We start from the raw sequence: 144,179 nt of genomic DNA, 5'->3' as shown, positions 1-144,179 counted from the left end.
CCTAAGTTCAAAGTAAAAATGAAGAATACTAAAATTCTAAGTATAGCCCCACATTAATTCCACAGGAGGCTCCAAATCAACCAAACAAATTATTGAAGATGATTCTTCTATTCATCAATTCTCCTTAAAAAAATTTCCCGTCTTTTTACTTTAAACCATAATATGTTTACAACACCTTCCACAACAAAAAATTTAGAACCGTTTTCAGGCATGCCATTTTCCTATACAAAATTCTCTTTAGAACCATTGTCAAACATGACAGATTAAAGAATGACAAGAGATTTGAGTTCAAATGAAAGGAACAATCAAAACAAATGATTAGTCATTTTCCAATAAATCACAATATATAGAATAAGAATTGGAGAAGAAGAATGGAAGCTATGATATCATCAATAAGTTCAAGTGATAATGGTTGAAGCAAGCAATCCTATAATAGTGTGATGATTTGATGAGAGAGAGAGAGAGAGAGCTCATTTCAATTTCATTTTTGAAGTTCAAAAAAAGATTTCACAGAGGCATTTCATCAAACACTTCATGTGCATCGGTGTAAAATTACGAAAATGTTGAAAACATAAATCGTGTGTAGAAAAACTTAATGGAGTTGGAACTTCATAGAGATAGATAAAATTGAATAAAAACTCAACAATTACTTGGAAATGAGATGAGGTTTTCAACGTTTCCATGAACAACATTCTTAGCCCTTCTCCAAAAACGAATTTCACCCACGATCTGTACAGCTCCATAATTTCTATAATTGCAATTGGCAATGAATAATCACTGTAGATTGAGGTTTGAAAAGATGGAAGTGTGGCCAGAAGTCTCGTCAGTAGATGAAGTCGCAGAAGTCGCACAGGAGTTATGCACGTAAAAGATTTTTGATAAATTGCAAATCACCCCCTTTTGGTAAATATCCCTTTTGGTAAATATGTTTAAAACTATACCTATTTAATATTCTTTTAAAACACACCATGAAGTTGATTACTTACAATGATGGTTGACTACACAACTCCTCGGATGAATAAGATAGATTTAGTACGTTCTGCAATTAAATACATAGGTGTAAAAAGTAAAACCCTATCATACAAAAACAATGATCTGGGAAATCAAGTACATATAAAAAGGCAGCAAATTAGCAACAATAAATACAAAGAAGATACACTCACCAATATGTCATATGTAATCAGTTACTTCATCATCGACATCTGGATTATTCCCAAACCAATTGAAGTTCAAAACCTAAAACCCAACAAATGAAAGCAATCAATATCGTCAACAACCAAAAGGCCCAAAACATATTACCTACAAATAACGGATCGTTACTTTCATATCATACAAATATAAAGATAGAAAGACATGGAGGGAGAAGGAGAATTGAAATTGACGGAGACAAAAGAGATGCGCACATTACGACGAGTATTTTAGTAGTGAAAGTTAGCAAAGCGTTGGCTTTGTATCCCAAGAAATGTATCTTCAATAGCTACGTTGATGCTTATCTATCAGAGATGGAGTAGGGGTTAGGGTTTTGAAGAGAGGCGGGTAGAGATTTGCTTCCTGATTGCGTTTCTGATTTATTGCAATTAGGTTGACGAAGCATTGAAGATAATATTATTGCTGACTGTTTAGCGAGATTTAAGAAGAGAATAATTCGGATTTTAAAGCAATAGGAGGGTAATTTCACAAATTAACTTGAGCAGGAAAAGAAGGCAAAAGAGTATGGGCAAAAATGGAATTTAACATTCAACGCAAAATTGAAGATGCAAGTGTCACGTGGCATGTAAGGTCTATCAACCTATTAATTCTCCATTTCAAATTTAAAATTTAAAATTTTTCATTCTAATTACATTAAAGTAATAATTGATTTTTCATTTTAAATTTTAAATTTCACACACTAATTACATTAAATTAATAACATTAGTATAAAAAACAAAATATAATTAATACATATTATAAGGTGATTTCAAATGATATTTCATTTTGTGCTTGATTTTCTAATTTTTAACAATAACCTTAATAAGTATCTTTTACAGATTTTTAAATGCTAATTTTGTTCTCAAAAAATTTTCTCATATTTATCACTTTGTCCCGCTTAATAAACAACTAGAATGATATCAATCATATCATGATATTCCATACATATTTCTCATTCAAAAAAATATAAATTTCCATTTTTAATCATTTCTATAACTTGTTCAACATAATCTGATTAGAATTTGACAATTTTAATTTCTCTTGTGTTGCTTACAAGTTCTCCCCATTTTGCCATTTCACAAACTTTAATTTTTTTTCCAACAACTTGTATGAGTTCAAAATCATTTTATTTAAATATCTTTAAGGATGTTACAACTCTTGTGTAGTGATATGAAACAAAACTAGACTCCAAGCAACGCATAAAAACATTAAGTTATGTCAAATGGATGTTCCAAGTGTTTTCGTTAATGAAGAATTGAAAGAAGATGTATCTTTACATAACCTCATGCGTATGAGAATCTCCAATTCCCAAATTAATGCTATAAATTAGAGAAAGTTGTGTATGGATTGAAACAAGTTGTGTATGCTCACAAGTTCTTTGAATGAAATCTCAACTACGGCTTTACAATTCTACAAGTACCAATATATTATGATTCAAAGAGTGTCATTGCTATATCGAACAATCATATACAGTAGTCGATGACGAAGCATATCGATATCATGTATCACTTCATAAAGGAAAATATTTTGAAAAGTAATATTGAATTAATTTTTTGTTTATTCAATTGAAGAAGTAGCCAATGTCTTTACCAAGGCTTGGTACAAACAACTTTTAATCACTTCTTAGATGTGTTACGAAGGATGAATCTTGATCCCGGATTCTTAATGAACAATTAACTCTTTTGTTGAAATACTTCTCTATCTTGTTATGCGAAATTTCATGTTTCCCAATTGGTAACGAGCTATGTTCTTTATTATTACCACCCAATTTGACATTCGATTTGGATTTTGGAGTGGGTGGCTGAATCGCAAATTTTATTGTGCTACACTCAAATACTTTTCTAATAGGGGACAAAAGATAGATGGTTATACAATGTAAGGGCATGGTCGCTCTTTGGTGGTGGGATAGTGCTACACCTCCGATTAAATGCATATATTCTAGAAGGGGGCATAAACGAGAATTCAACACACTATAATGGAACCTTTTTTGTGGAGGGGTATTATTGGAATTTTACATTTTCATTATGTTAGATCGTTATGGTTATATGATTGCTAAGGAGATTGACATCTTTTTTTTTACCTCATTGTGGGGAGACTAGACTCTCGAACATCTAGGATATCATTAGGATTAATCCCTTGTTCTTTGGTATATTGATTTTTGATTAACATTTCAACATTGCATCCTCTTATTTCATGTTCTAATTTCTATAATACAAAGTGAGTTTTATAGCACAACACACTACACGTTAAAGTTTGAGATCATTTTCCTTTCTTTGTTGGAATTTTTAAGCAAGTTTACTCCAGCTGTTGCACCTAGGCAAACATATTTTAAGAAAATTATGTCCTAATCCACCTTCAATTTCTTTCTGTAATTCTAGCTTTCTATTTATTTATGGGTTTAGGTCATTTTTAGTCACTTAACTTTTGATTTTGTGCTCATTTGGTCACTTAACTATTTTTAAGTTTTAAAAGGTTATCAAACTATTGACTTTGTACTCATTTAGTCATTTAACTTTTGGTTTGGTCATTTAACTTTTAGATTTGTGCAGTTAGTCACCTAACTTTTAAAATTGTGCTAATTTAGTCACTAAACTTTTAAAAAATTGAAAAGTTTAGTGACTAAATGAGCACAATTTTAAAAGTTAGGTGAGTAAACGTGACCAAACCAAAAGTTAAGTGACTAAATGAGCACAAAGCCAAAAGTTTGATGACTTTTTAAAACTTAAAAAAAGTTAAGCGGCCAAATGAGCACAAAACCAAAAGTTAAGTGACCAAAAATGACCTAAACCCTTTATTTATTTTTGAGAAATCAAATATCCTCCTACAATTTCTTCCTACTTATCCTCCTACACATTAGATCAAGACAAGTGTCAAAATAAAGAGAGAGAATTAATGATATCCACATGTTATAATCTTATATGAATAGAAGAATAATTTCCTAACAAACCACAATGTGTCTAGAAGAGCATAGACCTCTCACTTATAAATTTTCACCTCCTTACCATTAGGATAAACATGCAAAGACACTCTTCTGTTTGTGAGAAAATAAATAATAATTGCGTCATATTTGGAAAGATGAATTGTATATGTCTGTATTTAAATGTTTATTTTATTAATAGTTACCTTTTGTTTGTGAGCTCATAATCCCAATTCCCAAACATCGATATCGATAATCTATAATAAATGTAAAATTAAGCTTTCTTCTATACACTAACACTGAATTGAATTATCTCCATGAACTTCGTTAGCTCAACAGTAATGATCCAATGATGCCCTAAATTCTAGCATCCTTCTATTTAAATATTTATATCAACTCCTCCATCGACCTAACCTAATTAGCTAAAAGACCTTCTTGACCCCTTCTCCACTAACTCTACTAAAGTCACAGATGAAAAGACCAAACTACCCTTAGGATTACTTACAAGTGTAACACTTTCCGCATGATCATATGGGTATAGTTCGCCTAATATCATTCACTAATAAGCTAGGCTCCATAATAGGGCTTTATCTTTTTACAGGAAAAAAAAAGACTGTCGCTAAAACTTATGGTATATTGACAAAATATATGACAACAAAAGTTGCTACAGTTACCTCTCATTGTTATTGCAATATATTCATCATCACTTCACTTGAAAAAGTTGACTCATTTTTACTAGTCTGAGGAATCTGCAACCAATAACACAAGCATACAGTACACATTAACACCAGACTTCAAGGATCATAATCAAATTACATACAAACTTTATTATATGGACCAATTAATAATTTTCAATTCAACCTAAGCATGAAATCTCCATAATTTGATAAGATAAAAGAGATTGCATATAATGTGATGAGTGAGTGTGTTACCAAGGATGAGAGAGAATTGGGCTCACGACCAAGCACCCTGAAGCGATATATGCAAGTGTGAGTGGGGTCTCCATGGTTTGATCTGAACTCAAATCTCATCATGTTCACAGCATATCCCTTTTCCCAAACATTGAATGTTTGTACATCTCTTTTTTCAAGATCATATGAGAACTCTCTCAGCAAAACCATCTTCTTGGAATCAGGATGCAACCATCCAAACACTCTACACTTCTTTGGAGCCATAGATCTGCCGTATGCCACACTCTGTTCATATTCATAACACCATAAAATGCACAAATTAAGTGAATAAATCAACAAGAAGCAGCATAGTTCTGGAAAGAATTATGGGCATTAACATATTAATTGGGAATGATCACCAAAGAACAAGATAAGAGAACAAACCTTTGCAACATGTTCAAGAGTTATAGCCTCTGGGATGATGGTTTGCCTCAATTTGATCTCAACATAACCATTGTTTCCTTTTAGAAGCAAACATTGACCAGGCTCACCAAAACTAGGTTGCAGAATCTTCAGACGAGACAGATGAATCCCATTTGGCAAATTGTAGGGTTCAGAGTGTTTCACCACCATTCCTCCACCAGAAGCAACCGCATAGTCAATAGTACCAAGTCCATCAGCAGCATGCTTGTCGATTGCCTTCTCAATCATCTCCTTCACATAATCCTTCATTTCATCCAACCTAAAATCCCCTTCATCCTTCCCCTTTTTGAACTTTAATTTCTCTAGACTTTTGTTGAATTCATCTTTCCATAACCACTCCTCACTAATCAATGATCGCCCAATACTATCAACCCTTTCACCAAAATCACGCAATCTGGCCCCATAGAAGAAATCATTCTCATCTATTCTCTCACTCAATTCGTTTCTTAAATCTTCAATCTCTTTCTCGATTTTTCTGTCCACAGCTTCAATCTGAACCTGCATCATTTTGGTAGTCGTATGTAACAGGGACTTGGTTTCCTCAGCGGTCCGTCTATCGAGCCCTAAAGGATAAACGTCATTGTTCCCAAATAGCAACCGCAGAATCGTCTCAGAAAAAAGCAGTAGTACCAGCAAAAGGGCGTAGTTTTTGGTGAAAAAAGTGAGAACAGTCTGCCATGGAGGCTTCTTCAGATTAGCTCTTGAATTAGGCGGTGTTGATTCCTTCACCATCGCGTCGTCAACAGGAGAAGCAGAAACGATTGTATCCCTAACAATCACCACCGATCTTCGATTGCAGCTGAAAGTGTAGAGATCGAAACCAAATTTGTTTGAGAATTGCAACTACGTTGAAAATCGGAATTCCTAATTGAACATTTTGTGGCTTTAGGGCGGGAACGAACTACCCTTAACGGGAATTAAGTTGTATAAAATCTTGCCGGATTTTCATTTTTTTTTAATTGGAATTTATTTTAGGGAAAATCTCTCTAATAAACAAAAAATGAGATGGGGTTGAAAAATGAAATATTCTTCTATTTTTTTGTTCCTATAAATCCTCATACCCAATTAAATGGTGACATGTGTAACATTTAATGTTTATTTAATGAAATTTAATGATATTTTAGTATACTAATACGTCACATGTCATAATTTAATTTGGTAGGAGGATTTGTAGGAAGAAAAAGTAGGAGGATATTTAATTTCTCGGTTGAAAAATATAATCAAAAAATCGGATTTTCATAAAATACTAAGGTTGCGTTTAGTTACGGAAAAACAGTTTTCATTTTCCGTTTTTCGTTTTTCCTTTCTGGTTTTCATTTTCCGTTTTCCTTTTTCATTGGAAAATTTAGAAAACGCGTTTAATTAAAACTTATTCATTTTTCATTTTCAGTTTTAGAAAATTAGAAAACGTGTTTAGATGTGTATTTTTCTATCAGTTTTCATTCCTAGAAAACGGTAGCGGTGGGGGTGGGCGTGGCGGCGGTAGCGGGTCGGCGGCGGTGGTGGTAATGAGAGGCGGTGGTGGTGGCAGCAATTCTGGCGGTGGTGGTGATGGTGGCGATAATGGTGGTGGTGGTGGTGGTGGTGGTGATAAGGTAGTTGTGGTGGTGATGGTGATGGTAGGTCGGTGATTGTGGTAGTGGTGTTGGGTGGGTGGGTGTATCTGTGTGTGTTTGTGGAGGTGTGTGTGTGTGTGTGTTTGTGGGGGTGGGGTGGGGGTAGATGTGGGTTTGTGTGTGTGTGTGTGTGTTTGTGGGGGATAGGGTGGGGGTGGAGGTAAGGATGGGTGTATGTATATGTGTGTGTTTGTGGGTGTGTGTGTGTTTGTGTGTGTATGTGTGTGTTTGTGGGAGTAGGGGTGGGGTGGGGTGGGGATGGGGATGGGTGTGTGTGTGTGTTTGTAGGTGTGTTTTTGTTTGTGGGTGTGTATATATGTGTGTGTGTGTGGGTGGGTGTGGGTATGGTGGGGTATGGTGGGTTGGGGGTGTTAAGTAGGGATGAGAGTGGGTCCAAACCCGGACCGGTAGACCCGGACCCGGGAACCGATTAACGAGATTTTATAGGACCGGAAACCGGACCGGTATATAGGAACCGGTTCGGTTCCGAGTAAGGTACCGGATAAAGTGGGTCTAGAACCGGAAAACCCAGAAATATCAAAGTAGGTCGAATGGAACCGGGTAAAGTGGATCTAAAACCGAAAAACCCGGGGAACCGGGTAAAGTGGGTCGAATGCATGTTTTAAAATTTCACAAAATACAAAAATAAAGCTGAGAAAAAAAAAAAGAAAATTTGCAGCTTTGATATCCCAACCTTGGGAGACTATAAATCAATGAATATTAAACCAAAAATGACAAAATTATAGTCTAAAATCATGTACAAACTCTATACTACACTTTGGAAAAAACCGCATGCTATTCCGACTTCAAACGAATTAGATATGCATGTTTTACATCTATCACAAAATACAAAGAAAGCTAAAAAAACATAAAATTTTCAGCTTTGATATCTCGACTTTGAAAGACTATAATTCAATGAATAAACACCCAAAAATAACAAAATTATAGTCTAAAATCATGTACAAACTATAAGCTACACTCTGGAAAAAACCTCATGCCAATCCGACTTCAAACGAATAAGATATGCATGTTTTAAAACTATCACAGAATATAAAAAAAGATGAAAAACATAAAATTTCCAGCTTTGATATCCCGACTTTGAGAGACTATAAGTCAATGAATATAAACCAAAAATGACAAAATTATAGTTTAAAATCATGTACAAACTATAAACTATACTATGGAAAAAACTTCATGCCAATCCGACTTTAAACGAATGAGATATGCATGTTTTAAAACTATCACAGAATACAAAAAAAAAAGTTGAAAAACATAAAATTTCCAGTTTTGATATCCCGACTTTGAGAGACTATAAGTCAATGAATATAAACCCAAAAATGACAAAATTATAGTCTAAAATCATGTACAAATTATAAACTATACTATGAAAAAAAAACCTCATGCCAATCCGAGTTCAAACGAATGAGATATGCATGTTTTAAACTTTTCATAGAAACCGGTTCCGGCCCCTAAAACCGGTTCCGGTTCCTAACACGGTTCCGGTTCTTAAACCCAATTTACCCGGACCCGAAGGACCCGAAACCCGGATTACCCGGAACCCGGATAGAGCAATTCTTTAAACCCGGGACCCGGACCGGTTTTACATATTCCGGTTCTAACGGTTCCGGTTCCGGTCCGTTTTCCGGTTCTAAATCTCATCCCTAGTGTTAAGGTGGGGGTAAGTAGAGGTGGATGGGGTGGGAGTGGGTGGGTTTATATTTTTTTAAAAAAATTGAAATTAGAAAAATGTGGAAAATAATGATTATCAGTTATCCAAAAAATTCCAACTTCTTTGTAATTTTAGAAAACGAAAAATTTTCATTTTCCGTAAAAAATTTAGAAGAATAGACGAACGAAACGCGTTTTCAAAATTCTCATTTTTCTTGGAAATTTTTTCCGGAAAACGGCTTGTTTTTCCGCAACTAAACGCACCATAAGTTTCACACAGACGGACTCTGCAGAACAGTTTCCCCTTTGAGGAATTGGACACTTGTGCAGAAAGACAAAAACTGACGTCTGATGGGACGAGTCCACAGAGCTACGGAAATGTTAATGTTTTGTGTAAATGGTAGCTAAATAAGCATTGTTTACGTCTGACACAGAGCAGGTTTCTGCTTAAATGGTACGGCCTCTGCGGAATTGTAATTTCTCTACGGAAATGGTATTTTATTTATATGGTTTTATGATTTTACCTCTGCCACGTCACTTACTCGGAGAATTTAGGCTTCCGCAATTCATAAACAATTTCCACAGAGCCCGTCTCTACGGAAACCGTGGTCATTTTATGAAAATCCGATTTTCTTGGTTATATTTTTCAACTCCACCTCATTTTTTGGTTATTTGACAAAATTTCCATTTATTTTATTATTTATGTCCTTGTTTAGTTTATACCACCGTATGAAAGGAAATGAAATTGTTTTTTATAGACTTAAAAAGTTATAATCAAATACATTGATCATGAATATTCATATAATAAGACTTGAAAATTTAGTTAACTCAACCATATTCATAAATCCATTAAAAAAATCAATTCTAGAACCAAATTCTTATCCGATTGTAGAATTATACTAATAATGAGTTTCTAAGTTTTACTTGTGGTATAGCATATAACTTGATGATGAAAGCAACTGTAATAAATCTATTTTAAGTTGTTTATGAATATAAGATAGACAAAACTTAACCATTTCGATGTTTTTATACCAAAATACATTATCTAGAATGAAGATGGGCCTAACATGTATTCAACCTTTGGTGGATAATTGCTTACTACTTGTACATGATGTTACCCCCACCTCTTTAATGGTGAAATCAAGCTTTGTGCCAAAATTTGTCATTCCTCGTATCAAATACATTTCGGATTGATATGCACAAGAGAAGAGAATAAACCATATTTTTTGGCACCAAATGTAACAATACGATAATCAAGTCCTTTTATTCTTCCAGCAACCTTTAAAAGTCTTTTTATTCTTCCAGCAACCTCTAAGCTTATCCAGACCACCTCGTCTCATATAAAATATAAAGCATGTACATATTGGATAACAAGTCCAATGTCCACAAGCAACTCAATTCACACTGCAATTGAAATTTCCACACTGCAACTGCTAATACCCGAATGCTCGGCTACTTTATGTATATACACAACCCCGAATGCAACTACGCTATGTGGTGAGAATTAAGCCTAGTATGATCCAAATCTTATGTCCAAACAAACATGAGAATTTAAATGTTAATGAAAAACAACAAAAAGAGAACAATCATTAGAAAAGATTATGATATACATGATTAAAAAAAATCTTAAGATGTAAATTTCTATATCAAGATAGTATGTCCTTGTTAAATCAGTCTTAGAATTGTATACTGAAACACACCAATTAATTGGAACTCTAAATGCAATGTGACCTATGTTAGTTTCATATGCCGATCTATATATTCTATTCGGTTGTAACACTCTTTGCAAGATTCCTTGGTTGATCAACATTGTATCCTCGTAGAACCGTTAAATGATAAGCCAACAACTGCATTTAAAAAAAAAAAAAAAAAAAAAAAAAAAAAAAAAAAAAAACCCCAAAACATCAATTTACATGTATATAACATCAAAAATATATAAATCAAAAATATGTATGCAGAGTATTATGCACTTAACAAATCGGTTAGAATGAAGAATGACCAATGTACTTTTACTTTTTACTGTAGCATCCTATTTTCATTTCTTCCTATTACAATTTAATAACACTTGAACTTTAACAATTTTACCCAATCATAGCAATGACACTCAATTACAAAGATTTGAGTAAATTACACGAATGGTCCCTATGGTTTAGGGTAATTTGTGCGTTTGGTCCCTAACTTATTTTTTTAACTCGGAAGGTCCCTACTGTTTGTTTTTTGTTACGTGCTTGGTCCCTGTCCTACCTAAAAAAACTATTTTGCCCTTGATTTTTCAATTTATTTAAATAAACACACCCCCAACCCCACCCCCCTCACCTTACCTTACCTACCCCACCATTTTGCCCTATTTAAATAATAGTCTTTTTAGGTAAGACAATGACCAAGCGCGTAACAAAAACAAACAGTAGGGACTTTCCGAGTTAAAAAAATAAGTTAGGGACCAAACGCGCAAATTACCCTAAACCATAGGGAGCATTCGTGTAATTTACTCCAAAGATTTCTAATACAGTAATAGTCACATTAACTCTTTATATGTAGATTTTTCATAGTAAAATTTTCGTAGAGAGCTATAATATTTTCTTGCATTTAACACTGGTCTTTTTACCAGTCAAACACGTAACACATAATAGGTGATTTTATACAAAAATAAATAAATAAATGAAATAAATAAAGAGTGTAGTTTTTTTTTTAAATACCTGCAATGGAACTATGTTGACAACAGGCTGTAAGCAGTCAACAACAAGAGGAACTTGAATTACTCTGCAAGATGGCCCACAAACAGCTGCTGCATCTCCTTCTGTACACATCACTATCAACCTCCCTTTTCTAGCCTTCAGTTGTTGAATAACTGACTGCTGTTTGCTGTTTCAAAAAAAAAACAATTCTAAATGTCAATCAACCGAATGAACCATCTGAATGCAAGTAAATAACCAATTTACCCTTCTGTCTATCTATATATATTTCAAAATAAACAAACCTGAAGCATTGATCACGAGTAGCAATGACAACAATTGGAAGGTTTTCATCAACTAAAGCCAAAGGACCATGTTTCATTTCACCAGCAAGTATTCCTTCACTGTGCATAAGTGCCACCTCTTTGACCTTCAATGCACCCTCAAGAGCTGTTGCATAGTTATACCCTCTTCCAAACATGAGAAGTGATTGCTCTGAGATCAAAGACTTTGCAAGATCTTTCATCTCTTCATCAAGTTTCAACACCTCCTTCACTTTGCCTTTAAAAAAAATTGATTTTTTTTAATCAATTAGAGTATGTTGCTGTTTGTTGAATTTAACACTGTTTTTTTTAGAAATATGGAAATGGAAATGGATCATACTTGGTAAATGTAGAAGGCTTTTTATGATTGCTTCTCTTCGTGGTTTAGAAGAGATTGTGTCAGCTCCAATTGCTAGAGCCACCATAGCCATCACCACTATTTGACTTGTATATGCCTAAATATCACCACCCAAAACAATTCTTGTAAATATTAAATTTCAAAAAAAAAATTGAAAAAACATGCCCAATAACACCCCATCTTGTGAAGAGAATATGTTCTCCCTGAAGTATATCCATTTATTTGCTTTTGTGCCAAATATGCCCCTCGGAAACACCAACAAATAGAGTTCAACTGGGAGCAGTTGAAAATGAAGTGAAGGGTATGGGGATTTCAGAGGGGCATTTTAGACATAAAAGCAAAAAATGGGGATATATTTCAGAGTTGGCCATGAGTGAGAGGGTGTTATCATGCATACTTTGCTTAAATTTCACTTCTGAAAGGATTTTTTGGCCAAAACAATCTCTTTGTTTTTGTGACAAAAATGCCCCTCAAACAAGTTTGGAAGGGGTATTTTTGGCACAAAAGCAAAGGATATATTTCACAGAAAATCATTAGTTGGCTTATTTTTTCAAGAGAAGGTATTCTTGAGCATAATTCTTCAAATTCACTTTGAAGTGGCTTTCTACCACGCCAATCTCTTTGTTGTTATGACGAAAATGCCCCTCAGAAACAACCCCCACCACCAACACACAGTTTAAGACTTGAAAGAGAAGTGTGGTATGTGGTTTCATGAGGGTATTTTCGGGACAAAAGCAAAGATATGGATATAGAACAGAGAGTGACACTAGTGAGCATATTTTAGCAAGAGAGGGTATTTTGGGGATATTTTCTCAGAGATATTTACGTACCTTGGTACTTGCCACACCAATCTCACTACCAGCATTAATATGAACACCACAATGTGTGTTTCGGGCAATAGCACTACCAACAGTGTTTGTAATTCCAACACATAAAGCACCATTCCCCAATGCATACTCAAGGGCATTTAAGGTATCAGCTGTTTCACCAGATTGACTAACAAAGATTATTGTATCATCTCTATACACAGGTGCCTGTCTATCCAATAAATCACTTGCAATCTCCATTGTTACAGGTATACCTGTCAATACAGGAAGCTAATTCAATACAAAACTACATACTAATTAGCCCTAATTTCATGTCAATGAAAGAAATGAAAGATGATTTAATAAACATATCAATAAAAGTATGTTGTTTCTTTAGTAGATTACATGAATGGTCCCTATGGTTTGGGGTAATTTGCATGTTTGGTCCCTAACTTATTTTTTTAACTCGGAAGGTCCCTATAGTTTGTTTTTGTTGTGCGCTTGGTCCCTATCTTACCTAATAAGACTATTTTGCCCTTGATTTTTTAGTTTATTTAAATAAGGTGGGGTATGTAAGGTAAGGTAAGGTGAGGTGGAAGTGTGGTTGGGGGTGTGTTTATTTAAATAGATTAAAAAATCAAGGGGAAAATAGTCTTTTTAGGTAAGAAAAGGACCAAGCGTGCAACAAAAACAAACAGTAGGGACCTTCCGAGCTAAAAGAATAAGTTAGGGACCAAACATGCAAATTACCCCAAACCATAGGGACCATTTGTGTAATTTACTCTTGTTTCTTATTTTAAGCCTTATAGTTATAACATCCAATTACAAAGCAACTTTCTTTGCTATAATTGAGAAGATTTACAAGTAGAAACTAGAAAGCTATAATTGAGAAGATTTTTAAAGGGTAAATGCGTAATACCTTAATAAAAATTAACTTGAAAGAAGAACATTGAGATAAAAAGAAAGAGTAAATTACATGAATGGTCCCTATGGTTTGGGGTAATTTGTGCGTTTGGTCCCTAACTTATTTTTTTAACTCGGAAGATCCCTACTGTTTGTTTTTGTTACGTGCTTGGTCCCTGTCTTACCTTAAAAGACTATTATTTAAATAGGGAAAAATTGTGGGGTAGGTAAGGTAAGGTGAGGGGGGTGGGGTTGGGGTATGTTTATTTAAATAAATTAAAAAATCAAGGGCAAAATAGTCTTTTTAGGCAAGACAGGGACCAAACACGTAACAAAAACAAATAGTAGGGACCTTCCGAGTTAAAAAAATAAGTTAGGGACCGAACGTGTAAATTACCCTAAACACCATTCGCGTAACTAAACATGTAATTGTTAACTAAACATTTTCATATTATTATTTGATGATATATTAAGTTATTAACAGTGACTTACCAGAAAGTTCTTCCAAGATAGGTCTAGCAGCTAAAGCAGCATTATAGCTAGTTCCACATCCAATAAAAACAATCCTTCTACTCCTCCTAATAGTTTTCAAATGATCCTTCAATCCACCTAATAGAACACTCTTCCTGTTACTGGAACCACCACGTATAAGGCGGCCCCTCATGGTGGTTGTTAAAGATTCCGGCTGCTCATGAATCTCTTTCTGCATATAATGTTCATATTTGCCCTTGTTTATTTGCTCTACCTCCATCTCAAGAATAGACAGTGCCCTTTGGACAGAAGCTGGTCTTGAAATGTTTTTTCCATCTTTACCCTTGCCTTGCTCAAACTTGAGAATAGTCACTCCTCCATCCTGTAACAAACAACAAATAGAGAAGCAAAAAAAAAAAAAAAAACTCAACATGAATGAAATAAGTCAATAACAAGAGTTGAAGCCAATAAGTAGAGCAGAAATAACGCGTATAGAACTTGTGAGGGACTAAAGTGAACACTTTGGATAGTTAAGTACTTTAAAAAACATTAACCCATCTTTAAAATATGGAAATTAAAATATAAAGACAAACTAAACCTCCTAAAACATGGAAACTAAAAGAGATTAGGAAACTATTTTAGCACATCAATGTGTAATATTACAATATTTCAAGTAGCCAAGCATGAAAGAGAAAAAAGGTGTAAAGGGTTTTTGAAAACATGAAACATTACACTAAAAAGAAATTATAAACTGAACAATGAATGCAGGGTATGTACCTTAATATGAACAACTTCACTATCCTCAATCACCAAGACCTTTTTTGTGTGTTCAACAAGGGCATGAGGATCACTAGATAGGAAAAGTTCTTTTGGGTGACCATTTGTTGAAATAAACTTCAAATCATTATATGATGTTCCTTTGTTTTGTTGTTCAGCAAATTCCTGCAAAAAGAAATTCCTTTCTCAATACCAGTTCAGAAGAAAGTGATAAATGAAATCTAGTGATATTATAATATTATTGATAAATAGCAAATAAGAAGCATAACTTACTTTCACACCAAGAAGAAGTGGACTTCCACGTTTGCAAGCAACCAATTCATTTGGATAATGTCTGCTTTTGAAAATAAGTGCATAGGCTCCTTCAAGATGTCGCATAACCTCAAGTACAACTTCACTAAACGTGACAGTTTGTTCACCTACAGCAGTAAAAGATTCATTCAATTCTATATTGAGTTGGTTCATAAGGGTAGTTTTGGTATTTTCCATTTAACTAATAACTAGTCTACAAAAACTGTCTGAAATCTCATCATATATCTTGTCCTAAATTTGTAAAAGGGTGTTGTTTCTTTGTCCTACACCACTATGGAAATAAAGATGGCAGGCATAATATTAAAGTCTAAAAAAATAATGAATTATGTGAGAAAATGTGTATCTTTAAAGACTTCGATTACCTTCTTCATTTGCTTTGTCAAAAACAAATTTTGCAAGCTTTGGGATCACTTCAGTATCTGTCTCAGATTCAAAAGTAAACCCGTGTCGAAGAAGAGATTGCTTTAACACCTGCAGTATGTTAAGAAGATAAAACATCATATTCCAAAAAAAGTAACTACAACAAATAAAATAGAGAAATGATGCAGACATTGATGTATCTATGAAAGAAAGGAAAGAATATAATATGCAATAATTCATACAAAAATGGAACTTTTATACAAAATTGGAAACAGACCTCATAATTGGTAATAACTCCATTGTGAACAACCAAGAAATCATTTCCAGCACCAGATGATTGAGGATGACTATTCCTTGGAGATGGTTCTCCATGGGTCGCCCATCTGGTGTGTGCTATTCCAGCATGAATGGAAAAGGATTCTTCCAGATTTAGGTCAGTAACAGAGACCTCTGAAACACAATTTAGAAAGCTGATCAGGATTATGATTCTAGTACACAATAATGCGATAATACTTTTGTAAATTGCAAGGGAAAATATGATCATATTTAGGTAGGAGGTAGGATATTACAAGATTAGTAAAAAACACTTTGTACTTAAGAAGTACCTCTTTAGTCAAAACTCCAGAAGAATTGTAGTATAGGTTTAGGATAACATAAACTCTCAAAGAGTTTACAATTGTAGTTATACAGGGTTTTTCAGACTTGAAATTCATAAATTTTTGGATCATAACAGGTGAAGTTACTACAATTATGCCCTAGTAGCGATCAACTAGCATTGCTATGACATAGAAGTGTGATATTGGGAAAAATTAGGGTAAATTCACATGACATATTTATAAAAAACCCTTCAACACATATAGATATACCTTGGTAAACAGATTTGACTAGGGATTCGATGTTTCCCTCTTGACGAAACACGAGAGGGGAATCGCATGGTGCTTGAACGGGACCGGCGACGGAGCAAGAATCGATAGAGATCCCGGCGGAATCGTAACCTCTGTATTCCAATCGACGGAGTCCATTGAAGAGTACTTCGAGGATGTAGCGTCTCTCTCTACTGACATCGTAATTCAAGTAGGCGAAAATCCCACACATTTTGGTGAATTGAATTGGTGATAAACAATCAGTTGTTGTTCCCGATTGAAGTGAAAACAGAGATCGGAGAAAAACACCGAAATGGAGCTGGAGATAGTGAGATGGCGCCGGTGTAATCCGGCTTTTGAAATTTCTTTGATTTTTGTATTTACAGATTGGTCCAACTTTCGCAGGTCAGTTGCGGTTGGCGAGTGGAATATTTTTTATACGCGGAAAATAAAAAGCATGAAGATAAGATAATATTCAATATTGTTTGCCTTGATTTGGTAATAACTTGATATTTTGATATTGTAATTCGTGTCTTGTCGAAATTTTTGTAGGTGGTAATGAAAGAAAAAAGTTACTTTATTTGGGTTTTTCACATGGATTTAATAATAAGGAAAAACCGGTGATTTCTTTTTGTTTTCAATTAAATTAATAAAAAATATATATAATAGGGAGATAGGTAAATTAGAATCGTGCAACTTACCAATCCAATTTAACTTATACTTTTTCTCTTATTACAAAATCCAAAGATACTAGTAAAAGACTTGACCGTTTCAAGTAAGTGTTGTTTTGAAATTTCAAAGAACTTGGAGACGTGATAATGGGCATCAAAGATTTTCCTTTAAACCGCGTTTAGCTTGATTATGTCCTTCACGAAGCAACATTCACAAATATAATAAGAGAAGGGTAATCAAAATCACACCACCTCACCATCATCCAAATAGAATTAACAATGAGGTAACCTGTTCAAAATGATCAATGGTTTCAGAGATTTTGTTTATTTATCTTCACTAAATTCTCTTTTTCCTTTCTCCCCTCTACCCCAACCCTCTCTCGCTTTTTCGGTCTTCCTCATCACCTCCGCCATGGTTGTCCCACCACCACCAAATAAATTTTTTGACATTGCCAACATCAAATCTTACATATTGTTGCTTCTCAATCTCAAATGGTTAAACTGTGACACGTGGAGGGAGCTCTTCTCCACCCATTGCATCCAATTTGACATTGTCGATCACATTGACGAAACTTATGACGAATCAGCTTCGAAGCCTAGCAATCATGAATGAAAGAAAGTTGACTTCATAGTTAAACTACGAATCTATGGAACTATATCTATGTCGCTTCTTCAAATGACACTCAAAAAGGACACCTTCACCCATGATTTTAGATCAACATATAAAACCTATTTTGAGTAAACACGCAAAAGCCATGGAACTTGATAATCAAATCCGCACTATCACGATGGGAGACTTGTCAATAACGAACTGTCTGACTACACAGCTAGGGAATTCATTAGCTAATGTAAGTCATTTAAATGCAACAACGTTTAGAGTATTTGATAAATATGGTATCTCATTTTATCTATGTCTGTGGGTTATAAGTCCACACTAGCAACGCAATTCACAAGACCATCTAGAATAATTAAGTGTTGTCATCTTATTTCGGGAGATGACTCAGGCATACCTACCGGTTGTTGGATACTTACCCACCATTCCTGACTGTCTAGAAAAATGATGACTACTACACTCCGTTTGAATCTTACACAATACCCTAACTGAGATTATTCACTTATTCAACTTACTTTGAACTAAGCATCATTTACAACCATTAGTTTATAATTAAATTGACTACAATATAAGTAATGACTTTCAATATAGTTTTCTATTCATGAAATACTATCATAATACAGGATATACATCTTGCACAAAACAAATAATAAGAAATTAATAAGTATATTAAATCTTTTTTCGTAACGGATATTTTTAATTTAAATTATGCTCTTGAAAGTAACTACACACTCACTTGGTAAAAGATGAAAGACTATTCATTACGTATATGCTTCGCCTAACACTTCAGCATTTTCTTTTAAAATACCTAGATATAAATATTACTAAGTTTTATATTATTCGCGACTAAAATAATAGTATTTTAGATTTTATCAGTAATCCCAAATGAATATTGAGTTCTAGCTGATAAGGAATGACCAGGTAAGATCGTTCCGAATGTATGATCCGTTTGGAAAAAGATGTACCGTTTGGAAAGTCCACTTTAAACACATCACAAATCTATCATAGACATCACTTCCATAACTTATTTATAAGTTCATAATAACGACTACGAACATAACTATAAGTTATACTTAAAGCAAGGTAAACATAACTCAACTTACAGGTTTCATAGCGAAAGATCGAAAATTGCATGGGCAAAACTTTGATACCGAAAACTCTAATTTGTCAGGGTCTCTGATGTCGCAGCGTCTCGCTAACATGCTAAAATTTCAGAAATCTGATCTCGTGAGTGTGGGATTTTGTTGAGAGAGAATTGGTACAAAAAATTAGAAGAAAATGTCTATATTTATAGGGGTTCTGGACAGGCGAGTCACGTCGTGGTCGACGAGTTAATCCTTTGTGGTGCCACATGTCACGTCGCTTTTTATCTACGTCATCAATCTTGGGGAGGTGTAACACCGTAAATTTTCAAATAAATTTTTCATTTAAAATCGAATAATTCTCATAACACATTTCGCAAAAATCTCATTTATTTAAATTACAAATCGCAACTCCTTAATTGTTTGATTCAAATCCAGGATCCTCAAAACATAACTTTGTCACTGGTGTGTACAATCAAGCCGGCGCCTTCCCGCGATCCTGATAAGAACCTGAAACACATAACACATAACACGGTAAGCACGAAGCTTAGTGAGTTCCCCAAAATACCACATACAACATTTTAGACACTCGAGGCTATAACTCTGTAAGACCCTCCGGTCTATGTGTCTCAGTGGGACCCTCCAGTCCCACAACTCTGATGGACCCTCTGGTCCTAACTCTGTGGACCCTCCAGTCCTAACTCTGTAAGCTCTGAGTAATACACAGCATAAATCACAAAGAAATAATGCAGAATATCACAATACACAAATAAGCACATAAGACATCTCAGTCACACAAAAATACCACTAATGGTAAAGTATATTGAGAAAACTCACCTCGAGGCACGCAAGCAATTATCCTTGTACTCGAATCTCGAACTAGCCACCGCCTAACACATAGGGTAAATATTCTCTAATTAATACTCGATTCTCGACTCTAAGTAAACCAAAGGTTACTCTTTCTCTCTTTAACTCCGGAAGTGGGTAAAAGACCATTTTACCCCTCCATGATCTCTATTACTCATTATTGACTCAACCCTAAAGTCAACAGAAGTTGAACTCAAGTCAATAGTCTTTGTTAGACCCGACTCGTCGAGTCCACTCACATCCTCAGAAGTCTCGTGAAGGTCCAGCTCAGCTCGTCAAGTTGACCCCCAACTTGCCGAGTTATCACATGATCAAGTTCATCGGGACAAACCCTCACCGACTCGTCGAGTCAGCCTATGGACTCGGCGAGTTCCTTCGATCTGATTTCCCATTCAGACGTCTAAAGTCAGATCTATCATTCCAAACCCTAGATCTAGCCCTTTAAGACACAAAAGTCACATAAAGTCTCGACCTTTACGTTCATGCATGGCATAAATGCCAATACAAAGCCCTTTAAGGGTTTGGTGCTCAAGGTCTAGTCTCTAACTCAATAAAGCTTGGACCTTTGGTCTCTCAAGTCCTTCTACAGTCCAGATCTGAGGTTTCAACCTCAAGATATGCTCAAATAACTCATTGCCAAGAATGGATGGGAGAAAACCCTCAAAATCTCCCTAAACTAAGATCTCACAAAGGAAAGGTCAAGATAGGAGCTTTTTACCTTTACACTGAAGCTAACCACTGAAGAACTCTGGATCTATAGCCCCTCCTTGATTGAACACACCAAGCTCTCCAAATCTCCTTCAAAGAATGCACAAACCACTCAAATTAGCTCCTCACTCACTCTCTAGCTCTAATGGCGATTAGGGTTTGTTCTCAGGGGTGTAGGGTAACTGGTGAGGCGTAAATGGGTGCATAAGTTCCCTTTTATAGGCCCCAACCCCGGGAAATTAGGGTTTCTCTGCCCAGCACCTACTCGGCGAGTCGGTTCTCTGACTCGTCGAGTTCACTCATTAATTCCATGCGAGCAACTCGAATCGACTCGGCGAGTTGGACCCTCAACTCATCGAGTCTCTCCATAAATCTCAAAATTAAAATACACAATAATATACCTGAAAATCCGGATGTTACAAGAGGAAGGGTTGAACCTGGTGGTGACGCATAGCGACGTTTGGCTGGTGACACGTGGCGAGTTCTTATGGTGCCAGTGATCAACTTCGTATGTAAGGTTTCAGATCTTTGAAAAATCATAACTTCCGCATATGGGCTCCGTTCTCGACGTTCTTTGTATCCTCGGTTTAGCATTGATGAGTACTACAATTTTCATTTAGATTTCATCGGCTTATTCACAATCTATTTTTCATTTTACAGCCCCAAAAGGTTACACTATAAAATCATAACAACCAAAAAATGTCTTAACACTTATATTGATATTTCAAGAAGAATTATGGATTTTTTTTTACAATTTATGACTTTTAAGAAGTCATTAAAATTATAACCCTTAACAAAAATCGGTGATTAAAAGTTTCATGACTTGTATTTCAGGTACAAATTCGAAAGGAAAGTTTATGAGTAGTATTGTTTATAAATTGTAGTTATAATTCTTTTTTGTAATTCTTAATGTATGTTAATGTAACATCCCAAATTTTCAAGCCAAAATTTTCATTTTAAATTAAATAACTTATAAAAATCATTTCTCAAAACGTAGCTGATAACATAACATTCCATAAACCATAGCAATTATGTTTCCGAAATCATATCACCAAGTAGTAATAAAATCAAAGTACAATCCCATGAATCGCAAAATGCGGAAAACTAATGTACGTGTGATGTGCAGCTAACGCTCCGGCTTCTTCCCCTTCGCTGAAGAAGTACCTGAAACAGAACTAAAAACAGTAAGCACAAAGCTTAGTGAGTTCCCCCATCATACCACATACCATACAATCACATAGCATACATACTGTCGGGCAATTCTGGGGTGCCCGACCTACCCGGTCCGGCCATTATGGGGTGCCGACCTACCCATGTCAAGCCGTTCTGGGGTGCTGACCTACCCATGTCAAGCCATCCTGGGGTGCTGACCTACCCTTCGGTCCTAACAACCGAACTCCAGGGACTAATCCCATCCTACTACCACTACCACATATAACATATCATGCTAACATATAACATATCAGGTAGTAGCAAACCAGACAATTATCACAAAGACAATTATCTCGACTACAATCTACTGCTAGTGGGCCTGCCTTGGTGCCTTAGACCCACTTCTACTGGAAGGTAACTCACCTCGATGTCGTGCAGTGTCTGAACTGTCCTCGGTACGAGAATCAACTCGTCTCAACCCCTGAATTCCTACACAACAATCTTTCATGATTACTATCTCATGTTCATAACCCTCTTACAAAGTTCAACTCAAGTCCAAGTCAAAGTCAACGTCAAACCCTAGTCAAAGTCAACTTTGGTCAAAGTCAACATCTGGTTCACTCGACTCGCCGAGTTGGTCCACCAACTCGCCGAGTCCCCATGTCCACCTACTGCCATAATCTCGTCCTTACTCGTCGAGTCTAGCAAGAGCTCGACGAGTTCGCCTTCAACAACACATCTGACTATCTTCAACTGACTCGCCGAGTTCGTCCTTGAACTCGTTTAGTTCATCTTCATCCATATGAAGATGTTCAGTCTATGACTCGTCGAGTTCTTCCTTGAACTCGTCGAGTCCGCCTTCATGTGGTTGGGACATTGCCTTGAACTCGCCGAGTCTGTTCACCCACTCGCAGAGTCTTATGATTTCCAGGTCCATAACAAATCCCTAGCAGGCTGAGTGTTCCTTCCACTCAACCAAAACCATTTCCAGAAGAAGTTTGGGGGAAAATTGTTGGATTAGTGTCTAAGCCCATAACTATTTTGGTATGTACTTGACCCGATTGCGAGCATGGTCCTTTTGGGTTGCCTTCACCAAAGCAACTTGATAGGATGATTTATGGAGAATGAGATTAATTATGATTTATTAATATATTATATGAATAATATATTAAAAGAGAAATCATATTGTTTAATTAATATTATTGGTCAAGAATTAATGAGAATTAATTTTGTGGCTAAAAGACATTAATTAAATAAAGGGGACTAGAACTGTCAATTGTGTGATAGTTAAATATTGGGCTAATGGACTCCATAGAGGATGGAGTGGACGAAATCTATGGGGAAACCCATAAGAATTCGTCCAAGACTTCTAAGGAGGGAGTCCATGGGCTGCTTAGGGCCTAAGCAGTCAGATTAGGGTTTCCTAGTTCAAAACCCTAATAGCCTCACATATATAAGGACCCCTAGGGCACCAAAAACGTGGGTAAGCATTCCTTAGGGTTCTTGGACGTTTTTTTTTGGTGCCTCCTTCTCTTCTCCTAAGTCATCCTCTTGCTCTTGGTGTTTGTGAGCCATTAGAGGTGTGACACTTGTGACACTAAGCTTTCAGAAGCCAATTACAAGAAGGAATTGACATTGTTATTACTACATAACAATCAAGGTAAGATCTAAACTCTAATTCATATGTTATTCGATTATTATATGCTAGATCTAGGGTTTATGGCTTTGGATGATTATTGCATGTTCATTAGACAAACTAGATCCAAAGCTTTAGGGTTTGCATGTACACCATAGGAATGATGTAGTGCTCAAAACCCATCAGTGGTATCAGAGCCTAGGCTATTTGTTTGATGTATTTGATGCTTAATTGTTCATTGCTTGCTTGGAAATCGTTTTTTGGACTTTATGTCTAATGAACTCAACGAGTTCCATTGGGAACTCGACGAGTTGGATGAACTCGACGAGTTCCAATGTGAACTCGACAAGTTTAGCTGTCAGACAGAAAGATTTGCGGGATTTTAACCTGTTTTGGCTGAGGATAATTACCATAAACGTTTTTTATTGATAAAATCCGATTTTTATTGATTTGGGGTGATTATCATTGCCAAAATAGAAGATAATTGTCGATTAATTAGATAATCACTGCCTTATATGATAAACTTGGTTTATTTGAATTATTTGATTGGATTATCTTGCCATAAAATTGAATTAGGTCAAATTTAGATAATTACCAATTATTTGATTAATTTAATATTTGTAATTTGATCTTGATAGTTTTGAAAAGTTTCAAAACTTGCCCTCAAGTTTTGGAATTTAAATTTTTTGATTAAAAGTCTAATTTGAAATATTTAAATTCTAAACCCTAATGTTTTGAAATGTTTCAAAACTTGCCCTCAAGTTTTGGAATTTAAATTTTTGATTAAAAGTTTATTTTTTTTGAAAATTTAAATTCTAAAACCCTAGTTTTGAAAAGTTCAAATTACACCCTTATGGTTTTATTAAGTTAATTAATAGTATAATTAAAAGAGAACTAATAAATCCATAATCATATGGTTTATATTTGATTAAAAGTGTAATTTATTAAATTAAACCACCTAGTATTTTAAAAGTGTAAAATACACCCTATACTATATATAACATTAAAAGTCTAATATTATATATGTATAACTTAAACTGCTAGTCTTACCGTTAGTAGGCCTCATTCACGAAGTCAATCTATAAGGGGGGGGTATAAGGTTATGGCCTATAAAATGGCTGTTTAATGGGTGTCCACTCTCACCCACCGCTTCCTTGATTGGTGGAGGGTCGTTAGCCGAACGGGTAGGATAGGGCAAACCCTCTCCTCATTAAAAGTATAATGAATAATAAAGTAACTGAATGTTTTACAAAATTCTCAATCTTAGTTACTTTATGCAAAAGTGAATTGATGCAATTCCATGAAATTACACTTTGTACCCTTGCTAAGATGTTAGTGGAGCGTGTGTGGTTAACCGGCACATCGAATAGGTGACTGTAACATTGGGGGCACCATGTATATTTGCATGGTTATTCACACCCTGTTTTGTGATCATCGGCATCCCAGTAACAAATTGAGGGGCATATCGAGATTTAAACATGCCATTGAAAAGTTCAATGAATCTCAAAAGATCTAGGAGTTTCCAATACATTTAAAACTTAACCTTCTTTTTCGTTTTTCATGGTGGAAATTGGTAAATCGTCATTTACCTACCTTCAAATGTTCTGCAAGTTAGATTACGACATCCCTCTTCTAATTTGTAGGATATTGTGTTGGGTCTTAGCCTTAATATCTCATTTGGGTGTTTTATTAAGGACTCAATCAACTAAACTTGAAATTTCTCCCGTTTGTAGATGTCAAATTCTGACAACTATGGTCTTCCTAAATCCGTTGGAAAAAGGTTTTCCACGTGAAGATGATGTTCCACGATTGGATTGTGGAAATGGAAATCATGCTTCTCTTCCTCCACCTTCTCCAATAATTCTCCCTGGCCCACGTGTTGGAAGACTTGAAAAGTTCAAGGTCACTCATGCCCTATTGGCAATAAGACACAAAGATGGAAAGTCTGTGTGTGCACACGTCTTAAAGATGAAGTCACACATTGACAAGTTAAGGATGTTGGGTGTCAATGTCTCAAGGAAGTTGGTTGTTGACTTGGTTCTTCAGTCACTTCCCGAATCATGTGGTAAGTTCGTTAGAGAGTACTATATGATGGACCACGACATGACCCTCATTGATTTGACTTATTTGTTTATTGCTGTTGAATCAGAAATGATTTGGCGCACCGGTCGAGCAAATTTGTCTGATAAATCAAGCAATGACAACATTGGAAGTCCAGAAAAGTTTTCTCTACGCAAGAGAAAGGCTGAGTCAGAGATAGTCCCGTGTACCATTCCATAAGAATCTATGTGTTTCTACTGCCAAAAGAAGGGGCATTGGTTACGAAGCTGCCCTCACTACCTAAGAGATGGGAGAGTCAAGATGTATGACTCTGCTTTAGGCAATATCCACTATCTAACTCTATTAAGTTCCTATTTGGAGATTCTTAATACATGATGTGATAAGATTACATTTCGATGTTTTGAAGGATCAAAGAAAGGAAAGGAAGCTTAGAGGAATGAGCGAGCTGAGTCTGATCACGAAGAAATGGATTACGATCGCATGGATTCGATGATCGGATTTTTGAGCTGCTGCTTAGAGTTATGATAAATTGCTTAGGAGTATGTAATAACATAGTTTTCATTTGCATTGTAAGGATATATTTTTCCGCAATAAAATAAATTTTGATTTTGTCTTATTTATATTTCCTTGCAATGGCAATTGTGAAAATTGATGTTTGTGTGTTTCTATTATAAGCAATATTAAGTGGATGTGATTCTTAGTTATGTTATTTATGGTAGTGTCGTAATTTTCTAAGTAAGGAAAGATTCCCATCACCCAAGTTTCAATTGGACAGAAGCTTGGAATCATATGATTTGAATCGTGTGATGTATGGAAATCTTGGTACTTAAAAATTTTAAAGGCTAATTCCTTGACAAAGAGTCAAGTGAAGGACTAGGAGATCGAGTTCACAATGTTGTGCACTGGTTAAGTCCACCATAAATAACAAATACGATTATTCGTCATGATTTACTAAAAGTCTAGTAAATATGATTATGCTTACAAGATTAAGTGTAATTCTGAGTCATCGAAAAGTTTCAATGAATGGCAGAACGAATAAGAAGAATCAAAGATAAAAGTTTCTCCAATCTAAGAAGAAGGGAGAGTACTTTTGTATCATGTTTTATGATCGTCTTAAGAACCATATTACAATTCATCCTCTAAGGACACCTTAGTGCACTAGTATGGCTAAGAAGAGGAGTCGGGAATTGTCAAAATGGGTTAAGTCAATAAGATGAATCGTACTTCGTTCCAAAATCAAGCCTTAGAGTCAAACTCAAATATTGTGACTTGAGTGACATAATATTAAGTAGGAATGTTCTTACATTTGCACATTTTGGTAAGTTGTGTTGTCTTGAATAAGACAAAGACCAGCTAGTACCAAATTGTGTGTAGGTTTGTCTTGATAAAGACACACACTAACTCTTGAGTATCTGTTTGTCAAGAAATGTTTCTTGACAAGAGAATCTTATATGTCAAGAGGTCAGTGGGAGTCTAAATGATCTTGAAAAAGGTTCAAGAACTAATCAAGAGTAAACATATGGTTAAACACTAGCACACGACTTGAAGTTTGTAACCTATCGTGTTGACATATTCTTGTTTTTATGCCGTTCCAGGTTGGTCAACTATGCATGTGAGTTCTATGTGTTCTCAATGGGTTGCATAGGGGCAAGGCACCTTGATCAATGGAGAGTACATTGAAAGGTAGGGGTGAGCTGCTAAATAACTTGGAATCAATGGTGGGACCCTTGATGGCAAGAAATTAAGATTAGATAAGTTCGGTCCATATGAGTTGGTTTTGTCACAAACATCATCTTGTGATTGTGGTTATGACAAATTCACATGGATAGGAAACATACACCACAAAATCTAAGTGTCATAAGGTTTCTCTCCTTCATGAAAATGATTGTGAGGAAACGCTTTCACTAAGAAAGATTTTGGAGATAGCATTGTGTAATTTGCATTTCTCGAATTCGATTATGACTACGGCATCCCTCTTCATAGTTCGAATTGTGAGATTTGGAAATTAGTTTAAACATTTAAGACTTATTGCTATAAGTTCTGAAATTGTTTAGACACACATATAAGCTATCTAAGGAAAGATGTATGAGTTTGAGAAGCTTAGATAAAGTCTTATCGAAGCATCTAGTATTAGAAATATGAACTTAAGAAATTCAATAAGCATTGTTTTCTAGAAGTTCAGCTGATTTCTGAATACATGTCAAAGCTAGTGGGAGCATAAGTGTTATGCTAGTAAGGAGATAATCATCATGTTAGTGGGAGCATGATTATTATTTTAAGTGTTGCAAGTTAGCAATATTAATTATAGAAAAAAAAAGTTTTAATTTGCAAAGTTGTAAAAAGTTGAAAAGTTGTTTTGCTATAATTAAGGGAGAGAATATTATACTTCGTTTCGAAATCTAAGAGATTAGATCGAGAGATTTTAATAAAATCTAGTCAAATATATGAATTGTGTTCTCAAAATTCGATTATGATTACGACATCCCTTTTCATAGTTCGAATTGTGAGAACATGGCAAATAGAAATATTATGGCAAAAGACTGGTAAAGTATCACATCTTTATGTAAGACATTATGCGTCGTGTTCCATACGCTTCGGGTATAGGATCGATCGCATATGCTATATTACTTGGCCGTTCTAAAATTTTCCAAATGCCTAGGGCATTAAGAGGGAAAAAGGACTAGAACCTGACATGACTAAATTAATTAAACAACTGTCAAGAGGACAATCTAAGGTTCGCCAAGGATTGGTCGCTTACGAGCAGTTGGAAGTATAGTAACAAATGGACCATACTGACATTATTATTATTAGATATGATTCTATTAATAATGAGTTGTCATATGGAAAATATAGAAGTGTTTCCATATTGGGAGTTGGACGTTGAGAATCTATATGTCTAGATTAGAAACTTTTATGCAAGAAGGATGTTCAAAGGAATGTACTTTGAATGTGAGACTTCATGTCTATGGAATTGTCTTGCAAGAATCTCCAATAGAGGACTTTGTAATTTCATTGGCAATAGTCTTTGTGACTTTGGTGCTGCGACATTACGAAAGGATCATTGCATAAAATGTTAGAATCTAACATATTCTATAAGTGGCAAGAATTTGGTATTCTTACACTTGTGGTAAGGATTGGGAATTGTGAAATGAGTGTGATTGAAAATGTTATTCAATTATACTATTTCACAAAGTAAGGACCATAGGAAAACATAGTGTGCATGCTAAGAGCATGGGACAATTGTTGTTATAGTTCAAGTAATAAGTTGATTACTCGAAACATTATACAATGAATAATGTGTAATCAATATGGTGACTAAATAAAAGGAGTTTTATTTATACTCAAAAGTTTGGGGCCATATTGGATTCAATTATTATTGTGTTTCACTTTGCATGTTTTGACTTCCTGAATAATAAGATTATTCGAACGTTCCACAGTCGCTCATACTTTGGGAGTAGGTATGAAAGAAGATTGTCATGAATTGGTTGTAGATTGTCTAAAGGGTATTAGACATAGCAAAGGTTTGCTGCAACGTTCATGAGTGCTTACGAATATGATTTGAGCATTGGATTAAACCCACGCTCACTTGGATCGCTTCATGGATTTTATCACGAGTGATTGGTGAGACGATAATATCTTATATTCTTGAAACTGAGATGTGTGAGTTGTATCTTGCGAGTCGGTTACACATTGATAATATGTAAACGCACCAGTAACTTGGTGTTATAAAACGTATTGTTGTGTGTGATTCGGTGAGTAAGTACAAGCGAGCATTGAGTCAAAGTTTATCCGTTCCTTTTACCCAAAGTGGGATAAAAGCGATTTCTATGGGCCCCACGATGATTTAGTGATGACAAAGGAAAGTGCTCGACCGGGCCAAGACTAATTTGATTTGTTCAATTAGTCAGTCGTCGTAAATCGGAAATCGGTAAACAACACATAGACCAAGAGAATGATTTCAATCCATGTTTCACGTCTATACGATATCTAGAATGGAGGAATATATGATCTCTTATCTAAAGGACGCGTATCTGATAAGATCAGAGTTGACAGCGGGTTTTGAAGACTACGATTGTTGATCAGGATCTGAAGTCATACGTAGAATAGTTATTAGACTTATCCAAGTGGGAGACTGTTGGATTAGTGTCTAAGCCCATAACTATTTTGGTATGTACTTGACCCGATTGCGAGCATGGTCCTTTTGGGTTGCCTTCACCAAAGCAACTTGATAGGATGATTTGTGGAGAAAGAGATTAATTATGATTTATTAATATATTATATGAATAATATATTAAAAGAGAAATCATATTGTTTAATTAAAATTATTGGTCAAGAATTAATGAGAATTAATTTTGTGGCTAAAAGACATTAATTAAATAAAGGGGACTAGAACTGTCAATTGTGTGATAGTTAAATATTGGGCTAATGGACTCCATAGAGGATGGAGTGGACGAAATCTATGGGGAAACCCATAAGAATTCGTCCAAGACTTCTAAGGAGGGAGTCCATGGGCTGCTTAGGGCCTAAGCAATCAGATTAGGGTTTCCTAGTTCAAAAACCTAATAGCCTCACATATATAAGGACCCCTTAGGCACCAAAAACGTGGCTAAGCATTCCTTAGGGTTCTTGGACGTTTTTTTGGTGCCTCCTTCTCTTCTCCTAAGTCATCCTCTTGCTCTTTGTGTTTATGAGCCATTAGAGGTGTGACACTTGTGACACTAAGCTTTCAGAAGCCAATTACAAGAGGGAATTGAGATTGTTATTGCTACATAACAATCAAGGTAAGATCTAAACTCTAATTCATATGTTATTCGATTATTGTATGCTAGATCTAGGGTTTATGGCTTTGGATGATTATTGCATGTTCATTAGACAAACTAGATCCAAAGCTTTAGGGTTTGCATGTACACCACATGAATGATGTAGTGCTCAAAACCCATCAAAAATGCGTCCCGACTCGCCGAGTCACCCAAGCGACTCGCCGAGTCCCTCCTAGTCCAAAACTATTCAGTCGATTATAATGGGTCTTAGTGCACCCAAATCATAGATCTGGCCTACTAGGGTCTCTTTTACACGTAAAGTTCCAATCTTGACGTACATGCATGGGGGTTTTGGCTAAAAAAGCCATAAAAGAGGTATACATGACGCATGGGTCTCCCATGTCCATAAAGTTGGCACCTTTATGCCATGGGAACCCTCAATGGTTCCAGATCTGAAGCACAAATCCACTTCTACAAAATCCGAATATAACTCCACTAAAGCTTAGAAAAAGTAGAAAATAGCCCCAAATCAAGATCTAAGTAGTGAATAGCCAAGGTATCAACTTTATACCTCAAATAAGGTGGAAATGAGTCACAACCTCTGGATCTACTAGCTTCCACTTGAACTTCCAAGCTTCCTTCTTCTTCTCCAACTTCAAATACACACAAAAAGGCACCAACAAGCTCAAGAACACTCAAAAGGGACTTAGGGTTTCGAGTTAGGGTTTCTCTGGGTTGGGAGGGACGATGGGGGATGGGTTGAGGCAGAATAAGACGTTTAAATAGGGTGCAAACCCTAACATTAGGGTTTCGTCTAGACAACTTCTACTTGTCGAGAAGGTCCCCCGACTCGTCGAGTAGGTCACTAAACCTCCAGGTCCAAAATCGAGTCTACTTGACGAGTTGGGCCTCCAACTCGCCGAGTCCCAGGGAAAAACATGAAAAATACTTGAATTTAAATATGTACCAGGAACCGGGTGTTACAAATCTCCCCCACTTATTTTAGACTTCGTCCTCGAAGTCTGCTGCTGAATCCGTAAAAAGCTCGGGGTAGTGTTCCCTCATCTCGTCCTCCGGCTCCCAAGTCCATTTCGAGCCCTTGCGGTGCTGCCATTGCACCTTCACCAACTCCACCCTCTTGTTCCTTAGATCCTTCGACTTCCTGTCGAGGATCGCCACTAGCCGTTCGATGTAGTTCAGGCTGTCATCCACCTGAATATCCTCCAAGGTCCAGCCTATATGCCACCTTGCCCACCCGTATTACAACCCTGAAAGGTCCAATGTATCTGGGGCCCAACTTGCCCCGCTTCCTGAACCGAATGACACCTTTCCAAGGTGACACCTTCAGAAGCACCATATCCCCGACCTGAAACTCCAAGTCCAAACGTCGCCAGTCAGCATAAATTTTTTACCGACTCTGAGCAGTCTGAAGCCTGCTCTACACCTGCTGGATCCTCTCCGTAGTCTTGAGTACCACTTCGGTACTCCCCATGACCCTCTGGCCAACCTCACCCCAGCATATCGGGGTCCTGCACTTCCTCCCATACAACATCTCAAAGAGAGGACGGTCAATACTCGCGTGGTAGCTATTATTATAGGAAAACTCTGCCAGAGGAAGGTAGGTATCCCAGCTACCACCGAAGTCCAATACGCACGCCCGCAACATATCCTCTAGCGTCTGGATGGTCCGCTCACTCTGACCATCCGCCTGCGGGTGAAAAGCAGTGCTGAATTGCAGACGAGTACCCAACTCGTTGTGAAACTTCTTCCAGAATTTGGAAGTGAACCGCACATCTCTGTCGGAAATCACCGAAACGGGCACCCGGTACCGAGCCACTACCTCTCTGATATAGATGTCGGCCAATTTTTCGGCCGAAATGCTCTCCTGAATCGGAATGAAATGGGCGCTCTTGGTCAACCGGTCCACGATGACCCAAATCGAATCCACTCCCCGCGCGGTCCTGGGAAGCTTCGTGATGAAATCCATAGTGATATCTTCCCATTTCCACAGCGGAATATCTAACGGTTGGGTCTTCCGTGAGGCCTCTGGTGCTCGGCCTTGACCTTCCTGCAGGTTTGGCACCTCTCAATGAACCAAGCTACATCCCTCTTCATGCAGGGCCACCAATAATCAAGACAAAGATCCCTGTACATCTTCGTCACTCCAGGATGGATAGAAAACCTGGATTTCTGCGCCTCCTCCATCAATACCTGACGCACACCTCCATTATACGGGACCCACACCCTACGGTGTAGAGTCAACAACCCACGGCGGTCGTAATCGAAGGAGGAAACCTGAACCACAATACGCTCACTCTTACGATGTTCCTCCTTCATGGCCTCCTACTGGGCCTCTCGAATCTGCTCTAACAGCGGAGTCACCACGGTCATCCTCATGCAAATATCTCTGATCGGCGCTGTCTTGCGGCTAAGCGCATCGGCCACGACATTGGCCTTCCCCGAGTGGTAGAGGATCTCACAATCGTAATCCTTTACCACATCCAACCATCGACGCTGTCTCATGTTCAGATTCGGCTGATCCATAAGGTACCTCAAACTTTTATGGTCCGTGTAAATGGTACAGCGGACCCCATAGAGGTAATGACGCCAAATCTTGAGGGCGAAAACAACTGCCCCCAACTCCAAGTCATGCGTCGGATAGTTCGCCTCATGAGGCTTCAGCTGCCTCGAAGCGTAGGCGATAACATGCCCCCTCTGCATCAACACTGCGCCCAAACCTGAGATGGATGCATCGCAATACACCACAAAATCATCTACGCCCTCTGGTAGGGCTAAGATTGGCGCCTCACACAATCTCTGTCTCAGCGTCTCAAATGCAGCTTGCTGCTCAGGCCCCCAGCGAAATACAACGACTTTCTTCGTCAGTCGGGTCGAGGGCACGACTATCTTGGAGAAATCCTGAATGAATATCCGGTAATAGCCTGCCAATCCTAAGAAACTTCGAATCTCAGATGGAGACTTCAGAACCTCCCATCTCATCACGGCCTCCACTTTGGCCGGGTCAACCAAAATCTCGTTCTGTTTGACAAGGTGCCCAAGAAACTGCACCTCGCGCAACCAGAACTCGCACTTGGAGAACTTGACATACAAGCTCTCCCTCCTCAGGGTATCCAACACTTCCCGCAAGTGCTCCTCATGTTGCTCCTGCGTCTTGGAGTAAACCAAGATGTCGTCAATGAAAACTATCACAGACCGATCCAACATCGGTATGCATACGCGGTTCATGAGGTCCATGAACACGGCAGGAGCATTGGTGAGCCCAAAGGGCATCACCATGAACTCGTAGTGGCCATAGCGAGTCCGGAATGCAGTCTTCTGTACATCCTCGTCTCTGAACCTCATCTGATGGTAGCCTGAACGCAAATCTATCTTGGAAAACCAAGATGCTCCCTACAGCTGGTCGAATAGGTCATCAATCCTCGGGAGTGGGTAACGGTTCTTCACCGTTACCTTGTTCAGCTCCCGGTAATCTATACACATCCGATGCGACCCATCCTTCTTCTTCACAAACAGTATCGGGGCTCCCTAGGGTGAACTGCTCGGTCTGATAAAACCCTTGTCTAGCAGCTCCTACAGCTGCACAGACAACTCCTGCATCTCGGGAGGATCCAACCGATATGGTGCCTTGGCTATTGGAGCCGCACCAGGGACTAGGTTGATCCTGAACTCCACCTGTCGCTCCGGAGGTATCCCAGACAGCTCCTCTGGGAATACGTCCATATAATCTCGCACCACGGGTACATCGCTCACTGACGCCTTGCCCGCCTCCCGGGTATCCATAACATAGGCGACATACCCAACGCAACCCTGTTGAAGGTAGCGCCTAGCCCTCGCTGCTGAACATAATGTTGGTCCACGATGTGGCCTCTCGCCCTGAATCACCAGCTCTCCCCCACCTGGGGTCCTGACACGCACTAATTGTTGCGTGCAGTCTATCACCGCCCCATTTGGGCTCAACCAATCCATGCCTATAATCACCTTGTTCCCATGCAACGGGATGGGAACCAAGTCTACCAAATAACGCTCCTCGAACAACCTCAAAACACAATCACTGAAAACCTCTGATGCTCGCATTGATCGATCGTACGCAATCTCGACTTCTAGGGGGCAATCCAACATGCCCGAAGACTCAGGGAACCTCTTGCTAAGCGCAAGAGAGACAAATGATCGGGTAGAGCCCGAATCAAACAACACCTGAACTGGGATACCGTTCACATGGAACGATCCTAAACAAAACATATAACATGGCACATCAATATCATAAGCAACATAAAATAAAGGCTAGGGAGAAGAAATCATACCCGTCACCACATCGGGTGCGGCGCGTCCCTCCTTGGTGGTCAACTGGAAGGCTCGGCTCCTCACCACTGGAGCCTTTGACTTTCCCTGCTGGCCATCAGTGATCCGCAGGGTCGCTGGAGCTGGCGCCACCACTGGCACTGCTGCTGCTGTCAATCTCGGGCAGTTGGCCTTTTTATGGCCTCGCTGGTTGCAGTGGAAACACAACAACTCTGATGTCTGAACAGTGGACGCATGGGCGGTACAATCCCGGCTGAAATGTCCCGTCTTTCCGCACTTGTAGCAGCCAGACAATCCCACTCTACAAGCTCCCTCATGCGGCCTGCCGCATTTCCTGCAGCGGCCCTGGCCCGACTGGCCCTTCGGCCTAGTGTCAGATCCCTTGGGCTTCTTCCTCGGAGCCCCAGTAACCTACTCCGTCTCCGCCTTCCTCTTCCTGATGTGCTCCAAATTAATCTCCCTCTCCCTCGCCCTGGCAATCATGGAATCCAGGGTCGGACATGCTGAGAAGCTGACATGCTCCCGGATATCAGCTCTCAACATGTCGTGATAGCGGGCCCTCCACATATTCTCATCTCCTACATACCGAGGCACCAATAAGTCCCTCTCCCGGAACTTGGCGGTAATCTCTGCCACTGTCTCTGTCGTCTGCCTCATATCAAGGAACTCCCTGGCCAGCTGCTGGAGCTCCACGGCAAGCGCAAAATCGGCCCTAAACCTGGTCACAAAGTCCGACCAAGTCATAGCCTTAATAGTTGAGGCTCCCAATGAGTCACCAACTGACTCCCACCAATCCCTGGCCCTGTCTCTCAAACATCCCGCATCATAGAGGACATTCGACCCTTCTGGGCAGAAGCTCGTCAACTGTGCAGACTCAATGTCTGCAATCCATCTCCTGGCAACAATGGGGTCCTTCACCCCGTGGAAATCTAGCGCGCCACTCCCCCTGAAGTCCTTAAAAGACAGTGTGCTCGTACCTGACTGGCTAGACGCCATGTCACTCCGGAACGCTCTGAGGCGATCCTCCATCAGCTCAATGATCCCTTCCTTGATCGACCCGAAAATCATCGGGGTCGACTCAAGGATACCTCTCGTGATCTCAGACGCGATGAACTTGCGTAGTCCCTCATCCACTGGCTCGAAACCTGCCCCCGAACCCGATCCTGATCCTGAACCTCCCCCTCCATGACGTGTGATTATCACCATTCTAAAACAAAACACATAATCGTCAAAATCATACATAAACCTCGGGAGGTCTCATACACTCTACAGTTCCCTGATTTTGTCTCCGCCCTCCTTGACTCGAGTACGGATCCTTTGCTTTCAGTAGTACGGGCCCATACTACCTTCCACATCTATCCGTACTTTCCTCAAGGATTACTTCGACTTCACCAAGTCCCTTCTACTACTGTTGCACTCTTTGCTAATCTCATCCTAGGCTTACCCTAGGGTAACTCTCCAATCCACTCTCCGCCATCAGCTGTGTAAGAAGTTCCTGCTACCTTTACCTATCTAGCTCACGAATACCATTACATATCACTAAGATCGGATAATTCTTCGAATGAGGGGTCCTACCCTACAACGGTTGGACTCAGACAAGAGCTGCGAAATAGGGCTAAACCCTACCTTCTGAAATTATTCAATCCTCGCAATATGTAATGTGATGTATTCATTTATTAGTTAACTAAAGATAGTTAGAACTCCTATTAGCACAAAGCAACAACATTCGGGCATTGAGTAACCCAATTAGACATACTTTATCCAAGCTATCATATAACTGACTAATTAGTAATATCTTGCAGCTCAAAAAGCATGTATAGCAGGCATATCAGGCATCTTCCTAGATCCTTAGCCCTAATCTAGCATGCAGTTCTCATACATAGGCCATAAGCATTTAAGGCATCCTTCCTAGATCCTTAGTCCTAATCTAGCATGCAGTTCTCATAATCATATCATATCATAACATAACATGTATGGGTAACTTGGGGAAAACTTACTTGAGCTCGGCCGGTTGCGCACATCACACACCTCGTTCTTTCTCAAAACTTCTCACTTTATCTTTTGGAAAAACATTTTTTTTTATTATTATTTTTTTTTGAAAAATATTTCAAACCCTCAATTTGAGTCCAGACACCCCCGAAGGTGTGTCCGAATCCCTCAAACCAAGGCTCTGATACCAACTTGTAACATCCCAAATTTTCAAGCCAAAATTTTCATTTTAAATTAAATAACTTATAAAAATCATTTCTTAAAACGTAGCTGATAACATAAACTTCCATAAACCATAGCAATTATGTACTCCACTTCCATAAACCATAACAATTATTTAATTTAAAATTTCATTTTAAATTAAATAACTTATTTCTCAGTACGCTTGGCGTAAAGTGGAGTACGCTTGGCGTACTGCGAAGGGTGGTGTGGGAGTGTGAGGTCTCGTACGTTGGGGGTACGAGGGTGAGTAAGAAAAACCCTAATTTTTTGTTGTACCCTATATAAGGTTTATGATAGCCTATTTTGATCATTTCTAAGCTAACCTCCATACTCTAAAAACCCTAATTCGACCCCTAGCCCATGTTTGGTGATCTTGAAGCTCTTGTGAGGTTTTGTGGAGGGTTTTGGAGGAGAAGTTAAAGACTTGTTCTTTAAAGGAAAGCTTTGAGATCCAACATTAGCATCTCCTTTTGGTGGCTTGGGATGTATTTGTTGGATTAGGTGTCTAAGCCCATAACTATTTTGGTACGTACTTGATTTGATTATGAGCATGGTCCTTTTGGGTTGCCTTCACCATAGCAACTAATAGGATGAATTATGGAGAAAGAGGATTAATTATGGTTTATTAATATATTATAAGAATAATATATTAATTGAGAAATCATATTATTTAATTAGTATTGATCAGAAACTAATTTGTAATTAATTTTGTGATCAAAAGAGACTGATTAAATTAACGAGGACTGATTATGTAAATCAGTAATATTTATAGTTTGGGCTCATGGACCTTATTGGTATAAGGTGGACGAAATCTCTATGAGATTCCATAAAGATTCCGTCCAAGGCTTGTCCAATGGGAGTCCATATGTTGCTTAGGGCCTAAGCAAGGGAATTAGGGTTTCCAAGTTGAAAACCCTAGTAATCCTCAACTATAAAAGGAACCCCAATGGCTCTCAAAATCGGCCTATGCCTTTAGAAGGAACCCAGGCCGACTTTTGAAGCCTCCTCCTCTCTCTCTTGTTCTTCCTTGTTGCTAGTGGTGTTTGTGACTCCATTAGAGGTGCAACACTTGGGCACTAAGCTTTCAAAGGTCAAGGAATTCTTGTTATTACAATATAACAAGTGAGGTAAAGTTTCCAACCCTAATCATATGTGATTTTCGATATATGAATGCTAGTAATAGGGTTATTGCTTTGGTATTCATAGTTGTATGTTCAAATTAGAACAACCTAGATCCATGCAATTAGGGTTGCACGTACACCATAGGAATGATGGTATGCTCAAAACCCAACAGTATTAAGTCCAAACCTTGCTTTTTCATTTCATGAATCTTCTTCTTAGTTCATTTTTGGTCATTTTGACCCTTTTGGTTGATGATTGGGAGTTAAAGTTGTTTTGAAGCTTGTAAATTGTAGATTTGGATATATGATGGGTTCTTTGGGCATAAAGGTGCAAACTTTATGGTGGTTTTGGTTCCATGCATGTTTATGTAAAGTATTAAGCTCCTTTGAGCTATAGAGTCCCATTTAGCCATGCATGTACATAAATTTGGCAACTTTATGTGATTAACCACCTTGGGGAAGTCATATAAGAGTTTGGATCCAAGTCTTAATGGATTAAGTGATAATTTGGAAAGATGGCCATGGCTGGTGAGTATGTTGGGTGTACAAGTATGTACGATGCGCGTACAAGCCTTCCATGTTGTATGTTGAACGTACAGGCTGAGTACGCCCTGCGTACTCGACAGACTTGGGCTCTTTGGTTTTGGGATTGGTTGTGTTGGACCATATTGGGCCATCTGGATTTTTATGGTTGGGTTGTTGTGACTTGTTGGACCTTCTTGGGTTAAGGCCCACAAAAGGAATTGGGCTATATTTGGGCCTTAGATGATTATTTTGGATTTTAGGCTTTTGGTCATCTGGTTGGGCCAAGCTTAAGGAAGGGTAAAAAGGTCTTTTACCCTAATTTCGACTCATAGTGTGAGTCAGGGGCTAGATGTTTATGGGTTGTCAATGTGGTATTTGATAGAGCGTGGATTTAGCAGATTTGTAGTCAGAGTTTATTCGTGGGATCAGCTATTGATGGGATGTTGTCTTGATATTGACAGTTCAAGAATCTGTCAGCCAGTAGCCAGGGATCATCTGTATGATTCGACAGTGTGAGGTGAGTTTTCCTTACTGTACTTATGGGTCGAAGGCACCAAGGCCGGCCCATTGGTTTGATATCCTGCTATTCGCTGATATGACGAGTATGGATTAGACATGCATGATTATATGCTAGACTGGTAGATCAGTAAAACTACCTATGATTTTGTATGCATGTTATTCTGTATATGTTTGTTATCTGTCGGAATTTTATGTTAGGTTGAGGTTTCACTGCTTCGTGTTATAGCCAACAAACCCTGGAGTATTCTAGATATGAGCTGAGGGCCAAGTAGGGCATGCCAGACTCATATTGAGGGCTCCGGTGCATTCCAGATACGAGCTGAGGACCCGGTGGTATGCTAGACTCGTACTGAGGACTTGAGGGTATTGGAGCAATCCATATATGAGTTGAGGGTCGGGTTGGGCATGCCAGACTCATACAGAGGGCTCAGTAGCAATTCCATATATGAGCTGAGGATCGGTTGGTATGCCAGACTCGTACTGAGGGCGGAACATTTGTATTCCAGTCCAATGACTGCTTGGGTTGGGGAGCAAGCCAGACATAACATGTGGACCCGAGGGCAAGCCAGACTTATGTTGTGGGCTCAAGAGTAGGCCAAATGTGACCTGTGGGCCTGATAGGCAAGCTAGACTCATATTGTGGGCTTAGGGGTAATCCAGTCTTTTAGATGTGGACCCAATACATGTTGTTATTTTATATGTGCTATTTGTTTGTGTGTTGGTACTTTGGGGGAAACTCACTAAGCTTTCTGCTTACAGTTTTGTTTATGGTTTCAGGTTCTTCTGATGATTTGTGGCAAGGCGAAGGCGTGACCGTACAAATCCTTGGTTTTACGACGTATTGGATATTGGGAGACTCTGATTTAAATCATGTTTTGGAGACAATGTTTTTGTAAACACTTTTATCAATAAATGGGTTGTTTTGAAAAGTCTAAATTTGTTGAAATTTTTGGAATGTTACAAGTTGGTATCAGAGCCTTGGTTTAAGTGAATTAGAGGAACACTCATGTGAATCCAGTCTAAAACTAAGGAAAAAGGGTTTTAAAAATGATTTTCAAAGTAAGGGTTTTAAACATAATTTTCAAAGTTGCTTTCAAAATAACAAAAAGAGGATGCGATGTGTACGATCAGTCGGAGCCAGTAAGTTGACCCCAAAATACCACACTATTCTTTGATATTGTGATATGTTAGAACATCATGCTAGTGATAGGCTAGGGATCTTCAGGAATTGCATGATAGAATTGCCTAATTATATGATGCCTGATAGCCTAGGGTTCTTCCTTATATGAAATTGACATCATTATTGTAGTTGCTTAGTGTATGCATCATAGTTGTACATAACTAAGATTTTATAGCCTAAGAATGTTTGGTGTGGCCTTATTTCCTGTTCTTTTTTGATAAAGGGCTTAGGGTAGGAACATATATTCGACTGTATATAGGATCCAATGTTATGTACGACTAGCATACACGAGTGTTGCAGGGTTGGTGGAAGTTTCATGAGTGGGTGCAGTGTATAGCGGGTCAACATGAGGAATGATTAGCCACTCTGGGGAGAGTAAGAGCATGGAAAAGATACACCCGTGGTGCAGGGAGTTTGAGATCGAGGATTTCGTATAAGGACCTGTCTGATTTTATTGCGTTTTAGTGCCAGTCGACTTCTCTGTTCTAATGTTGCTTGCTTTGTGCTTTGTGGGACCCATGTTGATGAGAGTTAGCCATCAAATGAATATAATAAATTAAATTCTATGAAGGTTAAATAATCTTAGAATGAAGGACTCGAACCTATTGCGCGACTGTTGTTTGAGTCCAACCGTTATAGGGTTGAGTCCTTTAGTCGAGGGATTATTTGAGCTTTGTTGCATGTAATTATATTCATGAAGTGGTTAGATGACATTGGTAGGGGTTCTTCAGTAGTTTATGGCAGAGGGGGTATGGGTGAATCCTAGGATATCCTAGGGAGTATTTTAGTGTGGTTGTTTCGCTGTTGAGTAGGTTTCAAGAGTATTTTATAACTAGGTCTTAGAGGACCCGAGATGATTATTGAGGAAAGTACGGATAGGTGTGGAAGGTAATATTGGGCCCGTACTAATGGAATCACAGGATCCATACTCGAATCAAGGAAGGTTTTAGGGATTCTAAGGGTTGTTCGGGGAAGATAGCATGGTTGGATACCATAATTCGTGGCAGTGTTTCCGTTCCTGTCGATCTTGTGGTTATGACTACTCAGGAATGAGGATGGTCATGGTAATTGTTTTGAGCACCCCAATGGCGTTATCGATTTGGGTTGTTTGGTGCTGACCTAGTGAGCTTATTGGTTTGAGACCTCGAAGGTTTTGCTCGAGGTCGGGTATTCAGGTCGCTGGACTCAAGAAGGGGACGATGGTTATGATCGGCTTGGGTTTTGTAGCTATAAGTGAGATGGTTGATTGATGGATTGGAATGTCGTTATCTGTGGCAAGGGTATGCCCTTTCATTTTGTCCGAGTTCGGAGAAGCAGTGATCAGGCTCATAATTTCCAGTGTTAGGAATGGTAGTACATGCTTAAGCTAGTCTGAGTTATGATTTGGTTTCAACGCCAGCGGGTGGTGGTTCGAGCCCTAAGTGGGGGAGAACTGGGATTCTCAGGTTGAGTGTCGTTCATTGAGGGATTTGTCAGTTCGCTGTTCGGATTGTTGCTTTCAGATTAGTTTGGGCAGATGTTGATCGGTGAATCATCTCCAAAGGCGGATATGTTCAGTTTCGGGTGGGTTTTTGGTCTCTGGATGAAGCGTCATTGTGTCCTCGATCGTTGGTCCTTTCACTCATCATTCAGCGGAAGGTCTCCGGAAGTTCAAGTTGTGACAATTGAATTTCAATGGTTGGGTCAATCTGTCATCAAGTTAAGTATGTTCTATGCTCCTTTGGTCTTCGGGTATGTTTACCCTCAAGGGTGGAGTGGAAAACTTGGTTCATAGCAGACTCAGGTTTTGGTAACTTTCGGGATCACCTTGGAAGTCTTCTCGAGCTAGTTGCGTATTGGTGGAATCCATTCGGTCTCAATCAAGTATGGAATCTTGTTTCGATAGATCGTGAGGATGTTTTATGTTATTGATTGAGGTGTTATTTCGATTATCTCTGGTATTTCTTCTCTCTTTGGATGAGGTTATGGGTTCCCTAAGGATATACATGGTGGTAATTCACGTGAGCTGGGAAAGACAACATTGGAGCACTTGGTTAGAATTATGTGCATGGGTCTTTTGGGTTATAGCCTTCGAATTGGGTCATGAGTGCAACCGTTTTCCTATTCTCAGGTCGTGTGTGACCATGTATTCAAAGGGTTTTGCTTTGGTAGCAACTTGTTCTGTAAAGGGAATCGTGTGTGATTAGATTACGACATTGTTGCGCTCGGTTAGCATCGTGAGGGACGTTGATTAGGTCCTTATAAGGCAATGGAATGAGGTGGGTATCTTTAGACCCGAAGTGTTGGGAGAATGATGTAATGTCGACAAGGTTGGTGTGATACCAAGAACATTCCAGACATGGGCTGAGGGCCGGGGAGAGCATTCCAGACTCATGTTGTGGGCTCGGAGGCAATCCAGACCTATGATGAGGACCTTGTAGGGGTATTCCAGTCATATTTTGTGGGCCTAGTGATCACGAATGTTCATTTCTTCTGTTGGTGGTACTTTCGATGTTGACGCGTTGATCGAAGTCGGGAGACTCACAAATTAGATGGTTTGGATAAAGGAAACAATAAAGGTTGTAGGGAGTATTAGTCAGGTATCAGAAAGTCTCTGTGGGATGTATGCATTATAATTCCGATTGTTCGCAAGCTGTTGTTAGGGTTTCTATTTTCAAGTTGGGAATTGGTTATGAGGTCGCAAGTCATAAAGTTCTTTATGAATGTCCTGAGTGGTTGTCCAAGTGGGGGTACACTTAAGCCGATAAGGGGTTGGATATAACGTGGAAATTTTTGGTTTGATCATCTTTGCTCGTCGAAGCAGTGGTTGGTAATGACATAGCAGAGAGTCAAGGGTTATTAAGGTTTTGGTACATCATATGGTTTGGTTTTGGGTGAAGTTCGTGATCGGTATGTTTTGAGGATCATTTATGAATGTTTTCTGGTAGTGTCTCCAGTCATGGACTGGGGGTATATTCATAATTGGATGCTCATTAGTTTTAGGTAAGGGTCTAAAAGAAGATATTATGAGTGGCCGTTTTCGAGAGGGATTTTGGTGGAGACTCACGTTGGGAATCACGAGTGTATCCGTGCAAGGTCTGTATTCAGAGAGATGTGGGTTAAGAAATTTGTATGTCAAAGGCATCAGCTGGAGGGTTCAGGATTTAGCTTATGTGTCTGTGCTCTGGGATGGTTCTACATGTGTGAAGGTCGGGCAAGTGATGAGGCTTCAGGATTATAGCAGCAACGTATCGGTCCGACAATTAAGGAAATATATATCTTGTATCTCATTGTGTTCATGGAATTGTTATCATCAGGAGTTGAATAGATAGTTTGATGGATAAGTGTCATGGATTTAGCATTGGTTCAGTATGGGCAGTCTGTTAGGAAGTCAGCCAATTCAAGACTTCAGGTTTCTGATAAAGTAGGTTGGGTTTCTGCGTGGGATTGTGGAGTCGTCTTCTTCGGGTGGGAAGTTCTGCTGGGTTCGGTAGCCTTAGGAAGGTAATTGTATGTTCAAGGTTGTGGTTGCGTCCCTCAAGCTGTCAGGCATGCCGGGGATGATAAGGAATGATTTTGAGGATGAAATAGAATTTAAGTGGGGGAGAGTTGTAACACCCGTTTTCGAATCGTTTCATTATTCGGGGTTGCGGCCCCGATCATCAGTTATCATAAGGCTTGGGATCTTGGGGAAGAAAGGATTTGGCCCTTTTGGGTGAGGGCGTTAAAGTCTAAGTGATACGAGTGTTCGATGGTGTCTCGGAGCCCAAGGGCATAATCGTAATTTGTTAACTCAGTCCTTTATGAATTTTGGGTTTGGTTCGGGGAGTTTTAAAGCTATGATGGGTTTCTAGAAGTGTAGGGCTTATCGTCAGCTTTCTGTTGATATAAAGTTCGTCGGAAACAGACTTAGATCAAGGAAGTTATGGCCTTCAGAGTGTTTAGGGTTTAAGAGGGAACCCTAGTACGCGGGGCGTACCAAGGGAGTACGCGGGGCGTATTGCTGCAAAGGTCAGTACGCTTGGCGTACTGCGAAGGGTGGTGCGGGAGTGCGAGGCCTCGTATGCTGGGCGTACGAGAGTGAGTAAGAAAAACCCTAATTTTTGTGTTGTACCCTATATAAGCTTTATGATAGCCTATTTTGATCATTTCTAAGCCAACCTCCATGCTCTAAAAACCCTAATTCGACCCCTAGCCCATGTGTGGTGATCTTGAAGCTCTTGTGAGGTTTTGTGGAGGGTTTTATGGATCTAGAAGAAGAAGGAGAAGCTTGAAGACTTGTTCTTTGAAGGAAAGCTTTGAGATCCAGCATTAACATCTCCTTTTGGTGGCTTGGGAGGTATAAAGTCCAAATCTTGATTTTTCATTTCATGGATCTTCTTTTTAGTTCATTTTTGGTCATTTTGACCCTTTTGGTTGATGATTGGGAGTTAAAGTTGTTTTGAAGCTTGTAAATTATAGATTTGGATATATGATGGGTTCCTTAGGCATAAAGGTGCAAACTTTATGGTGGTTTTGGTTTCATGCATGTATTAAGTCAAGTATTAAGCTCCTTTGAGCTCTAGAGTCCCATTTAGCCACACATACATAAACATTTGGCAACTTTATGTGATTAAACACCGTGAGGAAGTTAGATATGAGTTTGGATCCAAGTCTTAATGGATTAAGTAATAATTTGGAAAGATGGCCATGGCTGGTGAGTACGCTGGGCGTACAAGTATGTACGTTGCGCATACAAGCCTTCCATGTTGTATGTTGAGCGTACAGGTTGAGTACACCCCACGTACTCGGCAGACTTGGGCTCTTTCGTTGTGGACTCGGTTATGGGCTTGGTTGTGTTGGGCCATATTGGGCCATCTGAATTTTTATGGTTGGGCTGTTGTGACTTGTTGGACCTTCTTGGGTGGAGGCCCACAAAAGGAATTGAACCTAATTTGGAAAATTGGGCCATATTTGGGCCTTAGATGCTTAATTTAGATTTTAGGCTTTTGGTCATCTGGTTGGGCCAAGCTTGAGTAAGGGTAAAAATGTCTTTTACCCTAATTTGGACTCATAGTGTGAGTCATGGAATAAATGTTGATGGGTTTTCATTGTGGTATTTGATAGATCGTGGATTTTAGCATATCTGCAGTCAGATTTTATTTGTGGGATCAGCTGTTGATGGGATGTTGTCTTGATATTGACAGTTCGGGAATTTGTCAGCCAGTAGCCTGGGATCGTCTGTATGATTCGGCAGTGCGAGGTGAGTTTTCCTCACTGTACTTATGGGTTGAAGGCACAAAGGCCAACCCATTGGTTTGATTCCTGCTATTCGTTGATATGTCGAGTATGGAATAGATCTGCATGATTATATGCTAGTTGCTCGTATGCTAGACTGGTAGATCAGTATGATTACCTACGATTTTGTCTGCATGTTATTCTGTATATGTTTGTTATCTGTCGGCATTTTGTGTTGGGTTGAGGTTGTGCTGCTTTGTGCTGTAGCCAACAAAACCTAGAGCATTCCAGATATGAGTTGAGGGTCGGGTAGGGCATGCTAGACTCATACTGAGGGCTCAGGCGCATTCTAGATACGAGCTGAGGACCCGGTGGTATGTCAGACTCGTACTGAGGACTTGAGGGTATTGGAGCAATCTAGATATGAGCTGAGGATCGAGTAAGGCATGCTAGACTCATACTGAGGGCTGAGTAGCATTCCAGATACGAGCCGATGACCGGCTAGTGTGCCAGACTCATACTAAGGGTTGAACATTGGTATCTCAGTCCGATGACTGTTCGGGTTGGGGAGCAAGCCATATATAAGTTGTGGTTCTGAGGGCAAGCCAGAATTATGCTGTGGGCTCAAGAGCAGGCCATATGTGAGCTGTGGGCCTGATAGGCTAGCCAGACTCATACTGTCGGCTCATGGGTAATCCAGTGTTTTTGTTGTAAACCTAATACATGTTGTTATTGTATATATGCTATTTGTTTGTGTGTTGGTACTTTGGGGGGGAACTCACTAGGCTTTGTGCTTAAATTTTTGTTTATGGTTTCAGGTTCTTCAGATGATTCGTGGCAAGGCGAAGGTGTGGCCGTACACATTGTAACATCCCAAAATTCAAGACCAAAAATTTCATTTTAATTAAGTTAATATATAAAACCATCAGTATAAAAACATTCATAATAATAACTCATGTCAAAACCAAAGTGTCAATAATAAAAAACTATTATCATAAAACCATATCAGAGTGTAATCCCAAAGATCTCATGTGCGGAAAACATAGTGTGATGCACTGCGATCGAGCCGGCTCCTTTTCTTTGAAAACGAGTACCTGAAACCAAAACTGTAAACCGTAAGCACAAAGCTTAGTGAGTTCCCCCATCATACCAGATACCATACAAATCACATACTGTCAGGCATACCGGGGTGCCCGACCTGCCCCATGTCAGGCATATCTGGGTGCCCGACCTACCCTGCTGAGCATACCGGGGTGCTCAACCTACCCCTGTCAGGCATATCCGGGTGCCCAACCTACCCCTTCGGTCCTGTCGACCGGTAACTGAGGACTATTTCACCCCATACTACTACCACATAATAACATATCATATATATCATAATCTGTCTAACATAGCTGGGTACTAAACTACCCCCTTCAGCCCTATCGACCGATAGTCGGGGACTATTCCCCCTACTACCACTATCACATAACATACTATCATGCTAGCACATAAAACACATCAGATAGAGACAAACCCAAGTAATTATCACAAAGACAACTACTCGACAAACAATCCCTACTAGTAGGCCGACATTGTGGCCGTAGACCCACTTCTACTGGAAGGTAACTCACCTCACACTGTTGAAGTCCCATAGACGAAACCCTGGTTGCTGGATGACAGCTTCCCGAACTGTCAATATCAAAACAACACCCAATTAATAATTGGGTTCCAACACAAAAATCATAAGTCCATGCTTGGGGTAAAAGACTGCTTAACCCCTATCTTAGCTTGATTCAACTCAAGGCCCAATCCAAAGGCCCAAAAGTTAAATAATGAATCAAAGCCCATCATATGGCCCAATTTTCCAAATTGGGCCCAAACCTTTACATGGTCTTAATCAAAGGCCCACCCATTTAGTCCGGTCCAACCATTTGGCAGTTTTAATGGCCCAATGTCTCATAATCATAAAGGCCCAAATTATGGCTCATCTACGGCCCAATTTTCCAAATTGGGCCCAAACCCTCATATGGGCCTTACCCTAAAGCCCATCAACATATTCTAGTCCACATGATTATTCTTGGATGACCCATTATTGGCCCAAACACCAAAGCCCAAAAGAAAGGCCCAACACAAAGCCCAAGTGAAATTAGGGTTTTCACATGAAATGACGATTAGGGTTAAGTGTTTCTCACTTAACCCATTAAGGACTTAATCCATTAAGTCCATCACTTTTCTAAATAAATCATATGGTGTGATTGGGTGTAATTTACAATTCCATTCCAATGGCCTAAATGTGGGTCCCGATAAGTCCAAGGCCCATATATCCAAAAATTAGGGTTTTCTAAATCCTAAGTAGGGTTTCCAACCCAATCATAACCCAATAGGCCCAAAAGTCAAGTCCTTAGATCCATTAGGGTGCATTAGGCCCATTAGGGTTTCACTAGGCCTATTAGTCACATGTTTGGGCTTTTTGGTCAATTAGGGCATCATTGGGCCCATTAGGGTTTCATTGGGCCCACTAGGGTTTCATTGGGCCCATTCTGTCCAAGCATCCCAAAAGTAATCCAAACAAAAACTAAGCACACCGCCACCTGACACGGCGACCGGTGGCGGCAGCCACCACCCTACGGTGGTGGTTTGAGTTTCTTTTCATTATTCTTCTTTCTAGTTACATTTTACAACCCAAAAACCCAACTAACTCTCACACACACACTAATACAAACACACACATACATCCACCCTAGTTTTACAACCCAAAAACCCAACTAACTCACACACACACACTCTAATACAAACACACACACACAACCACCCTAGTGGTGGCCGACGATCGCACGTGGTGGCAGCCACCACCTCACGGTGGTGGTGATGCCTTTTCCGACCAAATTAACACCCACACACCTCTACTTTGAATTAAACACACACATACATGCTTCTGATTTGCGAGATGCACCCCAACCACCCACCCGGTGGCTCACGGCGGCGACAACAACAGTTTTGGGACGACAGCCACCACCTCACGGTGGTGGCAGTGATTTCTTTTGGTTCTCAGTCAAGCAGCCACACACACCACACGATCTTGAAGCAAAATCACATACCCACACAAACTCACAGCCACCTCCCACGGTGGCTGGTGGTGCCAAGATACGACAGCGACGTCGGAAAGTAGAAGGAATGGCGGCAGGCGGCGGGATTTACGATGACAGCCACCACCTCATGGTGGTGGCGGTGGTTTCTTTTCGTCTTCTGCCCGACAACATATCAATACACTCACGTACGACATATGTTAGACGACGGGGCACGAGCGGCGGCAACAGCAACGCCTACCGTCGGCGTCGTCGGCGGCAACAATGTAACAGAAGAAGAGAAGCGGCGGAGGAAGTGGAGGTGGCGTTCTTGCCAACGAAAGGTAGCAGCGGCAGTGTCTCACGAGTACAACGTCCTTGCGACGTTCGTCATCGTCGTCGGCAGACTCACCGACGGTTTTTCCGACTCCAACAATGGTGGCGACGATCGGAGGTGAAGGGGGCATAAGGTGGTGATGACGGCTGAATCTTCTTAGGGTTAGGGTTTCAGCATGTATTAGGTTTATATATCCCGCACCATTCAAACTTCCTCCCATGTTTACACAAACAGTCCCTCTTTCTCCCTTTTCTTTCAAAACAGATCCAAAATTTACCTTTTTAACCCCTGATTCCATAAATCTTTACAATATAAATCCAGAATTTGCATTTTATCCCTTGCTTCCATAATTCCTTTCATATTGAGTCCTAACTGTTACCAAGCAGCCCCTGTCTTCAATATTACTTACAAATTAAGTCCGGATTTTACACTTTAACTTCCACCTTCTAAAATTATGACAATTAGCTCATCGAGACCAACACCTTACTATATATAATTATTGATTTTAGGGCTACTATACATTCATTAATTTATTTAAAAAAAATGGGGTGTTACACACATCCTTGGTTTTACGACGGATTGGATCTTGGGAGACTCTGATTTTAAATCATGTTTTGGAGACAATGTTTTTGTAAACACTTTTATCAGTAAATGAGTTGTTTTGAAAAGTCTAAATTTGTTGAAATTTTGGAATGTTAGAGAAGCCAACATTATGACTTTAATTCAGAAGTACATATTCTTAGAATTTTTGGCAAGTAAATGTAGTCATGCACTCATGCTCTTTCAAAGTGATTGTTGCGATTTGTAGAAAGATATAAGTCTCCATTTATTCTCACAAAAGAAATTAAATATCCTCTTAATTTTTGTTCCTACAAATCCTCTTACAGAATTAAATGGTAACATGTGTAACATTAATGCTTATTTAATGATATTTTATTACACTAATATGACAAATGTAATCATTTAAAAATGACAAATGTAATCATTTAAAAAGTAGGAGTATATTTAATTTATCTTCTCACAATGTTATTCAATTTTAGAATGTTTTTCATACTATTTTATTAATTGATAAATTTTTATCAAGTCTTTTTATCATGCATTTTCTAAAAATCGAAAGCGTCAACAAATTGTCTGCTTCAAAAACAGAGGGAGAATATACTAAAAAATAAAAAACTTGATGATTCAACAACAATCACATAGTGGAAATTATTGTTGGAAAATATTTTTATGACTTGTCATCGAATCTTGTGATATGCTTAAAATATTTAATTTTATATATCCTTATTTCAACAACTATCACATAGGAAAAAGTATTGGAAATTTTTTTGTATGTAATCAATCATCACTAAAATAGGATGAAATGTTTTTAAGCAATCTAAAAAAATATTAGCAGACATTTGGGGTTATGAGAAAGCATAATAGATACAGAAAATGAAAAATACACGAAGTTTTGAGAAATTATGCGAGAAACAAAAATATGTGAAAGACCATAAATATGAGATGTTTGAAAAAATGCGTTGAGTTCATTATCATGTTCAAAAAAATAGTCATAAAAGACCAAACTTGTCAAGCATTTGCGAGAAGAAAATCCATCCAACACCTTTTTTATATCTATATCACAAATCCCATGAAACCTTACATCATCAAGAGACCTTCATGATTTATATATCTTCTCAAATGAATGGGCTTATTTTATATTTTTCATGTAACTTGTGTACTCCAAAATCGTTAGAATTTTCATCTTACAAGATCAAAGCAATAGAAACTTTGAAATAATAGAATGTTTGTTCTCATGTTCTTTATTTATGAGTTTATGATTGCTTCTAGGAGATGTTCTACTCCCCCAAGACTTCATGTCTCTCTTGTTCTTCAAGATTCATTTTTATTGTTTTGTCTTTCTAATTTCTCATTCATGATTTTCTTTTAGTTATCTTTACTCCCCCTCATTCCAAAGACCATTGATTCTTTAAAGAACAAGGAAAATTGGTCCGAATAGGTACCCTCATTTATCTCTAAGATATAAAAGTAGCACGTGACTTGATTAACTATAATTTTTGTATTAATTTTAGCATGTATTTGATGGGTAAATGTCACTGTAACCCAATCAACTATTAAGTTTTGTTTTAAAAGCTCCCTCGTCTTTTTTTTTTGTTCTCTAGGGGTATAATCTTGACTTTTATGGTTTTAAAATGTCCCTTTTAAGAAAATGAAGGGTTTTTGTTCTCTAGGGGTATAATCTTGACTTTTACGGTTTTAAAATGTCCCTTTTAAGAAAATGAAAGGGTCACCCGGTGAGCCCCTTCCTAATCAGTAATATAAACCGCCACGTCATTTAATGAAACTTGCCATCTCATAAACCTTTCTCTCATTCTTCTCTATATGTCTTCATGTTTAGATTCAAGTTCACGAACACAACGTAAAAAACCTTCCGATTACAGACTTCAACTAGCTTCCTTAGTTTAAAAAAAAAAAACGAACCTTACATTACTACTTAAACTACTGTAAGTAAACTCAGCAACAAATTCTTAAATTCCCTGGGCATATATTTACTGCTCTCTTCACCTTCATCTGCCATGAGAGATCACCTTTATCTAACATCGTTCTCACCACTTTTTCTTCCACTTTTCTTCAAAAACAAACTAAAATCACGCAATTCTCCATGCCCCGGACAAAAAATGAATTCAAAATGAGGTTAATCATCATAATTTTCAGAAAACAAGTTGTAAATAATGTGGATTTTCTTTTCGATCTTACCTTAATAGAATTAGCAAGCTTGTACTCATGCATGATCCAATTGGTTTTAGACCCGTTTGGGGCTTTGCCTCGGTAGAAGACCAGAGTTTTCTTCAAATGGTTATGTGTTGTGCTAAATTGGTTGAAAATCGAGGCAATATGTATCCTGTGTGTAGGGCCCAAAGAAATTGGAAATCGAGATATAGGGGTTCCGGTGGTCTCTTCCCCTTCGAGTCATGAACAGAGCTATTTGTTGTTGTTGTGCATGTCTCTCACCCCGTCCCTTCAATCGCTGGCTTCCAAGCAAGATGGCTTCCAACCTTCAAGCGATTTGGAAACCGTTTGTCATCTTCAACCTCCAACACCGCCACCAATCACCATCGTCTTCCACCACAATCGTCCACATACCTGAAACACAATTCTAGGTTTGAGAAAAACGATTTCACGTGGCTTCCAAGCAAGATTATTAACGAACAAAAACAAAAATACGTGAAATCGCAATGAAGAAGATAGTCGAACCTATTGCAGACTCAGGCCCTCCGAACTCCGATCGCAGACCGACCATCAGTTTCTTCAGCCTTTGCGTAACATCCTTGTTGGGTTGTTGTGATGCTTCACCGAGTTGTACATCCATGTAAATCAGAATGAAGAATAGATTCAAACCTAGGATACCAAGTAAAGAGAGAAACCTAATCAGAATAAGGCGAAATCTCTAAGGCGAAGGTCGATGAGAGCGAATCGGGAAGGTGGGTGTCTTGCTTGAACATGAACATAACGTCTTATGTGGTGGGTGAGGATGTGACTTGTGAGTGACGTGTATTATAGTTTAATTTTCTTTTTATTGAAAAATGCTAAATCATTAAGTAGACCGACAATTGCAAGTCAAGTTCCCTAAAAATTGAGTTTATGCCTCTAAACTGCAAAAAAATAACATTAAAGATCTTTTAAAACAAAACCCGATAGTTGATTGGATTACAATGACATTTACCCGTATTTGATTTTAGTTTTAGTATTTCACTATTTTGAGTATTGTTAAAGCCACATTGAAATTCTTACGGCGATATTTGTAGATGTAGAAAAATAACAAAACATTTCAATTGAAGTTTTGAACAAAACAAATTCAAAATCTATTTTCTTGATGGAAATTTTTAGTAGCTTAAAGTTAAAGGGGGTAAGTATGTAAGTAATATAAAGTATCGTGGCAAAAGTAGGAATACTAGAAAACTACGAAAAGGGAAACGCCATTTAACCCAACGCCGCTAACCTCCTTCAAGAGCTTCAGAACCCTAAAACGCACCAAAACCCTTCGTCTCGCATCTCAAAAAAATGACGCAGAAAGCAACCCTCTTCAAAGGCCAGCAGAAGAGAAAAACGATTCCTCCTAGTCGCCATGGAAAAGCTCCCAAAACTCGCAAAGGTTTAGATCCAAATATTTTCTTTGTGTTTCCCCTACATTTACAACTCAAAATTGTTTTCGTTTAATTTGACTTTCCGAATTTGCAGGAAAGCGAGTTGTGAAGCCTGCTACTGTCACAAAGGAGATGGATTCTGATCGTGTAAGTTTCTTATCCTTCTCTTCATTAGATTACATGTCGTTTGTATGTAGCGATTACTACTTCGTCCCCAAATTGGTTGATTTCCTATTTTTGGATATCGGGTCATCTGATATTGCAATTCAAAATTGATCAAGGAAAGTATAAGTTGTAACTACAAAATTCATTTTGTTAATTACGTGTTTAAACCAATCTAATTCCCCTTTTTTCAATGCTAACTTTACAGAAAATACCAAAAAACATCGATTCTGGATCTCTTTTTATGTCAATGATTAAACAAATATGAGCTTACTTGATAGTTGATAGCTTAAATACATGTTAAGAACAAATATGACCAAATAAACACGATTGGTCTAGATGGATATATTAACTAGCCATTTTATATGTTTAAGAATTCATAAGGAAAGAAAGAAAATACATTTGTAGTTGGAAGAATGCATTGCATGATGATTGATAAAAGTTAACAAACAAATTTGCTATTTTAAGCGTTCTTGCATTGCTTACTTTTGTTCATTCTTGCAAAGTACCAACTACAGTTGCCTGCCCTCAAGATCTTGTTGTGCAAAAGACATAAATACCCTTATCATTCTCATCATAAAAGTCGTAATTACCCTTATTAAAGTGTTATTTTGTTTTGTGAACAGGATCTGAGCAAGTTTATCAACTACTGCAATGAGGTGAAAGCAGCCACTGCTGCTAACAAAGAAGGTGGTCAATTGAGTATAGTCAAACATGACACCGAGGGTGCAAAAAAGAAGTAGTATGTAACAAAATTTTGTATTATGATTAATGAATTAAGTGATCTTATTAAAATTGTAACAATTGTTTTTTTTCGTTTTATAAAATTTACTAGTTTAAATCACTTATTTCACCCACCTCATATAACATAAATGGTTAAAACATCCGTCTTCATTGCATATGCAAGTTGCAAATAGTGAGCCAAAAACAAATAATATCATACTTTTTGGCTGTTGATTTTCCTTTATTGACCATTCTTGCATATGGTTAGGTGAACACATGAGGAAGCCTTGGACTTGTTTATATTAGGAAAGAGAAAACAACATTTACATGTAAAGATTTGATGTGAAATTGATGTTTAAAAGGACAAGTTGGGTAAGGGTCTTCTCAAACATTAACAACATTAAACATTAAACATCCATTAATTTGTTAAAGAAACCTATATTGAACATTTACAAACCTATTACTAGCTTAATAACATTTATGGTGCAAATCACAGATAGAACATTTACAAATCTATTACTAGATTAATAACATTTATGGTGCAAGTCAGAGATTGAACATTTACAAATAATTGCTATTAATTGATTTGACCATTAAGCCAAATTATAACTAGACAATTCTTTGTCTATGTCATTCAATTCTTCCATCGTTTTCATTCTCTCTAAATTAGACAAATTAAGCTCGTTCTTAAACACTGAGATCTTCACTTCATTATGTACACGTTAATAATCGGATTTCTTTGTTGTCTTTATCAATAAATACATATTGTATGTAGTTCCAATATATAGCCGGTGAAACATGAGCACAAGAACTAGCGGCCATAAACAAACTTCAAAACAAAATCGTATAAACAAGTTGAATTTAGTTCAACGTATGACATATAAAAAATCTAAACAAGAAAATTAATATGAAATATTATTACATCGTTTATCAAAGTGGAACTTGTTGATCTTTTACATCTTTGAAGTCTTGCCTAATTGTCACTAAATTGATTTTTTCGGCAAGTTCTCTTTCGAGGTACTAAATGACTAAGTCATTCAGAAAATCATCTTCCATTTTATTTGGTAACGCTGTTTTAATGATGTTGACTGTTGAAATGACCTCTCCATTGTAGCAATAGAAACTAAGAGTGTAAGCATGAAACCAACTTCTCAATAAATAAGATCAAATTTGGTTTCTCTTCTAGTCTTTATCAACAATTTACACAATTAGAAAATAGGTGCCAAGACTTCAATCTCATAATATTGAAGTTACATCTTAGGATGTTAGCCTAATGCTAACTTTTACCTTGATATTTCCTTTGAGGATGTTAGCCTAATGCTAACTTCTACCTTGATATTTCCTTTGAATTGTATTCACTTACAAACATGTACAATGATTCCATACAACTTGTTTAGTATTCAAATTCTTGTCCCACAATTGTGAATAATAACATTCTGTTATGGGCTAACCAATTATTGTTCTTGTCTTTACGACACTTGTAAGTAATATCATCCCATTCTTTCTTGAGATTCATACATTCTGTTAGAATTGTAATTTCAATACACGACACATGTTTTTAGTGTATGAGTTTGGAAAATTTGTGTTTCGTGTTGACATGAATTTCAGATTCGTGTTTCGTTTCTTACACGTGTTTGACAAGAATTTATCTATGTAAACATGAAAAAAATACATGTGACACACAATCCATATAAACACAGATGAAATGAAAATTTTCAAATTTCCCATTTATCAATTTAACCTTTTAACCAAATTGCTCATAAACCAATAAACCCAAGTCTCCACATATTTTTAACGTACTGATCATTCACCCAATCACACACTAATAAAACTTAAATGGTGGTAGAGGTTGCTTTTTAAAACAACTTACTGACTTTTTGAAAAATCAAAGAAAAAAGTGTTTAACAAACTCAATAACACTTTTTAGAATAACTTTTCCATTATTAGCGTCAAAAAACAGATTTTAAAAAATATGTAAAAATTGGCTTGTTGAATTTACTTTTGATTTTTTTTAACCAAAATAGCTTAAAAAGAAGATTTTAAGTCGATCACTTTTTAACTTATTGACTTATTGGCATTTTCACCATAAAAGCTAATCCAAACACTTTTTAAAAAAACTCATTTTATCACCACTATAATTCAATAACACTTATCTCTAAAAGCATTCTTAGAGTTCAAAAAGCAACCCCAAACACCCCCATAGTTTCTTCTCTTTTACTGTTGCACGACGTAAACACAATAGTCAATTCTTACATCTTCTATTATTCATCAATCGGTGCTTCTGTATTCTCATCGCATAGACGCAACAATTGGACCACTCAATCGTATTTATGTACTCTCATTGCATAAACACATAATCATATATTTTCCAAAATAGATACACAATTGGATATCTTCTAGCTTCATTTCAGAGTTTCTTCCATGCATCCACAATAGATTCTTTAGATTACATGGCATCAAACACTTTAGTATGATTAATAAGCTCCTTTTTCCCTTTTCACTATATGAATAGAGTTTTATTTTCACTATATGAGTCTGTATATATTAATGTCACTATTTTCTGATTGTGTTATATCAATATTATTTATTGTGTTTTTTATTGAAAAATTCATAGTATTTATGTTAGAATTCTGCTTTTTGAAAGACCCCAATGGTTATGTATGAGTTTTGCATAAAAATAATTACCCGATTATCTTTAAGAGATGTATAACCACTATTATCCACTGTTAGCATTCTTGTGTTTGGTTATCAACTGTTAGCATTCACGTAAACTAATTGCATATCATGTTTGTGTTTGATACCAATACATATTTTACATTTCATTTTGTGATTGTGTTTACAAATTCGTATCATATAAATTTGTGTCCGACTAGTATGCACGTCACGAGAACACATATTGCCAAATCTACATTCTACATTGTTTATTAAAGTTATTTAGATTACAATTCTCATATAAATCATAATTACCCTAACTTCACTATCACATTCAAACATCAATTCCTTGAAAGAATTGATGTATTATTGGATCCGTTGTGTATAGTATGCATGTGTAATGCTATGATATAATTGTAGGCTTAAGCAAACTAGTGGAGTCTTGCTTGTTTGTTTGTATGTGAGGTTTATATGCTTTGTATGGGATGATATCGAGATTGGTGCTATGCCGTAGGCCTACATGCTGAAGGAGGGAGGGGAGGGGTTGAGGTTCACGAAAGTGGTAGTGAGCCCATGTCAAGAAAGTGGTCATCATCGTTTGTCATGAAAGTGGTCGTGACTAGATCACTAAGCTTTGTGCTTAATCGTTTTGTGTCATTTTCTTTGGAGATATTTTCGTAGCTCAAATGAATTTTTTGGAGAGAATTAGTTATGATGTGCGAATATCAAAAGTAAAAATGATTAAACTCGACCCTTTATGGATTTTCGCATCCTATGATTGAAGTTTTCGCAACCCATATAAAGATTTTTGTATATGAGACATTGTTTTTTGCCAAAAAAAATACTAGTATTTTATTAAAAAAATGATTTTCACACATGGAAGATTTTATTGATACTATCTCCAAAAATCATAACTATTTTGGTCTAACCCCTAACTTTTTATTAAATCTTAAAAGATAATACCTAAGATTTGTTTTTGCTCTGAATTTTAGCAATAATTTTCTATGATTATTGACTTGTATTTTGGTAATTCAAAACAAAGTTTTTCTAAGAATGACATCATATCTTTATTGGGAAAATGATTTATATGGGTAACTATGTTTCAAAATCGTTCAAAAAATACCATTCAAGTTTGGTGTGTCCAAAAAACACCATCCAAGTAAAACATTTATACAAAAAACACCAACGAAGTACATTCTTTGTTCAAATTAGACCTTTGGTAACCGGCAATTACCGATAAAAAATAAGTAAAGGAAAAAAAAACAATAGGAAAATGACTCAAAGAGGTAACTATGTTTCAAAATCGTTCAAAAAACACCATCCAAGTAGTTACCTCTTTGGTCAGATTTGGGCTTTTTTTGAACATACCAAACTTGGATGGTGTTTTTTGAACGATTTTGAAACATAGTTACCTCTTTGAGTCATTTCCTATTGTTTTTTTTCCTTTACTTATTTTTTACCGGTAATTGCCGGTCACCAAAGGTCAAATTTGAACAAAGAATGTACTTCGTTGGTGTTTTTTATACAAATGCTTTACTTAGATGATATTTTTTGGACACACCAAACTTGAATGGTATTTTTTAAACGATTTTAAAACATAGTTACTCATATAAGTCATTTTCCCTATCTTTATTTGTCTACCTAATATAGGAGTTTTCTTTAAAAGCAAAAACTTTAACGGATAAGATGACATGTAATACTGAAAAGGATATTTTGCGGTGCAAAAAGCCAAAAACAGCACATCTATAATACTTTTGGTTTTGAAATAAAAGTGAAGAGGCAATAACTCATATGACCGCTAACAAAGTATTAGAGAATTTGTTTGTTTAAATAAAATACTTATGAATTAAACATAAAAATAAAATACTTATGGATTAAACATAAATATAACAGATTGTTCCTTTTCAAACAGCTCCTAATAATATCACGTGAGAAGAGCTTTTCCAAAACGTAACGACTTTCACTTATATCTCGAATTATTAGAGGATTAGAGTAATTTACAGAATTAGTCCTTTGATTATTTAAATACCTACATTTACACCTCTAGAATTACTTTTCTTTTACTGTATATCCTTAACTCATAAATTCTTAACAAAATGGTAATTCTTCGGTTAATATTAACATAATTCTATTAACCAGCTCCTATCTACAATAAATGACCAAATATAGGGGTAAATTTGTCCAAAAAATCGCTTCAAGTTCATCCTTATCATTTATTTTGATTGTTTCTTATCATATAAAAAAGATGATTACAAGAGAAAAAAAAAATACTCGAGCTAGACTTATATTAACTTTCTAATGATTTTCCTGTTAAAGTTTATGGAAACAGAGCCATAACCATTTTGTTAAAAACTTTCGGATTTTGGGTATGATATACAAGAAAATAATAGTTAGACTCAAATTATAAATTACTATATAGTATAGGGACAAATTTGTAATATTTTCTTCTTTCTCTTTTAGATGTGATGTAAAGCTTCTGTGAAAGTAACAGTGCCAAACCAATATCATAGCAGCCACTAGCCCACTACATAACCACAAACACATACAAACAAACTCTATATCTCCACCTCCTCCACCGTCACCACCGCCACCACCAACCGCCGGCGGCGCAGATGGGTGCCGTAGAACCTGTAAATTACATCTCACCCACTTCCTCGATTTCATTTTCTGCTTCTGAATCATTCTCTCACATCATCTCCCCTGTGTCTGCTTAATATTTTGCAGGTTTTAGAGAGAGAAAACAAAGATGCTGTCGATCAACAAACGGCAAAAGATGAAATCAGAAAAACCGACAAAGATTTGGAGAAAGGTGAAGTGGGTTTTGAAGAACACCAACATCCACCAAGAGATGTGCACATGTCAAGAATGCAAAGATTAAGTGCAACAAATCCATTAAGACTTGTTATCGATAATGCCACCAGAGTACCACCTACCCGCGGCCCCACCGCCGCTCACCACCATCCACCACCACCTCCACAGCCACAGCCACAACCACCACCTACCCAACCCCACCACCATCCCTCTCCTCCACCACCCACCGCTAACCCTCGTTCCATCCCCGTCCCCATCGCAACTCCTCAACACAGCACACCTACCCCTCAAGTAAGTCAAAATTCGATCTTTTCTTCATTCTTCAATTAATTTTCAGTTTCAGGTTCTGGGTTTTCTTTATTAGTTGAATTAAATTAATGGGTTGTTCTCTAACTTCAATTATTCTTCGTTGATTGTTGACGATCAGCCATCTTTGACTACTCTCAATTCGAGAAAATACACCAACAAGATATCTCTGTTCTTGTTCGCATTACATTTTTTGGTTGCAATTTGTCTCGTATTCTTCTTGGTTTACAAAGGGATTCAAGGTTTATTACAAGGAGGAAGCGCAGGAAGAAAAGAACGAAGAGTAATTCATTACTTTCTTCCACAAGTAGAAGCAGCTTCTCTTTTAAGCATCACATTAGCATTCGCATGGCAGAAAGCAGTAAGAGTTTGGCCTAATTTCATGGTGCATTTCATCCTCTGGAGTTCTTTCCTCATGACATTATCCGCCGGAATCCTCCTCATCTGCTTCCAACGGCCGAGTACCGACGGCGTCGGTGTCGTGTTCATCTTTTTTGCAATCGGAAACGGGTTGTACTCGTGTTGGGTAACTCAAAGAACAAAGTTTTGCAGTAAAGTTTTTCTTAAATCATTGGAACCCGTTTCGAAATTTCCAGATTTAAATCGACCCACTTACTGGATGCTTGGGATTGGGTTTATCTGGATGTCGATTTGGATTTTAGCGGTGATTGGGGCGTTGAATTTTTACTTTCCGCCATTGGTGATTATTTTGTTGGTGTTGAGTTTGCTTTGGACTGCGGAAGTGATGAGGAATGTTGCGAATTTGACTATTAGTAGAGTGATTGCTTTGTATTATTTAAGGGGAATGCAATCGAATACACAGTTTTGTTTTCAAAGAGCGATGTCCAAGAATCTTGGAAGTGCGTGTTTAGGGTCTTTATTTGTTCCCACCATTGAAGCTCTGAGGATTGTTGCTCGGGGTTTGAATTTGCTTGAGGGAGAAGATGAGTTCATGTTCTCTTGTGCACATTGTTGTCTGAAAGTTATGGAAGCAATTTTCAGATATGGCAATGGTTGGGCTTATGTTCAGGTAAATAAGTTTCTTAAATTTTCAATCTTTTATTTAATTCTTTAAAATTTGATTGTCAAATATTTATGGGTTTTTTTTTGTAGTGATTATGGTTTTTAAAGCTTTTCTTTATATTATAACAAAGTATTTGACTATTTGTATAAAACAAATCTACCCAAATTGAAATAGAAAGCAATTTGTATTGCTATAATTGTGTAGTTTTTTTTTTTTTTTTTTTCTAATACAATATCCTTACCAAAACAACAAAGTGAGAGTATAATTCTAGATTTTAAAGAAAATTATCTTGATAAAAAAAGAACCTTTAAGTGCAGTGTTCTAAGAGAAAATAAATACAGTATAATAAAATGTTATAAACAAGAAAATAAAACTATGATACTTTTTTTTTTTTGCATTTAGGTCAATTATTATTACTATTTTAAGACCATTTACTTTGTAAATAAATGACTTTAGTCATCCTTCATTACTTGTATTCAACGCCTTAAAAGTTGTACTTTTTCTTTTCTAGAAACATTGCAAACTCTATCAACGTCTTTATTTTAAATCATGCATCATAAATATTGATGACATTTTTGTTCAGAAAGAATTATTCACAAAAATGAATGAATGGAGTCATGACTCAAGAATATGTCACCACTTGTTGTTGAGGTGTCCTTTTACTAATAATTCTTATGCTATGCCCACAGGTGATTTGTCACTTTCACACCAAATAAATTAAAAAAATTCAATAATTCTCTTAAAAAAAAACTCTTTACTCTTATCCCCTATGCATATAACCTTATACAATTTTACAATTATTATAATTTCATTATAGATAGCGGCATACGGAAAAGGGTTTGTGAAAGCATCCCAAGACACTTGGGAACTTTTCGAGAAACGCGAAATGGAAACAATAGTTGATTCTGACATCACCACCGCGATTTGCTTCCTCACCGGAGTTTGTAGCGGTTCAATCTGTGTCATCGTGGTGGCGGCTTGGACTGCCTCCGTGCAAGGGACCTTCACCGCCACCATCTCCCTCCTTGCCTTCATCGTCGGTTATTTGATGGTCAGTATAATGTTGTAATAAGAAGAAATGGAAATATATAATATTGTGATAAACAAATCGATAAAAATATATTATTATTTCTTGCATTTAACATTTTGAATTATTGACTTTGCAGACGAGGATCGCAATGGCATTGCCTCATGCTTGTGTGAGTTGTTACTATGTATGTTACGCTGAGAATCCTGATAACAGACTGTTTGACAAAACAATACCAGATCGTCTAGCCTTAATTAGGGCTAACCGAGACGTGGTGGTCCTAACGCCTCGAGTTCCCGCACGATTTAGAAGATAAAATATGCTTTTGATCTATTTAGTCAAATAATTGTACATGATGTATTTAATTTTTCTGTAAGAAAACACAATCAATAAAGGTTAGAAATTTTTTCTAGGTTGTTTTGAGTGGAGGACCAATGAGGCCGACAATAGGAATGTGTGTACTTTTTTAGTTGACTTATTTATTTTTTGTAGATTCTCGGAAATACACGGGGTTGTTTGTACATATTGGAGAAGTTTAGGGGGTTAGTTGTATGTTAAGGAAGACTAAGGGGGTTATCTTAAACTATGTTAGAAATTAATATTTTATTTATAACGAAGTGGAATTAAACTGTTACAAGTAATAGAAAATAGACGCAACAGTTACAACATGTTTTTGACACGTCGTCTACGTGTAATGCGTTATGGTTGGTACTATAAAATATTACAATATGTAATAAAAAAATTATTTGTATCGAAATATTTATATAAAATGCTCAAATAAAGTGGGTTTAATCCACTTGCGGGTTTATTTTTGTTGGATTGGTGAGTCAACCATGCATGATATAAAGATATTAATATTTATTAGAACATGCATTCTATTTATTTAAATTAAAGTTCTGTTTGAGAGATTATATGAAAACCTAAAATAAAAAATAATATTCGGTAAAAGATATGTGATAAAATAATATTTGGTGAAAGATGTGATAAATGTAAATTAATATGAAAATGATGATTTAATATCATAAAAGAAAGAGTAAGTCAAATGGTTCACGTTGTTTAGTAGAATTGTAAGTTCGGTGTAATTTTTAAAATTGAAAAAAAGTAATTATCTATTCATTTTATTATATTTAGACAATTTAGTTATTTTTTTTTCTGAGCATAACAACGAATAAAGTTGTTAAAAGTGTTCAAATGTTATCATTTTGACCGACTATTTTAGGTTATAGTTGACTTGATGTATACATGACAAATTAAAACGAAATGATTTAGTAAGGTAATTGTCGATTTGTTTTGTTCACATTTAGATAAAAAAAAATTATACACGATTGGTCATCAAACTCACTTTTGATGATTAAGTAACTATGCAATATATTTGTAACATTTGATGTTACTTTTAAATTTACTTTTACTATATTCTTTATATATTTTTAGTTTGTTAAGAATAAATTCGATTTTGTTAAATCTTTCCTATAAAAGAGATAGCTACGATTTTTCTATGGAGCAAATAGTTACAAAATTTCTTACGGTAAAATAGTTATTAAATTTGCTACATAATTATATCTATGAAAGTTGCCATGGAAAAATGACTACAAAAATATAGTTACGAAATTTGGTATGGAAAAATGCCATCAAAAATTGCTACGGAAAATGCTATGAAATTTGCTATGGAAATATGGCCAATGAATAAAATTTAAAAATATTCTAATGATTAAAAGCATTTTTATTTAAAAGCGAAGTCTGAAAACTATAAAAAACCTCAAACAAAATAAAATATTGTTTAAAAGTAATATGATGGATAATCACAATCGATATCATGACACAAATCCATTCAATAAGTCTCTAAGACATTTCGAGTATACTTAGGCTATACAAAATTAATTGCAATAGTAACAAGTGACCTATTTGGAGTCACTAACAGTTGGAATGTTTGAACTGGGCCTCGCTTCTGGGCCATTGCTAGATGACCCAACTTGGGCCTTTCCTTTCCAGGTAGCTTTGGGAACATACTTCTTTTTCTTCCCTCTGCTTTGCCCAATAGCGAGAACAGGAACATTAGTGGAAGGGGTTGGATTCTTTCCCTTCATTCCCGACTCAACAGTCTATAGCAAGTTATGAAGTTGGGACAATGTGGTTTTTGTGTTGTTCAAATGATAAGCCAAATAGAACTGATCATAAAAACTTGGTAAGGAGTTCAAGACCATGTCAATGGCCAACTCCTCATCGAAATGCACATTGAGCCTCACAACGCGTTCCACGTATCTTTGCATTCTCTACACGTGATTGCACACATACTCTCCCTCTTTCATCGTGCAATCCATGAGAGATTTGACCACTTCATATTTCTCTTGACGAGCTCTCTTATGATACTTTTCCACAAGGTCATTATTTATCTCAGATGGCCAATAGTCCTTATAAAACCTCTGCATTACAAGGGCCATAGTAACGACCATGATACAAGCAACTTTTGTTGCATCGTCATAGTGTTTCTTGTAGGAGGCTAGTTGTTCTGGAGTAGCAGTGGCTTCATCGATTTCATCATGTTTTTCTTCAAGGACATACTCTTTGCCCTCAAATCGAAGAGCCATCTTAATATTACGCATCCAGTCATTATAGTTGGTGCCATCAAATGTCACCTTGGACACGATTGAGAGTAGGGAGAAACCTGAGTGGTGGGTAGACGACGAAGGAGAATAAACATCACTAGGAATAAACATCTATAGATAAAAAGGTAGTTTTAGTTAGATGATAAAATAATCCCTAGTATTTAAGCATTAATAAATATTTGAGGCTAGGACCCAATTATGCAATTCACAATCTATAAGAGGGATGTCATAATTTAATTGTAAATTTTATAAAGGTAGGTAAAAGCAATTTACCAATTTCAATCAAAATGAAACTCCTAGATCTTTTAAAATTCATCGAATCTATCATTGACATGCTTAATCTCAGATTATGCTCTTCTATTTGTGACTAGGATACCGAGAATCACAAATAAGATGTGAATAACCATGCAAATATGCTTGACAACCTCAATGTCATTTATCATCTCTAATTGATGTGCTGGTTAACCACACACGCTCCATCAATAATGATAATTCTTGAGATGCCCATTAATACTCTTTATAGTCCCTATTAGTGTGCTGATTAACCACACACGCTCCAGTAACGACATATTAAGCATAATGTGCAATTTCATGGATTAGCATACTTTTCACATTTTTGACCTTTTTTGTCACACCCCCGAACCAGAAGGCGGAAACATCCGGGGGCTTGAGTAACTTCATTCTTGTAGTATCATCACATTGTATATAATTGAAGCATAACATCATCATCATCACACATGTAATATTACAACTGTCATTGTTTACATCAAGTATTGTATTCCAATATTACAAGCCAAAATATCCAAAGTATGATGAAACAAAACATAACAAAATATCCATGTATTCTTGCTGTCCAACCTGCTCAACGATTTCCTGAGAATACAAGTTAATTTAAAAATGTCAACATATATAATGTTGGTGAGTTCATAAGCATGGTTGGGTAAAAGGTTTTGTATTACTTTGTAACTGTCAGAAAATCCGATATTTTCGGATTTTCTGAAAAAGGGTTTGAAATGTTTGTATCCGATCTTGTATTAATGCATGTGTGTTAATGTTTGTGAGAATATAAAGAGAATGACCCAGACAACCCGATGTTGTCTATTTATGAAAACGTTGTGAACTCAATACCCGAGGTTGAGTATCAGCGCGTGTAAGTTACCATGTTATCCACAACAGATTGTTTCCCGTAAATTTTATAATGGTGTTAATTCCTCTAAGTGAGCCGTTTATAACCATACTTGATAATGACAATTTCGCCTGTCATGACATCTTTCAGATGCCGACTTGTTTAAGGTAAGGTTTGTCACTCTAGACTGGCCTAGTCTAACTGTAGTGAACAGGTCAGGTGTGGGGTGTCACCCCCGTATAGATCTATACACAAACTCTCGCTCTCTCTCCGGGAGACTCTGGTTATAACTACAGGCTACGTTTGTATACTCATTTGGTGCCAAACGAAACGTCTCACTAGATCCTTAATCGAATTTACGCGAATAAACATGTAAGGTATATTCCAGGCCCAATAAACATCTAAGTGGACAACTAAGGCCCACTAGGCATGTAAATTATATTCCAGGCCCAATAAGCATATAAGGTATATTCCAAGCCCAATAAACATGTAAGTGGACAACTAAGGCCCAATAGGCATGTAAATTATATTTCAGGCCCAATAAGCATATAAGGTATATTCCAGGCCCAATAAATATGTAAGTGGACAACTAAGGCCCACTAAGCATGTAAATTATATTTAAGCCCCAATAAGCATATAAGGTATATTCCAGACCCAATAAACATGTAAGTGGACAACTAAGGCCCACTAAGCATGTAAATTATATTCGAGACCCAATAAAAGTATAAATGACATAATTGATCCGTGGGTTGTTACGTTGGTTGTTTAAGCTTCGTAGTTTACCAAAATGACATAAAAAGGCCCGCTTTTTGTAAAAATACATTTTTGGTCCTACAACCGAAAATTTACAATTAAGGCACATTTTTTTAGTAAAAACGACACTGTGGGTCCTTTAAGGCCAAATGTTTGCATTTAAGGCTAGTTTTAAGTAAAAATAACATTTTTAACTCATTTTTGTCAAAAATATCATTTTTGACTTAGTTTTATGAAAATGTGCATTCTCGGCCCATTTATAAATAAATTTATCTTTTTGGCCCAAGTTTTAATAAATTTACATTTTCAGTCCTTCTTATCGAAAATTTACATTTTTGGCACAACTTTGTTTAAAGTGACACTTAAGCCCACAAAAGTCCAAAAATTTACAATTTTGGCCCAAAAGCCGTGAAACCCAAATGAGGCCCATTTGTGAAAATTTACACTTTTAGCCCTTTTTAAATTCACAAATACCATAAAGATTCATGTTTATAAAAAATAATTCATTTTTGGTCCCTTAAAACCGTGATATATATATATATATATATATATATATATATATATATATATATATATATATATATATATATATATATATATATAACCTCACTTTGATTTTTTTTTGTCATTTTTGGCCCTCTCATGCAATTTGATTAGTTTTAAACAACTTTGATGTGTTTTAAACCTTCTCTTTGCATAATAAATTGTAATAGGTGTTGTGTTCTTCAAATATCCTCATATTTAGCATATTTTCAAGTTTATGAAGTTTATAACCCATAATCACACTTATATCATGAAAAACACATAAAATCATGCATATACACATTGATCTACACAAAACAACTTGTATTCTCCCACAAAACAGAGTAAAAACGAACTCACATTGGTTTGAAGATTTCAGTTTTTGATGAAGAATGATGTGGATCTCGGCCCTAGAAGCTTCTTGAGTGGAGTTTTTCGAACTTAAGATGGATCTAAGGGCATGGATCATGAAATGGCGTGTTAAGGAGTGGAGATTATCATAAAATGAAGTTAATCATCATGCTTAAAGAGTATCTTACCAAATGAGTGATGATCTTTGAAGAAAACCTTGGTGAACACTGCCTAGTTCACGAATTTTTGAGGGATGAAGATGAAAGATCCTTAGATGGCTTTGAGAGGAGTTTTTGTAGTGTTGGAAGTTAGTATGGAGAGTGGTGAGTGAAGAGGGGCTTTGGCCGAGAATAAGAAGGAGAGGGAGAGAAGAGAGAAGTTGAGACAAGATGGTTGCATAGGAACATGAGATTAGCATAGATATTTGATGTGTAATTGTTTGGTTAACCTCTAGACATTAGTGAGGTGGCACTCCCTAATTATCCCATTTTTTTTGTATAGCCGAGAATGAGGGGGAAGGAAAAGAGAAGGGAAGGGTTTGGGCCTTGTTTGCTTATATTCGAAATTATGAGGTCCAAATTGAAGGTTTTCGGCCCATTGGGCCCATAGGAGGGTTTACGGCCCAATAGTGATAAGGAAAAGGAGTTTACGGCCCATTAGGGTTTAAGAAACCCTTTACGGCCCATTAAGGCCCATGACAACAAAGTGAGACATTTTAGGCCCAATAAGGCCCATGAGAAGTCTTATGGCCCAAAAGACTATTATTTAATGAATATGGGTCTATTTAAGGCCCAAATATGGTTCCTTAACCCAAATGAACCAAATTGAGAGTTTACTGGCCCATTAGGCCCAACAAGAGGATCCTGGTCCATTTTGAGTTTGAACCGGAATATTAGGGTTTCAAACCCATAGTTAAGTATATGAGATGCATTGTATTAGGTTTTGAACTTCACTCAGGAGTTTTGATTCAAATGGTTGATTTTGAATGAGCATAGTACATGACATCGACTTAGATTACAAGCTATACAAGAGTTGATTTTATATGAAGACAGAATTTCCTAGCTAAAAATGCTAGTTGTGACATTTTTACTAGCCAAAACCGTGAGTATGCTTGGCATACTTACTATCTATTATTTTTGCTTTTACACTAGAAAGAACATTTGCATTTTGTTCTTTTTAAGCTCATACTTTGGTTATGAACTTAAAGCTTAATATCTTAAAAGTTTAAAGACTAACATCATCATCAAGTTGGAGATTGTTGGTGTCTCAAAGGTTCATACATTCTTCATTAACTTCCAAGCCTCCCAAGAGGACCCAAAGAACTAGAAAAGTTATTATTTCTTCATCCTTTCTTTGGTTGGTATTTTAAATATCTCTATAACTTGCAAGATAATCCTTGGTGGGTTATAAATTTGCTTATGTTATTTCAAAATCTCAAGTCTTCCGTTTTGCCAAATTTTCTAGTTTATAAAACTAATTTTAATATAAAACCCAACAAAAAGATCATTGGCTTGGGCTGCAGCAATTGGTACGTTGTGAGACCTTATGTCTCACGTCGTGGGATTGGTCCCGAAACACGTTATTCATATTTACCCTTGTCACATCGTGACCACCCAATGGTCACGTCGTGATACTTGATTTTCTCCAAAAAGCAACCTTTTGAGTTTTGACTCCTTGAAACCCTAAATCGATCCATCTTGAAGGACGAGCGTTACACCGGGGCAGTGGCCCTTGGAGCGGGGTCCAAGGGGCAGAACCCCTGGTTGGGTCGATGTGACATCCCCAATATCACGGCCAGAAAAGACCGATTTAGTTTATGCTTTTAAATTAAAATCATAGTAATTTTCCAAAATATGTTGCGGAATTTGTTCCCAAAACAATTATAATAAAAATTTATCAAAACATTTCTTAAAGAAATATATTTTCATTATATAACAAAACATCGGGATGTCATGTTCCGATACAGACCAGAAGCATAAACAGTACATTATAAGCTTTACAACAGTTATTTACAACTACTGACCTATAATCCAAAATCTCTCATCATCATCCAACTATGCTCTAGGTCCACTACCTGTAATATAAAAAACTGAGTGGGCCAGGCTTGGGAGCCTGGTGAGCATATAGGGTTTTCAACCCACAAATAGTAAATTTATTAAATTCATCAACCAAAAATAAATTTATTAATTTCATCACCCAACAATAAATTTATCAATCCAAAATAAATTTATTAAAATTTATCAACCAACAATGTCCCTGATTACCCATTCCCGTTATCCTCACTTTACGTCCCTAAACACCTATCACAACGGACCTAGTCTAAGGATTTATCATCGGGATGGACTTTATGTTGGATTAGTGTCTAAGCCCATAACTATTTTGGTATTTACTTGACCCGATTGCGAGCATGGTCCTTTTGGGTTGCCTTCACCAAAACAACTTGATAGGATGATTTGTGGAGAAAGAATAATTATGATTTATTAATATATTATATGAATAATATATTAAGAGAGAAATCATATTATTTAATTAATATTAGTCAAGAATTAATCAGAATTAATTTTGTGGCTAAAAGACATTAATTAAATAAAGGGGACTAGAACTGTCAATTGTATGATAGTTGGATATTGGGCTAATGGACTCCATAGAGGATGGAGTGGACGAAATCTATGGGGAAACCCATTAGAATTCGTCCACGGCCTCTAAAGGAGGAGTCCATGGGTTGCTTAGGGCCTAAGCAGTCAGATTAGGGTTTCCTAGTTCAAAACCCTAATAGCCTCACATATTTAAGGACCCCTCGGGCACCAAAAACGTGGCTAACTGATTCCTTAGGGTTTCAAGACGTTTTTGGTGTCCTCTCCCTCCTCCTTCTTCATCCTTATTGCTTATGGTGTTTGTGACTCCATTAAAGGTGTGACACTTGTGACACTAAGCTTTCAGAATCCAATTACAAGAAGGAATTGAGATTGTTATTGGTACATAACAATCAAGGTAAGATCTAAACCCTAATTCATATGTTATTTGATTATCACATGCTAGATCTAGGGTTTATAGCTTTGGATGATTATTGCATGTTCATTAGACAAACTAGATCCAAAGCTTTAGGGTTTGCATGTACACCATAGGAATGTTGTAGTGCTCAAAACCCATCACTTTACTGCTAAGGGGATTCCTCAGCCATATAAGTCCGTAAGGAAACCATGAGGGGGATGGAGTACGCCGGTGAACACGTCGTTCACAAACACCTACAGGTTGCGAGCCTGCCAGCGTTCCACTGGAATGTCTAGAAAAGTCCGTGGTCGTCATCTATACTCCGCTAGATGACTAGATCACCAACAACAGCGAGGCCTCTCATTATTTTATTTCACCACACACCAACTATCTACCCATGTTATACCCAACATATTTGTAGATAAAATATATATACAGTTTAAAACCTGTACAAAACCTCCATTCAACAATCATCTCAAATAAACAATCAATATGTATACACATAACACGTATTTTATAGAAAATACTTCATATCTATGTGATAGATGAAAGTGACTATACACTCACTTGATAAGACGATAATCGGGTAGCACCTCGTCTATGAAAATAATCTTTTCTGATGAAACCAGGATATTTTCCCAAAAATCGGGCTTCACGTTGGCAGAGTTTCGACTTGAAAACTCTTTTTCTCGGGATCTTCGGAGCATCGGGTCTTGCTTCGGGTGCTCGGGATGATACTAGGACTTCGGGGGTTAAAAGTAGGCTAAAAAGAGAGTTGGGAGTGAAAGAGAATTGATTTACTAAACAAAATTCCGTAGCCCTCGGTTACTATTTATAGTAGGAGGTCTGGCCCTCATACGCTGGGCGTACCTGCGAGTACGCGGGGCGTACTGCCTTGCGAGGCTTTACGCGGGGCGTAATCCCTCGTACGCTGGGCGTAGGTGATGTGTGGCTCCGGACGTGTCATCTTCGCATGATACGTGTCGATTGCGAGGAAAGGGCCGACGTGGCCAATTTCGGACCGCGAACGTGACTACGCTGGGCGTACGCATGAAGTACGCTAGGCGTACGCCTCCTCGAAGTTTGTGCCCAAACTTCAAAAATTCGTAACTTTCGCATACAAACTCCGTTTTTGACGTTCTTTATATACACGCGTAGGTGAAATTATGCTCTACAACTTTCGTTTAGACTCCGTTGGCTAATTTTGACTTTATTTTTAAAGTTATATTTTTAACAGGCCGGGACATGAAAAGTCCGTTAAAAATCCATAACTTCTTCATCTGACGTCCGTTTTCGTCTGTCTTTTTACCGTTAAACTACAATCGACAAGATCTTCGATTCCCGTGTAGATTGTTTCGGCCAAAAATCACTCGATCTAAAATTCGAGTTTCGAGCTGCATAATCCTAAGCTGAAAATTAGAAAAATCCTAACTTGCTCATACGAAGTCAGATTTGGACGTTCTTTTTATGCACGCTCTCGGTTTAACGAACACTACGACTTTCATTTAGATCACTAAGGCTAAAAAGCGTTTTATCGTAAATTCACTTTTTTTACGTCTCACAGCGTCGTGCCGGTTCTGTCGCGAAACTTCAACAGGTCATAACTTCTTCGTTATAACTCGGATTTCGGTATTCTTTATATCTCCGGAATCCTTGTTTCGACCACTACAACTTTATCCTTAGATATCGGCTTTATTTAATATTTATTTTTGACGCTTATTTTTACCCTTAATTCATTAATCATAATTGTTAAGCAAATAAACACATAATTCACATAATATTCACATAATTCCTCTTTATTACTTCAAAATGAGTTACAAAGGTTGACCTAGACTTTTACACCATCATTAATGATTTAGCCCAGAAACACGGGCGTTACAGTCGAGTTGGTTACTTTGTTTTGACCTTTATAGAAAAACCCGAATTTTTGATAGTTTGTGATTGTTAGAAACTGTTTGTGACAAATTGAGCAGTTTTCAAACATAAAAAAAATGCTCTATGGCAGTTTTCAGACATAAATATACTTAACAATTTTGATCATTTTTATGATACTCACCTGTCACAACTAGCATTTTAGGGCTAGGAAATTTTTTCCATGTGTAATTAACTTCTAACATATCTTGTAACCCTTATGTTGATACAATGCAAGTAGTTCATTCAAAACGACAATTCGAATCAAAACTCACTCGTGAAGCCCTAAACCTAATTCAATACACTACATTCACTCAAACTTGGGCTTGAAACCCTAACTTCCCGGTTCAAACCTGTTATTGGACCAAGATTCATTTGTTGGGCCTAATGGGCCAGTAACTCCTCAACTTGGTCCTTTTTGGGTCAAGAATCCACATTTGGGCCCTAGTTGGACCCACATTCATTAAGAAATAGTATTTTGGGCCAGAAGACTCTTCATGGGCCTTATTGGGCCGAAAACCATTTCCTTTATTTCTATGGGCCAAAAACCCATTTCTTTTATCATTTTGGGCCGTAACCACGTATGTGGGCCCAATGGGCCGAAAAATTTTGATTGGGCCGAGGTATTCTCGGTCACAAAACCAAACTCAAGCCCAAAAATGTCTAATTTCCTTCTCCCCTCTCCTAAATTCTCGGTCCATAATAAAAAATACACAAAAGAAGTGAGGATTGACTTGGGTTACCACCTCCTTATTGCATGGAGGATATCAATGCATTTACCCCCCATACACCTAGAAATCTCATACTTCAAGAAAAGATCTCTCTCCCTCTTCCTTCATCAAGATCGGCCGAAACCCACCATCACCCTCATTCTTTACTTCAAACTTATTCAAAACTCTCTAATACATTCCCCTCAAACTCAAAGAAATCCTCTCACTTTCCCTTCAAATTTTCGAGGACTGTATGTGTGTATCAAGGAGGTTCTCGCAAGTTTTTACTAACTTGGTAAGTTTTGTTAAACTCTATTGTTTCCTTCCAATAATACATTAAAAGTCTTCCTTCTTACACCCCATTTTCGTGCGTGGCTTCCTAGAACTAGCTTAATTTCGAAAATCACTCCAAAGAAGCTAGTTAAGGCCAAAAACTTCCTTCTCTTTTCACCTCAAAACCGATCAAACTCAAGGTGAGCATCATACCCCTCTTTTTCGTGATTTACTAACTTTTGGGGGAGAATACAAGTTGGTTTTGTGTTAAATCTAAGTATTTATGCATGCTTGTGTGTATATTCATGATATGTTGTGTAAATATGTTATGAAACTATGTTTAACACTCATGAACACGATATATCTTCCAAGTCTTGAAGATATTAGGAAAACAAGCTACTTTAAGTAACTCATTATGATGTTGAAAAGATTAAACATGTTAAAGGATACTTTAAAACTAAAGAAAACCTAATGAGGGGCCATATTCGACAAATAAGCAAAAAGTGTGCCTTTTTATGATACTCACAGTTTTAGAGGGGCCAAAAGAGTCATTTTTGGATAAAATGGGTTTTTATGACATTCACGGTTTTATGGAGGTCCAAAGTGTTATTTTTGACAAAATGGGCTTCTTTTGGGCCTTCTCGGTTTTTACTGAGCTATAATGGTCATTTTTCATAAAAGGGGGCCTTATTTGGAAATTCACGGTTTCATGGGCCTAAAATGTAATTTTTGGCCTTAATGGACTTAAATTGTCATTTATAACAAAAATGGGCCTTATGTGTAAATTCTCGGCTAAATGGGCTAAAAATGTCATTTTATCTAAAGTTGGGTATTTATTGTAAATTTTCGGTTTAATGGGCCAAAAATGTCATTTTTATTCAAAATTGGGCCTTCATTGTAAATTCTCGGCTTAATGGGCCAAAAATGTCATTTTTAACAAAGATGGGCCTTAAATACCCATTTATACGCTTATTGGGCCTTGTACACTCATTACATGTTTATTGGGCCTCACATACTCATTTACATGCTTAGTGGGCCTTGAATACTCATTACATGCTTTATTGGGCCTTGTATTCTCATTTCATGTTAATGGGCCTTAAATACCCATTTACTTCCTTATTGGGCCTATACGACACATTCCAAGTTAACCAGGTCGATAACATTAAATATATGACATTTTGATATGAACAAATATATTTTTATCACCGATGCTTTGTATTCAAAATACATACATAGACATTATTTAAAGCGTTGAATGATGTGATACAATATTCGCGTAAACTTAGTTAAGGCTCTTGTGAGACACGCCTTCATTCGTACCTACCTAGTGTACACCCTAAGTCCTGTAGTTATAAAATAGAGTCTCCTGAAGGGAGAGCGAGAGTTTGTGTATAGATCTATACGGGGTTGTCAACCCCACACTTGAGTTGTTCGCTACAGCTAGACTAGGCCAGTCTAGGGTGACAAATATCTTACCTAACAGCGACGCCTGAAGAACGGCATGACAGGCATAACAGTCATATCAAGTATGGTTATAACGACTCACATAGAGATTAACAAACATAATAAGTTTATGGAATACATATACTATACTTTTGATACAAACTATACATTCTCAGGAACAGGTTATACGAACATTATATATGTTGACGTTTTTAAAATAACTTGTATTCTCAGGAATTTGTTAAGCAGGTCAGTCGTTAAGAACAATGTGGACTTTTGCTGTACTTTTGTTGTTATCATACACTTAATATTTTGGGATGTAATTTGTGATACAATACTTTGATGTAAACAATGATGGTTGTTATAATTTATGTACGATGATGATGTTGTCATTGATTTATTTATATACACTGTGATGATATTACAAAATGAAGTCACCCGCCCCCGGACGTTTCCGCCGTTCTGGTTCGGGGGTGTGACATCACCAAAATTCATAGCAATCATTACGTTTCCGCCGTTCTGGTTCGGGGGTGTGACATCACCAAAATTCATAACAGTCATTCTCTGTTCTAGTTTCTCTTTCATTTTGAGTCTTATCCAATTGAAGATTCATGAGTACCACCAAAATATTTCAATTAATCATAAAGGTGTCGTTCCCTCCTCCCCATCCCATCCCCCGTTACCTAGATTTAGGTTGACCGCCATAGACTTGTCACTGAATGTTATGACATAACCACTAATATTTAGATGCTTGAAGAGGAAAGAGATTTGTAGATGGCGATGGCTAAAATCTCCAGTGATAGTCGCATATATAGTAGTAAAACCATAGACACAAGTTCGGTGCTTTTGGTCTACGAAATCCAAGATTTACAACCCCCTGCGCGCGGGTAGGAATTGTGGTAAAACCATAGACACAAGCTTGTAAGCCTTTCATGCATTCAAGCTTATAAACCTTGTTGAGTTTGATCTTTCTAACAATGTGGGACTCATTCCCACATTCATCTATTTTTGCTAAATTTATTTTCAAATACCCTTCTTTAAGTATCGATATCTCATTCACATATACTCCATTTTGGACATATAATATATCATTTCGAAGTCCTCGTGGAGGAGAACACAAACCCACTTAGAGTTAGTTATATATACAAAATAAGTATATATATTTATATATGTCCAAAGTTAGTAAAATATAAATATTTATACTAAATTTCGTTGTTTTTGGGCAGATCCGGTCCTTTGTTTTTCGTGGTTTGTTATCTTCTAGATTTGTTGCTGACTATTTTTTTTGGCAGTTTATGACATTTTGTCAATTCTTGATGGACACGTGTTGGTCGTATCTTTGTTTCACCGTTTTTCCGCCCTATCAACATTGGATTGCTGTTAACCCTCCACCGATCCACCGTCTATGTTGGAACATAAAAAGTGACCCTCTTAAATTTCTTCCAACAGCAACCATCTCTTGATCTGAAGTCTATCTGCATTCAGACTCATCCGAACTCAACATCCGGACCGCAGTCATAGCGTTCAATATTTTATCTTAGTCTTTTTATCTGTTTACTTGTAATGTACTTTCCTTTATCCAATGTGCCTTCCATGGCATCGTTAAACAGATAGGACCCTTGTAACCACTGAGACTCTATAAAAGGAGTTCTCATTTTCAGATTGAAACACACATCTCTTACATCTCTCTTACTCATCTTGAATTTCATATCTCTTGTTATCTTTCATCTTCGTCTTACTCTAAACTCTTCTAAATATAATCTGGAATATAATCTCTCCTTCGGAGCAAGTCATCTCTTGACTTAATCACTAAGTTTGATCTCACTAACTAACTTGGTTTGAGTGCATTCCTTGTTAAGAATCAACTTAAGTGTATACTTGATATAATACATGCTGTCATTTATATTTCATTATATTTCCGCACCTAATTATCTAACTTTCTAACTCTAACTTATTATTATTGTTGAGCTATAAGATCCTTTGAGATAAACTTTAATTCTACAATCTATACTTGTTCTAACGTTTGTTCAAGTGTGTTTCTCAAGTTTTTCTCTCAACAATTGGTATCAGAGCCAAAGTGGTTGCCTTTTGAAGCAAAACTCTGATTTTCAAAAAGCTTTCTATACCACTGAAGCTCATCTCTTCAAAACAAAAAAAAAAAAACTTTTCAAAACAAGGAAATATGGCACAAGCATTATCTCTCAACGTTTCCAACAGTGTTGGTGGTCCGAATAGAGCACCAATAATGGTGGCAAATGAATACCATCACTGGTCTCAAAGGATGAAGAGATATTTAAGGAGACTTGGAAGAGACGTATGGAGATCCGTTGAAGAAGGACCTCATGTCCCTGTTCTTGCACCAGTTCAAGCCGACGGTGCCACAGCCAGACTAGGAGGAGGTTAACCAGCTTTAAATCGTCCCACCAAAGACGATCTCGACAAAATGGAAAATGACGCTATTGCCTTTTATGAGATCTCTTGTGGAGTTGCTCCTGACAACTTCGACATTATCATAAATTGTCAATCTGCAAAAGAGATCTGGGATGTCCTTAAAAATCTGTATGAAGGAACTGAACAAGCTCATGACAAAAAACTTACTAGTGCACTCAATGAGTTCAATAACTTCAAAGCTCATGCGAGTGAAAGTTTGGAAGACTCCTTTAAGAGGTTTAATCTTATAGTCACTAAGCTATCCAATGCTGGCACGGTTCGAAGCAACCATGAAACAAATCTTCAGTTTCTAAATGGTTTAGGAAGACACTGGACAACCGCCAAAATGATTGATCAGGGTGACAGGAAAATCCACTCTTTATCTCTCTACAAGCTATATGGAGAACTACAAGCCCAAGAGTCTACCGTACTCAAAGACTGTGCAGATTTTGGTGGTCCACTAGCTCTTGTTGCTCAAGCTCCTCACACTCAATCATACCCCACCTCGTATGACTCTCCACCGCAGTCATATGAAGCAGACTCAGAGTATGATGACGAATAAGAATTTCAGAATGCAATCGCTCTCGTTAGCCAACAGTTTAACCGGCTGCCACCCTCTTCTTTCCAAAAGAATCAGCAGTATAACAAACCTCCCTTCAACCGCAACTTCAACTCCCAAAACAATCATTCCCGTTTCACTAAAAACACTCACCCACCACCGCAGCCTCAGAATTCTCAACCCAAGGAGGCACCGCAGTCCATCAAACCAACCGACTCCGATACTACTTCAGAAGATAAAAGTGATGTTGTAATCTGCCACAAATGCAACAAGGAGAACCATTTTGCCAAAGACTGCAAAGCAAATGTGGTCAACAACCTTGTCTTTGCTTTTGTCGGCCGGAGGTGATTGAGTATGAGGTTTGAGATGGTGATCAACTCTATATTCGATGCAATGAATCTCAAAATGTTCTCGCCATATATCATAGTTCACGTGTTCCAAATCTAACACGAATGGAACATGTTTTATTTTGGTTGTAGATAAGGGTTTGTCGGATATATTTTTGACATTATGAGGGTAATGAGATTGAGACTGAAATATCAAAAAGAAGAAAATAAGAAGGATATCAATATGGGAGAAGATGATCAACCGGAATGGAGCCGTTGACTAGGGTTTTAGAACGATCCTAGAAAGTAGGAAGCTCTACTACCATGAAATCGTCTATATTTTCCTATGAATCGATACTTCAAAAGATACCCTCGATATACACAATATATACAAGATGAAAGAATAATTAGTAAAGGGCCAAACACTTAGGTCCGACTATAAAAAATAATACAAATATATATACAAATAATATGCTAACAGAAGGACGAAATCTACACCCGCCGCCAATAATATGACTGATGTTTCTGCTGCCATAGATATTAAAATTTTGATAACCTGCAATGAATAAAAACATAATTTAATATTTTATTATATTTTATATTAACTATAACTTATTGATTTTCTTCTTTATAAACTTACAGTTAGACTCTGCCCACCCGATTTGTTGACCATCCGAATCATATACGACAGTCTTGTCTTTAAGTGCTAGTTCTAAATCACCAAATAAAAAATTAAAAGTCAAGAAAAGCGAAATAAGAAATCCAATTTATAGGGTTTTCATGTTTCCATGGTTAAAATTCATACCTACTAAAATAGTCAATCCTCGCTCCGGGCTCGTCTGAATACCCGTACACCATATCTGAGATCCATTCTATTGTGTTTTAACAACCAAATTAAGAGTCATGTAAATACAAGTTAATTAGACTACATTTGTTACACAAGAATGGAGAAGTTATAAAGTCGTAATACATACCGTGGAGAATTGGCGTATAAGATAGTCTTGGGGTTTAAAGTGCATTGAAGCACCACCAGCAAAATTGAACCGTACTATGGGAAATATGACGGTATAAAAATAACTGAAAGAACAATAGAAGATAATTATTAAAAAAAATAAAAATATTATCATTTACCATATCGAATAATAAAACAGAGCACGCAGATTATTTTGGACACAAACCATAAATTGAATGAATAACAAAGATTTTCACTTGACATAAGTGCCTGGATGAAGTTTGAATCTGCCTGTTTGATCTGCACCAGTAAAAGTAACATTTAGATTAAAAACCAGTAAAAGTAACATTTAGATTAAAAAACCATTAGTTAAGTTATGGTTTGATATTGTACTTACAACATCCACAACGGGGGTGTAAGCCTCTTCAGTAATGTATACCAAAGTTGTTCCGGAATCAATTATTGTTCCCGCTTGGTGATCACTTAATGCTTGGTGATCACTTAATGCAAATACGGAAGGATCAATTGTCAATGTTTGAACATTGACCGATATGCTTTCCAAATTTACATTGTAATGCCACCTACAAATGTATATGAAAGGAAATTAGAAACAAATGGTGTTTCTTTTGATTTAGTATGGTAAAAGATATATACATGTTTCCTTTTGACATAATAAATAAATAAAAATAAAATAAAAACTTACGCTGATTTGACAAGTGGAGTGAAGACTACATCTGGCATGATGGGTGTACTAAAAGCCAAAATCCCACCTCCATCACCACCAGCCAAACAATGTGAAAAGGAATTGGGTGCAATCCCTTGAGACGAAAGCTGGAAAATCACAAACATACTTTGTCTGCCCAATCCCATAATCCCATCAACTGTTTTGTCAGTTTGACTCAGCAGTCCTGTTTCGGACGTGCTACAGTTGTTCATGCATAATTCACTAAATCAGCCATTTTATTTAAAAAGAATGAAAGAAGGAAGAGAAATGAAATTCTATAGTTGATGATAAATGAGAACTTACCCAAATAAAACCGAAGCTGAAGAAATCTGACTCGCCAAACAACTATTTTAAAATGCATCAAGTCGTATACATAATAACCTGATGTTCCACTACCATCTTCATAGTGGAGATCGTAGGTGCATTGGTTATCTGAACATGAGTTGGATGTTGGAGAACATCTTTCTTCCGAACATAAGATTGGAGAAGATGTGGAGGAGCTTGCAGGATCATAAATAGTAATAGGAATCTGTTCAAAGAAAGAAAAATCATACATATAGTACCAATACTAGTTAATTAAAAAAAGTCACACCTTATAAGAAATGATCAGAACATACTTGTAGTGTGGATGATGTAGGGCAAGATTGGCAGGGTTTGCAACCTACCCACAACAAGTCGCTTCCTGTATCAATTACTACATAGTATTCTTTTGGGGTGAATCCTAGCTTGATTTTTGTGTAGTACAAGCTACAAGTTAACCAAATTACAAGATGTTAAGGAATTGAAGAACAAGTGACTAAGAACTGAAAAAATTGACTTGTTCACAAAGTCTTTCAAGTATAACTAAAACATATGCAAGAATAGAACAAGTGCATGTCTTTGTTCATCAAAAACTATAAAGCAAAACGTGAACTAGAATTGAAAAAACAACTAAGAGATTAATCCAATTTATACCAATCATTAAAGAAACCTAATGCAATACGGTTATTGACAAATAGAATCATAAACAAATACCAAGAACTTAAAATATGGCAGTTTTTCCCAAAATACCCCCGACTATTTTTGTCCCAGATTTTGTGTTTATGAAACAAAAGTTGGTGTACATACCCAGCATCAAAAGGATCGTACGTTCCTAATACTCGAAATCCAACAACCACATTTGGATCAGAATACTTGTGTAGTATTCTACGATGTCTTAAACCATCTCTTTCCGTATGTTGTTTCAACTCAACGTCATGGTTAGTGGGAAACGATCTTTCCAGCTTTAGAGTCACCGGAAACCCAAGAACACCAACAACATGCAGCAGCACGAGACACAACAATGTCGAAGTAACCATTGGTCGTACAGAAAGGGAAACTGGCATCTTTTTAAATCGGGTATTTCTTCCGCTATATCAGCTACAAATGAATCAACACTACACTTGCGACATATTTATAGGTGGTGGTTAAAAATGGGTGCTGATTGCGTGTTTAAGACGAACTCTAACTCTTTCCGAGAAAGCAAAGTTGTGATAGGACGAATATCTTAAAGGTTAAGTTATCCCCTCAGACTTTTAACGCTTTACCTTTTCACCAAGCCCTTTTTGTTTTTTTACAAGATATGCAACACGAGATGCGACTAAATTTTTATTAGAAAAAGACTAAGCAGACATTATAAGATAAAGATAAAGACACAATCAATATATCACTTATGTTTCTCACATCATTCAAGTCCATAAGTTGTTGCTCTATGACTTCTTTAGTTTCTAAATCTTCGACTTCATATGATGTTTTTCAAAACTTGTATCCTCTGAAGTGCATGTTAGGAAAAGTAGGCAGCTCCTTTTAATGGGAACAAAGATATATATCCACGCAGCTACGCAGGGAACACAAAGCGAACTATTCTTTCGCCTTTTAATGTTTTTTTTATTTTAGTTTAATTTGGTTGTTCAAATTACAATAAAAAATTAGCTAATTAGTTATTTTGTTTGTCGGGTTTTATTGGAAATCCTTTTAAAAGAAAATTTGATGTTTCGCAATGATAGTAGTGATAAAAGTGGTGGAGTGTATTCGAAAAATAGATAAACGAAGATGTCAACTTTAAAATATAAAACTTTTGGACTAGTTTGATATATCTAATGCAATCATATTTTTTAAAAGAAAAATAATACTTATTATCATTTATCAAGAATGTCCTTGTGTTACCCCTAATACAAGTTTTTAGTTCAGCCGCTGAACAAACCAATAAATATTATGAAATGGAATTTTACAATAAGAATTTCGAAGTGTTGTTAATGGAAGATTGCAATAAAATGTATTTTGCTTATTTCAACTTGGAGTACTTGTTTATTGCTTTTAACATAGAACATTAATTCCTTATTAGATGCAAAGTTTTAACTATTTCTTTACTTAATTGCGTATTGTACTTCAATCCAAATTTGTTTAGACGTTTACGTTTCATTATTTTAGCAATAATATATATATATATATATATATATATATATATATATATATATATATATATATATATATATATAAGAAATTCTATTTTAGCAATAATATATATATATATATATATATATATATGAATTGTTACCAAAATAATTAATCTTATTTAATCTTGAAAATTCATTTGTAAGCTGATTTATATCATCATTGTCATTTATGAATTGTTGAGTAAGATTGTCTAAATTTAATTCACTTTCATTATTACTTTCATCAGATTCGTCAAGAGAGTCATTATTTGTTCTTAACATATTTATAGATACATTTTTTAAAATACGGAAATTAGTAAGTCTTTTTTCTAATTCATCAATTAAATCTTTATTTCCAAGATTAAAATTTCCATTTATTTGATGAGGAATAAAGCTGACATTACTAGAACTTGCTATATTATTATAAAAATTTTTTGTTTTGATTTTATTTTCTTTTGATAATTGTAAATTTATAGTATTTTCTTCAATCCTATTTAGTTGATCTGAAATAGTTAAAAGAGTTTCATTTGAGTAATTATTTTGATAAATAATGTTTTGAAAACATTTTTCATTTGTTATCTGACTCGGAACTTTAACTAAAGGAGTTGCAATAAAATTATTATCAATAATGATTTCCTTTTTTGGAGGGTATTCAGAAATAATTTCTTGATTAGTAATAACATCCTTGTATGTTTTTGAAGAAACAGGAAAAATAGTTTGCATTTTAAAAGGATAATCTATATTATGAAAGTGAATTAATTATTTTAGCAATAAGTTTTCTTATAAAATCTTTAAACTAAAATTAATCAAATATGAGTAGATTTTCACGCATATTATCTAAAAAATATGATACTGGTAAAAATATTATGAAAAAAGAACAAGATTATGATGATAATCATATAAACTCTATTGAAGAAACTATTGATAATATAGAACAAAATTTAAATGATTGGACTATACCTAAAACCAATATAAACACAATTTATAGAATAGGGACTTTTGATTATTTTCAAAGTTACTCAATTAAAATGACTGAACAAACCCTATCCATTGGTCAAAACCAACAAAATATAAATTTGTTATCATCAAGATCTATTTTCGAACATAGACAAAAATATAAATTTCTTCATTTAGGTCTTGTTCAAATTGCTATCAAACCTCTTTTTAGAATTGGTGTTGATGCTCCTGTTCTCTTAATATTAAGAGATAAAAGACATACAGATTTTCAAAATTCTATTTTAGCTATGGCAGAAACAAATATCGCAAATGGACCAATTTATTTTAATTGTTATCCAAATTTTTCCGTAGGATTATTTGACAAAAATATTTTAGACACTTTGGTTTTAACTGTTGAAACAAAGAATTTAGAATTTAAAAATAACTCTAAACCTTTAGCAATTATTTATCGTGTTTGTTATAAAACCATGACAACTACCTTAGAACCAAAAACCCGTTTGTCAAATCCAAGAAATGAAACAATTATTTACGAAGCAAATACTAATCATACAAAAGTTCATATGCCTAAACGACTTAAATGGTCAGAAATTACTCAATCATGTAATTGGAATTTACAAAATGTTATTGAACCAAAATCTTTAGATTCTTCAAAACAAATTTCAAATATAATTGAGCATAATGATGGCTCAGTTGATATAAACTTTTCTTCTACAAATTTTTCTTCATCTAGATTTTCTACTAGTTCTATTCCTGAAATTGGTACTTCTAAATTTTCGCTTTCAAAATCAAAGTCTTTAAATTTAAAAACTGTTGACTATTCTAGTCCTATTCCTAAACCTCTTTATCAAGAAGACCAAACTAGTGATACAAGTTTACCAAGTCCTACTAAATCTGATTTTATTAATGAACTTCAAAATTATAGACAACAATTATGACTAATAAAGTTCAAATAAATTGTAATTCTTTAAATAGAAATAGAGTTACTGCTATTAAGAGATTAAGAAATTCAATAAAAATATTTAAAAAACTCTTACAAGAAAAGATATTAGAATTAAAAAATATAAATAATGATAAAGAACTATTAGAATTAGAACAAGAAATTAATAACATAAAAGCAGTATTAAAAACCTTTAATATACATCTTGATAATTATTTAACAAATTTATCTAAATATACGTGTTAATGAGTTCTAAAAGACAGATTAGTTGTAGTAATAATAATAAATTTTGGAATAATTTATTAAAGACCAGATGGCAAATTATTGCAAGCATTTCTAAAGAAATAAATAGAATTAAACAACTCAAAGAAGACGAAGAAATTAAATTAATTAATACTGAAAAAGACACATATAATTATAATATTCAAAAGGAAATAATATATTGTTTATCAAAAATGATTAAAAATAAAAATATTGTTATTAGTGCTCAACTTAGTATTATTAAAAATATATCTTTTAGATTAAATCAATCAACTTGTTAAAATGAATATTAATATAGATATTTCTAAAATACCATCATATGTTAATTTTGATTATTTAAAAGAAGAAGAATATTATAAAGATTATAATAATACAAAAAGAATTTGGCATGAAGAAAACTTTTCATATTATATAAGATTTTTACATTTTGGACTTTGGGAAGATTATGTTTTATCAAATCAAATTCACTCTCCGTTTTTTCAATGGTTCGAATTAATTTATGCTCCTAAACATAATATAGATTATCCTTTTAAAATGCAAACTATTTTTCCTGTTTCTTCAAAAACATACAAGGATGTTATTACTAATCAAGAAATTATTTCTGAATACCCTCCAAAAAAGGAAATCATTATTGATAATAATTTTATTGCAACTCCTTTAGTTAAAGTTCCGAGTCAGATAACAAATGAAAAATGTTTTCAAAACATTATTTATCAAAATAATTACTCAAATGAAACTCTTTTAACTATTTCAGATCAACTAAATAGGATTGAAGAAAATACTATAAATTTACAATTATCAAAAGAAAATAAAATCAAAACAAAATTTTTTTATAATAATATAGCAAGTTCTAGTAATGTCAGCTTTATTCCTCATCAAATAAATGGAAATTTTAATCTTGGAAATAAAGATTTAATTGATGAATTAGAAAAAAGACTTACTAATTTCCGTATTTCAAAAAATGTATCTATAAATATGTTAAGAACAAATAATGACTCTCTTGACGAATCTGATGAAAGTAATAATGAAAGTGAATTAAATTTAGACAATCTTACTCAACAATTCATAAATGACAATGATGATATAAATCAGCTTACAAATGAATTTTCAAGATTAAATAAGATTAATTATTTTGGTAATAATCCAAAACCAACTATTAAAAATTATTGGAATAGACCTTCTCTTCCTGATGTTCAAATTGAAGAAAGAGCTTTTCAATATGATCGTTCAGCTTACGATGGTACTTCTGTTTACGAATGGAATATCGATGGTAACTCTGAACATCAAATTCTTAATATTGTTCAAGAAATGACCATGGCAGCTAATGCTTACAAGTCTCATAATAATACTCAACTTCAAATTGTTAATATTATTATTTCTGGGTTTACTGGTACTCTTAAAGGTTGGTGGGATTTCTATATTACACCAGAAGAAAATAATTTACCAATTCAAACTCAAGAGGATGATATGGTTAATACTTTAATTTTTGCTATAATCAAAAACTTTGTAGGAGATCCTACTACTTTTCAAGAAAGAACTTCTGAAATTCTAATGAACTTACATTGTAGAAAATTAACTGATTTCAGATGGTACAAAGATAATTATCTCGTTAAAGTTTTTTCAAGACCAGATTGTAAAGAATCTTATTGGAAAGAACGTTTTATTGCTGGACTTCCAAAACTTTTTGCCGAAAGAATTAGACAAAAATTAAGAGAAAATTTTAATAATACAATTCCTTATCAAAACTTAACTTATGGAGACTTAATTAATTATATTAATAAAGAAGGATTAGCTATTTGTGCTGACCTTAGATTTAAAGAAAAACTTAAAAAAGATAGAATTAATAGTAAGAATGAATTAGGAAATTTTTGTCAACAATATGGTTATCAACCATTAACAGGTCCGTCTACTTCAAAAACCAAAAAATATAATAAAAAATCTTCAAAATATTTCAAGAAAAAGAAATATAATAAATCAGAAAAATATAAGAATTATAAGAAAAATAAATTTTTAACATCAAAAAACCCTTATAAACGATCTAATAAAAATTCTAAAAGAAAATCAAAAGACATTATTATTTGCCATAAATGTGGTCGTAATGGTCATAATGCTAATAATTGTTATGCAAAAACAAAAATTAATGAATTAAATATTTCAGAAGAATTAAAAGAACAAATTAGAAAAATTATGTTAAATTCTGATTCCGATTCTGATTCTAGTTTTACCGATTTTCAAGAAAATGATTTAAACATCTTAGAACAAAATACTTCAAGTTCGGAAGATTCTGATACATGCAAATGTGTTGGAAAATGTAATTGTAATTATTCAATTAATGTCCTTACAAACAATGACAAAGATCTTTTAAAAAATTTGGATTCAATTAAAGATAAAAATATCCAAGAACTGTTGATAAAACAAATGCTTAATAAGAATGAAAATTCTGTTTCAAATAATACAAAAATTTTTAATTTAAAAGACATATATGAAAGATTTTCTGAAACAAAACCCATTTCCATACAAGAACTTCAAGAAGAATTAAAATTAGTTAAACAAGACATAAAAGAAATTAAAGGCAAAATTATAACTCTAGAAAAGGGAAAAAATATTATTAATTCACAAAATAATGAAAATAAAGATGAAAAGGTTATCGAAAGAATTATAAATGATCAAATTTCTCAAAAATGGAATACTCAAATAACTCTAGTAAAAAATAATTTTAAAATGGATATTACTGCTCTAATTGATAGTGGTGCTGATATGAACTGTATACAAGAAGGTTTATTTCCCACTCAATTTTATGAAAAAACTTCTTCTAGGCTTACTGGAGCTGAAGGAACCAGTTTAAAAATAAATTATAAAATTTCCGATGTTCATATTTGCAACAATCAAGATTATTGTTATAAAACTCATTTAATTTTAGTAAAAAATCTTACTTCTCCTTTAATTTTAGGAACACCTTTTATTACTAAATTATATCCTTTTATGGTTCAAGATGATGGAATTATTACTAAAGTTTTTGGAAAAGAAATTATGTTTAAATTTTGTGAACCTCCGTCTTATTCAACTATTAATATTCTTAATTATAAAACAAAACAAGCAAATTACCTTATCAATGAAATTAATGATTTTCGTATACATAATCAATTACAAGATAAGTATATTCAAGACAAAATTATAGCTTTAAAACAAAAGTTTGAAAATAATGTTTGCTCAAATATTCCAAACGCCTTTTGGAACAGAAAACAACATATTGTCAAATTACCTTATATTAAAACTTTCAATGAAAAGGATATTCCTTCAAAATCAAGAGCTATTCATATGAATAATGAATTAGAAGCCCATTGTAAAAAAGAAATTCAAGATTTATTGGACAAAAAATTAATTAGACCTTCTAAATCTCCTTGGTCTTGTTCAGCTTTCTATGTTATGAATGCTGCTGAATTAGAAAGAGGATCACCAAGATTAGTTATCAATTATAAACCTTTAAATAAAGTTTTAGATTGGATTAGATATCCTATTCCTAATAAAAGAGATTTATTGAAAAAACTGTATGATTCAAAAATATTTTCAAAATTTGATATGAAATCTGGTTTTTGGCAAATTCAAATTCATGAAGAAGATAAATACAAAACAGGTTTTAATGTTCCTTTTGGTCATTACGAGTGGAACGTTATGCCCTTTGGTTTAAAAAATGCTCCTTCTGAATTTCAAAACATTATGAATGATATTATCATTCCTATAAACAGTTTTTCAATTGTTTATATTGATGATGTTCTTATTTTTTCAAAATCTATTGATCAACATTTCAAACATTTAAATCAGTTTTATGATTTAATTTATAAAAATGGCTTAGCTGTTTCAGCTAAGAAAATGCATTTATTTCAAAATGAAATTAGATTTTTAGGACATAACATTGTTAATAATACTATTAAACCTATTATAAGAAGTTTAGAATTTTCTAATAAATTTCCTGACGAAATTATAGATAAAAAACAACTTCAACGATTTTTAGGATGTCTAAATTATATTCATGATTTTTTCAAAGATTTAGGAACTCTTTGCAAACCTCTTTATAATAGATTAAAAAATAATCCACAACCTTGGACTCAAGAACATACTAATATTGTTAAACTTATAAAACAAAAAATTCCTTCTTTACCTTGTTTAAATTTACCACATCCTTATGCTAATATCATAGTCGAAACTGATGCTAGTGATATTGGATTTGGAGGTATTTTAAAACAAAAATTATCAAATTCTTCTGAAGAACAATTGGTTCGTTTTTATTCAGGTGCTTGGAATAATACTCAAAAGAATTATTCAACTGTTAAAAAGGAGATTTTAAGTATTGTTTTATGTATTACTAAATTTGAAGATGATTTATTTATGAAAATTTTTTTATTAAGAATTGATTGTCAATCTGCAAAATCAATTTTAGAAAAAGATGTTAAAAATATTATTTCTAAACAAATCTTTGCTAGATGGCAAGCATTGTTGGGCAATTTTGATTTTGATATTGAATTTATAAAAGGAGAAAGCAATTCATTACCGGATTTTCTTTCTCGTGAATTTTTGCAGGGAAAATGAGTTCATCGTCTTCCTCTAAGATTGAAGACAAGAAACCAATTAATCAAAAGCTTGTTCCTTTCTCAAGTCAGAATCGTTTTTCTCCATTAACTCCAATTGCAAAAAATTCTCAACTTTATTCAAATATGCTTCAATCAAAACTAGTCACTCCAAACATTTCTCCAGTTCAATCAATTAGCCCTTTTTCAAAACCTATTCCTTCTGAAACACAACTTTCAACAACTTCTAAACCTACAAATAAAGCCCCTTATGTTCTCAATTCAAATCTCTTGAAAATCCAAATACTTGAAGATTCTCAAATTCTTAAGCTCAATCAAGGTTTTCATGTTCTTACTGAACACCTCTTTGGCCGAGGAAAAACCTTTCATGAAAACTCTTACAAATCTCGAGAATATTATCAAACCATTCTACAGGAATCTGGATCTGTTCAGATTGATCACCGTTCTAATAATAAAGAAGGATCTATTGATTTTAGCAAAGCCCGAATTCTTAAAATCATTTCTCCAGAAAATTGGTCATCCAATCTTTCCTTCGAAAAACCCCTTTATCAATTCCCTGCTTATCCAAGATATTCATATTATGATTACCAAGAAGCTTGGACTAAAGCATTTTTTCTTCGCAACTATTCTCATTCATGGTTCATTTTCTTTGATAAAAATTTTACCTGTGAATATCCCAGATGGTTTGTCAATTGGTATCGTTATATGGGACTTGTTCCTAGTTGTTTACCCACTGAAATTCTCAAAGGCTTTTCTAAATTCAAAGAGCTATTTATTCAACAAATCCCAGAATTTGAATATTTGTTACAATTCACCATGTTATTTAAAGTTCCATGGATTATGTCCTGGACATTCTCTTATCAAGAAGCAACAGACTTCAATCCCCCTTGGCTCAATAGACAATTTCGTCTAAAATGGTGGGATAAAGTCACAATTTCTCAAGCAAACGAGCAGGCTGTTTTCAATCATTATCAATCAATGTATAATCAAAAGCCAGAAATTGAAGCAAATCTTATCAAGAGTCTATCTTCTCCAGATGCTAATCTTATTAGCAAAATTCGTGCCGCTGCAAATTCTTCCCCTGAAGATCTACAACAATTACTTCAAGAAATTCGCAATTCTCCAACTAATTCAGAACATTCTCCCACATCTGTTAAAAATAATTTTCAAGATGCTCAAGATCCTTTTGACGATCCATTTGCAGATTAATTAAGTTTTTAATTTTGGTGTTATACCTTCAATGTAAGGTATTCTTTTATATGTGTTTGTTATTCAAAGGGGGGTAATACGTGTGTTATCAAATTGTTCAACTATTATCAATTATACACTGTGTGGGTACATCAATTATCAATTATACACTGTGTGAGTACATCAATTATCAAAAATATTATCATGTCTTCTGCAGAGATAAGATGCTAAATTATTGCATGAAAACAAACAACTTTTACAAAGATGAAAGAAGATGCTCCATTATCGCCAAAGAAGATTTCCATTATCAAAAAATGACAAAATATGATGCCAATTTGTCAAAAGCTTTAAAGTTTTGTCTGCCACATCTACACTCCGACAAATGCAAGTTGATTCAATAATTCTCAAGATGATCCGGTAATCCTTCGGTTTCCCGTTTCAAGATGTTTCAAGACTCCAAGACTCCTATATATTGAAGAGATATGTTTTAATGAAGAGCATCTCAAAGTTATCTAAAAATCCCTCTTATAAAACTTCTCTCAAATGTTTACTTCATGTCTAAGAAAAGAGTTCTCCTATCTACTTCTAGGTGTTCAAAATCTTTAGATTTTCAAATCATACTTGCTCCAGACGGATGCTCTGATTGTAATTTAAAAGAAGGTAATATATAAAGAATTTTATTCAACTATTGTCTTATCTCTGTTATCGCTATGACAATCTCTTTTCGAGTTATTCTAACTATTAATTCTACGAAATTTGAAATTTTTGTTAAAATAATACTTGCATTTAATAATAATCAAATCAATCAAATTCATGCTTAAAATATTTAAATAACTTTTGTTCTTTTATTATGTCTGATTCAAAGATACAAGCTAATCGTCATTATTATTGTAATCAATTAAAAGCTTTACAAGTTCTAATCCATAATCATGAGTTTATAAGCAAAGATAGAAAACAGTTTTATAAAATAATGTATGATTTTTATCATCAAAAAATATCTGAAACTACTAGTTAGAAAATGGTATCAGAGCCACGTTTTAGACCAGAGATTAGTATGTATGATAACTCTGTTTGTTATTTGGTTAATTTTTGAGTTATAAAACAAGTAAGTTTTCTTATAAAATCTTTAAACTAAAATTAATCAAATATGAGTAGATTTTCACGCATATTATCTAAAAAATATGATACTGGTAAAAATATTATGAAAAAAGAACAAGATTATGATGATAATCATATAAACTCTATTGAAGAAACTATTGATAATATAGAACAAAATTTAAATGATTGGACTATACCTAAAACCAATATAAACACAATTTATAGAATAGGGACTTTTGATTATTTTCAAAGTTACTCAATTAAAATGACTGAACAAACCCTATCCATTGGTCAAAACCAACAAAATATAAATTTGTTATCATCAAGATCTATTTTCGAACATAGACAAAAATATAAATTTCTTCATTTAGGTCTTGTTCAAATTGCTATCAAACCTCTTTTTAGAATTGGTGTTGATGCTCCTGTTCTCTTAATATTAAGAGATAAAAGACATACAGATTTTCAAAATTCTATTTTAGCTATGGCAGAAACAAATATCGCAAATGGACCAATTTATTTTAATTGTTATCCAAATTTTTCCGTAGGATTATTTGACAAAAATATTTTAGACACTTTGGTTTTAACTGTTGAAACAAAGAATTTAGAATTTAAAAATAACTCTAAACCTTTAGCAATTATTTATCGTGTTTGTTATAAAACCATGACAACTACCTTAGAACCAAAAACCCGTTTGTCAAATCCAAGAAATGAAACAATTATTTACGAAGCAAATACTAATCATACAAAAGTTCATATGCCTAAACGACTTAAATGGTCAGAAATTACTCAATCATGTAATTGGAATTTACAAAATGTTATTGAACCAAAATCTTTAGATTCTTCAAAACAAATTTCAAATATAATTGAGCATAATGATGGCTCAGTTGATATAAACTTTTCTTCTACAAATTTTTCTTCATCTAGATTTTCTACTAGTTCTATTCCTGAAATTGGTACTTCTAAATTTTCGCTTTCAAAATCAAAGTCTTTAAATTTAAAAACTGTTGACTATTCTAGTCCTATTCCTAAACCTCTTTATCAAGAAGACCAAACTAGTGATACAAGTTTACCAAGTCCTACTAAATCTGATTTTATTAATGAACTTCAAAATTATAGACAACAATTATGACTAATAAAGTTCAAATAAATTGTAATTCTTTAAATAGAAATAGAGTTACTGCTATTAAGAGATTAAGAAATTCAATAAAAATATTTAAAAAACTCTTACAAGAAAAGATATTAGAATTAAAAAATATAAATAATGATAAAGAACTATTAGAATTAGAACAAGAAATTAATAACATAAAAGCAGTATTAAAAACCTTTAATATACATCTTGATAATTATTTAACAAATTTATCTAAATATACGTGTTAATGAGTTCTAAAAGACAGATTAGTTGTAGTAATAATAATAAATTTTGGAATAATTTATTAAAGACCAGATGGCAAATTATTGCAAGCATTTCTAAAGAAATAAATAGAATTAAACAACTCAAAGAAGACGAAGAAATTAAATTAATTAATACTGAAAAAGACACATATAATTATAATATTCAAAAGGAAATAATATATTGTTTATCAAAAATGATTAAAAATAAAAATATTGTTATTAGTGCTCAACTTAGTATTATTAAAAATATATCTTTTAGATTAAATCAATCAACTTGTTAAAATGAATATTAATATAGATATTTCTAAAATACCATCATATGTTAATTTTGATTATTTAAAAGAAGAAGAATATTATAAAGATTATAATAATACAAAAAGAATTTGGCATGAAGAAAACTTTTCATATTATATAAGATTTTTACATTTTGGACTTTGGGAAGATTATGTTTTATCAAATCAAATTCACTCTCCGTTTTTTCAATGGTTCGAATTAATTTATGCTCCTAAACATAATATAGATTATCCTTTTAAAATGCAAACTATTTTTCCTGTTTCTTCAAAAACATACAAGGATGTTATTACTAATCAAGAAATTATTTCTGAATACCCTCCAAAAAAGGAAATCATTATTGATAATAATTTTATTGCAACTCCTTTAGTTAAAGTTCCGAGTCAGATAACAAATGAAAAATGTTTTCAAAACATTATTTATCAAAATAATTACTCAAATGAAACTCTTTTAACTATTTCAGATCAACTAAATAGGATTGAAGAAAATACTATAAATTTACAATTATCAAAAGAAAATAAAATCAAAACAAAATTTTTTTATAATAATATAGCAAGTTCTAGTAATGTCAGCTTTATTCCTCATCAAATAAATGGAAATTTTAATCTTGGAAATAAAGATTTAATTGATGAATTAGAAAAAAGACTTACTAATTTCCGTATTTCAAAAAATGTATCTATAAATATGTTAAGAACAAATAATGACTCTCTTGACGAATCTGATGAAAGTAATAATGAAAGTGAATTAAATTTAGACAATCTTACTCAACAATTCATAAATGACAATGATGATATAAATCAGCTTACAAATGAATTTTCAAGATTAAATAAGATTAATTATTTTGGTAATAATCCAAAACCAACTATTAAAAATTATTGGAATAGACCTTCTCTTCCTGATGTTCAAATTGAAGAAAGAGCTTTTCAATATGATCGTTCAGCTTACGATGGTACTTCTGTTTACGAATGGAATATCGATGGTAACTCTGAACATCAAATTCTTAATATTGTTCAAGAAATGACCATGGCAGCTAATGCTTACAAGTCTCATAATAATACTCAACTTCAAATTGTTAATATTATTATTTCTGGGTTTACTGGTACTCTTAAAGGTTGGTGGGATTTCTATATTACACCAGAAGAAAATAATTTACCAATTCAAACTCAAGAGGATGATATGGTTAATACTTTAATTTTTGCTATAATCAAAAACTTTGTAGGAGATCCTACTACTTTTCAAGAAAGAACTTCTGAAATTCTAATGAACTTACATTGTAGAAAATTAACTGATTTCAGATGGTACAAAGATAATTATCTCGTTAAAGTTTTTTCAAGACCAGATTGTAAAGAATCTTATTGGAAAGAACGTTTTATTGCTGGACTTCCAAAACTTTTTGCCGAAAGAATTAGACAAAAATTAAGAGAAAATTTTAATAATACAATTCCTTATCAAAACTTAACTTATGGAGACTTAATTAATTATATTAATAAAGAAGGATTAGCTATTTGTGCTGACCTTAGATTTAAAGAAAAACTTAAAAAAGATAGAATTAATAGTAAGAATGAATTAGGAAATTTTTGTCAACAATATGGTTATCAACCATTAACAGGTCCGTCTACTTCAAAAACCAAAAAATATAATAAAAAATCTTCAAAATATTTCAAGAAAAAGAAATATAATAAATCAGAAAAATATAAGAATTATAAGAAAAATAAATTTTTAACATCAAAAAACCCTTATAAACGATCTAATAAAAATTCTAAAAGAAAATCAAAAGACATTATTATTTGCCATAAATGTGGTCGTAATGGTCATAATGCTAATAATTGTTATGCAAAAACAAAAATTAATGAATTAAATATTTCAGAAGAATTAAAAGAACAAATTAGAAAAATTATGTTAAATTCTGATTCCGATTCTGATTCTAGTTTTACCGATTTTCAAGAAAATGATTTAAACATCTTAGAACAAAATACTTCAAGTTCGGAAGATTCTGATACATGCAAATGTGTTGGAAAATGTAATTGTAATTATTCAATTAATGTCCTTACAAACAATGACAAAGATCTTTTAAAAAATTTGGATTCAATTAAAGATAAAAATATCCAAGAACTGTTGATAAAACAAATGCTTAATAAGAATGAAAATTCTGTTTCAAATAATACAAAAATTTTTAATTTAAAAGACATATATGAAAGATTTTCTGAAACAAAACTCATTTCCATACAAGAACTTCAAGAAGAATTAAAATTAGTTAAACAAGACATAAAAGAAATTAAAGGCAAAATTATAACTCTAGAAAAGGGAAAAAATATTATTAATTCACAAAATAATGAAAATAAAGATGAAAAGGTTATCGAAAGAATTATAAATGATCAAATTTCTCAAAAATGGAATACTCAAATAACTCTAGTAAAAAATAATTTTAAAATGGATATTACTGCTCTAATTGATAGTGGTGCTGATATGAACTGTATACAAGAAGGTTTATTTCCCACTCAATTTTATGAAAAAACTTCTTCTAGGCTTACTGGAGCTGAAGGAACCAGTTTAAAAATAAATTATAAAATTTCCGATGTTCATATTTGCAACAATCAAGATTATTGTTATAAAACTCATTTAATTTTAGTAAAAAATCTTACTTCTCCTTTAATTTTAGGAACACCTTTTATTACTAAATTATATCCTTTTATGGTTCAAGATGATGGAATTATTACTAAAGTTTTTGGAAAAGAAATTATGTTTAAATTTTGTGAACCTCCGTCTTATTCAACTATTAATATTCTTAATTATAAAACAAAACAAGCAAATTACCTTATCAATGAAATTAATGATTTTCGTATACATAATCAATTACAAGATAAGTATATTCAAGACAAAATTATAGCTTTAAAACAAAAGTTTGAAAATAATGTTTGCTCAAATATTCCAAACGCCTTTTGGAACAGAAAACAACATATTGTCAAATTACCTTATATTAAAACTTTCAATGAAAAGGATATTCCTTCAAAATCAAGAGCTATTCATATGAATAATGAATTAGAAGCCCATTGTAAAAAAGAAATTCAAGATTTATTGGACAAAAAATTAATTAGACCTTCTAAATCTCCTTGGTCTTGTTCAGCTTTCTATGTTATGAATGCTGCTGAATTAGAAAGAGGATCACCAAGATTAGTTATCAATTATAAACCTTTAAATAAAGTTTTAGATTGGATTAGATATCCTATTCCTAATAAAAGAGATTTATTGAAAAAACTGTATGATTCAAAAATATTTTCAAAATTTGATATGAAATCTGGTTTTTGGCAAATTCAAATTCATGAAGAAGATAAATACAAAACAGGTTTTAATGTTCCTTTTGGTCATTACGAGTGGAACGTTATGCCCTTTGGTTTAAAAAATGCTCCTTCTGAATTTCAAAACATTATGAATGATATTATCATTCCTATAAATAGTTTTCAATTGTTTATATTGATGATGTTCTTATTTTTTCAAAATCTATTGATCAACATTTCAAACATTTAAATCAGTTTTATGATTTAATTTATAAAAATGGCTTAGCTGTTTCAGCTAAGAAAATGCATTTATTTCAAAATGAAATTAGATTTTTAGGACATAACATTGTTAATAATACTATTAAACCTATTATAAGAAGTTTAGAATTTTCTAATAAATTTCCTGACGAAATTATAGATAAAAAACAACTTCAACGATTTTTAGGATGTCTAAATTATATTCATGATTTTTTCAAAGATTTAGGAACTCTTTGCAAACCTCTTTATAATAGATTAAAAAATAATCCACAACCTTGGACTCAAGAACATACTAATATTGTTAAACTTATAAAACAAAAAATTCCTTCTTTACCTTGTTTAAATTTACCACATCCTTATGCTAATATCATAGTCGAAACTGATGCTAGTGATATTGGATTTGGAGGTATTTTAAAACAAAAATTATCAAATTCTTCTGAAGAACAATTGGTTCGTTTTTATTCAGGTGCTTGGAATAATACTCAAAAGAATTATTCAACTGTTAAAAAGGAGATTTTAAGTATTGTTTTATGTATTACTAAATTTGAAGATGATTTATTTATGAAAATTTTTTTATTAAGAATTGATTGTCAATCTGCAAAATCAATTTTAGAAAAAGATGTTAAAAATATTATTTCTAAACAAATCTTTGCTAGATGGCAAGCATTGTTGGGCAATTTTGATTTTGATATTGAATTTATAAAAGGAGAAAGCAATTCATTACCGGATTTTCTTTCTCGTGAATTTTTGCAGGGAAAATGAGTTCATCGTCTTCCTCTAAGATTGAAGACAAGAAACCAATTAATCAAAAGCTTGTTCCTTTCTCAAGTCAGAATCGTTTTTCTCCATTAACTCCAATTGCAAAAAATTCTCAACTTTATTCAAATATGCTTCAATCAAAACTAGTCACTCCAAACATTTCTCCAGTTCAATCAATTAGCCCTTTTTCAAAACCTATTCCTTCTGAAACACAACTTTCAACAACTTCTAAACCTACAAATAAAGCCCCTTATGTTCTCAATTCAAATCTCTTGAAAATCCAAATACTTGAAGATTCTCAAATTCTTAAGCTCAATCAAGGTTTTCATGTTCTTACTGAACACCTCTTTGGCCGAGGAAAAACCTTTCATGAAAACTCTTACAAATCTCGAGAATATTATCAAACCATTCTACAGGAATCTGGATCTGTTCAGATTGATCACCGTTCTAATAATAAAGAAGGATCTATTGATTTTAGCAAAGCCCGAATTCTTAAAATCATTTCTCCAGAAAATTGGTCATCCAATCTTTCCTTCGAAAAACCCCTTTATCAATTCCCTGCTTATCCAAGATATTCATATTATGATTACCAAGAAGCTTGGACTAAAGCATTTTTTCTTCGCAACTATTCTCATTCATGGTTCATTTTCTTTGATAAAAATTTTACCTGTGAATATCCCAGATGGTTTGTCAATTGGTATCGTTATATGGGACTTGTTCCTAGTTGTTTACCCACTGAAATTCTCAAAGGCTTTTCTAAATTCAAAGAGCTATTTATTCAACAAATCCCAGAATTTGAATATTTGTTACAATTCACCATGTTATTTAAAGTTCCATGGATTATGTCCTGGACATTCTCTTATCAAGAAGCAACAGACTTCAATCCCCCTTGGCTCAATAGACAATTTCGTCTAAAATGGTGGGATAAAGTCACAATTTCTCAAGCAAACGAGCAGGCTGTTTTCAATCATTATCAATCAATGTATAATCAAAAGCCAGAAATTGAAGCAAATCTTATCAAGAGTCTATCTTCTCCAGATGCTAATCTTATTAGCAAAATTCGTGCCGCTGCAAATTCTTCCCCTGAAGATCTACAACAATTACTTCAAGAAATTCGCAATTCTCCAACTAATTCAGAACATTCTCCCACATCTGTTAAAAATAATTTTCAAGATGCTCAAGATCCTTTTGATGATCCATTTGCAGATTAATTAAGTTTTTAATTTTGGTGTTATACCTTCAATGTAAGGTATTCTTTTATATGTGTTTGTTATTCAAAGGGGGGTAATACGTGTGTTATCAAATTGTTCAACTATTATCAATTATACACTGTGTGAGTACATCAATTATCAAAAATATTATCATGTCTTCTGCAGAGATAAGATGCTAAATTATTGCATGAAAACAAACAACTTTTACAAAGATGAAAGAAGATGCTCCATTATCGCCAAAGAAGATTTCCATTATCAAAAAATGACAAAATATGATGCCAATTTGTCAAAAGCTTTAAAGTTTTGTCTGCCACATCTACACTCCGACAAATGCAAGTTGATTCAATAATTCTCAAGATGATCCGGTAATCCTTCGGTTTCCCGTTTCAAGATGTTTCAAGACTCCAAGACTCCTATATATTGAAGAGATATGTTTTAATGAAGAGCATCTCAAAGTTATCTAAAAATCCCTCTTATAAAACTTCTCTCAAATGTTTACTTCATGTCTAAGAAAAGAGTTCTCCTATCTACTTCTATATATATATATATATTAACAAAAACAACTTGTTAAAATGAATTTCTCAAATTTAGAATATCAAGTTGACTTTGATTACTTAAAAAATATTGAGTATTTTAAAGATTACAATAATAAAGACATAAATGATATTTCAAAGATTACAATAATAAAGAATATCAAAGTCAAGTATTTCAAAAATATTGAGTATTTCAAATATGAAATAAATATATCATACATAACCACCCCAAAAATTTTCTTGGCTCTGATACCATAATTTTTTATAAGTTTATAAATAATGTTTAATGATTATGATGATTATGATTAATATTTAAAAGACATAAATGATAATTTAAAATACAAATAGTTTTGCCTTTAGATAACGTATTTGCTTGTAACGAATTTTAATACTAACTCTTATGAATTGTCTAACATCATGAATATGATTATTGTTTAAAATCGTACCTAGATTATTAGGTTTGTAAGAATCTTTGAGATTTTGCTCAGAATTATTTATAGATTCTTGGATTTGTTGTATTTTTAAAAGAATATCTCTATTAGGAATATAATTCATCAAGATTTTGTTAGACATAATTAAATAATTCAAGCATGAAATTGATTAATTTGATTATTAAAAACGAGTACTATTTTAACAAAAATTTCAAATCTTGTAGAATTAATAGTTAGAACAACTCGAAATGAAACTATCATCGTCAATAAAAGCAATACAACAATTGAATAAATATTTTAGATAATACCTTCTTGAACTAAGCTTGAATTACAATCAGTACATACTTCTGGAGAAAGAATTATCTGAAAATCTAGAGACTTTGAACATCTGCTAGTAAAAAGAGAGACTCTTGAAGATTTTTTAGACATAGGATGAACATATTTTAGAGAATGAATATTTTTGCTTGCTTTTTCTACTAACACATGATGTCTATTTATATTTCTCTTGAAGTCTTCAAAACCATGAAATCTTGTAGTGAAATCTTTCCGTATGATTCAATGGCCAATCAATTATTTGTAAGTGGTTGTCACTTTCATCTTTTGAAGAAATTGTCTTTTGTAATCAATAAATATCACTTTTTGATAAAGCATATCATCATAGAGCATCTTCTAAAGTTTTTTGTCTTCATATTTATCCATTATGGAGCATCTTGTAAAGTTTTTTGTCTTCATATTATTATTGCTGATAAGACTAAATAATTTTGATAATAAATTTGATAATATTTGTTTTATACACTATAAATACATATAGTGTATAATTACACAGTATATACACACTCGTATTTGAAAATAATGGATTTGATAAATAGAAGAAACGAAATACCCTACATTGAAGGTATTACACCAAATTTAAGGATTTCTTATTCTTCATAAGGATCATCAAAAGGGTCTTGAGCGTCTTGAAATAAACCATTCTTTATAGATTTTGGAGAATCGTCAGAAACTGAGGGAGTTTGGCGAATTTCTTGAAGTAAGTTTTGAAGTTCTTCAGGAGAAGAGGTAGCAGCATCTTTAATTCTTGAAATTAAATCCACATCACTTTGAGGAAGACTTTTGATAAAAGTGGCTTCAACCTTCGGTTTTTGAATATATATTTCTTGATAATATTTAATTACTGCTTGTTCACTGGCTTGAGAAATCTTCATTTTATCCCACCATTTTGAGCGAAATTGTCGATTAAGCCAGGGAGGAGAGGTATCCTTTGCTTCTTGATAATGAAAAGTCCAAGACATTATCCATGGAACTCTGAATATCATAACGAATTGTAGCATATATTCAAATTCTGGAATTTGTTGAATAAACGATTCCTTAAATTTGAGATATCCATCGTAAATTTCTTTTGGTAAACAATTTGGAAGAATTCCCATATATTTATACCAATTGATAAACCATCTTGGGTATTCACAATTGAAGTTTAAATCAAAAAAGATAAACCATGAGTGTGAATAATTTCGAATAAAGAACGCCTTAGTCCAGACATCTTGATAATCATAGTAAGAAAATCTGGGATAAGCAGGATAACTTATAAGAGGTTTTTCAGAATGAAGGTTTGGAACCCAACTTTCTGTAGAAATGATTTTGATGATGTGAGCTTTGCTACAATCAATGTTTCCTTCTTTCGAATTAGAACGATGAACAAAATTGACCGAACCAGATTCTTGCAAAATAGCTTGATAATATTCTCGAGTTTTATATGAATCAACATAAAAGGTTTTCCCTTGACCAAAAAGATGATTTGTGAGAATATGAAAACCTTGATGTAACTTATGGATTTGAAAATCTTCAAGAATTTGAACTCTTAAGAAATTTGGATTAAGAACATAAGGAGTTTTTGTAGGAGGGGTAGGAGTCACAGAATTTTGAGTTTGAGGAGTAAAAGGTCTTACAAAAGGGCTTATTGTGTTTGTTGAAGTAACTTTTGGAGTAACACTTATGTTGTTGAAGTAACTTTTGGAGTAACACTTATGGAAAAGCTTTAGAGTTTTGTCTGCCACATCTACAACTTTGACAAAACTCTAAAGCTTTTGACAAATTGGCATCATATTTTGTCATTTTTTGATAATGGAAAATCTTCTTTGGCGATAATGGAGCATCTTCTTTCATCTTTGTAAAAGTTGTTTGTTTTCGTGCAATAATTTAGCATCTTATCTCTGCAGAAGACTTGATAATATTTTTGATAATTGATGTACTCACACAGTGTATAATTGATAATTGATGTACTCACACAGTGTATAATTGATAATTGATGTACTCACACAGTGTATAATTGATAATAGTTGATAATAGTTGAACAATTTGATAACACGTACTACCCCCATTTGAATAACAAACACATGGTAGAGGGAGAAATACTAAATGAAAGAATACCTTACATTGAAGGTATAACACCAAAATTAAAAATTTAATTAATCTGCAAATGGATCATCAAAAGGATCTTGAGCATCTTGAAAATTATTTTTGACAGATGTGGGAGAATGTTCTGAATTAGTTGGAGAATTGCGAATTTCTTGAAGTAATTGTTGTAGATCTTCAGGGGAAGAATTTGCAGCGGCACGAATTTTGCTAATAAGATTAGCATCTGGAGAAGATAGACTCTTGATAAGATTTGCTTCAATTTCTGGCTTTTGATTATACATTGATTGATAATGATTGAAAACAGCCTGCTCGTTTGCCTGAGAAATTGTGACTTTATCCCACCATTTTAGACGAAATTGTCTATTGAGCCAAGGGGGATTGAAGTCTGTTGCTTCTTGATAAGAGAATGTCCAGGACATGATCCATGGAACTTTGAATAACATGGTGAATTGTAACAAATATTCAAATTCTGGGATTTGTTGAATAAATAGTTCTTTGAATTTAGAAAAGCCTTTGAGAATTTCAGTGGGTAAACAAATAGGAACAAGTCCCATATAACGATACCAATTGACAAACCATCTGGGGTATTCACATGTGAAATTTTTATCAAAGAAAATGAACCATGAATGAGAATAGTTTCGAAGAAAAAATGCTTTAGTCCAAGCTTCTTGGTAATCATAATATGAATATCTTGGATAAGCAGGGAATTGATAAAGGGGTTTTTCGAAGGAAAGATTGGATGACCAATTTTCTGGAGAAATGATTTTAAGAATTCGGGCTTTGCTAAAATCAATAGATCCTTCCTTATTATTAGAATGGTGATCAATCTGAACAGATCCAGATTCCTGTAGAATGGTTTGATAATATTCTCGAGATTTGTAAGAGTTTTCATGAAAGGTTTTTCCTCGACCAAAGAGGTGTTCAGTAAGAACATGAAAACCTTGATTAAGCTTAAGAATTTGAGAATCTTCAAGTATTTGGATTTTCAAGAGATTTGGATTGAGAACATAAGGGGCTTTATTTGTAGGTTTAGGAGTTGTTGAAAGTTGTGTTTCAGAAGGAATAGGTTTTGAAAAAGGGCTAATTGATTGAACTGGAGAAATGTTTGGAGTGACTAGTTTTGATTGTAGCATATTTGAATAAAGTTGAGAATTTTTTGCAATTGGAGTTAATGGAGAAAAACGATTCTGACTTGGGAAAGGAACAAACTTTTGATTAATTGGATTCTTGTCTTCAATCTTAGAGGAAGACGATGAACTCATTTTCCCTGCAAAAATTCACGAGAAAGAAAATCTGGTAATGAATTGCTTTCTCCTTTTATAAATTCAATATCGAAATCAAAATTGCCCAACAATGCTTGCCATCTAGCAAAGATTTGTTTAGAAATAATATTTTTAACATCTTTTTCTAAAATTGATTTTGCAGATTGACAATCAATTCTTAATAAAAAAAAATTTCATAAATAAATCATCTTCAAATTTAGTAATACATAAAACAATACTTAAAATCTCCTTTTTAACAGTTGAATAATTCTTTTGAGTATTATTCCAAGCACCTGAATAAAAACGAACCAATTGTTCTTCAGAAGAATTTAATAATTTTTGTTTTAAAATACCTCCAAATCCAATATCACTAGCATCAGTTTCGACTATGATATTAGCATAAGGATGTGGTAAATTTAAACAAGGTAAAGAATGAATTTTTTGTTTTATAAGTTTAACAATATTAGTATGTTCTTGAGCCCAAGGTTCTGGATTGTTTTTTAATCTATTATAAAGAGGTTTGCAAAGAGTTCCTAAATCTTTGAAAAAATCATGAATATAATTTAGACATCCTAGAAATCGTTGAAGTTGTTTTTTATCTATAATTTCGTCAGGAAATTTATTAGAAAATTCTAAACTTCTTATAATAGGTTTAATAGTATTATTAACAATGTTATGTCCTAAAAATCTAATTTCATTTTGAAATAAATGCATTTTCTTAGCTGAAACAGCTAAGCCATTTTTATAAATTAAATCATAAAACTGATTTAAATGTTTGAAATGTTGATCAATAGATTTTGAAAAAATAAGAACATCATCAATATAAACAATTGAAAAACTGTTTATAGGAATGATAATATCATTCATAACGTTTTGAAATTCAGAATGAGCATTTTTTAAACCAAAGGGCATAACGTTCCACTCATAATGTCCAAAAGGAACATTAAAACCTGTTTTGTATTTATCTTCTTCATGAATTTGAATTTGCCAAAAACCAGATTTCATATCGAATTTTGAAAATATTTTTGAATCATAAAGTTTTTTCAATAAATCTCTTTTATTAGGAATAGGATATCTAATCCAATCTAAAACTTTATTTAAAGGTTTATAATTGATAACTAATCTTGGTGATCCTCTTTCTAATTCAGCAGCATTCATAACATAGAAAGCTGAACAAGACCAAGGAGATTTAGAAGGTCTAATTAATTTTTTGTCCAATAAATCTTGAATTTCATTTTTACAATGAGCTTCTAATTCATTATTCATATGAATAGCTCTTGATTTTGAAGGAATATCTTTTTCATTGAAAGTTTTAATATAAGGTAATTTGACAATATGTTGTTTTCTGTTCCAAAAGACCTTTGGAATATTTGAGCAAACATTATTTTCAAACTTTTGTTTTAAAGCTATAATTTTGTCTTGAATATACTTATCTTGTAATTGATTATGTATACGAAAATCATTAATTTCATTGATAAGGTAATTTGCTTGTTTTGTTTTATAATTAAGAATATTAATAGTTGAATAAGACGGAGGTTCACAAAATTTAAACATAATTTCTTTTCCAAAAACTTTAGTAATAATTCCATCATCTTGAACCATAAAAGGATATAATTTAGTAATAAAAGGTGTTCCTAAAATTAAAGGAGAAGTAAGATTTTTTACTAAAATTAAATGAGTTTTATAACAATAATCTTGATTGTTGCAAATATGAACATCGGAAATTTTATAATTTATTTTTAAACTGGTTCCTTCAGCTCCAGTAAGCCTAGAAGAAGTTTTTTCATAAAATTGAGTGGGAAATAAACCTTCTTGTATACAGTTCATATCAGCACCACTATCAATTAGAGCAGTAATATCCATTTTAAAATTATTTTTTACTAAAGTTATTTGAGTATTCCATTTTTGAGAAATTTGATCATTTATAATTCTTTCGATAACCTTTTCATCTTTATTATCATTATTTTGTGAATTAATAATATTTTTTCCCTTTTCTAGAGTTATAATTTTGCCTTTAATTTCTTTTATGTCTTGTTTAACTAATTTTAATTCTTCTTGAAGTTCTTGTATGGAAATGGGTTTTGTTTCAGAAAATCTTTCATATATGTCTTTTAAATTAAAAATTTTTGTATTATTTGAAACATAATTTTCATTCTTATTAAGCATTTGTTTTATCAACAGTTCTTGGATATTTTTATCTTTAATGGAATCCAAATTTTTTAAAAGATCTTTGTCATTGTTTGTAAGGACATTAATTGAATAATTACAATTACATTTTCCAACACATTTGCATGTATCAGAATCTTCCGAACTTGAAGTATTTTGTTCTAAGATGTTTAAATCATTTTCTTGAAAATCGGAAAAACTAGAATCAGAATCGGAATCAGAATTTAACATAATTTTTCTAATTTGTTCTTTTAATTCTTCCGAAATATTTAATTCATTAATTTTTGTTTTTGCATAACAATTATTAGCATTATGAACATTACGACCACATTTATGGCAAATAATAATGTCTTTTGATTTTCTTTTAGAATTTTTATTAGATCGTTTATAAGGGTTTTTTGATGTTAAACATTTATTTTTCTTATAATTCTTATATTTTTCTGATTTATTATATTTCTTTTTCTTGAAATATTTAGAAGATTTTTTATTATATTTTTTGGTTTTTGAAGTAGACGGACCTGTTAATGGTTGATAACCATATTGTTGACAAAAAATTCCTAATTCATTCTTACTATTAATTCTATCTTTTTTAAGTTTTTCTTTAAATCTAAGGTCAGCACAAATAGCTAATCCTTCTTTATTAATATAATTAATTAAGTCTCCATAAGTTAGGTTTTGATAAGGAATTGTATTATTAAAATTTTCTCTTAATTTTTGTATAATTCTTTCGGCAAAAAGTTTTGGAAGTCCAGCAATAAAACGTTCTTTCCAATAAGATTCTTTACAATCAGGTCTTGAAAAAACTTTAACGAGATAATTATCTTTGTACCATCTGAAATCAGTTAATTTTCTACAATGTAAGTTCATTAGAATTTCAGAAGTTCTTTCTTGAAAAGTAGTAGGATCTCCTACAAAGTTTTTGATTATAACAAAAATTAAAGTATTAACCATATCATCCTCTTGAGTTTGAATCGGTAAATTATTTTCTTGTTTTATAACGGTTTTCTTGGCAGTCATAATAAAATTCTTTTCTTCTGGTGTAATATAGAAATCCCACCAACCTTTAAGAGTACCACTAAACCCAGAAATAATAATATTAACAATTTGAAGTTGAGTATTATTGTGAGACTTGTAAGCATTAGCTGCCATGGTCATTTCTTGAACAATATTAAGAATTTGATGTTCAGAGTTACCATCGATATTCCATTCGTAAACAGAAGTACCATCGTAAGCTGAACGATCATATTGAAAAGCTCTTTCTTCAATTTGAACATCAGGAAGAGAAGGTCTATTCCAATAATTTTTAATAGTTGGTTTTGGATTATTACCAAAAGAATTAATCTTATTTAATATTGAAAAATCATTTGTAAGCTGATTTATATCATCATTGTCATTTATGAATTGTTGAGTAAGATTGTCTAAATTTAATTCACTTTCATTATTACTTTCATCAGATTCGTCAAAAGAGTCATTATTTGTTCTTAACAGTACGTGTTATCAAATTGTTCAACTATTATCAACTATTATCAATTATACACTGTGTGAGTACATCAATTATCAATTATACACTGTGTGAGTACATCAATTATCAAAAATATTATCAAGTCTTCTGCAGAGATAAGATGCTAAATTATTGCACGAAAACAAACAACTTTTACAAAGATGAAAGAAGATGCTCCATTATCGCCAAAGAAGATTTTTCATTATCAAAAAATGACAAAATATGATGCCAATTTGTCAAAAGCTTTAGAGTTTTGTCTGCCACATCTACACTCCGACAAATGCAAGTTGATTCAATAATTCTCAAGACTGATCCGGTAATCCTTCGGTTTCCCGTTTCAAGATGTTTCAAGACTCCAAGACTCCTATATATTGAGGAGATATGTTTTAATTAGAATCATCTCCAAGTTCTCTCATAAAATTTCTCTCAAATGTTTAGTTCATGTCTAAGAAAAGAGTTCTCCTATCTACTTCTAGGTGTTCAAAATCTTTAGATTTTCAAATCATACTTGCTCCAGACGGATGCTCTGATTGTAATTTAAAAGAAGGTAATATATATATATATATATATATATATATATATATATATATATATATAAAGCTAGCATTTTTTTTTTAATCTCATGCATTTGAAACCCCTTTTTTTAACTTCCTCAAACCACATTCATTTGAAACCCTCTTTTTTTAACTAATGCAACTCAAAAGTTTTCTTAATTATGATTTAACACTTAAAAGTTTTATAACTTATATTATGTTTAATTAGCATTTAGTGAAAAGTTTACTATAAAAGGTCAATCTTTTGGGAAGACATGCATACAAATCATATACAAATTTCAAAAAGAAAAAAAACTTAAAGGTTTTTGTGTTGGGTTGAGGTCTTATGACCACTTTTGGAGATATGCTATTATATTAGAGCTTTTAATTTGTAAGTTTGTTATACTAATTCGTTTTTATATTTTCTTTGTTTTTGGATTACTGTAATACAGTCGTTGTATATTATGGTTTAATCGTTAATATATTGATCCTATTGTATATAGGGTGATGTCGAAAATATTTAATTAAATATTTTAAATATGTTTTTTTTGTTTTGTAATTTTACCGTTTCAAAAAAATAATTAATTAAAACTGATACATATGTTATACTTTTCATCTCTCTCTCTCTCTCTCTCTCTCTCTCTCTCTGTATATATATATATATATATATATATATATATATATATATATATATATATATATATATATATATATATATATATATATGTCAAAACACTTCAACCAAATTCATTTAAAATCTAATATTTCAAATGCTTTTTAATAATGATTGTAAAAATTTCAACATGTGTTACTTAATTGATTGATTAATAAAAATATTAACGTTTTGAAACTCTTAACTCTTAAACTTATATTATTTAATTTGTTAGTTAACTAAAATATTTTTCCTACATAAAGATAACATTTTTATGTTTGGTTACTCATATTTCTTTATGTAATTAGAAAACAAGGTGTACATAGAATGACTACTTCAATTTCACATAGGAATTGATACTACTAGAGAGGTATGTTGTCTTTAACCGGTGGTAGGAGATCCACATACCCTTTTTAATTATTTATATTAATGCTTAGTAATATCTATTTTATATTCCTATTCACCTTAATTTTTAGGTACAAATTAAGGAAGAGGATTCTCGGCGCACCAACATAAAGTCAAACATACGACATGCAAAATATGTAATTAAAATTAAATATCATATTTACTAATCAACTTATTTTAAAACTATTGATGACATTTATGTATAATGATATATTTTGTATGACTTCATTCTTAATTTCAATGTTTAATATTTGAAAGTTCATATATATATATATATATATATATATATATATATATATATATATATATATATATATATCCTTATTCTAATAAATAAATAGGTTTATTCTCCTATTGACAACTATCATATTATTAGAATTTCTCATTAATATTATATATCACCTATCATACCACTTGTCAACTTATTAATTATAAATTTCAAATTTCAAATTTCTCATTCTAATTACACAGGATTAATAATTGATTCTCCAATTTAAATTTCAAATTTTAAAATTTTTCACTCTATTATATATATATATATATATATATATATATATATATATATATATATATATATATATATATATATATCAAATCCAAGGGACCTTATGAATAGTAATCTTTTTTACTTTAGGTTTTTGACATAAATGTTTATTGAATTTGACATTTTTAGTCCTCGAAGTGAAAACTCTTATTATATATATATATATATATATATATATATATATATATATATATATATATATATATATATATATATTAAATCCAATGGACCTTATAAATAGTAATCTTTTTTGCTTTAGGTTTTTGCCACAAATGTTTGTTGAATTTGACATTTTTAGTCCTCGAAGTGAAAACTCTTACATTTTAAGTTTTGATTAAGTTTTTGTGCCTGTAGATTTTTGCCACAAATCTTTGGTGACTTTGACACTTTTCGTCCTTGCAGTCAAATCTTTTATATTTTGATGTTTTTGCCATAAATTTTTAGTGACTTTGACACTTTTATATTTTGACATTTTTAGTCCTCGAAGTGAAAACTTTTACATTTTTAAGTTTTGATTTAAGTTTTTATGCCTATAGATTTTTGCCACAAATCTTTAGTGACTTTGACACTTTTCGACCTTGCAGTCAAATCTTTTATATTTTGATGTTTTTGCCATAAATTTTTAGTGACTTTGACACTTTTCAACCTTGCAGTCAAAAGTTTTACATTTTGACATAAAAAACACAAAAAACCTCCTTTAGACTTTTGCCACCACATTTTTCCAACTTTGGCAACTTTCACATTATAACCACAACATTTTTGGTTTTTTCTCCATCAATGTTCTTTATTTTGATTGTACACTTTTGACATCTACTTTTATGGGCTGTCGGTTTTCTCCCTTATTTGTGACGATTTACACTTTCAATACATCTTTTAAAGTTTGCCGATATTTAACTTCTGTGACATAGTCCAAAAACGGCGGAGCCGCGTGTCCTTTTCTAGTTTATATTAAATTAATAATACTATATTAAAAAATAAAATAAAATTAATACAGATTATAAGGTGATATAACTTCACGTATTTATTTAAATCAACGATTATAATTTTATATAATAAAAAAATCTCTTAAGTAATAATTTATTTTAAATAATTGATTAATAATTTTGATTTTTTAATATGAAATTTTAATTAATTTATAACCGTGGGTTTCACGGGTTATAAACTAATATATATATATATATATATATATATATATATATATATATATATACATATAACAGAATAATGCCAATAAATCGATTATTTCAATTGTACGCTTATACCCCTTCTACATTGGTATAAAACGAATATGGTTCTGATTTTGAATATATAATGGCACCATGTTATTAAATTTCCTGCAGTATTATCGTACATGTTATATATTTTGATTGGCAGATAATAACTAAATGACCACTTTATGTTTTCATATTTCAAACTTATAATGTTGCATTTCTAATTTGCTTATATTACAGGATATATAACTTTGTTCCCATTAAAAGGAGCTGTAAATTTTTTCCTAACATGCACTTCACAGGATACAAGTTTTGAAAAACATCATATGAAGTCGAAGATTTAGAAACTAAAGAAGTCACAGAGCAACAACATATGGACTTGAATGATGTGAGAAACATAAGTGATATATTGATTGTTTCTTTATCTTTATCTTATAATGCCTGATTAGTCTTTTTCTAATAAAAATTTTGTCGCATCTCGTGTTGCATATCTTGTAAAAAACAAAAAGGGCTTGGTGAAAAGGTAAAGCGTTAAAAGTATGAGGGGATAACTTAACCTTTAAGATATTCGTCGAATCACAACTGTGCTTTCTCGGAAAGAGTTAGAGTTCGTCTTAAACACGCAATCAGTACCCATTTTTAACCACCACCTATAAATATGTTGCAAGTGTAGTGTTGATTCATTGGTAGCTGATATAGCGGAAGAAATACCTGATTTAAAAAGATGTCAGAAATGGTTCCATTTCTGTACGACCAATGATTACTTCGACATTGTTGTGTCTCGTGCTGCTGCATGCTGTCGGTGTTCTTGGGTTTCCGGCGACTCTAAAGTTGGAAAGATCGTTTCCCACCAACCATGGCGTTGAGTTGAAACAACATACGGAAAGAGATGGTTTAAGACACCGTAGAATACTACACAAGTATTCTGATCCAAATGTGGTTGTTGGATTTCGAGTATTAGGAACATACGATCCTTTTGATGTTGGGTACGTACACCAACTTTTGTTTTATAAACACAAAATCTGGGACAAAAATAGTCGGGGTATTTTGGGAAAACTGTCATATTTTAAGTTCTTGGTATTTGTTTATGATTCTATTTGTTAATAACCGTATTGCATTAGGTTTCTTTAATGATTAGTATAAATTGGATTAATCTCTTAGTTGTTTTTTCAATTTTAGTTCACGTTTTGCTTTATAGTTTTTGATGAACAAAGACATGCACTTGTTCTATTCTTGCATATGTTTTACTTATACTTGAAAGACTTTGTGAACAAGTCAATTTTTCCAGTTCTTAGTTACCTGTTCTTCAATTCCTCTCCCTGTTGCTTTGGTGCAGTCACAAAGCTTAAACCTTATTAATCACCACACCAACTTTTGTTTCATAAACACAAAATCTGGGACAAAAATAGTCGGGGGTATTTTGGGAAAACCTGCCATATTTGAAATTCTTGGTATTTGTTTAGGATTCTATTTGTCAATAACCGTATTGCATTAGGTTTCTTTCATGATTAGTATAAATTGGATTAATCTCTTTGTTCTTTTTTCAATTCTAGTTCACGTTTTGCTTAATAGTTTTTGATGAAGAAAGACCTGCACTTGTTCTATTCTTGCATATGTTTTAGTTATACTTGAAAGACTTTGTGAACAAGTCAATTTTTCCAGTTCTTAGTCACATGTTCTTCAATTCCTTAACATCTTGTAATTTGGTTAACTTGTAGCTTGTACTACACAAAAATCAAGGTAGGATTCCCCCAAAAAGAATACTATGTAGTAATTGATACAGGAAGCGACTTGTTGTGGGTAGGTTGCAAACCCTGCCAATCTTGCCCTACATCATCCACACTACAAGTATGTTCTGACATCTAAATATCATATTTGTCCGGCCTAACATCTAAATATCATATTTGCCCTTAATGTTTTAAAATATCATATTTATCCAAATGTATTTTTTTAATGATTTTTATTAATTTATAATTCTTTTTTTATAATCTTCGATCATTATAATTGAAAAAACATATCAAATGGACAAAAATGCCCTTACTGGATTTATATCACATTTCATACATAAGGATTTACAATCGGAGACTCCCTCTTCCTCATGATCGTAGGTATTAAAATTGAAGTCGCCTTCCTTCTTCCTGTGTTGTCGTGCCTTCCTTCTTGCAACGAGTGAGATTATTTGAAAGCCTAATTTGATGATATGACCATGGAGTGTTCTTGATCGGGTTATGGAAAGAAGGTCACATACGTTTCTCTAATTTTGTTCAAATCTGAACTGGATTCATTCTTGTACACATTGTTGGGGAATATAAAGCATATTTTGGAGCATATATTTAAGTGTCACCCAAAAGCTATGAAACATATAAAGCTATACATCAACGAAAGATAGTAAAGGATGATTTTACTTTTTAATTTGAACAAGAAGGGTCTTTCATTGAGAAACTAACAGAAACCTCTATGTTATCTTGAAATGCTTTGTTTTTATTTTTATTTTTTTTTATTTTTTATTTTTTTACTTCAAAGACCGTGAGTTTAAAAGGGTGATAAGTGAAGGAAAATGTGAAGAGAGAAAAGAGGAGGGGATATTAAGTGAAATGAATGGGTAAACATTTATATGAATTTTCTTTCAACGGTGAATGCATACATTTATATGGATGACTCTGTGTGCGTTAGTTGATTGTTGTGGTATTTGGATGATATTTACGAAAACTAAAAATAAAAAATATGTTTCTAGTTCCAACTAAAATAAGAGATTAAACTTGGAACATAAGAATTTGATGGACTGTTGATAAAAAAACATAATGAAGACCAAATACGTGGATTCAAAAAAAAAAAAAAAAGTTGTTGATATTAAGATAAGATACTTTTGAACCTCTTATCTACAACGACACCCAAGAGTGAGAAATCTAGAGAGAGAATGGGTGTTGAAGAAACAGAGAGAGGCTTTCTGTACAAATATGCGATCATGAAACTTTGAAACTTTGAACGGGAATACCTACGATGTGATCATGAGGAAGAGGGAGTCTCCGATTGTAAATCCCTATGTATGAAATGTGATATAAATTCAGTAAGGGTATTATTGTCCATATTATATGTTTTTTCAATTATAATGATTGAAAATTATAAAAATGAATTATAAATTAATAAAAATTATTAAAAAAATAAATTTGGGTAAATATGATATTTTAAAACATTAAGAAGGGCAAATATGATATTTAGATGTTAGGTCAGGCAAATATGATATTTTAACGTTTAATAAGGGTATATACGAAATTCTCCATTTTTTAATTAACTAGTATTGGTACTATATGTATGATTTTTCTTTCTTTGAATAGATTCCTATTACTATCTATGATCCTGCAAGCTCCTCCACATCTTCTTCTACCTTATGTTCGGACGAAAGATGTTCTCCAAAATCCAACTCATGTTCAGATAACCAATGCACCTACGATCTCCACTATAGAGATGGTAGTGGAACATCAGGTTATTATGTATCCGACTTGATGCATTTTAAAATAGTTGTTGGCGAGTCAGATTTCTTAAACACTTCAGCTTCGGTTTTATTTGGGTAAGTTCTCATTTATCATCAACTATAGAATTTCATTTCTCTTCCTTCTTTCATTCTCTTTAAATACGATGGCTGATTTAGTGAATTATGCATGAACAGCTGTAGCATGTAGCACGTCCGAAACAGGACAAACTGACAAAACAGTTGATGTGATTCTGGGATTGGGAAAACAAAGTAAGTTTGTGATTTCCCAGCTTTCGTCTCAAGGGATTGCACCCAATTCCTTTTCACATTGTCTGGCTGGTGGTGATGGAGGTGGGATTTTGGCTTTTGATACACCCATCATGCCAGATGTAGTATTCACTCCACTTGTCAAATCAGCATAAGTTTTTATTTTCTTTTTATTTATTTATTATGTCAAAAGGAAACATGTATATATCTTTTACCATACTAAATCAAAAGAAGCACCATCTGTTTCTAATTTCCTTCCATATACATTTGTAGGTGGCATTACAATGTAAATTTGGAAAGCATATCGGTCAATTTTCAAACATTGACAATTGATCCTTCCGTATTTGCATTAAGTGATCACCAAGCATTAAGTGATCACCAAGCGGGAACAATTATTGATTCCGGAACAACTTTGGTATACATTACTGAAGAGGCTTACACCCCCGTTGTGGATGTTGTAAGTACAATATCAAACCATAACTTAACTAATGGTTTTTTAATCTAAATGTTACTTTTACTGGTGCAGATCAAACAGACAGCTTCAAACTTCATACAGCCACTTATGTCAAGTGAAAATCTTTGTTATTCATTCAAATCAAGGTTTGTGTCCAAAAAAATCGTGCTCTGTTTTATCATTCGATATGGTAAATGATAATATTTTTATTTTTTAAATAATTACCTTCTATTGTTCTTTCAGTTATTTTTATATTATTTTTATACCGGCATATTTCCCATAGTACAGTTCAATTTTTGCTGGTGGTGCTTCAATGCACTTTAAACCCCAAGACTATCTTATACGTCAATTCTCCACGATATGTATTACGATTTTATAACTTGTCCATTCTTGTGTAACAAATGTAGCCTAATTAACTTGTATTTACATGACTCTTAATTTGGTTGTTAAAACACAATAGAATGGATCTGAGATATGGTGTATGGGTATTCAGACGAGCCCGGAGCAAGGATTGACTATTTTAGGAGGTATGAACTTTAACCATGGAAACATGAAAACCCTATAAATTGGATTTCTTTTTCGCTTTTCTTGACTTTTAATTTTTTTTTTTTGGTGATTTAGAACTAGCACTTAAAGACAAGACTGCCATATACGATTTGGATGGTTTAAGACACCGTAGAATACTACACAAGTATTCTGATCCAAATGTGCCTTCTTTTTCAAAATAAGAGTTTACACGAGAACTTACAAACTCTGTTCCATTATCAGATCTAATAATTTCAATTTTTTTTAAAAAACTAAGATTTTAGCATATTAAAAAAGATTATCAAATACTTCATCTTAGTTTTTAACAAATAACCCTAAATAAACCCAAGTATAATCATCAACAATTGTCAAAAGGAATTTAAAACCCTCTTTTGTAGAGACTCGATATAGACCCACACATTTATATGGACAAGATTACGAAGACTATGTGTCTTGTGATCACTCAAAGGGAAAGGTTCTCTAGTCTTTTTAGCCCTATGGCACACATCAGAGGGTAGAGTGTTACCATTTTTAAAACCCATCCTATCTTTAAGCACTCTAAGAACTTGATCGCACTCTAAGAACTTGATCAGAAGGATGACTAAGTCTATTGTGCCAAATTAATTTGGAAATATAACATCTAGCTTTAATAATGCTAGCATTACAACTCATGCTAGCATTACAACTCACCCTATTTTCAGTTAGAACATACAAACCACAAGACTCTTTACCAATCTCAAATATCAAATTTACTTGTAAATCCAAAGGATCACACAAATAACGATTATCTTCATTAAAATACACACCACATCCATTATCACGAGCTAGTTTATGAACCGATAACCGATCAACTTTGAATTCAGGAATTGCTAATACATCACTAAGTAGAACAAATGGAAAGAGGTTGAGATTTCCTATTTTAGATATATTTGCAAAAGTACCATCAGGATGATCAACTCTCATTTTTAGATCAGAAATATCAATACGGTTTTGTAAATCAAGACAATTACTAGTCATATGTTGAGTAGCCCATGAATCAACAACCCATTTTATTTTAAAAAAGTTATTATGTACACATTCATTTAAACAAACCATATTAACACAAGCAACATTACCTGCCATATTGGCAGATACTTCCCTATCACAAATTTATCACTAATTAGATTCAACAATTTCATGACTTGCTCATTGCCAAACTGCACTTTATTTTCAGTTAGAAGAAACAAATGAATCAGAAACAACATTATTGATAGTTGAACTGTTTTGGGGAAAATGAGTTTTAGGTTTAAAATCTTTTGGAAAGCCAACAAGTTTATAACATTGCTTTCGAAACAAACACAATAGAACCACATTTGTGTGACTCGTCCCTAGATATAGTTGAAAAAGTTGTTTGAACAGTAGGAAGAGGTTCTAACATTAAAATGTTACTTCTTAATTGATTGTATGACTCATTTAACCCCATTAAAAATTGCATTAGCTTTAGTTGATATGAAAAGCTTTGGCGGTTTTGAGAAGCAACACAAGAACATTCATTAAGCTTGGATAATGAATCAAATTCCTTCCAATGTCCGTTAAGACTATTAAAGTAATATGATATGCTATCATTGCCTTTTGTATGAATATTAATTCTTTGATGAACATTAAAGATGACAGATCCATTTATTTTTCCTGCTTTAATTCCAATCACAACTATGAAGCAATCTTAGATAAAACATATGCAGAAGAGATACCATCACACGAGAAAGTAACCAGGAGACTACAACTGCGTTAACCCTATCCCAATTAACACAGGTCTGGTAGTTAGTTGATCCAGACAATTTAAAATTAACTATTGCAATACTACCAATATCATTAGCATGCAAAGACAAGTGATCATCAAGATCGACAATTCTAGAACCAATCATTTTAATACCAGAATCTGATGGAATAGATCCAGTCATCAGAAATAAGCAAACAGCACAGATATGATGAAACAAAAAATAGATCACAAGATGCAGATGTACAAATCCACAGATCTATAGCAGATCGTGTAGGTCTATACAGATCAATGACGAACTAAAGAAAAACAGGTGCAAATTCTTATCAGATCTAAAGAGATCAGATCAGAATCAGATAAGGATGTCAAGAATAACACAGCTACACAGATCTATAGAGGATCGTATAGGACTGTATCAATCAGTAACAACCAAACCAACAAACGCAGAGAAAAACACAGATCTTAAAAATATTGTTTACAGATCTGGTGAAAAAACCAAGCTGATCTAGAAATTAATCTAAGATCTGATAAGAAAAAACGGAATCGAAGAAGGAACAAGAAAATGTGTACCTCACCGAGTAAGAAACCCTCCGAAACCCTAGATCGTCAATCAGGACGACAAAACCATAACGATGCTTCGATGAACACGGACCTTCAGCGATCGCCAGAAAATACGACGAATCAGAAACAGAACCTTCGTCGGAGCTCACACAGATCAGTGTCTCTGATGCTGAAGAACTTAAAAAATGTGTACAGTTCTCTTAGTAATAAAGAATCAATACACAAATACTATTAGACAGGTATGGTGCTCGTTATGCTGACGTGGAACGCCTTAACCGCGAGGTAACAGGGGAACGCCGCCCCCTTTTCGTTATGCTGACGTGGAACGCCTTAACGGCGTGGTAACTGGGGAACACCGTCCCCCTTCTCGTTTTTGCTCGTTAAGGGCGAAGCTCGTTGGGGTAACCGGAAAAAACGAGTTATTTTCAAACATTTTCTTTGACCAACCGTTGTCAAACGGCTTTTTTTTAAATGGTAACTATTTAAAAAAAAACATTTATCCTATAAGTACATAACATTTTATAAAAAATTTCACACAATTTCTCTTATTCTCTCTACATAATTTCGATTATGTTCAAAAAAATATATATATGGACCTTTTCGACTCGTCCGACCTTTTCGACTCGTCCGATGATTCAGATGACGATATTTTCTTCAGGATGATGTATCCTTATTACACTACCGACCTGCTACAACCAGACACAACCCGCTACTAACAAGACGTGCGATGTTAAACATAAATAACAAGGAAGGACACGAACATCTATATCGCGATTACTTTACGGATAATTGTGTATACGGGTCGAAGGGCTTCAAATGAAGACTTCGTTTAAGTAGGAATGTGTTCCTACGGATCGCCAACGCCTTGGAAAGCCGATATCGCTTCTTTACTATACTTTTATACAAAATAAATACAAATGTACTACATGTTTCTTTAATTTTACAACAAATATAATTTTAAAATGTAGTTAATTTATGTTTTGGTATGAATTTTTTGAATTGAGATATGATGTGTCACACCCCCAAACCAAGGATGACGGAAACGTCCGGGGGTGGAGGACTTCATGTATAGTATCACAACAACGAGTATAATAGTGCTCAAACTAAATACAACCATTATAAATATAATTGAAAAGGTTACACCATAGTATATGTTTACATGCTTCAAAATCAATTACATTATGATGACAAAATGATATGTTTGACGATTTAACGTCCCATCCTCAAAATGCTATGATTTTCCTGTTTCACTGCTTTCCTGAGAATACAAATAGTTTTGAAAAGTGTCAACAATTAAGTTGGTGAGTTCATAAGAGTTTTGTTTGAGGAAGAAACCGTTTTCCTTGTAAAAAGCGACAGAGTATGTTTCCAGAAAATCCAATATTTTCTTTGTTAAGTGTGAAATGAATGCTCCTATGTTATGCGATAATGAACCCTAGAAAAACCCGTAGATTCCTTCTATAATCACTCAGTGTATATAAGTTATATAAAATTTAAGTTAAATAAACCGTTGAATATAATGGGTCTGCCCTAGGTCCACAACCAAACAAGGAACAGGAAGTATGGCGGGCCCACCAATTCTAAGTCGATTGTGACTAGATTCTTATATAACTCTAGTATATACACTTAGCAATTATAGCTGAAGCCTAACAATTCTAGATGAAATGTAGTTTTAATAGAAATATGTTTCCAAAGAAAATCCAATATTTTCCTTATAAAAGTCATGTAGTCCTAAATCCCAGGACCGAGAATATGTGTGTGTTTTGTACTTATAATGTTCCTAATAGTAATGTGTTTCCAAAGAAAATCCAATATTTTCCTTATAAAAGCTATGTAGTCATAAATCCCAGGACCGAGAATATGTGTGTGTTTTGTACTTATAATGTTCCTAATAGTAATGTGTTTCCAAAGAAAATCCAATATTTTCCTTATAAAAGTTATGTAGTCCTAAATCCCAGGACCGAGAATATGTGTGTGTTTTGTACTTATAACGTATTTGTAGTTTTAAATAGATAAAACCCCTTTTCAAAGTAAAATTTTCCTGTAAACTTGAAAGATTGTTAACTCCCTATGTGAGTCGCTATAACCATACTATAACATAGATGCCTGCTGCGACGTTCTTCAGACGTCGGAACGTTAATGACTTTTGTCACACGTAGACCTGCAGGTCCTGCTGTGTGACAACCCGAAAATTTCATCTAAGTACTATTATTCAAATCAATTAAAGTTAGACTCGTTTTATCATTTTCTAGCTTTGTTTTGAGTTATTTGGGTGTTCTAAACCTAGTAGATGCAAGTTAGAAGTTTGGATTTGTGTTCCGCAAGTTCACCATACGCAAAAAGTGGCCAAACACTCCCACATTAGGAGTGTACGGCCGCACACTTGGGTGTGTGGTCGCACACACCCATCCCAGCCGCACACTCCCACCTATATATTCAACACTTAGTCATTTTGAACACTTTTTCCACTTCTTCAAGGCTAGAACTCGTTTTCTCTCAAGTATCATCCAACTTTTCTCTTCAATCTTAAATCGAGTAAGTGATTCATCCTTTGATTAGCTAATACATGACCTTAACTAGCCTTTCCCTTTGATTTGATCCATGAAAACACCTATTTGGTGTTAGATCTCCAAGAACACCAAGAACACACACTACTTTTGGGGCTTTTAACTACACTTTTAAGCCTCTAATTCGGGTATACACTTGCAATAGCTTGTTATAAGCTAAGGACCCTTGAATTTATGCATGAAAAACGCCATTTCATATGATCTTCAAGTGTGTATGGTCGCACACACCATGTGTACGACCGCACACACCATGTGTAGCCGTACACACCCTTTTAAGGTCCCAAAATAGCACCAAACTCCCTTTCCGGCTAAGCAAGGGTCAAAACACCTTCCCTAGAACATTCTTAACGCTTGGAAACACGTTTTGGCACACTTCATAGTGAGTGTGCGGCCGCACACACACTCTTGGCCGCACACTCTGGCCGCACACACACAAAACCCATGGTTTTGTGGCCTTACACTCCAATATAGGGCCATACACCCCTTAGGTGCAACTCTAGGTGTTTGTAACACTTAATGCTAAGTGTTTCTATGTCCTTAAGGCTTGTCCCTATCACCATTAGTGGATATATACATTAAATGTATTCATATATGTGTAATTATATGTTAAATAGGATTCGTTTGTGCTCAAGACTCCAATTGACACCCAACAATCCTATATTGATCTTTCATTCGAGTTACTCACTGCAGGTGAGTTCATACCCCTTAATCAACCTTTTAAATGATTTTAAATGCTTTTATGGGGGGGGGGGAATACAAGTTGAACTATTATAGTTATTATATCAATCACATGTGATTAATGACTACCAAACAAGTGGATTTCTTACTTTTCAAACTATGTTATCAATCAAACTACTTCAAACTGTTTTACAAACTCTTTTACATGTTAAATACTTTCATTAAACTCTTTTAAACTTATACTTTGTCAAATGTGTATCTATATAGATATAGTTATATAAGTAGGATTGAAAGGACTTAGGACTGATAGCTCACCTTGCTTCCTGTTCCTTGTTTGGTTGTGGACTTAGGGTATCGGTTATTTGTCCGAAGGTCGTTTGAATGTTAGTTATATATTATGTATATGTGTATAGATATAAAAGTTCCTTCATTCAGTTCAATACCTTTGGGTAGCAAAGGCATACAAACATGTTCATACATACAAACAACATTACTAATAAACTATAATAGGTATAGTTTAGGAAGTTACTAATACTATTACTAGAACAGTGAAACATACAATGAGTCAGTCCATACATGAGTCAATACATTCTATGATGAGAAACAAACATAACATACAGATAGAGAATACTATGATGAGAAACAAACATAACATACAGATAGAGAATACTATAACGAGAAACAAACGATAACATACAGAGAGAACATACATACATACTAGACAGAGAGAACATACAATACAGCTAGTACATACAATACATATACAAGAACATTACAACAATTATGTGAGCCACGTAACGGGGCATGACATCACCTGTCATGGCTCGTTTTGTATCCAGAATCTCCTTAAGTGGAGAGCGTTGAGTTTGTATATAGATCTATACTGGATTGACTATCCTACACCTTGCTGCTCACTACAGTGGGACTTGCAAGTCTACGGGTGCCAAATGTCATTTCTTCCGACGTCTTTCATCGTCGTGTTTATAGTCGGTAGTATGGTATAGGCATATCACATGTTACTTTAATTAACAATTGGATTAAGGTAGTTAGTACAGTAGTAGTTACCTAATACAACACTACAGTACTATTTTATTTCCCCATTGCATTCACCTTGTGATCTTCACACAATGAACGGTAATGTAAAACTTTATTTTTGGTTAATGATAGTCATACTTGGGAAAATACACACTTTTACAAGAAACAAACATACAGGACACTTGATGCCTTGGTAGAAGGCTACGTTTAGTAGAAAATATAGGATTTTCTAGGAAGTACAAACATTTACAAACTTATACATCAAGTACTTACAAACACTTTCATACAAACAATGACACTAAAATACTTATGATCTCACCAACTTTAAAGCTGATAAACTCTTTCAAAATAACTTGTATTCTCAGGTCACCAGTAGTCAGGTACCGGTGCCAGGTTTTGAGAAGATGGAGCCCGTTCAAGACTCATCTTTTATTTTGATTTATATTTTTGGTGTCTATTAAACTTCATAGAACACACTTGTATTAAAATTATATTATTAATGCAATGGATGATGTTGTTGCTTGTTTACTACTATGCATTGTTGTGATACTGCACATGACGTCCTCCACCCCCGAACGTTTCCGCCGTTCCGGTTTTAGGGTGTGACAGATTGGTATCAGAGCATTGTTTATAGTGAATCGAGTATATCAACCCATAAAAGATATACAAACTATAAACAAAACGAGATTAAAATACTCTGACCAAGAGTTTATACTTTTAAATAATAAAATATTTAACCAAGTATACATACATGCATTCATACTAAAATCAGTGTCACTAGGACAGAACAAAAGTATTGCGATTGTTGGACAACACAATCAGACTTAGAGACATATAGTCAACCCTGGGAAGATATAGCCTGATCAACTTATTATCCAAGTAGTGACTAGCATGTGCCTAAGGGTGGTTGTGAGGTTGCAACAAGTCTAAAAACTTACCAACAATACTACAATGAAAACATTAGAACAGAACATAAACTTAAAATACTATAGGAGTATTTTGTGTTACTATAATTACTTATCTGAGAATTAAAGGTTTTTATTAGTAGGTCAATAATTGCTAAGTGGATACGCTAAGGTTATATGTGACTAGGATGTCATAGACTTAGAAACTGTGATCTTTGCTTTTCTTCCTGTTCCTTGTTTGGTTGTGGATTTGGAGTTAGGATCACTTATTCAAAGGTCTATCCTGTTTTGCTTTCGTATAACTGGTATGCATTAAGCAAGTATTGAAGTAACTAATAAAGATCATCTTATAATTATCTAGTTAGTTCGTCTATTAATTATTTCTTCACCCCTTTTCTCGCGTAGATATCATGGTTGGATTCCATCTTCCCGGAGACCCGTACTATCCCAACAACGGCAATGCAGGATGGCTGGGAGAAGAGCCAGAAGATGATCACCCAATCCCTTTGGATGATCACCAAGCTGAAGGCTTTTCTGATGGTTCTGACTCAGAGCCAGAAGTCAACAACCTACCCCCAGTAGCTCAAAACCCAAACCCAAATCCTAACCCTCGTCCAGCATTTCAAGGCCCCACACCTCTGTGGGCAGCAAACTTGAACAGATGGAGTCACGAGCAAGGTCAGCCGTTACCTTACAACGGAGACCGAAGCTTCTATGACTTGAGCGAGGGAGGCTCAGCGGACAGAATCTTGACTATTCTAGTCTGCAGGGTTGCTCGTACTGATGAGCAGGGTAGAGCGGCTATCCATCAAATCTTGCAAGTTGATGCTGACACGGGAGTCAACATCGTCCGCATTCGTCAGCTGGAGTCTGCTCGTGAAAGGACTCAGAACCAGAATACAGCTCTGCAGAGAGAACTTGCTGAAACCCAAGCCGAAGTCCTGGAACTTCGAGCTCGGCAAGTAAGATCCGAAAGGCGCATGAGGGACATATAACGCCTTCTGTCGGAATCAAGAACTCACTCTAGTAGTTCTCGTCGCAGATAGAGTCTCTTCAACTTTCTCTTTTGGATATAACTTAGTTTATGTAAAAACTTTGGTTTAATTTCCTATCGTTGTGATAACTTTGGATCTGTTAGGTCTTGATTGGGTCGTAGTTCTGTCAAAATTTTCCCATCTTGGTTTGATGTAAGACCTACTTCTAGGTCATTTTTCCCGAACTTGTTGCATCTGTAATACCAGTATTATTGACAGATATCTAATCTCATGGAAATTATTATCCAAATGCCTTCATCTTTTAGTACTAGATCTGCATTCAATCATACTATTTAATTGTGCTGTTGGACTATGGAGAGTTAGTCCATGAGTCATTCTCATCAAATTCTCCCTATTAAATTATTATCAATATTATCATCTTTGTAAACTTACAGTTAAAAGATGCCTCCACGCCGATCAATGAGACGCAATCCTCCGGTAACTTCAACACCATCTACTCCTCAAATCGATACGACAGCTCTAAATGCTGCAGTAGCTGCGGCTGTGGCAACAGCCATGGCTCAATATCATTCTTCAAGTGCCACCGGAGGTGGAACGCCTGTTCATTCTACTCACGGTGAAGCCCCCGTGTGCTCGAGAGAGTGCTCCTACAAGGACTTCACCAACTGCAAGCCACTGTCCTTTAAAGGGACTGGCAGAGTCATTGCCCTCTCGCAATGGTTCGAAAAGACGGAGTCGATCTTCGAGATCTGCTCATGCCCGGAAGGAAGCAAAGTCAAATTTGCTGCGTGCACATTCGAGGCAAAAGCCCTGACATGGTGGAATAGCCATGTCAAGTCACTATCTCTTATAGTGGCAAATGTCATGGGCTGGGAAGCTCTGAGAGAGCTGATGATTGAAGAATACTGCCCGAGGGGCGAAATCCAGAAACTGGAGCAAGAACTGTGGAGCCTAACCATGAAAGGCTCTGATATAGTGACCTATACCGCCAGATTCTGCGAGCTGGTGGCCCTCTGTCCCAACATGGTTCATACAGAGGGAAAGAAAATCGAGAGATACATCTGGGGGCTGGTGCCTCCATTTCAAGGGAATGTCCTGGCTTCAAACCCCACTACATTCGATAGTGCCAAGCGGTTGGCACAACGACTTATTGACCATGGGGTCCCTACCCCGTCAACAACAACAACTCTGGCCATCTCAGAACCCTCCAAAACCGTTGATTCCAAGCGGAAGTTTTGGGATGACAAGAAGAAGAATAAGGCTGCCAAGAAGCAATAGATCGTGGCAGTTCATGCTGCAATAGCACCTGCCACTGCTGCTCCGGTCAAACAGTACGCTGGAAGTTTGCCTAAGAGCAACAAATGCAACTTCCACCACATCGGAGCCTGCCGGGAAATGCAGTGTTCAAACTGCAACAAGAAGGGGCACACTGCCCGTTTCCTGCAAAGCTCCGGCGAGGCCAATCAACCAAGTCCTCGGTGCAGGAGTGGGCCAAGCTTGCTACGGTTTTGGCGAGGTGGGCCACTACAAGAGGAACTGCCCGAAGGTAGGGAATGCCGGTGGAGTGGGAAGAGTTCTGGCTATAGGCCACGAGGAAGCGGTTGCCGACCCCACAATGGTCACTGATACGTTTCTCCTCGATAACTCTTATGCATGCATACTATTTGATAGTGGAGCGGAGAGGAGTTTCGTGAACCAAAAATTTGCTCATTTACTTAAGCAAAAATCACGAGCACTTAAAGAACCATTCACTGTAGAAATGGCTAATGGAAAGACAGAGAGCACTAGCAGTATATACATAGGATGTACCCTAACTCTAGATAGCCATTCATTTTCAATCGACCTCATGCCGGTCTCAATTAAAAGTTTCGACGTCATTATCGGCATGGATTGGTTGAGTCTTCATCATGCCGACATCATGTGTTACGAAAAGGCGGTTCGCCTTAATCTGCCGTCTGGCGAAACTCTAGTAATTTATGGCGACAAACCCGACACTAACCTTTGCCTCATCTCGAGTGTTCAAGCCCAGAAATTCTTGCGAAAGGAATGTCGCGCATTCCTTGCTCATGTGGTCGATGTGAGCCAAGAAACGAAAGACATTAAGAACATTCCAGTAGTACGCGACTTTCCCGATATCTTTCCAGAAGAACTCCCAGGATTACCTCCGCAACGTCAAGTCGAGTTTAGGATCGACTTAGTTCCAGGGGCTACCACGGTAGCCAAATCGCCCTATCGTCTAGCACCTGCAGAGATGCAAGAACTGTCCAGTCAACTTAACGAACTGCTCAGCAAGGACTTTATAAGACCAAGCTTCTCGCCATGGGGAGCTCCGGTCTTGTTCATCAAGAAGAAAGACGGATCGTTTCGCATGTGCATCGACTACAGGGAGCTCAACAAGCTAACCATAAAAAAAAATCGTTACCCTCTGCCTCGCATAGACGATTTATTTGATCAAATACAAGGGGCGAACTTCTTTTCGAAAATCGATCTAAGATCCGGGTATCACCAACTACGAGTGCTAGGGGAGGATGTTCCAAAGACAGCCTTCTGAACTCGTTATGGGCACTACGAATTCGTAGTGATGCCGTTCGGATTAACAAATGCGCCCGCAGTATTCATGGATTTAATGAATAGGGTGTGTCGTCCTTACTTGGATCAGTTCGTCATCGTCTTCATCGATGACATACTTATCTACTCTCGTAGTAAGGATGAGCATAGTCAACATCTGCGACTAGTCTTAGAAACACTACGTTCGGAGAAGCTCTATGCGAAGTTCTCGAAATGCGAATTTTGGATCCGAAGAGTCGAATTCTTAGGGCACGTGGTTAGCGAAGAAGGAATACATGTGGACCCTTCCAAAATCAAAGCCATTGAGAGCTGGTCAGCACCGAAGACGCCTACCGGAATTCGTCAATTTCTAGGCCTCGCTGGCTACTATCGCAGGTTCATTCAGAACTTCTCCCGAATTGCAAAACCTCTTACGACTTTGACCCAGAAGGACGTGGCCTTTGACTGGGAAGAGAAGCAGGAGAAAGCGTTCCAAACACTCAAGCAAGCCTTATGCACCGCACCGATACTATCCCTCCCAGAAGGAATAGAAGACTTCCTAGTCTATTGCGATGCATCCAACCAAGGGCTCGGATGTGTTCTGATGCAACGAGGGAAGGTCATCGCCTACGCCTCGAGACAGCTGAAGACACACGAGGTCAACTACACCACACACGATCTTGAGCTAGGAGCAGTTGTGTTTGCTCTGAAGATCTAGAGACACTACCTATACGGTACGAAGAGCACGATCTTTACAGACCACAAAAGCCTACAACATATATTCGACCAGAAGGGGCTCAACATGAGAAAACGACGGTGGGTTGAGCTACTCAGTGATTACGAATGTGAAATTCGATATCATCCGGGTAAAGCCAACGTAGTAGCTGACGCCCTAAGTCGGAAAGAATAGTCTGGTCGTAGAGTCAAATCATTGACTATGACTATCCATTCACACTTGTCCACGCAAATTAAGGAGGCTCAGCTCGACGCTTTGAAACCTGAAAATGTGGCGAGTGAATCCCTGAGAGGGATGGATAAGAACTTGGAAGTCAAAGGTGGCGGAGCCTTATATCTCATGGATCGGATCTGGACACCGAAACACGGTGGTTTCAGAGACTTGGTCATGACCGAAGCTCACAACACACGATATTCCGCCCACCCAGGTTCAGATAAGATGTATCTGGATCTTAAAAAGCTATACTGGTGGCCTAACATTAAAGCAGAGATTGCTACCTTCGTGAGTAAATGCCTTACTTGCGCTAAGGTCAAGGTTGAATACCAGAAACCCTCAGGTCTACTACAACAGCCAGAGATACTAGAATGGAAGTGGGAGCGGATCACTATGGACTTCATAACCAAGTTGCCCAAGACAACGGGTGGACTTGATACCATATGGGTCATCGTCGACAGATTGACCAAGTCCGCACACTTCCTGCCTATCAAAGAAACAGACAAGATGGAGAAGCTTACAAGAACCTACATACGGGAGATTGTACAACTGCACGGTGTTCCCATATCCATTATCTCGGACAGAGATAGTAGATTCAGTTCGAGGTTCTGGCAGTCGCTACAAAGTTCCCTAGGAACTAGGCTGGACATGAGTACAGCCTATCATCCACAGACCGACGGACAAAGTGAGAGGACTATCCAAACCTTGGAAGATATGTTGTGAGCCTGTGTGATCGACTTTGGGAAGGCATGGGATACTCATTTACCCCTTGTCGAATTTTCCTACAACAACAATTATCACACGAGCATAAAGGCTGCTCCATTCGAGGCCCTCTATGGACGAAAGTGCAGATCCCCTCTGTGCTGGGCTGAGGTGGGTGATACACAGTTAGCTAAAGGACGAGTTCCTGACAGCACTCTCACAGGTCCGGAAATCATTCGGGAAACGACAGAGAAGATCGTTCAGATTCGTGAACGATTGAAAGCCTCTAGAGACCGACAGAAAAGCTACGCAGACAAACGAAGGAAACCTTTGGAATTCCAGGTGGGAGACCACGTTCTTTTGAAGGTCTCACCCTGGAAGGGCTTGATACGTTTCGGAAAGCGTGGAAAGCTAAATCCAAGGTACATAGGGCCTTTCGAGATTCTCGCTAGAATCGGCCCTATAGCTTACAAACTTAACTTACCTCGCGAACTCAGTAACGTACATTCTACTTTCCACGTCTCGAACTTGAAAAAGTGTCTGTTCGACGAGACTCTTGTAATCCCACTCGACGAAATCGAGATCAACGAGAGCCTCAACTTCGTGGAAGAACCTGTAGAGATCATGGACCGAGAGGTCAAGCAAACGAAGCAAAGCCGTATCCCGATAGTGAAGGTTCGCTGGAACGCCAAGCGAGGACCTGAATTCACTTGGGAACGAGAGGATTAAATGAAACTAAAATATCCTCATCTTTTCGTTTAGTGTTTACATAGCTTATTTGTTAAATTCTAATTTCGGGACGAAATTCTCTCTAACGAGGGGATGATGTGACAACCCGAAATTTTCATCTAAGTACTATTATTTAAATCAATTAAAGTTAGACTCATTTTTATCATTTTCTAGCTTTGTTTTGATTCATTTGGGCGTTCTAAACCTAGTAGATGCAAGTTAGAAGTTTGGATTTGTGTTCCGCAAGTTCACCATACGCAAAAAGTGGCCAAACACTCCCACATTAGGAGTGTACGGCTGCACACACCCATCCCAGTCGCACACTCCCACCTATATATTCAACACTTAGTCATTTTGACCACTTTTTCCACTTCTTCAAGGCTAGAACTCGTTTTCTCTCAAGTATCATCCAACTTTTCTCTTCAATCTTCAATCGAGTAAGTGATTCATCCTTTGATTAGCTAATACATGACCTTAACTAGCCTTTCCCTTTGATTTGATCCATGAAAACACCTATTTGGTGTTAGATCTCCAAGAACACCAAGAACACCAAGAACACCAAGAACACCAAGAACACCAAGAACACACACTACTTTTGGGGCTTTTAACTACACTTTTAAGCCTCTAATTCGGGTATACACTTGCAATAGCTTGTTATAAGCTAAGGACCCTTGAATTTATGCATGAAAAACGCCATTTCATATGATCTTCAAGTGTGTACGGTCGCACACACCATGTGTACGACCGCACACACCATGTGTAGTCATACACACCCTTTTAAGGTCCCAAAATAGCACCAAACTCCCTTTCCGGCTAAGCAAGGGTCAAAACACCTTCCCTAGAACATTCTTAAGGCTTGGAAACACGTTTTGGCACACTTCATAGTGAGTGTGCGGCAGCACACACACACTTGGCCGCACACTCTGGCCGCACACACACAAAACCCATGGTTTTGTGGCCTTACACTCCAATATAGGGCCATACACCCCTTAGGTGCAACCCTAGGTGTTTGTAACACTTAATGCTAAGTGTTTCTATGTCCTTAAGGCTTGTCCCTATCACCATTAGTGGATATATACATTAAATGTATTCATATATGTGTAATTATATGTTAAATAGGATTCGTTTGTGCTCAAGACTCCAATTGACACCCAACAATCCTATATCGATCTTTCATTCGAGTTACTCACTGCAGGTGAGTTCATACCCCTTAGTCAACCTTTTAAAAGATTTTAAATGCTTTTATGGGGGGGGGATACAAGTTGAACTATTATAGTTATTATATCAATCACATGTGATTAATGACTACCAAACAAGTAGATTTCTTACTTTTCAAACTATGTTATCAATCAAACTACTTCAAACTGTTTTACAAACTCTTTTACATGTTAAATACTTTCATTAAACTCTTTTAAACTTATACTTTGTCAAATGTGTATCTATATAGATATAGTTATATAAGTAGGATTGAAAGGACTTAGGACTGATAGCTCACCTTGCTTCCTGTTCCTTGTTTGGTTGTGGACTTAGGGTATCGGTTATTTGTCCGAAGGTCGTTTGAATATTAGTTATATATTATGTATATGTGTATAGATATAAAAGTTCCTTCATTCAGTTCAATACCTTTGGGTAGCAAAGGCATACAAACATGTTCATACATACAAACAACATTACTAGTAACTATAATAGGTATAGTTTAGGAAGTTACTAATACTATTACTAGAACAGTGAAACATACAATGAGTCAGTCCATACATGATTCAATACATTCTATGATGAGAAACAAACATAACATACCGATAGAGAATACTATGATGAGAAACAAACATAACATACAGATAGAGAATACTATAACGAGAAACAAACGATAACATACATAGAGAACATACATACATACTAGACAGAGAGAACATACAATACAGCTAGTACATACAATACATATACAAGAACATTACAACAGTTATGTGAGCCATGTAACGGGGCATGGCATCACCTGTCATGGCTCGTTTTGTATCCAGAATCTCCTTAAGTGGAGAGCGTTGAGTTTGTGTATAACCATACTTGAAAGATTGTTAACTCCCTATGTGAGTCGCTATAACCATACTATAAACTTGAAAGATTGTTAACTCCCTATGTGAAAGATTGTTAAGTCCCTATGTGAGTCGCTATAACCATACTATAACATAGATGCCTGCTGCGACGTTCTTCAGACGTCGGAACGTTAATGACTTTTGTCACCCGTAGACCTGCAGGTCCTGCTGTAGCTAGCAGCGAGGTGTGGGGTGTCAATCCCAATATAGATTTATACACAGTTATCACGCTCTCCCTACAAGAGACTCTGGTTATAACTAATTTCAGGAATTTTAACCAGTACTCAAAGAGTACAATGAAGACGTGTCTCACAATTTACGTTAACTAGTTTACATATAGTTTGAGTATTAAACCCCTTCCGTGGTGGAAGTGAAATCACCTTTTATAAAAATGAATTAGTTATATGAATCCATAAACTATTACTATTATAGTTTATCAAGTACTATGTGAAAAACCCATTTGTTTTGAGAGTAAAAACCTTTTTCATGTAGTAAAAACCCATAAACTATGCTTATAGTAGTTTATTATATGTGTTTGAAATGAATGAAGAGTCCTTTTTATGAATGACTAAGTTTCAGTTTATGATGATAAACTAACAAGAAAATACATTCAATATTTAGAACTTATTGTTATACACTTTGCTCAACATACTACAAAGTGTTATGAAAGTTGTAAGTTGTTAACTAGTTTTTAACCTTTATGCACTGTTTTAATAAAATCATAGAAAAATCATACAAAGTCGAAATCTGAATCCGTAAATTCTGAGAGTTCACAAAATGTGTCTAGTTTATTCATAATTTTTATTATGATTTTTAGAAGTCCTTAACTTGTGTTAAATTGTTCATATTCACAGACTGGTCCGAGTTCATTTATGAAATGATAGGCAGTTTTGTAAATATCACCATAAATCATAGAAAAATCGTATGGAGATGTGCAAGTAGTGATTTTAAAGGTATGAACCTGAAATATTTTCATGTTAAACATTTTTGAAAGATATTAAGTTTAAGATAGTCAAAATAGTCTGTGAATAAGACTCAACTTTTCTGATGAAAGCTGTTGTTTGAGTTCATTTAAATGTTTGGTATTTTAACTTGTATTCCCCCCCTAAAACTTGAAGAAAACATGAAAATGTAGGGGTATGAACTCACCTTGAGTGATTTTAGAAGATGGATGGTGAAGAAAAGAAGTGTTCAACTCAAGAACACTTGGGAGATGCTTGAAGATTTGAAGATCTAACAACAAATATGACGATATTTATGTAAGCAATCCATGATTTGGATGAAGGATAGTAGAATATCTAAGTGTAGGAGGAAGATACTTACCGAATGTGGAGGAAAAACTCAAGAATCTCCTGGAGGAATCTCGAAAATTTGGAGAGAAGAGTGAGAGAGAAAAGTGTTTGCTCTTTGGTGAGAGAGTGAGTAAAGTGGAAGGAGAGAGAAGATTTTCAGCTTTTGATGAGCCTTTACAGCTGGAGGAGGGGTGTCAAAGGACCAATATTTGACTAGGTAGGGGGAATAGTGACTGAGGGTTGTACTATGAAGGTATGGGAGGGGTTGCTTGTGTCATACTCTAGACAAAGTCCATACTCTTTCAATAAAATATAACTTTATAGATTTTATTCTTGGACAAGGATTTTCCCCAAAATATAATTAAAAAAATGAATATTTAGGGTCTCTTATGTTAAAATACGAGTTTGGGTGAAAATCCCGCGTTAAAATCACGAAAAACGGGCTTAAAACGAAGTTTGGGTAAAAAACCGGGCAATATGGACCGAACCTACGAGGTTCGACTCTAAGAGAGTGAGAACCGAGAGAAGGGAAGGAAGGAACCGAGAGGAAGAGGAGGGGACCGAAGGTGCAAGGGGGAGGGACCGAAGGTCCGAGGTCTCGGTTTGGTCTGCTGAGCTTCGGTCCGAGAGGGTGTAGTTCGCTTCTGATAAGTTCGGTTCCTAAGAGGTTCGGCTCCTTAAGAGGTTTCAGCTCCTTAAGAGGATTCAGCTCCTTAAAGCTGTTTTTCGCGTAGACTTCCGTTTTCGAGCTGTTTTCGTCTAATTCGAGGGTCGGGATACCCCGAGTGATTATAAAAAGTTGAGAGAGATTTTGAGAGAGATTTGGGAGAGATTTCACACACTTGGAGAGATTTCTCATACAGAGAGAGATTTGGGAGAGATTTCAAATTCTTGGAGAGATTTGGGAGAGATTTCACATTCTTGGAGAGATTTCTCATATAGAGAGAGATCTAAGAGAGATTTCACATACTTGGAGAGATTTGGGAGAGATTTCACACACTTGGAGAGATTTCTCATACAGAGAGAGATCTGGGAGACATTTCACATACTTGGAGAGATTTGGGAGAGATTTCACATTCTTAGAGAGATTTCTCATACAGAGAGAGATCTGGGAGAGATTTCACATACTTGGAGAGATTTGGGAGAGGTTTCGTTTGCGACCTTTTTAAGTGTTTGGCTTTGTAACGCCATGTTTGTACATCTCGTTAAGTCTCGTTATGATTGTTATATGCCCCATAGGGTTAAGGAATAATGTTTTATCGAGTAGTTTCATCACTTGCCCGTATTAGGGTTTAGAATTTCCGAACACGTGAAAACTCTAAGTGATACTTTGTATTTGTACAATAAGAAACATAATGGAAACCCTAATATACAAGGGTTAGATGAGTTGACCGGATTGACTTGTTGACTTTAGTTGACTTTGACTTGGCCAAAATTGACGGTTGTCACATCATCCCCCCGTTAGAAAGAATTTCGTCCCGAAATTAGTGTTTTGACTGGGACTTCAAGAATTTGGAGGAAAGACGGGGGGACTTTTCGTAGTACAAGAAATTGATTATGGTGGGGACCAACCCGTCTGATATTAAATGATGACCTTGGAATTTATTATTGTAAATTGAGCTGAGTCGATTTAAAAGAAGTTATTGTTTTGGAATGATAGTGTATTCTATGTGTGCCTTTATGCTCCCCGCTTTATTCTTGATATTACTACCTCGAATATTTTATAATGTAGTTAGCAAGTTCCAACATTACTAATGCTTCAACAATTTGCGACGAAATTTGCATTATAAGTCCTACCAGATCTTTTATAATTGCTTGGTGTAAACTAGTTGTATATCATTAAGATTTCAAGGGCATTCGGATGAGTGACCCCGCCTTAAGCCCACAACCAAACAAGGAACAGGAAATGAGGCGGAATCACATATTCTAAGTCCATAGAATCTTAATGATATATGACCATAATGTTTACACTAGCCATCATAGATTCACTAGTAAAAACCCTGCGTTTTTATATAGATGATAAGACTTGTTCGGGTTTTGTCGTGTTCTCGAGATGCTTTCAGCCTTTCTCGAATTTGTACCAAGTCATAAGTGATAACTTCTCTTCGGAGCGTTGCATAGGGTCTGCTTTAGTGTTTCTCATTTGATTAGATCGGTAGGGAACCTATGGGTTCGGTTTACACGACTAGACTTATTCGGGTGGTAGAACGTTCACTCGCACTCTCGGGTAGCCTTGTCCCGAAGTTCATGGTAGGACTCGTACCTGGTCCATCCATCATTAGCTTGCGCATATAGGTCATATGTAATTAAGGTTGGTAGGACAATTGGATGGGTGACTCTGCCCCAAGTCCACAACCAGACAAGGATCAGGAAATAGGGCGGAAACATACATCCAATGTCCGTAGAATCTTAATTATATATTATCCTCGCGTATACACTTAGTAGTGACAGACTAACCGTATTCGTCCCAAGCTTCTGTGCTTGAACCTTATACTGCATTCGTGACATTCCCGAAGGGTCTTCTGGAAATACTTGTGGAAAGGTTTCGGAAGGTATAATACTCCTTCAGTGATTGTTTTGGGGTTTCGCAGCGAGAGATGACCCGGGGGTCCGTGTCGGATTTGTGTTTATGAAAGGCGAGTGTTTCGATATTCAGTGGGTTAGGTGAAGGGTTCTTTCGTAGCCGTTTAATCGGGAAGGTGAGGACTATACCAATCAAAATCGAATGACGGCAACATATCTTTTAGGTAAAACATGTGTTAAGTTGAATTCGTAAGAGATATTCGTTGGAGTGGTAGTGCATCATGTGTTACTTTCCAGTGTGTTCCGTTTTGATCGATGTTATTGTTACTGCAATGATTCATACCACAACAGCTAGCATTGGTAGTAAGTGTGTTCTGATAGCTAGTAATGATACTTTATATCATGATCCCCGACAGGTCACTCTATGATCGAGCGGTATATGTAAGTCGCATGTAATTTGGTATTGGTGAAATCGTCGAGTGAGTGACTCTACCCTAACCCCACTACTAGACATGGAATAGGAGTCAAGACGGAATTATTCGCTTTAAGTCTTTAGTATTTTGATTATAATTATCCCTGACGTATACACAAAGTCGTCACAGCTCGTCGGTAATGATCCTAAGGTCATATATGAGCGTCTTTGATTTGATTTGAACGAGAGAGTATTTTAACTACTTTTTGGGACAACCCGAAATTTTCTATTCTGTTCAGTCTAACACTTCATTGAAAATCAAACTCATTTCTGCTATCTTTTAGCACAATTTGGAGCCTGTTGAGTGTTCTGAGCCTTGTACACTTAAGGGATAAGTGTCGGGGTTTATCTGCTGGATCTATAGTACAAAGAACGAGCCTGAAACACCTTGAACTGGAGTTCACAGCCACCACATGGGAGTTTACGGCCGTAAACTCCATGTGGGCCGTAAACTCCACCTTATAGGATGAATGATAGGCCATTTGTTCATTTCTTCCTTTCCCTTGGCTGAAATCCTCTCAAGTATCATCCCGATATTCGTCCCCGATCTTCAAAACTCGTAAGTTTCTTGTCCTAACTAGTTGATATCTTACATGAACTAGTGATCTTACATGATTTCATCCGTTAAATCATTCCATTTGTGTAGATCTTCAAGTTTCACCAAGAACACCAAGAACACACACTAGTGTTCTTGGCCAAAACCGACCATTCAAGCTCCTAGATCGTAAGTACTCTTGTTCTAACTCGTTGTACACTAGGTTTAACATGTTTAGAGCTTAGAATCATCAAGAATAGAGGGTTGAATGAGAGTTTACGGCCAAGGATCTCCCAAGGCCGTAAACTCCCTATAAGGGTGCATTGATGCCCTCTTGTCCTTCCAAATGACTAGAACTTAGCCCAGAACCAACCACCATTGAACTAGGGACTTCAAACAATGAAATGGTACTTCACACCATGAGTTTACGGCCGTAAACTCATGGGGAAGTGGTCCCCAGGCCGTAAACACAAGTTAAGGTCATTTCTTGGACCTTAAACTCACATAGCCTCTTGTTTAGCCTTGAAACACTTAACCACTTAAGACATCTTGCCTTTAAGCCTCAAGTAGAGACCCATTAGAGAGTTTACGGCCAGGAGTAAACTCCCCTGGGCCGTAAACTCCAATAAGTATGGTCCACGGACCATAAACTTAAATACAAAGCTTTATACTCCTTTGTTGCAACCCAATGGCCTCCTAACACTTTGACCAAAGTGTTTTCCACGCATTAGGATGTTTATACTTGTCTAATTAGTGTTATAATCACTAATTGTATATATATATATATATATATATATATATATATATATATATATATATATGTCTTTATATGTTATTAGGATCATTGTGTGTGTTTAAGTCTTCACTTGACACCAAGCACTTGTCCGACACTTCCATCCGATCCACTCACTACAGGTGAGTTCATACCCCTTAATTAACCTTTTCAATGTTTTTTTTAAAATGTTTATAAATGCTTTTATGGGGGGGGGGGGGGGGGGCGGGGAATACAAGTTGAATCATGCTAGTTAGTACATCAATCACATGTGATTTATAACTAGCATACAAATGGATTTACTACACGTTTAGCTGTTTTACCAAACATATTACTTCAAATGACTTTCTCAAACGTTTTTATATGTTAAAACTCTTTATCAAACTGTCTTACATACTGTATGTTTCCTTTCAAACTCTGTTACAATTGTGTTTCAAACAAAGGTTTTCTTATACTTAAAACTGTTCTTATCAGACAAACTGCTTTCAAATCGTTTTACAAACTGACATCAAGTCATCATTTCTTAGTTATTAAACTTTTCAAAGGTTTTACAAAACTTCTTTTATACTTTTATATTGTCAAATGCATGCCTATATATGTATAGTTATATAAGTAATGTTTAAAGGACTTAGGACGACTAGCTCGCTTTATTTCCTTTTCCTCATTGGGATGTGGCCTTAGGGCATCGGTTATTCATTCGAATGTCGTCTAAATATTAGTTATATATCATGTATACATATATAGACATAAAAGTTCCATCAGTTAGTTCAGTACCTTTGGGTAGCAAAGGCATAATTCGGTTATACACGTACATTACTAGTAGCTATAATAGGTATAGTTAGGAGATACTACTTACTATTCCAAGTACAAGGAATCAGACAAGAGTCAGTTCATTCACGAGTCTATACTAATACAATACATACTATATGAAGAGATACAATTACAGAAGTACAATTACAGACATACTAATACAATACATACTATATGAAGAGATACAATACACGATAACAGAACATACATAATAAGGTGCTATAGCATGGAACAAGTACAGGATCTAACTATACCAATGAATCACTAACGCATTGTTCTAAACAAAAAGGTGATAGTTATATTGGGTATACATGATCATATAATCATAATGTGGATGTTCACGGCTTGCAATCATTGCAGGGGTCGCGTTTGGTTCCCAGAATCTTTTGACAGGGAGAGCGTTTAGTATGGGATCTAGCCATCACATTATACCTTAATACACACTTTAAGGCAATTAGTACAATAGTAGTCACTTTATACAAATACCACAGTACTTACACTTTACAGACGACAAATACAAAAGAATACAATTTCAGTTATTATATTAATTTCCTTATTACCTTTACTTTGTGTCACATTCACATAATCGATGAGGTAGATTAGATTTGAATAATAATAGTTGTACAAGGAAAAACCTTCACTTATGTAGAGGTTCAAACTTTCAAAACAGTCGGGTCTTGGTAGAAGGCTACTTTCAAAACAATCGGGTCTTGGTAGAAGGCTACTTTCAAAACAATCGGGTCTTGGTAGAAGGCTACTTTCAAAACAGTCGGGTCTTGGTAGAAGGCTACTTTCAAAACAGTCGGGTCTTGGTAGAAGGCTACTTTCAAAACAGTCGGGTCTTGGTAAAAGGCTACTTTCAAAACAGTCGGGTCTTGGTAGAAGACTACTTTCAAAACAGTCGTGTCTTGGTAGAAGACTACTTTTTATATTAGTAGGAAATATGGGATTTTCTAGGGTTTTCAAACGTTTACAATTACTTACAACATTTTCATACTTATACAAACTTTTCCTCAAACAATTACAAGTCCTTTATTACAAGTTTCATTTACAAATCAATGACATTAAAATACTTATGAATTCACCAGCTTTATTGCTGATACTTGCTTTCAAAATAACTTGTATTCTCAGGTCACAAATAGACAGGTACGACGACCATGTTTTGTGAAGATGGAGCGGTCAAGACTCGTCTTTTATTTTGAGTATTCATTATGTTGTTTTATACTATGAAAGAACACACTTGTAATTAAAATTATACTATTAATGCAATGGATGATGTTGTTGCTTGTTTACTACTTTGCATTGTTGTGATACTTTACATGACGTCCTCCGCCCCAGAACGTTTTCGCCGTTCTCGGTTTTGGGGTGTGACATTTTTGAAAGGCGGTAATTTTAGCAAACATACCAAATTCATTACAAACATATGGTACTCAAACGTTTTTGTTGTTGGAAACATTACAAAAGTCCTAATAGGGTTCCCTTGTTGCTCCTGCTGGTTTGTTCGTCACACTCCTCCTGCTCCCCCGTCATTCTTCTCAGTTGGACATTCTCTCTTGAAGTGTCCCGTTTCACCGCATAGGTAGCATACTGGGCCTACCTTGGTGTTGGTGATTGAAGCGAGGTGTTGGGTCTGGTTCCTGCAGAAACGGGCAGTATGTCCGTTCTCGTTGCAGTTTTTACAGTGCATCACCCGGCAAGCCCCATTGTGATGGAAGTTACACTTGTTACATTTTGGGAGTGTTCCATTATATGGTCTGGCCGGTGCGTGGGTGACAGACCTTGTGGCTAGTGTTGAGGCATGTGTCGTGACTGATGTTGTATTGGCAGGGGCAGCCTCAGATTGTTGTCTCTTCATGCGTTTTTGAGATAGGTTGCGCTCCTTTTTGTTCCAAAACTTTCGTTTCTTGTCCTTAGGTTTGTGGCCTGAGGCGCCTTCGTTGGTAGACACCCACCGGTGTTCCTGATTATTACAAGAATTTGTATTGTCGGTACCGCTTCCATATCTGTTGGCATTGTTAGCATTGAGTTGTGACATGACGATTGTCACGCCTGCCGTGACTGCAGCTTGAAAAGTAGCAGGATCTATCTGCAGGATTGCTGCCTTGCTTGTTGGCTGGCTACCTTCTTGTGAAGACATAATCCTGTTGCATGGGTGAAGGGTCCAGTTAATGGTTTGGTCTAGGCTTTCATTGTAATTGTTCATTAATGAGTATTTAATGTGTTTTTGGGTTGTTTAGCTGTTTACGGTCGGTGAGTGAGTTTACGGCCGTAAACACGTTTACGGCCGTAAACCCAGTTTGCGGCCCAGTCGAGTATATATAGTGGAGGTGTAGGTCTTTGTGTTGTTGTTGATACCAGAGAGTTTACGGTGTATTGTGTCGAGTTGTACCAGACGTTTTATGCAATAAACGTGTGTAAGCTTGATTTCTTTTCTTCTTCTACTTCTATTGTGATTGTTGTTGCTTGATCATCGGTAAAGATCCGTTTTAGGACCTTACAATTGGTATCAGAGCTTGGTTGTATCAATCAATTTTTGTCAGATCTGGAGCTTATTTGATCTTATTTTTGAAAAATTCCTGCGTTTTTGGATAGATCTCTAAAAACAAGAGGGGGTAAGGTGTTCTAGAGAGAGAAACTAGAAAGAAGTTTTGTGTCTGTGAATCTCTTGTATCTGGATCTTCATTCTAATCAATTCATACATAGATTCATCATCTTCTTCTTCTCCTTCTCTTCTATTTTGATCTGACATCATCCGTTTGATTGAGATTCCGCACCATCAAACGGATCTGATTGATACTCAAGCAGATTAGGGACTTACAATTGGTATCTAAGAAAGAGAGTTCATGTCTAGAGATGCTTCCGCTGTCACTCCAACTTTTATGGAACTACTCTTTCCTGAAGAAATTGCTAATGAGTTTGTAGCAGATTCATCTAATGTGGATCAATCAGCAAATGATGGAGGTTTCAACATCCACACTCTTCCTGTTTCACTCAATGACATCAGCCAAGACATACCTTCAAGAATTCAACGCGATCATCCGATCGATAACGTTATTGGCCAGCTGGGTGACGAAGTTAAAACCAGAAGTCAGAGTGGAGATGTCAATGCATGTCTCTATTCTTGCTTTATATCTCAAATAGAGCCCAAAAACGTTGAAATGGCTTTGAATGAGCCCAGCTGGGTAGATGCGATGCATGAAGAGCTAAATCAGTTTGAAAAGCTCGGGGTTTGGAAGTTGGTTGAGTTACCGAAGGGCAAAAGGTCTCTTGACACGCGTTGGGTCTATCGTAACTAGCAAGACGATTCTGGTGTAATAGTGCGCAATAAAGCAAGGTTGGTGGTTCACGGGTTTCGACAAGTTGAGGGTCTTGACTATACTGAGGTTTATGCTCCCGTGGCTCGATTGGAGGCTATTCGTATCTTCCTTGCATATGCTTCCTACATGAAATTCACGGTTTACCAAATGGATGTCAAGACTGCCTTCTTGTATGGCAAGGTGAAGGAAGAAATCTACGTTGATCAGCCCCCTGGGTTCGTTAACTCAAAGTTTCCTAATCATGTCTACAAGTTGGACAAGGCGTTGTATGGGTTACATCAAGCTCCTCGAGCATGGTATGCGACTCTAACAAAGCACTTGCTCGAGCATGGATACTCTCGCGGCACTATTGATCAAACTTTATTCATCAAGCATGTTGGTAATGATCAGATTCTAGTCCAGATCTACGTCGACGACATTATCTTCGGGTCTACCAGTCCACAGCTATGCAAAGAGTTTGAAGGCGCGATGAAAAAGCGGTTTGAGATGAGTTCACTGGGTGAAATGCCCATGTTTCTGGGGCTTTGGGTCAAACAAAATTCAACCGGAATCCTGCTACATCAAGCTAAGTATGTGGAGAATATTCTTGAGAAGTTCAGGTTTCAAGACGCAAAACCTGCATCAACACCAATGGCTGAAAGACCCCTGCTGAATCCAGATATTGATGGCGAATCCGTAGATCAGACACACTACAGATCGATGATCGGATCGTTGATGTATCTTACTGCAAGTCGTCCCGACATCATGTTTGCAGTTTGTCAATGCGCTCGCTATCAGGCTAATCCTAAACTTTCACATCTTATTGCTGTCAAAAGGATTTTTCGGTATATCAAAGGCAGCCCAAAATTGGGTCTTTGGTATCCGAAGAATTCTGAATTTGATTTATATGCTTTTGCTGACAGTAATTATGGAGGCTGTGAGCTTGACAAGAAATCTACATGAGGAGGGTGCTAATTCCTTGGAGATAGGCTGGTGTTGTGGCAGTGCAAGAAACAGCATACCGTCTCCACCTCAACAGCAGAAGCGGAATATGTTGCTGCATCTGCTTGTTGCTCTCAAGTTATCTGGATCCAACATCAGCTGTTGGACTACAGTTTGAACTATCTAGAAACCCCCATTCATTGTGATAATGAGGCCGCAATTCACATTACTAAAAATCCTGTCCAACATTCCAAAACCAAGCACATTGATATCAAAATTCATTTTATCAGAGATTGTTATGAGCGCTCGCTCATCCGGCTAGAACAGGTTCCCACTGCCAATAATGTGGCGGATCTGTTCACCAAGCCTTTTAACAAAGCTCGATTCGATGTGCTAGTGGGATTTTTGAAAATGATTCGTTTTGAGGATTAAATTTTTTTAGGTTAGGTTCGTTTAAATTTGCGCATTTTAGTCATTTCATTCTCACCCATGCACAAATTTAGGGGGAGAAATAAACAAAAACCAAACAAAAATTAAAAAAATCAAAAAAAAAAAAAATCCAAAAACATTTTGTTTCTGTTTTATTTTTTTCAGAAAACATTCAAAAATCCAAAAACATTAAAAATTCAGAAAAATCAAAAATATTGTCGCTTACAGTTTTGCTTGTTGATGTAGTACTGGGAAGTGATATTATCAAGTGATAACAGGCAATCTGAGTCTGCGTAGCGTACCCAAAATTAAATTGTCTATGCTCTGTGTTTGATGCGTTGGTAGGCACGAAAGATTCTAAATGGACATGACTAGGCAGAGTTGAACTTAAGGAATTCATAGACTTGACAAATCTTGACCTAGTTAGATCCGTTTAGCCTAACAATACGACGCTTGGATAGATTGAGCAGGGAGATAAATATGAGAATCTACTGGTCACATTAAAAGAACATGTACCTGGAACCGTGGATTAACTTTTCCTCGATGTGCGAATTCTGTCCTTAATTCCGGTATTGATGGGGTGACTGGTGAATTCTGATAAATTAGGTCTGTAGAAAATTGTTTTCTCTCTATCTGTCTGTTAGTCATATGTTGCTTTCTTAGCGTGATCGAGAGATCCGACCTGGACTGTAACAAATGCAACTCTATTTCTCTGCATCCTCTATCTATGCAATTCTTTCTATCTGTTAGCCATATACTGTCTCCTTTGCGTGACTCACAATCCGACCTGGTACACAGTATATGCATCATTATTTTTCTCAATCCCTCTAAAACTTCAGTTAGTCATATGTTTCACCCTCTGCGTGATTGGAAGAGATCCGACCTGGGTGTATAGCATATGCATTCTAAATCTATATTCTCTCTTAATAATTGTCTGCTCACCCGATGTAAGGAGTATTCTGGAAGTCCTTGATTACTGGAGCATATCAGGAAGCAGGAAACATGTTCTAGTACAATTAAAATTGAACACTTACAGATTGTCTATAGATCTCGCTGCTTAATTTAGGTGGACAACAATATCCCTGGTCGTCGTCAGCTGAATGGTCCTTAAGAAATATTATCTAGGAACTTAGGATCACTTTGTCTTGTAACTAATGGTATGTCCTAATTCTGTCACAATTTTTCGTGTTTAAGTGGACCACAATACCGGCGATCGACCAGACAAAGACGTGAAGATAAAGGTACCGACAAGTGGATTAAGGCTGTCTAACAACTTTGATCCCAGTATCACAAGATTAATTTCAGTGACTGTTGAGATAAATTTTGTCTATACTTATTTTATCTCATTCATTTTTATTTTTATTTTTATTTTATTTTTATAATTGTTAAAATTTAATTGTTTTAAAATTTTTAAATTCTTAAATTTTAGAAATTATTTTATTTTATTTTTAGTTTAATTTTAATTTTACTTTAATTTTAACATCCTCAAAAGGTTTTATTTTTGAAAAATTAATTGGGATTTGGACTGTGTCTTATACTGTGTGGGAGACAGGTAAAATTCAAAAGAGGTATAAAAGGTGGAGTTTACTGCTGTAAACCCTTTCCACCTCCCCTTTCTTCCTTCCGGCCGCAAACTCTCTCCACTCTCTCTCATCCTCGAAATTTTTTTGTGAGATTTTGCAAAATCGTTTAGTCCACATCAAAGGTATGCTAAAACCGACTGAGGAAATGTGGTTTGTTCATCGATTCAGCTGCAACTGGAGGATTAATCGAGGTTTTTGTGTTCATCGGCATTTACGGTTTAGGGAGGGCTTACGACCGTAAACGGTCTGAGCTTACGGTCTAGGAGCTTACGACCGTAAACTCCTTTGGAGCTTACGACCGTAAACTCCGTTTACGGTCAGGAGACTACTGCAGTGGGTTTACGGCCGTAAACCCAATCTGGACCGTAAACCCCACTTTGACCATTTTGACCGTAAACCCTATTTGAACCGTAAACCCAACTTTGACCATGTTTGACCGTAAACTCCAAATTTTTGATCAAAATATTTCTTTTTAAGGCCAAAATGAAATTGATTAATTTAGAAAACTTAAAGCTTTAATTGTTTAAATACTTTGTTTTCTTACTTGGCCTGGTTTAGTGCAGATCAATGGCAAGTCTTAAGTTTGCTAACATGCATAACCTGGCAATTGTACTGGATGACCCTCCTGCTGCTCATGGAGATTTCAGGTCGATGATATACAAACTGAGAGAATGCTGCCTGGCCTTTGCCATTACTGTGAATCCAGTCATCTATCAGAAGATTATCAGGGAGTTCTGGCAGACTGCTAAGATGTCAAAAGACAATGGAGTGATTACCGTTGAAGCTGTGGTTAAAGGATGCAAGATTATGATCACTGAGCAGTATATCAGAGAAACATTGCTGATCAATGATCAACCTGATTACCCGATTTTCCTACTGAAATCGGGATTGATAATGTACAAAAGATTCTCAAGAAGATGGGGTATGAAGGCATCTACCCTCCCACGGCGAAAAAGCTTCTGCCACCCTACTGGAGATTCTTGGCGCATGTGTTCGTGAGCTGTATCTCGGGCAGAAGATCAGGTGCTGATGAAATCTCGATCAGGAACACAGGGGCAATTTTTTCACTGACTGCTGGCATCAAATTCAACTTCTCAAAGTTCATATTGGATGAGTTCTTAGTAAACATCAATGTTATAACCCGGGAGACCAGAGACTCTTTCTTGCTGTATCCTAGGTTTATTCAGCTGTTCATCGACAACCAATTTCCGGAGATGGTCAAAGAGGGAGACACGCTAGACATGAAATCATTAGGCCCCCACACTGTTGGTCTTATTAAGCAGAATCGCAAGGGAAAAGTCGTCTTCCAAGGATTGCATCCTCTTGTGAAATTCGGAAAATTTGATGAGATAAATGAATCCTCCGAATCTCATGGAACGTCAGACAAAATGTCATCTGAGCCCACTTCTTCTGAGAGAGTCATTTCTGAAGATGATGTTATTACAGTGTCAGATCGCGCTGAAGAAGAAGAAACTCCAGCTGCTAATGCTCAAGTAGCTGAGGAGCATGAACTGACATCTGTTCAGGTCCAAGGTGATTATACTGAGGGGTCTTCTAAAAGCGGAACGGAGACTGATTTGTATGAAGACCTCGATCTCACAGGGTTCGATAAGGATGAAATTCCCTTGAATTTTGGTAGTAATGAAGACTTTATGACCAGTGAAAGCCTCAACACGTTGCTTGACAATATCGATGAAGTTGCTCATCCAGCAACAGAGATAAGGGAAAATGAAGACGTTCTCGAAGCCACGCCTCCTCTTACCAATCCAATGGCGGAAATAGCAATTCCTATGGTGACAGTGTCAGGGATTCCTCCCCTTGATGTTGTTTTACCTACATC

The 144,179-nt window shown here is 35.2% G+C and overlaps 7 protein-coding genes and 1 long non-coding RNA gene across 10 annotated transcripts; 3 read left to right on the top strand and 5 right to left on the bottom strand.

The window, feature by feature from the left end:
- Positions 1-680: 680 nt before the first annotated feature.
- Positions 681-6,415, bottom strand: LOC145108620 (SUN domain-containing protein 1-like). 3 transcript variants are annotated; one of them, XR_013708425.1, is made up of 5 exons: positions 5,440-6,415; positions 5,038-5,301; positions 4,780-4,854; positions 1,164-1,236; positions 682-1,039 (listed from the first exon to the last, which is right to left on the bottom strand). XR_013708425.1 is itself a non-coding variant. In XM_079045678.1 (4 exons), the coding sequence occupies exons 1-3, from the start codon at positions 6,208-6,210 to the stop codon at positions 4,789-4,791; spliced, it is 1,101 nt and encodes a 366-aa protein (XP_078901804.1). In that variant the 5' UTR covers positions 6,211-6,415; the 3' UTR covers positions 681-1,236; positions 4,780-4,788. The 3 variants fall into 3 exon arrangements, 2 of the variants coding, with proteins under 2 accessions (XP_078901804.1, XP_078901795.1); XM_079045678.1 differs by having other exon boundaries at positions 681-1,236; XM_079045669.1 differs by lacking the exons at positions 682-1,039; positions 1,164-1,236 and having other exon boundaries at positions 4,327-4,854.
- Positions 6,416-10,351: 3,936 nt separating this feature from the next.
- GFAT (putative glucosamine-fructose-6-phosphate aminotransferase) lies at positions 10,352-17,030 on the bottom strand. Its single transcript, XM_079083446.1, has 11 exons — positions 16,611-17,030; positions 16,022-16,194; positions 15,747-15,855; positions 15,346-15,491; positions 15,073-15,237; positions 14,317-14,677; positions 12,946-13,196; positions 12,098-12,212; positions 11,740-11,995; positions 11,459-11,624; positions 10,352-10,609 (listed from the first exon to the last, which is right to left on the bottom strand). Exons 1-11 carry the CDS (start codon positions 16,837-16,839, stop codon positions 10,526-10,528), a joined length of 2,055 nt encoding a protein of 684 aa, XP_078939572.1. The 5' UTR covers positions 16,840-17,030; the 3' UTR covers positions 10,352-10,525.
- Positions 17,031-50,981: 33,951 nt separating this feature from the next.
- Positions 50,982-52,154, bottom strand: LOC145108617 (uncharacterized). The gene is made up of 2 exons (XR_013708416.1): positions 51,866-52,154; positions 50,982-51,754 (listed from the first exon to the last, which is right to left on the bottom strand). It is a non-coding gene; the product is annotated as an uncharacterized LOC145108617 (long non-coding RNA).
- Positions 52,155-52,593: 439 nt separating this feature from the next.
- On the top strand, positions 52,594-53,761 carry LOC145108609 (2,3-bisphosphoglycerate-dependent phosphoglycerate mutase). Its single transcript, XM_079045648.1, has 3 exons — positions 52,594-52,763; positions 52,850-52,902; positions 53,544-53,761. The coding sequence occupies exons 1-3, from the start codon at positions 52,673-52,675 to the stop codon at positions 53,658-53,660; spliced, it is 261 nt and encodes an 86-aa protein (XP_078901774.1). The 5' UTR covers positions 52,594-52,672; the 3' UTR covers positions 53,661-53,761.
- A 5,028-nt stretch (positions 53,762-58,789) lies between these two features.
- Positions 58,790-61,983, top strand: LOC145164750 (Plasma-membrane choline transporter family protein). The gene is made up of 5 exons (XM_079083442.1): positions 58,790-58,922; positions 59,017-59,394; positions 59,531-60,439; positions 61,251-61,484; positions 61,600-61,983. The coding sequence occupies exons 1-5, from the start codon at positions 58,905-58,907 to the stop codon at positions 61,774-61,776; spliced, it is 1,716 nt and encodes a 571-aa protein (XP_078939568.1). The 5' UTR covers positions 58,790-58,904; the 3' UTR covers positions 61,777-61,983.
- A 15,377-nt stretch (positions 61,984-77,360) lies between these two features.
- LOC145127346 (aspartic proteinase 36-like) lies at positions 77,361-79,346 on the bottom strand. The gene is made up of 8 exons (XM_079062563.1): positions 79,114-79,346; positions 78,808-78,991; positions 78,637-78,710; positions 78,433-78,535; positions 78,264-78,330; positions 78,099-78,170; positions 77,878-78,014; positions 77,361-77,663 (listed from the first exon to the last, which is right to left on the bottom strand). The coding sequence occupies exons 1-8, from the start codon at positions 79,344-79,346 to the stop codon at positions 77,361-77,363; spliced, it is 1,173 nt and encodes a 390-aa protein (XP_078918689.1).
- Positions 79,347-80,687: 1,341 nt separating this feature from the next.
- Positions 80,688-116,726, bottom strand: LOC145127341 (uncharacterized). The gene is made up of 3 exons (XM_079062558.1): positions 116,498-116,726; positions 104,014-106,472; positions 80,688-80,774 (listed from the first exon to the last, which is right to left on the bottom strand). Exons 2-3 carry the CDS (start codon positions 105,760-105,762, stop codon positions 80,688-80,690), a joined length of 1,836 nt encoding a protein of 611 aa, XP_078918684.1. The 5' UTR covers positions 105,763-106,472; positions 116,498-116,726.
- On the top strand, positions 110,210-114,374 carry LOC145127335 (aspartic proteinase 36-like). Its single transcript, XM_079062553.1, has 10 exons — positions 110,210-110,439; positions 111,172-111,253; positions 112,789-112,936; positions 113,121-113,276; positions 113,386-113,392; positions 113,466-113,649; positions 113,719-113,792; positions 113,930-114,008; positions 114,107-114,173; positions 114,268-114,374. The coding sequence occupies exons 1-10, from the start codon at positions 110,210-110,212 to the stop codon at positions 114,372-114,374; spliced, it is 1,134 nt and encodes a 377-aa protein (XP_078918679.1).
- Positions 116,727-144,179: the final 27,453 nt, after the last annotated feature.

Source organism: Lactuca virosa, chromosome 1 (assembly GCF_052849685.1).
Source record: "Lactuca virosa cultivar CGN04683 chromosome 1, Lactuca_virosa_CGN04683_v6, whole genome shotgun sequence".
NCBI lineage: Eukaryota > Viridiplantae > Streptophyta > Magnoliopsida > Asterales > Asteraceae > Lactuca > Lactuca virosa.
The sequence above is the reverse complement of the archived record's forward strand: the minus strand, read 5'-3'. Positions and strand labels throughout refer to the sequence as shown.

Bases quoted from the DNA above. Each gene is read 5' to 3' on its own strand.
- LOC145108620 (XM_079045678.1), bottom strand. From the start codon at position 6,210: ATGGTGAAGGAATCAACACCGCCTAATTCAAGAGCTAATCTGAAGAAG. The intron at 5,302-5,439 runs GTTTGTTCTCTT...GAATATGAACAG, and splicing joins CTCTTGAACATGTTGCAAAG to AGTGTGGCATACGGCAGATC. The intron at 4,855-5,037 runs GTAACACACTCA...TATTGGTTGCAG, and splicing joins CCAATTCTCTCTCATCCTTG to ATTCCTCAGACTAGTAAAAA.
- GFAT (XM_079083446.1), bottom strand. From the start codon at position 16,839: ATGTGTGGGATTTTCGCCTACTTGAATTACGATGTCAGTAGAGAGAGA. The intron at 11,996-12,097 runs GTATGATCCATT...TTTTTTTTAAAG, and splicing joins AAGCCTTCTACATTTACCAA to GCAAAGTGAAGGAGGTGTTG. The intron at 10,610-11,458 runs GTATTTAAAAAA...TTTTAAATGCAG, and splicing joins TCAACATAGTTCCATTGCAG to TTGTTGGCTTATCATTTAAC.
- LOC145108609 (XM_079045648.1), top strand. From the start codon at position 52,673: ATGACGCAGAAAGCAACCCTCTTCAAAGGCCAGCAGAAGAGAAAAACG. The intron at 52,764-52,849 runs GTTTAGATCCAA...CCGAATTTGCAG, and splicing joins AGCTCCCAAAACTCGCAAAG to GAAAGCGAGTTGTGAAGCCT. The intron at 52,903-53,543 runs GTAAGTTTCTTA...TTTTGTGAACAG, and splicing joins AGGAGATGGATTCTGATCGT to GATCTGAGCAAGTTTATCAA.
- LOC145164750 (XM_079083442.1), top strand. The intron at 59,395-59,530 runs GTAAGTCAAAAT...GTTGACGATCAG, and splicing joins ACAGCACACCTACCCCTCAA to CCATCTTTGACTACTCTCAA. The intron at 61,485-61,599 runs GTCAGTATAATG...TTGACTTTGCAG, and splicing joins TCATCGTCGGTTATTTGATG to ACGAGGATCGCAATGGCATT.
- LOC145127346 (XM_079062563.1), bottom strand. From the start codon at position 79,346: ATGAACAACTGTAGCACGTCCGAAACAGGACTGCTGAGTCAAACTGAC. The intron at 78,331-78,432 runs GTATGTATTACG...AAAACACAATAG, and splicing joins TTATACGCCAATTCTCCACG to AATGGATCTCAGATATGGTG. The intron at 77,664-77,877 runs GCCCTTTACTAA...TTGATATTTCAG, and splicing joins TAGTCGGACCTAAGTGTTTG to TCTCAATCTCATTACCCTCA.
- LOC145127341 (XM_079062558.1), bottom strand. From the start codon at position 105,762: ATGACCATGGCAGCTAATGCTTACAAGTCTCACAATAATACTCAACTT. The intron at 80,775-104,013 runs GTTTTTGGAAAA...ATGTCTGCTTAG, and splicing joins ATGATGGAATTATTACTAAA to TCTTTTTCTAATAAAAATTT.
- LOC145127335 (XM_079062553.1), top strand. From the start codon at position 110,210: ATGATTACTTCGACATTGTTGTGTCTCGTGCTGCTGCATGCTGTCGGT. The intron at 113,650-113,718 runs GTAAGTACAATA...TTACTGGTGCAG, and splicing joins ACACCCCCGTTGTGGATGTT to ATCAAACAGACAGCTTCAAA. The intron at 113,793-113,929 runs GTTTGTGTCCAA...TATTTCCCATAG, and splicing joins TGTTATTCATTCAAATCAAG to TACAGTTCAATTTTTGCTGG.